The 105,827-nt window shown below is 43.6% G+C and overlaps 2 protein-coding genes across 2 annotated transcripts in view; one reads left to right on the top strand and one right to left on the bottom strand.

Moving 5' to 3' along the window:
* Positions 1-17,130, bottom strand: part of LOC120044112 (methyltransferase-like protein 22) — a 49,126-nt gene extending 31,996 nt beyond the window's left edge. Inside the window, exons 1-7 of the mRNA XM_038988702.1 lie at positions 17,072-17,130; positions 15,548-16,075; positions 14,881-15,238; positions 12,825-12,949; positions 12,269-12,309; positions 10,415-10,559; positions 3,005-3,076 (exon numbers count right to left, since the gene is read on the bottom strand). Of these exons, the coding sequence (XP_038844630.1) occupies positions 3,005-3,076; positions 10,415-10,559; positions 12,269-12,309; positions 12,825-12,949; positions 14,881-15,238; positions 15,548-15,653 (847 nt within the window). The 5' untranslated portion in view covers positions 15,654-16,075; positions 17,072-17,130. The remainder of the gene's footprint in view (positions 1-3,004; positions 3,077-10,414; positions 10,560-12,268; positions 12,310-12,824; positions 12,950-14,880; positions 15,239-15,547; positions 16,076-17,071) is intronic.
* Positions 17,131-19,570: 2,440 nt separating this feature from the next.
* LOC120044113 (transmembrane protein 114-like) lies at positions 19,571-72,045 on the top strand. Its single transcript, XM_038988703.1, has 4 exons — positions 19,571-19,688; positions 42,435-42,512; positions 69,085-69,222; positions 71,812-72,045. Exons 1-4 carry the CDS (start codon positions 19,571-19,573, stop codon positions 72,042-72,044), a joined length of 567 nt encoding a protein of 188 aa, XP_038844631.1. The 3' UTR covers position 72,045.
* The last annotated feature ends 33,782 nt before the right edge of the window (positions 72,046-105,827 follow it).

Below are 105,827 nucleotides of genomic sequence, written 5' to 3' on the forward strand. Positions count from 1 at the left end.
AAGAAGGATGACGAACGAGAGGCAGTAAACAGGTAGAGGGTAATTCGCAGTCGAACATATGATGTGATTTGTCCCCCTCTCAATGGCGCAGCAGAAATGGAGCAAAAAACCCTTTTTTTCAGGGTATCTAACGAGACACCACTATAATAATCTGCACCTCCCACCTGTTAAGAGACACCACTATAATACTGTCACCTCCCACCTGTTAAAGAGACAACACTATAATACTGTCACCTCCCCACCTGTTAAAAGAGACAACACTATATATTCAATACTGTCACCCCCCCACCTGTTAAAGAGACACCACTATAATACTGTCACCTCCCCACCTGTTAAAGAGACAACACTATAATACTCAATACTGTCACTCCCCACCTGTTAAAGAGACAACACTATAATACTGTCACCTCCCCACCTGTTAAAGAGACACCACTATAATACTGTCACCTCCCCACCTGTTAAAGAGACAACACTATAATACTCAATACTGTCACCTCCCCACCTGTTAAAGAGACAACACTATAATATTCATACTGTCACCTCCCCACCTGTTAAAGAGACAACACTATAATACTGTCACCTCCCCACCTGTTAAAGAGACACCACTATAATACTGTCACCTCCCCACCTGTTAAAGAGACACCACTATAATACTGTCACCTCCCCACCTGTTAAAGAGACACCACTATAATATTCAATACTGTCACCCACCTGTTAAAGAGACACCACTATAATACTGTCACCTCCCCACCTGTTAAAGAGACACCACTATAATACTGTCACCTCCCCACCTGTTAAAGAGACAACACTATAATACTGTCACCTCCCCACCTGTTAAAGAGACAACACTATAATATTCAATACTGTCACCTCCCCACCTGTTAAAGAGACACCACTATAATACTGTCACCTCCCCACCTGTTAAAGAGACACCACTATACTGTTCACCTCCCCCACCTGTTAAAGAGACACCACTATAATACTCGTCACCTCCCCACCTGTTTAAAGAGACACCATACTATAATACTGTCACCTCCCCACCGTTAAAGAGGACACACTTAATATCAATACTGTCACCTCCCCACTTGTAAAGAGACACCACTATAATACTGTCACCGTCCCCACCTGTTAAAGAGACAACTATAATATCAATGACTGTCCACCTCCCACCTGTTAAAGAGACAACACTATAATACTGTCACCTCCCCACCTGTTAAAGAGGACAACACTATAAATTATTCAATACTGTCACCTCCCCACCTGTTAAAGAGACAAACACTATAAATACTGTCACCTCCCCACCTGTTAAAGAGACACCACTATAATACTGTCACCCTCCCCACCTGTTAAAGAGACACCACTATAATACTGTCACCTCACCACCTGTTAAAGAGACACCACTATAATACTGTCACCTCCCCACCTGTTAAAGAGACACCACTATAAATACTGTCACCGCCCCACCTGTTAAAGAGACACCACTATAATACTGGTCACCTCCCCACCTGTTAAAGAGACAACACTAATATTCAATACTGTCACCCCCCCACCTGTTAAAGAGACACCACTATAATACTGTCACCTCCCCACCTGTTAAGAGACAACACTATAATACTCAATACTGTCACCTCCCCACCTGTTAAAGAGACACCACTATAATACTGTCACCTCCCCACCTGTTAAAGAGACAATACTATAATACTGTCACCTCCCCACCTGTTAAAGAGACACCACTATAATACTGTCACCTCCCCACCTGTTAAAGAGACAACACTATAATACTGTCACCTCCCCACCTGTTAAAGAGACAACACTATAATACTGTCACCTCCCCACCTGTTAAAGAGACACCACTATAATATTCAATACTGTCACCTCCCCACCTGTTAAAGAGACACCACTATAATACTGTCACCTCCCCACCTGTTAAAGAGACAACACTATAATACTGTCACCTCCCACCTGTTAAAGAGACAACACTATAATACTCAATACTGTCACCTCCCCACCTGTTAAAGAGACACACTATAATACTGTCACCTCCCCACCTGTTAAAGAGACACCACTATAATACTGTCACCTCCCCACCTGTTAAAGAGACAACACTATAATACTGTCACCTCCCCACCTGTTAAAGAGACAACACTATAATACTCAATACTGTCACCTCCCCACCTGTTAAAGAGACACCACTATAATACTGTCACCTCCCCACCTGTTAAAGAGACAACACTATAATACTGTCACCTCCCCACCTGTTAAAGAGACACCACTATAATACTGTCACCTCCCCACCTGTTAAAGAGACAACACTATAATACTGTCACCTCCCCACCTGTTAAAGAGACACCACTATAATACTGTCACCTCCCCACCTGTTAAAGAGACAACACTATAATACTGTCACCTCCCCACCTGTTAAAGAGGACACCACTATAATACTGTCACCTCCCCACCTGTTAAAGAGACACCACTATAATACTGTCACCTCCCCACCTGTTAAAGAGACAACACTATAATACTGTCACCTCCCCACCTGTTAAAGAGACACCACTATAATACTGTCACCTCCCCACCTGTTAAAGAGACACCACTATAATACTGTCACCTCCCCACCTGTTAAAGAGACACCACTATAATACTGTCACCTCCCCATCTGTTAAAGAGACACCACTATAATACTGTCACCTCCCCACCTGTTAAAGAGACAACACTATAATACTGTCACCTCCCCACTCCCATGCTCCCGCAGCACACCCCAGTTGACAAATCATGAGGCAAATCAGTCTAAAAAACATGACTTTGTACTTCATCTTAACGCTTTGCATAAATATTTTTAATTAAACTAAATCAAAAGTGCTGAGGCGCTGCCCGACCTGATTGAAAATGCCAGCTGGTCACACGTTTGCCGGCAGGCCTGGGCTAAACGTTGTTTAAGTAACGTTCTCTAACTAAATGTTCTCTAACTACACATTGTCTAACTAACTGTTCAATGTTGGCTCACCTGCAGGTTCCATCAGGTGTCTGTTTAACGTCACGTTCTTCTGGCACATGCTCAGTAGATCCTCCCCAACGTCTGCAACACAACGTTACACAGATATTGGGATTTGACACAGCATTTATGTAACTTTAAAAACATTACAGAGACATTGGGCGTCCTACATTCTTAAACACAACATTGGAAATAGAACAAAACATGACAAATAAGATACATTCATTTAAGAACAGCTTGCTACCAGCTCATCAATTCTTAAAACGATTCTGAGCTTGGTTCAGTGAAGCATGGTGACTACCATGTAGAATGGTTTCTGTATCAGAGATGATTGAGTTTGGTTCAGTGAAGCATGGTGACTACCATGTAGAATGGTTTCTGTATCAGAGATGATTGAGTTTGGTTCAGTGAAGCATGGTGACTACCATGTAGAAGGGTTTCTGTATCAGAGATGACTGAGCTTGGTTCAGTGAAGCATGGTGACTACCATGTAGAATGGTGTCTGTATCAGAGATGATTGGCAGTAGTACTATTACTCACCCTGACTTTAGAAGTAAATGGAATTTTCATTCCCTGAATAGATTCAGAAGAACAGTCTATTTAATATGATGCTTCCTGGTCTACACGGACGGACGGACGGACGGACGGACGGACGGACGGACGGACGGGCGGGCGGGCGGGCGGGCAGGCAGGCAGGCAGGCAGGCAGACAGGCAGGCAGGCAGGCAGGCAGGCAGGCAGGCAGGCAGGCAGGCAGGCAGGCAGGCAGGCAGGCAGGCAGGCAGGCAGGCAGGCAGGCAGGCAGGCAGAAAGACAGAAAGACAGGCAGAGTAACTTGGCATTATCTTGCCCTTTGAAATGTTCTTTCCCTCTCCAGAAGAGCACTTTAATACAAGTGCAACAATTATCACTTTAAAGGTCAAATGCAGCCATTTTTATCTAAATATGAAATAATTTCTGGGTAACATTTAAGTACCTTACTGTGATTGGTTTCAATGATAAAGTTTTTTTGTTAAATGAGACAAATTGCTTCTTAGAAAACTGCAATTTCTCAAGCAATAATTTAGCTAGGACTGTCTGGGTGGTCTGAGTTGGGAGGGGAACACTAGCTGTTAAAGGGAGAGAGGTATGGAACACTAGGACTGTCTGGGTGGTCTGAGTTGGGAGGGGAACACTAGCTGTTAAAGGGAGAGAGGTATGGAACACTAGGACTGGCTGGGTGGTCTGAGTTGGGAGGGGAACACTAGCTGTTAAAGGGAGAGAGGTTTGGAACACAAGGACTGTCTGGGTGGTCTGAGTTGGGAGGGGAACACTAGCTGTTAAAGGGAGAGAGGTTTGGAACACTTTTTCTTATTGGTCTAGTAACTAATAGGACCTTTAACGCTGCAGAAATGTTTTGGTAGCCTTCCCCGGATCTGTGCCTCGACACAATCCTGTCTTGGAGCTCCGCCGACAATTCCTTCAACCTCATGGCTTGGTTTTTGCTCTGACATGCACTGTCAACTGTGGGACCTTATATAGACAGGTGTGTGTCTTTCCAAATTATGTCCAATCAACTGAATTTACCACAGGTGCTCCAATCAAGTTGTAGAAACATCAAGGATGATCAACGAAAACAAGATGCACCTAAACTCAATTTCGAGTCTCATAGCAAAGGGTCTGAGAACTTTTGTAAATAAGGTATTTCTGTTTATTTATTTTTTTATAAATGTGCAAACATTTCTAAAAACCTGTTTTCGCATTGTCATCAGGACGTATTGTATGTAGATTGCTGAGGATTTTTATTTATTTAATCCATTTTAGAAAAAGTCTGTAACGTACAAAATGTGGGAAAAGTCAATGGGTCTGAGTACTTTCCAAAGGCACTGTGTATAAGACCCAGGAAAACCACAAAGTGGGCTGCACTGGGCCTTTACAGAAGAAACACCGACCTGCACTCAGTTCATTAAGCTGAAAGAACTGACGTGATACTGGCAAGAGCAGTATGCTTTTTCCCTTTCAACACATTACTCCCACACTCCTGCAACAAGCCCGAATCCGATGGGGGAGTGGCTTTTCCTCACGGTGAATGTCTTGATTGTACTATATAATAGTAAGAGGTAGAATAGAGGGGTTGGAAACTGCCACGGTGTTGGAGACCGGTTCTGTCTGTGGCGCCTCCTCTCAACACAGTTGTAACTGTGAAATCTGTGTAGTGAAGCGATAGTTGATTAAACACTCCTATGTGTGTGTTTTAATGGTCTCTGGTGGTCTTTATAAAACATTACTATAGTGTAACATGTTGGTCTTTATAAAATCATACAGCGTTGACCGATAGAAACACACAGCACCATTCCAGTCAGATCATTATCCTGGTCATCATAATCTACAGATGTGGGTTTAGAGGCATGTTAAATCATTATCCTGGTCACCATAATCTACAGATGTGGGTTTAGAGGCATGTTAAATCACTATCCTGGTCACCATAATCTACAGATGTGGGTTTAGAGGCATGTTAAATCACTATCCTGGTCACCATTATCTACAGATGTGGGTTTAGAGGCATGTTAAATCATTATCCTGGTCACCATAATCTACAGATGTGGGTTTAGAGGCATGTTAAATCCCCATAATCTACAGATGTGGGTTTAGGGGCATGTTAAATCACTATCCTGGTCACCATAATCTACAGATGTGGGTTTAGGGGCATGTTAAATCACTATCCTGGTCACCATAATCTACAGATGTGGGTTTAGAGGCATGTTAAATCACCATAATCTACAGATGTGGGTTTAGAGGCATGTTAAATCACTATCCTGGTCACCATAATCTACAGATGTGGGTTTAGAGGCCTGTTAAATCACTATCCTGGTCACCATAATCTACAGATGTGGGTTTAGAGGCATGTTAAATCACTATCCTGGTCGCCATAATCTACAGATGTGGGTTTAGAGGCATGTTAAATCACCATAATCTACAGATGTGGGTTTAGAGGCATGTTAAATCACTATCCTGGTCACCATAATCTACAGATGTGGGTTTAGAGGCATGTTAAATCACTATCCTGGTCACCATAATCTACAGATGTGGGTTTAGAGGCATGTTAAATCACTATCCTGGTCATCATAATCTACAGATGTGGGTTTAGAGGCATGTTAAATCACTATCCTGGTCACCATAATCTACAGATGTGGGTTTAGAGGCATGTTAAATCACTATCCTGGTCACCATAATCTACAGATGTGGGTTTAGAGGCATGTTAAATCACTATCCTGGTCACCATAATCTACAGATGTGGGTTTAGAGGCATGTTAAATCACTATCCTGGTCACCATAATCTACAGATGTGGGTTTAGAGGCATGTTAAATCACTATCCTGGTCACCATAATCTACAGATGTGGGTTTAGAGGCATGTTAAATCACTATCCTGGTCACCATAATCTACAGATGTGGGTTTAGAGGCATGTTAAATCACTATCCTGGTCACCATAATCTACAGATGTGGGTTTAGAGGCATGTTAAATCACTATCCTGGTCACCATAATCTACAGATGTGGGTTTAGAGGCATGTTAAATCATTATCCTGGTCACCATAATCTACAGATGTGGGTTTAGAGGCATGTTAAATCCTTATCCTGGTCACCATAATCTACAGATGTGGGTTTAGAGGCATGTTAAATCCTTATCCTGGTCACCATAATCTACAGATGTGGGTTTAGAGGCATGTTAAATCACTATCCTGGTCACCATAATCTACAGATGTGGGTTTAGAGGCATGTTAAATCACTATCCTGGTCACCATAATCTACAGATGTGGGTTTAGAGGCATGTTAAATCATTATCCTGGTCACCATAATCTACAGATGTGGGTTTAGAGGCATGTTAAATCACCATAATCTACAGATGTGGGTTTAGAGGCATGTTAAATCACTATCCTGGTCACCATTATCTACAGATGTGGGTTTAGAGGCATGTTAAATCACTATCCTGGTCACCATAATCTACAGATGTGGGTTTAGAGGCATGTTAAATCACCATAATCTACAGATGTGGGTTTAGAGGCATGTTAAATCACTATCCTGGTCACCATAATCTACAGATGTGGGTTTAGAGGCATGTTAAATCACCATTATCTACAGATGTGGGTTTAGAGGCATGTTAAATCACCATTATCTACAGATGTGGGTTTAGAGGCATGTTAAATCACCATTATCTACAGATGTGGGTTTAGAGGCATGTTAAATCATTATCCTGGTCACCATAATCTACAGATGTGGGTTTAGAGGCATGTTAAATCATTATCCTGGTCACCATAATCTACAGATATGGGTTTAGAGGCATGTTAAATCACCATAATCCACTGAACCATCCTTTTAAGAGCTTTGAATGAATATTTTCTGAATGTGATTGCTGCTAGTCACTACATTTAATCCATCTGTTCCTTTCATTGTCGGAGCTATACATTTAAACATAATGTGTGACATTACCTGGATAAGATTAATGTGACTGTATATTCTGAGCCAGTTTGTTGGTAGGGTCAGGGCTCCTGTAACTAGGAGTGTGAACACTTAAACCTTAAAACGTTTAAAATAAAAAACTCCCTAACAGAAAAACGATGTTTAAAAATCTAAATTAAATGTGCACAGTGCACCCGTCACAAAACTACCACTAACAGGTTCAGATCATCACGACGGGAAACAATCTAATTAAACAAATACCTAACGTAACAACGCTGTCACGTTAGTAGGAGAAACTATTTAGCACAGATATAAAGTGCTCCGCACGTCATCGTCGTTAAATTGGAGAAATGGCAGAGAAAGGCACGTGACAGCAGCGAACAGCCTGCTCTGCCTTGAGTCAGTACATTAACTAGTCTGCTGCTGCGCTTTTACCTGACCCAACTATGTCGTGATTGGTGCTTTGGAAACAGGCTGAAGTACGGACCGACTGCTGGGAACGTCACTGCAGCAGCAAGCTGTCACACTATCCTACATAAGTGAAAAGCTACATGCTGTTTATCAGTGCAGTGCCCAACATCCTTAGCTAGCTAGCTAACATTACATCTCTCTATTTATCAGAGCCCAACATCCTTAGCTAGCTAACATTACATCTCTGTGCTTATCAGAGCCCAACATCCTTAGTTAGCCAACATTACATCTCTGTTTATCAGAGCCCAACATCCTTAGTTAAACACAGAGATGTAATGTTAGCTAACTAAGGATGTTGGGCTCTGATAAACACAGAGATGTAATGTTAGCTATCAGAGCCCAACATCCTTAGTTAACTAACATTACATCTCTGTGTTTATCAGAGCCCAACATCCTTAGCTAGCTAACATTACAACTCTGTGTTTATCAGAGCCCAACATCCTTAGTTAGCTAGCTAACATTACATCTCTGTGTTTATCAGAGCCCAACATCCTTAGTTAGCTAACATTACATCTCTGTGTTTATCAGAGCCCAACATCCTTAGTTAGCTAACATTACATCTCTGTGTTTATCAGAGCCCAACATCCTTAGTTAGCTAACATTACATCTCTGTTTATCAGAGCCCAACATACTTAACTAGCTAACATTACATCTCTGTTTATCAGAGCCCAACATCCTTAGTTAGATAACATTATATCTCTGTGTTTATCAGAGCCCAACATACTTAACTAGCTAACATTACATCTCTGTGTTTATCAGAGCCCAACATCCTTAGTTAGATAACATTATATCTCTGTGTTTATCAGAGCCCAACATCCTTAGTTAGCTAACCTATGAGTGAGTGAGTACGTGTGTGTGCCATTACTATGATTGAGAAGAATCCCAGCAGCTTTATTATGAGAAGGTGTAATGGGCCTGCAACAGCAGCCATGCATAAAATTGCTAAATTGAGAAATAATGTACAATTATTTCAAAAGGTAAGATTTCTTATCACATCATGCCAAGGGATTATTCAGAAGTGAGATGTTCTGCCTAGGATAGTACTCTTCAGACTGGGCCAGAATATCTGGACAAGGAGAGCTACGAGGTGAGCAACAAGATGCTCTCAATTCAATTTACATTGCTGTCTGTTGAATTGGACCAGGACCAGCGACCTCATTTATAAACAGAGCAGGGCTGGAACAGAAACCTGCAACCCCCGTAGCTCTCCAGGACCATACGTGGGGGACATGATGACTACGTGGGGGACGTGATGAATACGTGGGGGACGTGATGACTACGCGGGGGACGTGATGACTACGTGGGGGACGTGATGAATACGTGGGGGACGTGATGACTACGTGGGGGACGTGATGACTACGCGGGGGACGTGATGACTACGCGGGGGACGTGATGACTACGCGGGGGACGTGATGAATACGCGGGGGACGTGATGAATACGCGGGGGACGTGATGAATACGTAGGGGACGTGATGAATACGTGGGGGACGTGATGAATACGTGGGGGACGTGATGAATACGTGGGGGGACATGATGAATACGTGGGGGACATGATGAATACGTGGGGGACATGATGACTACGTGGGGGACGTGATGAATACGTGGGGGACGTGATGAATACGTGGGGGACGTGACGACTACGTGGGGGACGTGATGAATACGTGGGGGACGTGATGAATACGTGGGGGACGTGATGACTACGCGGGGGACGTGATGACTACGCGGGGGACGTGATGACTACGCGGGGGACGTGATGAATACGCGGGGGACGTGATGAATACGTGGGGGACGTGATGACTACGCGGGGGACGTGATGAATACGCGGGGGACGTGATGAATACGTGGGGGACGTGATGACTACGTGGGGGACGTGATGACTACGTGGGGGACGTGATGACTACGTGGGGGACATGATGAATACGTGGGGGACATGATGAATACGTGGGGGACGTGATGAATACGTGGGGGACGTGATGACTACGTGGGGGACGTGATGAATACGTGGGGGACATGATGAATACGTGGGGGACGTGATGAATACGTGGGGGACGTGATGAATACGTGGGGGACGTGATGAATACGTGGGGGACGTGATGAATACGTGGGGGGCGTGATGAATACGTGGGGGACGTGATGAATACGTGGGGGGACATGATGAATACGTGGGGGACATGATGAATACGTGGGGGACATGATGAATACGTGGGGGACATGATGAATACGTGGGGGACGTGATGAATACGTGGGGGACGTGATGAATACGTGGGGGACGTGATGAATACGTGGGGGACGTGATGAATACGTGGGGGACGTGATGACTACGTGGGGGACGTGATGAATACGTGGGGGAATCACTTTTAGAATAAGGCTGTAACGTAACAAAATGTGGAAAAAGTCAAGGGGTCTGAAAACTTTCCTAAGGCGCTGTAGATGTAAAACATTGTTGAATTCAAACATTTTGCTGACAGGTCCACAACAATTTGACAGAACCCTGGTTTACCTGATGGTCCCTTACCTGTGCAGTACACTGTTTTGGCCACCGTTGCCATGACTATGCTGGTCAGCCCAGTCCCTGCCCCCAACTCCAAGACAGTGGCTCCTCTGAATGTAGTTGGCTGAGACAGGATTAAATCAGCCAATAGGAAGGCACCACGCCAGACCTAGTAAAGGAGCCATACAGAGCCTTCAGAAAGTATTCACACACCTGGACTTTCCCCACATTGTGTTGTTTTACAGCCTGAATTTAAAATGGATTACATTTAGATTTTATTGTCACTGGCCCGACACACAATACCACATAATGTCAAAATGGAATTATGTTTTAAATTTTTTTTAAACCAAAATTTAGAATATGAAAATCTGAAATGTCTTGAGTCAATAAGTATTCAACCTCGTTGTTATGGAAACGCCTAAATAAGTTCAGGAGTAAAAATGTCCTTAACAAGTCACATAATAAGTTGAATGGACTCAGTCTGTGTGTAATAATAGTGGTTAACATGATTTCTGACCACCTCATCTCTGTACCCCACATATACAATTATGATTAAGTTCCTGAGTCGAGAAGTGAATTACAAGCACAGATTCAACTATTAAGACCAGGGAGGTTTTCCAATGCCTCGTTAAGAAGGGCTCCTATTGGTAGACATTGAATATCCCGTTCAGCATGGTGAAGTTATTAATTACACTTTGGATGGTGTATCAATACACCCAGTCACTTCAAAGATACAGGCGTTCTTCCTAACTCAGTTGCCGGAGAGGAAGGAAACCACTCAGGGATTTCACCATGAGGCCAATGGTGACTTTAAAACAGTTACAGAGTTTAATGGCTGTGATAGGAGAAAACTGAGGATGGATCAACAACATTGTAGTTACTCCACAATACTAACCTAAATGACAGAGTGAAAAGAAGGAAGCCTGTACAGAATAAAAATATTCCAAAGATACAACGCGGCCCTAAAGTAATACTTCTAAAAATGTGGCAAAGAAATGCACTTTTTGTCCTGAATACAAAGTGTTATGTTTGGGGCAAATTCAATACATTACTGACCACTCTCCATATTTTCAAGCATAGTGGTGGAAGCATCATGTTATGGGTATGCTTATAATAATTAAGGGCCAGGGAGTTTTTCAGGATAAAAAAAAAAATGAAATAGAGCTAAGCGCAGGCTAAATCCTAGAGGAAAACCTGGTTCAGTCTGCTTTCTACCAGACATGAATTCATTAGATGAATTCAGACATGAGATGAATTCCCCTTTCAGCTGGACAGTAACCTAAAACACAAGGCCAAATCTAGACTGGAGTTGCTTACCAAGAAGACAGTGAATGTTCCTAAGTGGGCGAGTTACAGTTTTGACCTAAATCTACTTGAAAATCTATGGCAAGACCTGAAAATGGTTGTCTAGCAATGATCAACATCTAATTTGACAGAGCTTACATTTTTTTTTAAGAATAATGAGGAAATGTTGAACATCTAGGTGTGAATAGTTATGTAAATGAGTTATTTCTCTACATCTTTTCCAATACATTTGCAAAAATGGCAAAAAACATGTTTTCACTTTGTCATTATGGGGTATTGTGTCTTGATGGGTGAGAAAATAAATCAATTGAATCAATTTTGAATTCAAGCTGTCACACAACAACATGTGGAATAAGTCAAGGGGTATGAATACTTTCTGAATGCACTGTGCATTATATATGAGGGGAAGGAAAAATAAGGTAGCATGAGAGCGAGAGAGGGAGAGAGAGGGAGAGAAAGACAGAGTGAGAGAGCGAGAGAGAGCGAGAGCGAGCGAGCGAGAGCGAGCGAGCGAGAGAGAGCGAGAGAGAGCGAGCGAGAGAGACAGAGTGAGAGAGAGAGAGCGATACTCACCTGTTTGCCAACATCTTCTAAAGGCGTGGCCATAGTGTGTTCTGTTAAAGACATGTTGAATTTAAACAGTTAAACACAAACACAGTTATAACACGCACATAAACACAGTTATAACACACACACAAACACAGTCATAACACACACACAGTTATAACACACACAAACACAGTTATAACACACAAACAGTTATAACACACACAAACAGTCATAACACGCACAAACACAGTCATAACACACACAAACAGTCATAACACGCACAAACACAGTCATAACACACACAAACAGTTATAACACACATAAACACAGTTATAACCCACACATAAACACAGTTATAACACGCACATAAACACAGTTATAACACGCACATAAACACAGTTATAACACGCACATAAACACAGTTATAACCCACATAAACAGTTATAACCCACACAAACACAGTTACAACACATACTTCTGCCTCTCAGACCTTCACTCAGCTCTTCAGGAAATACATTGGACTAAAAACTAAATAAGTGACCAGGGTCAGTGGTAGAAACCAGTCCTGTTCTCTTCTCACCTATCCTGATGACGTCTCTAGGACACTTCTCTTCCTCCTCCTCCTCCTCTTCCTCTCTTCTTGCCTGGCTGAGGATGATGGGGTAGACCATGTCTCTGTCCCTCTCAGGGAGTGTTTGTCTGGGCCTGGATGACATGTACAATAGTTAGTTATGTCCCTATCTCAGACTGTCTGGACAGGTATAACATGTACAATAGTTAGTCTGGAACAGGTATAACATGTACAATAGTTAGTCTGGAACAGGTATAACATGTACAATAGTTAGTCTGGAACAGGGATAACATGTACAATAGTTAGTCATGTCCCTATCTCAGACTGTCTGGACAGGTATAACATGTACAATAGTTAGTCTGGAACAGGGATAACATGTACAATAGTTAGTCTGGAACAGGGATAACATGTACAATAGTTAGTCTGGAACAGGGATAACATGTACAATAGTTAGTCTGGAACAGGGATAACATGTACAATAGTTAGTCTGGAACAGGGATAACATGAACAATAGTTAGTCTGGAACAGGGATAACATGAACAATAGTTAGTCTGGAACAGGGATAACATGTACAATAGTTAGTCTGGAACAGGGATAACATGTACAATAGTTAGTCATGTCCCTATCTCAGACTGTCTGGACAGGTATAACATGTACAATAGTTAGTCTGGAACAGGGATAACATGTACAATAGTTAGTCTGGAACAGGGATAACATGTACAATAGTTAGTCTGGAACAGGGATAACATGTACAATAGTTAGTCATGTCCCTATCTCAGACTGTCTGGACAGGTATAACATGTACAATAGTTAGTCTGGAACAGGGACAACATGTACAATAGTTAATCTGGAACAGGGACAACATGTACAATAGTTAGTCTGGAACAGGGATAACATGTACAATAGTTAGTCTGGAACAGGGATAACATGTACAATAGTTAGTCTGGAACAGGGATAACATGTACAATAGTTAGTCTGGAACAGGGATAACATGTACAATAGTTAGTCTGGAACAGGGACAACATGTACAATAGTTAGTCTGGAACAGGGACAACATGTACAATAGTTAGTCTGGAACAGGGACAACATGTACAATAGTTAGTCTGGAACAGGGACAACATGAACAATAGTTAGTCTGGAACAGGGATAACATGTATAATAGTTAGTCTGGAACAGGGATAACATGAACAATAGTTAGTCTGGAACAGGGATGGGAAACTTTGATGGGGTGGGGCCACAAAAAAGTGGCGGAGAGAAGATTTAGCTATTTTTATTTTATAACTAATTTGCAGCAATTCTACACATTCTGCTATAGGGTAGAGAGATGTGTGCTGTTTTAAAGCTAATTTGCAGCAATTCTACACATTTTGCTATAGGGTAGAGAGATGTGTGCTGTTTTAAAGCTAATTTGCAGCAATTCTACACATTCTGCTATAGGGTAGAGAGATGTGTGTGCCGTTTTTAATATGATATCTGAGTGAGAGTGACTAACAAAATCAATGCGGGCCCCTCGGTCGGCAATTCGACCAAGTTTACATAGCTGGCCGCTAGACTAACTTACCAATATAAAAAAAAAAGGTACAAAATAATACTGAGAGAGATAATTGAGTGACGGTCAGTGGCTGACATAAAAAGAGAAACACTGCTGATGCACAAACACATTTCTAAATAATACTGAGAGAGATAATTGAGTGACGGTCAGTGGCTGACATAAAAAGAGAAACACTGCTGATGCACAGCCACATTTCTAAATAATGCTGAGAGAGATAATTGAGTGACGATCAGTGGCTGACATAAAAAGAGAAACACTGCTGATGCACAAACACATTTCTAAATAATGCTGAGAGAGATAATTGAGTGACTGTCAGTGGCTGACATAAAAAAAGAAACACTGCTGATGCACAGCCACATTTCTAAATTGGACATTGGTGTATTCTCCCATTCTATTGATCCTCTGGCCTTAAAACATTTACTGTACAACAATCAAATGAAGGCAATAAAAAACAAAGGGAAGGTTTGACTGTAATAACTGTGGTGACTGATGTGGAGGTGAGATGTAACTGACCTGCGTGGTACCTCTAAATCTCCATCTTCATCCAGGGGTGGTTCTACCTCTCCGTCCTCCCCTCTGTCCACTCCTCCGTCCTCCCCTCCGTCCACTCCTCCGTCCTCCCCTCCGTCCACTCCTCCGTCCTCCCCTCTGTCCACTCCTCCGTCCTCCCCTCCATCCACTCCTCCGTCCTCCCCTCTGTCCACTCCTCCGTCTGCCCCTGCGTCAGCCACAGTCTCACTCCCCCTAGCATCTCCCCTTCCACTCTCCTCCTGGGTGTCGCGGTCTAACTCTTCCCCTCCGCAGGGGGAACCGAGGTCACAGGTGTGCTGCTTCGCTCCGTCCCACAGGATTCTGAACCGGGAGATGAACACTAGACACACAGGCTGCGTTTAGACAGGCACCCCAATTCTGATCTTGTTTTCAATCATTGGTAGTTTGACCAATCAGATCAGCTCTGAAACAGATCTGACGTGAAAAGATCTGATGTGATTGGTCAAAAGAACAATTATTGGGGAAAAAATACCAGAATTGGGCTGCCTGTGTAAACACAGCAATAGAGGGTTGGGACAGTTCCATTGACATTCAGGAGAGCCCTACATTTAAACTAAATTATAACATTTTCAGAATTAAATTTTGTGTCATTTTACACACACACACACACACACACACACACAAGTACCTGGTTGTCCTACGCTGTTAAGGCGTGCCATGAGGTGGCGAGAGTTGGGCAGCAACAGGTGAACGTCAGACAGCACCGTGTCATAATGGAAGGTGATCTGGTCCATGGCTCACCCTGCATGTCATCTACCTGCCTGCAGCACACCTGGGGAACACACACACGTCAGACACACCGTGCCATAATGGAAGGTGATCTGGTCCATGGCTCACCCTGCATGTCATCTACCTGCCTGCAGCACACCTGGGGAACACACACACGTCAGACACACCGTGTCATAATGGAAGGTGATCTGGTCCATGGCTCACCCTGCATGTCATCTACCTGCCTGCAGCACACCTGGGGAACACACACACGTCAGACACACCGTGCCATAATGGAAGGTGATCTGGTCCATGGCTCACCCTGCATGTCATCTACCTGCCTGCAGCACACCTGGGGAACACACACACGTCAGACACACCGTGCCATAATGGAAGGTGATCTGGTCCATGGCTCACCCTGCATGTCATCTACCTGCCTGCAGCACACCTGGGGAACACACACACGTCAGACACACGTGTTGCAAGCACAAACGGACACACAGGCACATATATACATTTTTCGCAATCACACAGGTCACACACACGCTTTTAAGAGCTTAAACTACCAAATGGGCTGTATTTAACCTGTCTAACAGATAATAGAGACATACAGCCTGTCTTTGCTATCTGTTAGACAGGTGAAATACAGCCCTGCTATCTGTTAGACAGGTGAAATACAGCCCTGTTATCTGTTAGACAGGTGAAATACAGCCCTGTTATCTGTTAGACAGGTGAAATACAGCCTGTCCCGGAACACAGAACTAAAAGACAAGACCAACAGCTAAATGGATTCCCCAACCAACCCTCTGCCAGAGGCAATCTGCGGCTCAGCAAAGTGCCGTCTCCAGCATCATAGTGAACTGTTGTAGCAGCAAGACGCCTAATAGCTGGAAAAGCACAAATTTACGTCGCCATAGCTACCGACTAAGGAGAGTGTGTTGACGACCCTGTATGCATTATGTCAACAAGAGACATAATAAATGGTTCGTAAACACAATCTTCTTAGTCGGTGTGGCTCAAATGTATGTTGTTATGCCCTGCAGTTAGCAGCCAACGTTACTTATAACTGTTAGCGGTCACTCACCTTTCCAGTGGCAGTTAGCTAATTTGCTAGCCATAAGCTGTCAATGAAAATGCTGCAAAGACGTGTCTGGTAAACATGTATTCATTTGGTTAGCCAAATAAACTAGCCTTCACTACGGTGGGAACTTCTGACAAACGTAACTGAATGGGCGGGAGGGGACCTGCTAGAAACAGCTACCATGAGCTAGCTTGATGCTAGCTACTTTGATAATGAATGACTGGCAATGTCCAGGGGCAGACTAACAACGAAGCTAGCTAACGAGGGACATTTAATGGGCACATTTAAATGAAACACTTCCAACACATGACATTCAGTACAGTCTAATAACATAAACACGCATTTAATTCATTCTGAGCTTACAACGACGCACAGATTCGCAGATTGTCTCAAATGTCAGCTTCCAAGTCGTACAGAAAGAACACCGGATGTACAGAATACATACGGTGCAGCATTATTATTTCACCCACCAACAAAGGAAACAAAAGCCATCCAAAATGTTCCGCGTGCTACGCATCTAGAAATAACTCAATATGTAAACCACAACACTGTTCCGAAAGGACTTAAATTGCATTTTGATTAGAATTCAAATTTAAACATAGTTAGAATTTTTACTTAGATTGTGATTAAATATCTACATGTGTGTGTTGTAGGAACTTTTCCTCAGTCAAATAATTACATTTCTAAAACTCTGATTAAATGAACATAATGTGTTGAACACTTTGAAACGTTAAACATTATTCCAGTACAAGCATGGTGGTGGCAGCATAATGTGTGGGGATGTTGAGGGAAAGATGAACGGAGCAAAGTACAGAGAGATCCTTGATGAAAACCTGCTCCAGAGCGCTCGGGACCTCAGACTGCTGCAAAGGTTCATCTTCCAACAGGACAACGACCCTAAGCACACAGCCAAGACAATGCAGGAGTGGCTTCGGGACAAGTCTCTGAATGTTCTTGAGTGGCCCAGCAAGAGCCCAGACTTGAACCCGATCGAACATCTCTGGAGAGACCTGAAAATAGCTGTACAGCAACACTCCCCATCCAACCTGACAGAGCTTGAGAGGATCTGCAGAGAAGAATGGGAGAAACTCCCCAAATATAGGTGTGCCAAGCTTGTAGCATCATACCCAAGAAGACTCAAGGTTGTAATCGCTGCCAAAGGTGCTTCAATAAAGTAGTGAGTAAAGGGTCTGAATACTTATGTAAATGTGATATTTCTTTGATAATTTCTTTGCACCATCCTTTGCAGTTTTACTTTGGTGCTTTATCACAAACAGGATGTATGTTTTGGAATATTTTTATTCTGTACAGGCTTCCTTTTTTTTCACTCTGTCATTTAGATTAGTATTGTGGAGGAACTACAATGTTGTTGATCCTCAGTTTTCTCCTATCACAGCCATTAAACTCTGTAACTGTTCTAAAGTCACCATTGGTCTCATGGTGAAATCCCTGAGTGGTTTCCTTCCTCTCCGAAAACTGAGTTAGGAAGGATGCCTGTATCTTTGTAGTGTCTGGGTGTATTGATACACCATCCAAAGTGTGACTAATAACTTCACCATGTTCAAAGGGATATTCAATGTTTTTGACCCATCAACCAATAGGAGCCCTTCTTTGCGAGGCATTTGAAAACCTCCCTGGTCTTTGTGGTTGAATCCGGTGTTAAAAATTCACTGCTGGACTGAGGGACCTTACTGATACTTGTATATGTGAGGTACAGAGATGAGGTAATCATTCAAAAAATCATGTTAAACACTATTATTGCACACAGTGAGTCCATGCAACTCATTATTGAACTTGTTAAGCACATTTTTACTCCTGAACTTATTTAGGCATTTCCATAACAACAGGTTGAATACTTATTGACTCAAGACATTTCAGATTTTAATTGAATTAATTTGTAAAAATGTCTAAAAACAGAATTACACTTTGACATTATGGGGTAAATTTAATCAATTTTAAATTCAGGCTGTAACACAGCATAATGTGGGGGAAGCCAAGCCAAGCTGTGTGAATACTTTCTGAAGGCTCTGTAAGCCCCTGGTCCTGATCAACTTTAGTCAATGATCAATACATGTATCTTTGCTATATTGTTTCAGAGATCTAACAGTTAGTGTGTTGAGTTAAAGAGCTTTTTTTTTTTTTTACTTTTCTTGTTTAGTAAATTATTGAATGATCACTAATTCCATTGGGAATGACACCAAATCCTAGATGTATCAGACACCAAGATCAAATCTATGATGGTTTGAGTGGAGTTACGTACTCTAGTGGGCTATGTTATCAGCTGAAGCAAATCAAACCCCCTTCAAAACATAAATGAAAACTTTAATAACGGTTTGTCTTTGACTTGAGTGGTTGTGTTAAAACCACCAATCAAAACAGTTTCATTACATTGAAGATCTAAACATTTAGAGAAAGGTTTCTCCAATGCTGGGTAAAAGTCATTCTGATTGGCTGGTATGTAGCATGCCTCCTCCAGTGCTCGGTAAAAGTCATTCTGATTGGCTGGTATGTAGCATGCCTCCTCCAGGGTATGTCTTGTCTCAGAGAAGCATATAATCAATTTCAGAAATGGTACTTTCCAGCCATGTGTCAGAGAAGCATATAATCAATTTCAGAAATGGTACTGTCCAGCCATGTCTCAGAGAAGCATATAATCAATTTCAGAAATGGTACTTTCCAGCCATGTGTCAGAGAAACATATAATCAATTTGAGAGATGGTACTGTCCAACCATGTCTCAGAGAAACATATAATCAATTTGGGAGATGGTACTGTCCAGCCATGTCTCAGAGAAGCATATAATCAATTTGAGAGATGGTACTGTCCAGCCATGTCTCAGAGAAACATATAATCAATTTGAGAGATGGTACTGACCAGCCATGTCTCAGAGAAACACAGAATCAATTTGGTGAAGAAGCCCAGTGTGGAGTTCCTGGGTTGCCGTGGTTACACGGGGTCTGCGGTTCTGAGGCTGGATGGACGTACTGACAAATTCTCAAAAATTATGTTGGAGGTGGCTTATGGTAGAGAAATTAATATTACATTCTCTGGCAACAGTTCTGGTGGACATTTCTGCAGTTGGCCTGCCAATTTCACGCTCCCTCAAAACTTGAGACATCTGTGGCATTGTGTTGTGTGACAAAACTGCGCATATTTGAGTGGCCTTTTACTGTCCCCAGCACAAGGTGCACCTGTGTAATGATCATGCTGTTTAATACGCTTCTTGATATGCCACACCTGTCAGGTGGATGGATTATCTTGGCAAAGGAGAAATGCTCACTGACAGGGATGTAAACAAATGTGTGCAGCAAATTTGAGAGGAATAAGCTTTTTGTGGGATTTCTATAATCTTTTATTTCAGCTCATGAAACATGGGACCAACACTTTACATGTTGCGTTTGTACTTTTGTTCTGTGTATATTCCTGCACACATATGACAGACAGTTGATGGTCAGAGTACGTCTTTGGAGCCTCTGAGCCAGAGGAGCGCGTATTAATCCTGCTGTAGGACTCATTGCAGCCAGCACTAGCAGGTCAAATTAATGGCTAAAATGAACGAGTCACTCAGAAAAAACTAATCATGACTCTCGAGTCAGTAAAGAGTCATTTAAAAATACATATTTGTAAAATCCATAGAGATCGATAGAGGACTCATCTTTGAGGCTGTGCTGTTATAGCGTCTGTGACAGCATGGGCAGCTGCATTGAGATAGATAGAGGACTCATCTTTGTATCTGTGCCATTATAGCGTCTGTGACAGAATGGGCAGCTGCATAGAGGGGCGGCAGGTAGCCTAGTAGTTAGAGCGTTGGGCCAGTAACCGAGAGGTTGCTGGATTGAATCCCCGAGCTGACAAGGTTAAAAATATGTTGTTCTGCACTTGAACAAGGCAGTTAACCCACTGTTCCCCGGTAGGCCTTCATTGTAAATAAGAATTTGTTCTTAAGTGACTTGCCTAGTTAAATAAAGGCAAAAAAAGAGATAAATAGAGAACTCCTCTTTGTTTCTGTGACAGCATGGGCATCTGCATGGAGATAGATAGAGGACTCATCTTTGTGTCTGTGCTGTTATAGCGTCTGTGACAGCATGGGCATCTGCATGGAGATAGATAGAGGACTTGTCTTTGAGGCTGTGCTGTTATAGCGTCTGTGACAGCATGGGCAGTTCCATTGAGATAGATAGAGAACTCATTTTTATCTGTGCTTGTGAGAGCACAGAGCATGTCAACCCAGCTACATAGAGATAGAGAACATGCACAGTGCCATTGAGGCAATCTCCATTTTGAAGTAGTCAATTTCTTCTTCACGATTGGCTGATCCTTTCTGATCCTTTCTGATGACTGGGTTGGACATGACTCCAACAGGGTCACCAGGATGGATCAGCCAATGAAGTTGGATGTTCCCACCCAAATCAAAATCAAATCAAATCAAATTTTATTTGTCACATACACATGGTTAGCAGATGTTAATGCGAGTGTAGCGAAATGCTTGTGCTTCTAGTTCCGACAATGCAGTAATAACCAACGAGTAATCTAACCTAACAATTCCACAACAACTACCTTATACACACAAATGTAAAGGGATAAAGAATATGTACATAAAGATATATGAATGAGTGATGGTACAGAACGGCATAGGCAAGATGCAGTAGATGGTATCGAGTACAGTATATACATATAAGATGAGTAATGTAGGGTATGTAAACATAAAAGTGGCATTGTTTAAAGTGGCTAGTGATACATGTATTACATAAAGATGGCAAGATGCAGTAGATGGTATAGAGTACAGTATACACATGTGGGATGAGTAATGTAGGGTATGTAAACATTATATTAGGTGGCATTGTTTAAAGTGGCTAGTGATACATTTTTTACATAAATTGTCCATTATTAAAGTGGCTGGAGTTGAGTCAGTATGTTGGCAGCAGCCACTCAATGTTAGTGGTGTCTGTTTAACAGTCTGATGGCCTTGAGATAGAAGCTGTTTTTCAGTCTCTCGGTCCCTGCTTTGATGCACCTGTACTGACCAGTTGACTACATTAACATTTGAAGTCTTCAATGTCGCTGCCCATACTAACACAGCCTTTTGGCCACTAGAGGACTCTATCCTTCTCTATGGTAAAACCATAAATCCACCTTCGGTAGTCTCTGTCATATAGAGTACCACAGTACGGGTCATAATACCCACAAAACTTAGCGTTCGAAACAGAAAAGTGGTTCCAATTATTTTTGCGCCATTCATTTTTCTCATCGAGGATTTTAGAAACTCTTAAAATAAGGGCTGGTGTTTTGTGTAGGATTACCCTGGTGTGACGTTTTGATAACTGTGTAATTTTTTTATAATCAATATATTAGCCTGTATTTACCCCCCCCCCCCACCAAAAATGAAACGCTAATTAGCTGCTAATGTGCCTATCATAAAGAACTACAAAATGCCATGATGATGCACCATCAAGAGCATCCTGACTGGTTACATCACCGCCGGGTATGGTAACCGCGCGACATCTGAACGCAAGGCGCTACAGAGGATAGTGAATACGGCCCATTACATCACTGGGGCCAAGCTTCCTGCCATCCAGGACCTCTAAACCAGGCGGTGTCAGAGGAAGACCCTAAAAATTGTCAAAGCCTCCAGCCACCCAAGTCATAGACTGTTCTCTCTGCTACTCGCTGTTAAATGATCTATGAATAGTCACTTTACCCCCACCTAAATGTACATATTACCTCAATGACCTCGACTAACCTGCACCCCCGCACCCCGCACATTGACTCGCTACCGGTACTCCTTGTATAGAGCCTCGTTATTGTGTTACTTTTGATTCATTTAGTTTATTTAGCAAATATTTTCTTACTACGTGTTGTGGGTTAAGGGCTTTTAAGTAAGCATTTCATGGTAAGGTCTACCTACACCTGTTGTATTCGGCGCATTTGATTTGATTTTCCTCTGGACAAGACTGCCGAATCGAGGTAAAGGTCAAAATGTCTGGATGAACTATCTAATGTTAGCTAAATGTAGGAATGAATAAATTGGCTAAATCTCTTTAAATTGACAATTCTGTGAACTGTGTTGTGCACGTTTGAAATTGGCACAATACCTGTTAGCAAAGGTGTCAGCTAGAGATGACATGCAGGAGCTTGCAGGGATTTGTAGTCTTGCAAGATGTCTACGTTGATGCTAATTAGCCTATTCGAATCTGAGAGTAAATAGAGAGGAATATATTGATAAAAGTCACCTTGTCCGAGAGAGATTTACACGGTTATCAAAACGTCACGCCAGGGTAAGCCTACACGAAACACAGCCCTTATTTTAACTCTATCTAAAATCCCCTTTGGCAAAAATGAATGGTGGAAAAACGATTGGAACCATTTCCCTGTTTGACTGCTAGGTTTTATGGGTATTATGACACCTGGAGCTCTATAAGGCAGAAACACTTTGGTTTTACCAATAAAGAAAACACTTTTATAGACGTCCACTGTCTCCAAGAGTTGCTGAATTTCCTATTTACTCTCACAGGTGAGATGAAATTATATAATGTATCGACTTTGCTCACGATGCGAGCCGCTCAAATGTAACACATGAAATAACAGCCGATACAAACTTATTAACTTTTCCTGGTCCCAACAGCACAAATAGAATGTAGGTATCCGGTGTATTATATTGGTAAATGTTTTTTATAGGAGCACCAGTGCTACCCAATCAAAACTCCATGGCACACAGCAAAATATTTATTAATATATATATTTTTTTAAAGTAAGAGATAAGAAAAACATGTAATTAAAGAGCAGCAGTAAATAACAATAGTGGGGCTATATACAGGGGGGTACCGGTACAGAGTCAATGTGCGGGGGCACCGGTGTCGAGGTAATTGAGATAATTATGTACATGCAGGTAGGGTTGTTAAAGTGGCTATGCATAGATAATAACAGAGAGTAGTAGCAGCGTGGGGGGGTGAAAATAGTCTGGGTAGACATTTGATTAGTTGTGCAGGAGTCTTATGGCTTGTGGGTAGAAGCTGTTTAGAAGCCTCTTGGACCTAGACTTGGCGCTCCGGTACCGCTTGCCGTGCGGTAGCAGAGAGAACAGTCTATGACTAGGCTGGCTGGAGTCTTGGACGATTTTTAGGGCCTTCCTCTGACACTACCTGGTATAGAGGTCCTGAATGGCAGGAAGCTTGGCCCCGGTAATGTACTAGGCCATACGCACTACCCTCTGTAGTGCCTTGCGGTCGGAGGCCGAGCAGTTGCCATACCAGGCGGTGATGCAACCCGTCAGGATGCTCTCGATGGTGCAGCTGTAAAATCTTTTGAGGATCTGAAGACCCATGCCAAATCTTTTCAGTCTCCTGAGGGGGAATAGGTTTTGTCCTCCCCCCTTCATGACTGCTACATGACTACTACTGATGCTACTGATGCTACTGATACTACTGATGCTACTGATACTACTACTGATGCTAATGATACTACTACTGATGATACTGATACTACTGATACTATTGATACTCCTACTCATGCTACTGTTACTATTGATGCTACTAATTCTACTCATGCTACTACTGATACTATTGATACTACTTAGGCTACTGATACTTCTGATACTACTACTGATGCTACTGATGCTATACTACTACTGATACTGAAACCACTGATACTACCACTGATGCTATTGATACTACTAGTAATGCTACTGATACTACTACTGATGCTACTACTGATATTACTGATACTACTACTGATACTACTGATGCTATACTACTACTTATGCTACTGTTACTATTGATGCTACTAATTCTACTCATGCTACTACTGATATTATTGATACTACTAGTAATGCTACTGATACTACTACTGATGCTACTGATGCTATACTACTACTGATCCTGAAACTACTGATGCTACTGATGCTACTACTGATATTACTGATATTACTAGTGATGCTACTGCTATTACTGATACTACTGATGCTATACTACTACTGATCCTGAAACTACTGATTCTTCTGATACTACTACTGATACAAGTACTGATGCTATTGATACTACTGTTACTACTGATGCTATTGATACTACTACTGATGCTACTACTGGTGCTACCTACTAATGCTACTGAAACTACTGCTACTACAATTGATGGTACTGATACTACTAGTGGTACGAGTGGTACTACTGATACTAGTGATACTACTGATGTTAATGATACTACTGATATTACTACTGGTACTAGTGGTACTACTGATACTAGTGATACGACTGATACTTCTACTGATACTAGTGGTACTACTGATACTAGTTGTACTACTGATATTAGTGATACTACTGATACTACTGATACTTCTACTGATACTACTGATACTTCTACTGATACTACTGATTCTACTGATACTACTGATACTACCAGTGATACTACTGATACTACTGATTCTACTGATACTACTGATATGTCTACTGATACTACTGATTCGACTGATACTTCTAGTGGTACTACTGATACTACTGATACTTCTACTGATACTACTACTGATGATACTGATACTACTGATACTTCTACTGATACTACTGATAATACTGATACTACTACTGATGATACTGATACATCTACTGATGATACTGATAATACTGATACTACTACTGATGATACTGATACATCTACTGATGATACTGATACTACTACTGATGATACTGGTACTACTGATACTACTATTGATACTACTGATGCTACAACTGAAACTATTGACACTACTACTGATGTTACTGATACTACTGATACTATCAATCAATGAAATGTATTTATATATCCCTTCTTACATCAGCTGATGTCACAAAGTGCTGTACAGAAACCCAGCCTAAAACCCCAAACAGCAAGCAATGCAGGTGTAGAAGCACGGTGGCTAGGAAAAACTTCCTAGAAAGGCCAGAACCTAGGAAGAAACCTAGAGAGGAACCAGGCTATGAGGGGTGGCCAGTCCTCTTCTGGCTGTGCAGGGTGGAGATTATAACAGAACATGGCCAAGATGTTCAAATGTTCATAGATGACCAGCATGATCAAATAATAATAATCACAGTGGTTGTCGAGGGTGCAAAAGGTCAGCACCTCAGGAGTAAATGTCAGTTGGCTTTTCATAGCCGATCATTAAGAGTATCTCTACCGCTCCTGCAGTCTCTAGAGAGTTGAAAACAGCAGGTCTGAGACAGGTAGCACAGGTCAGGGTTCCATAGCCGCAGGCAGAACAGTTGAAACTGGAGCAGCAGCATGACCAGGTGGACTGGGGACAGCAAGGAGTCATCAGGCAGGTAGTCCTGAGAGATGGTCCTAGGGCTCAGGTCCTCCGAGAGAGAGAAAGAAAGAGAGAAAGAGAGAAAGAAAGAAAAAAAGAGAGAAAAAGAGAGAATTAGAGAGAGCATACTTAAATTCACACAGGACACCGGATAAGACAGGAGAAATACTCCAGATATAACAGACTGACCCTAGCCCCCCGACACATAAACTACTGCAGCATAAATACTGGAGGCTGAGACACGAGGGATCGGGAGACACTGTGGCCCCGTCCGACGATACCCCCGGACATGGCCAAACAGGCAGGATATAACCCCACCCTCTTTGCCAAAGCACAGCCCCCACACCACTAGAGGGAAATCTTCAACCACCTACTTACCATCCTGAGACAAGGCTGAGTATAGCCAATAAAGATCTCCCCCACGGCACAACCCAAGGGGAGGCACCAACCCAGACAGGAAGATCACGTCAGTGTCTCAACCCACTCAAGGGATGCACCCCTCCTAGGGATACTACTACAACTGATACTACTGATACTACAACTGATACACTACTGATGCTACTGATACTACTGATACTACTACTGATACTACTACTGATGCTACTGATACTGCTACTGATACTACTGATACTACTACTGATACCACTACTGATGCTACTGATGCAACTGATGCTACTGATGCTACTGATGCTACTGATGCTACTGATACTACTGATACTACTGATACTACTACTGATACTACTACTGATACCACTACTGATGCTACTGATACTACTGATACTACTACTGATACTACTACTGATACTACTACTGATGCTACTGATGCAACTGATGCTACTGATGCTACTACTGATGCTACTGAAACTAATAATACTACTGATACTGATACTACTGATACTATTACTGATACTACTGATACTACTACTGATACTACTACTGATGCTACTACTGATACACTACTGATGCAACTGATGCTACTGATGCTACTGATGCTACTACTGATGCTACTGAAACTAATAATACTACTGATACTGATACTACTGATACACTACTGATGCAACTGATGCTACTACTGATGCTACTGAAACTAATAATACTACTGATACTACTGCTGATGTTACTGATACTACTGATACTCATACTACTACTAATACTGACACTACTGATGCTAGTGTTACTACTGATACTACTGATACTGATAGTGATAATACTGATACTAGAGATAATACTGATACTACTGATACTACTATTGATACTACTGATGCTACTGATACTAGTGTTACTACTGATAATAATACTACTGATACTACTACTGATACTACTGATATTGATACTACTGAAACTAGTGATACTTCTGATACTGATATTACTGATGTTATTGATATTAATGATACTACTGATACTACCACTGATGCTACCGATACTACTGATACTGATACTGATGATACTGATGCTACTGATACTACTGATACTACCACTGATGATACTGATGCTACTGATACTACTACTGATGATACTGATGCTACTACTGATGCAACTGAAAATACTGATGCTAATGATACTACTAATAATAATACTGTTACTACTACTGATACAATGACGGATGCTACTAATAGTACTACTGTTACTACTGCTACTGATACCACTATTGATACTACTGATGCTACTGATACTAGTGTTACTACTGATACTACTGATACTACTGATACTGATACTACTACTGATACTACTATTGATACTAGTGTTACTACTGATACTACTGATACTACTACTGATACTACTACTGATACTACTACTGATACTACTACTGATACTACTACTGATACTACTGATACTGATACTACTGATACATACACAGAGATCATAACAAACATTCAAAATGCCCAATGTCTGTCCCACGCTACCCTCATCTGGCCCAGGACGGTACTACACCCTACTGATAGACCGTCTGGTAGGGCAGGGTTTTCCAAACTTGTTCCTGGGCCACCCTCTGGGTCCTGGGCCCCTCTTGGTCCTGTACCCCACACCCCCTGGGTCCTGGGCCCCTCTTGGTTCTGTACCCCCCTGGGTGCAAGTTTATATGTTTGCCCTAGCACGACACAGCTGATTAAAAGAACCAACTCATCATCAACCTTTGATTATTTAAATCAGCTGTGTGGTGCTAGGGGAAAAACCTGAACGTGCACAGAGGAGGGGCCCAAGGACTGAGTTTGGGAAACCCTGTGGTAGGTAGACTACTTCAGTACCAGACCAGGACACAGAGACACACCTCCACTCCACAGATGGCAGATACACACTCTGACATAGAGACAGTCCACAACAGCTCTCCATCTCTTTCCTTGAGCTCTCCAGCTCTTTATCTTTCACCCCCTGTATTTCTCTTATTCCCCCTCTTCCCCTGTGTGTGTTTGCCACTCTGATCTCTCACCCCCACCTAATCTCTCTCTCTGTTCCTCTCTCTCTCTCTGTTCCTCTCTCTCTCTGTGTTCCTCTCTCTCTCTCTGTTCCTCTCTCCGTTTTTGTTCCTCTCTCTCTCTGTTCCTCTCACTCTTTTTGTTCCTCTCTCTCTCTCTGTTCCTCTCGGTTTTTTGCTCCTCTCTCTCTCTTGCTTCAATTATTATTATTATTGACTTTTTCAATGTTCATCTTCATCTCTCTCTTCTGACTTTCACCCTCTCTCTGTGTTTCCCTCCATTTCCCTCACTCTCTCTCTTTCCTTTCTCTCTCTTCTTGTCCTCTTCCTCTCTCCCTCTGTGTTTCTCTCCCTTTCCCTCTCTCCTTCTCTCTCTCCCTCTCTCTCTTCTTGTCCTCCTCCTCTCTCCCTCTCTCTGTGTTTCTCTTCATTTCTCTTTCTCACTCCCTCATGCTCTGCACACCTCCTTCTTTCTGGCTCTTATTTGCCTCACCACGTCTATCACTCTCTCTGTTTCTCTCTCTTATCTCTCCTGTCCTCTTCTCGGTATGGTGAGGCTGACTCTGGGAGCTCTGGCACTGTTTGTAGCTGTGTGTGGAGTGTCCAGTTTTGTGTTGCTGGGGGTGGCTATAGGGACAGACTACTGGTACCTCATAGATGTCGCTCAGAGGGAAAACAACTCCAACCTCTCTCTCAGCTCACACTCAGGACTATGGAGGACCTGCAACTGTAAGTCACTGCATGTTACTTTTCTTTCAGCAGGAAGTCAGATACTGGTCCTGTGTGGCTTAGTGTGACCATATGTATCTCAGCTGGTAGAGCATGGTACTACCAGGGTTATAACATGTATAGTCCTCTGTATCTCAGCTGGTAGAGCATGATACTACCAGGGTTATAACATGTATAGTGTAGTCCTCTGTATCTCAGCTGGTAGAGCATGATACTACCAGGGTTATAACATGTATAGTGTAGTCCTCTGTATCTCAGCTGGTAGAGCATGGTACTACCAGGGTTATAACATGTATAGTCCTCTGTATCTCAGCTAGTAGAGCATGGTACTACCAGGGCTATAACATGTATAGTGTAGTCCTCTGTATCTCAGCTGGTAGAGCAGGGTACTACCAGGGCTATAACATGTATAGTGTAGTCCTCTGTATCTCAGCTGGTAGAGCATGGTACTACCAGGGTTATAACATGTATAGTATAGTCCTCTGTATCTCAGCTGGTAGAGCATGGTACTACCAGGGTTATAACATGTATAGTGTAGTCCTCTGTAGCTCAGCTGGTAGAGCATGATACTACCAGGGTTATAACATGTATAGTGTAGTCCTCTGTAGCTCAGCTGGTAGAGCATGATACTACCAGGGTTATAACATGTATAGTGTAGTCCTCTGTATCTCAGCTGGTAGAGCATGGTACTACCAGGGTTATAACATGTATAGTATAGTCCTCTGTATCTCAGCTGGTAGAGCATGGTACTACCAGGGTTATAACATGTATAGTGTAGTCCTCTGTAGCTCAGCTGGTAGAGCATGATACTACCAGGGTTATAACATGTATAGTGTAGTCCTCTGTAGCTCAGCTGGTAGAGCATGGTACTACCAGGGTTATAACATGTATAGTATAGTCCTCTGTATCTCAGCTGGTAGAGCAGGGTACTACCAGGGTTATAACATGTATAGTGTAGTCCTCTGTATCTCAGCTGGTAGAGCATGATACTACCAGGGTTATAACATGTATAGTGTAGTCCTCTGTATCTCAGCTGGTAGAGCATGGTACTACCAGGGTTATAACATGTATAGTGTAGTCCTCTGTATCTCAGCTGGTAGAGCATGGTACTACCAGGGTTATAACATGTATAGTGTAGTCCTCTGTATCTCAGCTGGTAGAGCATGATACTACCAGGGTTATAACATGTATAGTGTAGTCCTCTGTATCTCAGCTGGTAGAGCATGATACTACCAGGGTTATAACATGTATAGTGTAGTCCTCTGTATCTCAGCTGGTAGAGCATGGTACTACCAGGGTTATAACATGTATAGTGTAGTCCTCTGTATCTCAGCTGGTAGAGCATGATACTACCAGGGTTATAACATGTATAGTGTAGTCCTCTGTAGCTCAGCTGGTAGAGCATGGTACTACCAGGGTTATAACATGTATAGTGTAGTCCTCTGTATCTCAGCTGGTAGAGCATGGTACTACCAGGGTTATAACATGTATAGTGTAGTCCTCTGTATCTCAGCTGGTAGAGCATGATACTACCAGGGTTATAACATGTATAGTGTAGTCCTCTGTATCTCAGCTGGTAGAGCATGATACTACCAGGGTTATAACATGTATAGTGTAGTCCTCTGTATCTCAGCTGGTAGAGCATGGTACTACCAGGGTTATAACATGTATAGTGTAGTCCTCTGTAGCTCAGCTGGTAGAGCATGGTACTACCAGGGTTATAACATGTATAGTGTAGTCCTCTGTATCTCAGCTGGTAGAGCATGATACTACCAGGGTTATAACATGTATAGTGTAGTCCTCTGTATCTCAGCTGGTAGAGCATGGTACTACCAGGGTTATAACATGTATAGTGTAGTCCTCTGTATCTCAGCTGGTAGAGCATGATACTACCAGGGTTATAACATGTATAGTCCTCTGTATCTCAGCTGGTAGAGCATGGTACTACCAGGGTTATAACATGTATAGTGTAGTCCTCTGTATCTCAGCTGGTAGAGCATGGTACTACCAGGGTTATAACATGTATAGTGTAGTCCTCTGTATCTCAGCTGGTAGAGCATGGTACTACCAGGGTTATAACATGTATAGTGTAGTCCTCTGTATCTCAGCTGGTAGAGCATGGTACTACCAGGGTTATAACATGTATAGTGTAGTCATCTGTATCTCAGCTGGTAGAGCATGGTACTACCAGGGTTATAACATGTATAGTGTAGTCCTCTGTATCTCAGCTGGTAGAGCATGGTACTACCAGGGTTATAACATGTATAGTGTAGTCCTCTGTATCTTAGCTGGTAGAGCATGATACTACCAGGGTTATAACATGTATAGTGTAGTCCTCTGTATCTTAGCTGGTAGAGCATGGTACTACCAGGGTTATAACATGTATAGTGTAGTCCTCTGTATCTCAGCTGGTAGAGCATGGTACTACCAGGGTTATAACATGTATAGTGTAGTCCTCTGTATCTCAGCTGGTAGAGCATGGTACTACCAGGGTTATAACATGTATAGTGTAGTCCTCTGTATCTCAGCTGGTAGAGCATGGTACTACCAGGGTTATAACATGTATAGTGTAGTCCTCTGTATCTCAGCTGGTAGAGCATGGTACTACCAGGGTTATAACATGTATAGTGTAGTCCTCTGTATCTCAGCTGGTAGAGCATGGTACTACCAGGGTTATAACATGTATAGTGTAGTCCTCTGTATCTTAGCTGGTAGAGCATGGTACTACCAGGGTTATAACATGTATAGTGTAGTCCTCTGTATCTCAGCTGGTAGAGCATGGTACTACCAGGGTTATAACATGTATAGTGTAGTCCTCTGTATCTCAGCTGGTAGAGCATGGTACTACCAGGGTTATAACATGTATAGTGTAGTCCTCTGTATCTCAGCTGGTAGAGCATGGTACTACCAGGGTTATAACATGTATAGTGTAGTCCTCTGTATCTCAGCTGGTAGAGCATGGTACTACCAGGGTTATAACATGTATAGTGTAGTCCTCTGTATCTCAGCTGGTAGAGCATGGTACTACCAGGGTTATAACATGTATAGTGTAGTCCTCTGTATCTCAGCTGGTAGAGGATGGTACTACCAGGGTTATAACATGTATAGTCGTCTGTATCTCAGCTGGTAGAGCATGATACTACCAGGGTTATAACATGTATAGTGTAGTCCTCTGTATCTCAGCTGGTAGAGCATGGTACTACCAGGGTTATAACATGTATAGTGTAGTCCTCTGTATCTCAGCTGGTAGAGCATGGTACTAACAGGGTTATAACATGTATAGTGTAGTCCTCTGTATCTCAGCTGGTAGAGCATGGTACTACCAGGGTTATAACATGTATAGTGTAGTCCACTGTATCTCAGCTGGTAGAGCATGATACTACCAGGGTTATAACATGTATAGTGTAGTCCTCTGTATCTCAGCTGGTAGAGCATGGTACTACCAGGGTTATAACATGTATAGTCCTCTGTATCTCAGCTGGTAGAGCATGATACTACCAGGGTTATAACATGTATAGTCCTCTGTATCTCAGCTGGTAGAGCATGGTACTACCAGGGTTATAACATGTATAGTGTAGTCCTCTGTAGCTCAGCTGGTAGAGCATGGTACTACCAGGGTTATAACATGTATAGTGTAGTACTCTGTATCTCAGCTGGTAGAGCATGGTACTACCAGGGTTATAACATGTATAGTGTAGTCCTCTGTATCTCAGCTGGTAGAGCATGGTACTACCAGGGTTATAACATGTATAGTCCTCTGTATCTCAGCTGGTAGAGCATGATACTACCAGGGTTATAACATGTATAGTGTAGTCCTCTGTATCTCAGCTGGTAGAGGATGGTACTACCAGGGTTATAACATGTATAGTGTAGTCCTCTGTATCTCAGCTGGTAGAGCATGGTACTACCAGGGTTATAACATGTATAGTGTAGTCCTCTGTAGCTCAGCTGGTAGAGGATGGTACTACCAGGGTTATAACATGTATAGTGTAGTCCTCTGTAGCTCAGCTGGTAGAGCATGGTACTACCAGGGTTATAACATGTATAGTGTAGTCCTCTGTATCTCAGCTGGTAGAGCATGGTACTACCAGGGTTATAACATGTATAGTGTAGTCCTCTGTATCTCAGCTGGTAGAGCATGGTACTACCAGGGTTATAACATGTATAGTGTAGTCCTCTGTATCTCAGCTGGTAGAGCATGATACTACCAGGGTTATAACATGTATAGTGTAGTCCTCTGTATCTCAGCTGGTAGAGCATGGTACTACCAGGGTTATAACATGTATAGTGTAGTCCTCTGTATCTCAGCTGGTAGAGCATGGTACTACCAGGGTTATAACATGTATAGTGTAGTCCTCTGTATCTCAGCTGGTAGAGCATGGTACTACCAGGGTTATAACATGTATAGTGTAGTCCTCTGTATCTCAGCTGGTAGAGCATGGTACTACCAGGGTTATAACATGTATAGTCCTCTGTATCTCAGCTGGTAGAGCATGATACTACCCGGGTTATAACATGTATAGTGTAGTCCTCTGTATCTCAGCTGGTAGAGCATGGTACTACCAGGGTTATAACATGTATAGTGTAGTCCTCTGTATCTCAGCTGGTAGAGCATGATACTACCAGGGTTATAACATGTATAGTGTAGTCCTCTGTATCTCAGCTGGTAGAGCATGGTACTACCAGGGTTATAACATGTATAGTGTAGTCCTCTGTAGCTCAGCTGGTAGAGCATGGTACTACCAGGGTTATAACATGTATAGTATAGTCCTCTGTATCTCAGCTGGTAGAGCATGGTACTACCAGGGTTATAACATGTATAGTGTAGTCCTCTGTAGCTCAGCTGGTAGAGCATGGTACTACCAGGGTTATAACATGTATAGTGTAGTCCTCTGTATCTCAGCTGGTAGAGCATGGTACTACCAGGGTTATAACATGTATAGTCCTCTGTATCTCAGCTGGTAGAGCATGGTACTACCAGGGTTATAACATGTATAGTGTAGTCCTCTGTATCTCAGCTGGTAGAGCATGATACTACCAGGGTTATAACATGTATAGTATAGTCCTCTGTATCTCAGCTGGTAGAGCATGGTACTACCAGGGTTATAACATGTATAGTGTAGTCCTCTGTATCTCAGCTGGTAGAGCATGGTACTACCAGGGTTATAACATGTATAGTGTAGTCCTCTGTATCTCAGCTGGTAGAGCATGGTACTACCAGGGTTATAACATGTATAGTGTAGTCCTCTGTATCTTAGCTGGTAGAGCATGGTACTACCAGGGTTATAACATGTATAGTGTAGTCCTCTGTATCTCAGCTGGTAGAGCATGGTACTACCAGGGTTATAACATGTATAGTGTAGTCCTCTGTATCTCAGCTGGTAGAGCATGGTACTACCAGGGTTATAACATGTATAGTGTAGTCCTCTGTATCTCAGCTGGTAGAGCATGGTACTACCAGGGTTATAACATGTATAGTGTAGTCCTCTGTATCTCAGCTGGTAGAGCATGATACTACCAGGGTTATAACATGTATAGTATAGTCCTCTGTATCTCAGCTGGTAGAGCATGATACTACCAGGGTTATAACATGTATAGTATAGTCCTCTGTATCTCAGCTGGTAGAGCATGGTACTACCAGGGTTATAACATGTATAGTCCTCTGTATCTCAGCTGGTAGAGCATGGTACTACCAGGGTTATAACATGTATAGTGTAGTCCTCTGTATCTCAGCTGGTAGAGCATGGTACTACCAGGGTTATAACATGTATAGTCCTCTGTATCTCAGCTGGTAGAGCATGGTACTACCAGGGTTATAACATGTATAGTGTAGTCCTCTGTATCTCAGCTGGTAGAGCATGGTACTACCAGGGTTATAACATGTATAGTCCTCTGTATCTCAGCTGGTAGAGCATGGTACTACCAGGGTTATAACATGTATAGTGTAGTCCTCTGTATCTCAGCTGGTAGAGCATGATACTACCAGGGTTATAACATGTATAGTATAGTCCTCTGTATCTCAGCTGGTAGAGCATGGTACTACCAGGGTTATAACATGTATAGTGTAGTCCTCTGTATCTCAGCTGGTAGAGCATGGTACTACCAGGGTTATAACATGTATAGTGTAGTCCTCTGTATCTCAGCTGGTAGAGCATGGTACTACCAGGGTTATAACATGTATAGTGTAGTCCTCTGTATCTCAGCTGGTAGAGCATGGTACTACCAGGGTTATAACATGTATAGTGTAGTCCTCTGTATCTCAGCTGGTAGAGCATGGTACTACCAGGGTTATAACATGTATAGTGTAGTCCTCTGTATCTCAGCTGGTAGAGCATGATACTACCAGGGTTATAACATGTATAGAATAGTCCTCTGTATCTCAGCTGGTAGAGCATGATACTACCAGGGTTATAACATGTATAGTATAGTCCTCTGTATCTCAGCTGGTAGAGCATGGTACTACCAGGGTTATAACATGTATAGTCCTCTGTATCTCAGCTGGTAGAGCATGGTACTACCAGGGTTATAACATGTATAGTGTAGTCCTCTGTAGCTCAGCTGGTAGAGCATGGTACTACCAGGGTTATAACATGTATAGTGTAGTCCTCTGTATCTCAGCTGGTAGAGCATGATACTACCAGGGTTATAACATGTATAGTGTAGTCCTCTGTATCTCAGCTGGTAGAGCATGGTACTACCAGGGTTATAACATGTATAGTGTAGTCCTATGTATCTCAGCTGGTAGAGCATGGTACTACCAGGGTTATAACATGTATAGTGTAGTCCTCTGTATCTCAGCTGGTAGAGCATGATACTACCAGGGTTATAACATGTATAGTGTAGTCCTCTGTATCTCAGCTGGTAGAGCATGATACTACCAGGGTTATAACATGTATAGTGTAGTCCTCTGTATCTCAGCTGGTAGAGCATGGTACTACCAGGGTTATAACATGTATAGTGTAGTCCTCTGTATCTCAGCTGGTAGAGCATGGTACTACCAGGGTTATAACATGTATAGTGTAGTCCTCTGTATCTCAGCTGGTAGAGCATGGTACTACCAGGGTTATAACATGTATAGTGTAGTCCTCTGTATCTCAGCTGGTAGAGCATGGTACTACCAGGGTTATAACATGTATAGTATAGTCCTCTGTATCTCAGCTGGTAGAGCATGGTACTACCAGGGTTATAACATGTATAGTCCTCTGTAGCTCAGCTGGTAGAGCATGGTACTACCAGGGTTATAACATGTATAGTGTAGTCCTCTGTATCTCAGCTGGTAGAGCATGGTACTACCAGGGTTATAACATGTATAGTGTAGTCCTCTGTATCTCAGCTGGTAGAGCATGGTACTACCAGGGTTATAACATGTATAGTGTAGTCCTCTGTATCTCAGCTGGTAGAGCATGATACTACCAGGGTTATAACATGTATAGTGTAGTCCTCTGTATCTCAGCTGGTAGAGCATGGTAATACCAGGGTTATAACATGTATAGTGTAGTCCTCTGTAGCTCAGCTGGTAGAGCATGGTACTACCAGGGTTATAACATGTATAGTGTAGTCCTCTGTAGCTCAGCTGGTAGAGCATGGTACTACCAGGGTTATAACATGTATAGTGTAGTCCTCTGTAGCTCAGCTGGTAGAGCAGGGTACTACCAGGGTTATAACATGTATAGTGTAGTCCTCTGTATCTCAGCTGGTAGAGCATGATACTACCAGGGTTATAACATGTATAGTGTAGTCCTCTGTATCTCAGCTGGTAGAGCATGGTACTACCAGGGTTATAACATGTATAGTGTAGTCCTCTGTATCTCAGCTGGTAGAGCATGGTACTACCAGGGTTATAACATGTATAGTGTAGTCCTCTGTATCTCAGCTGGTAGAGCATGATACTACCAGGGTTATAACATGTATAGTGTAGTCCTCTGTATCTCAGCTGGTAGAGCATGATACTAACAGGGTTATAACATGTATAGTGTAGTCCTCTGTATCTCAGCTGGTAGAGCATGGTACTACCAGGGTTATAACATGTATAGTGTAGTCCTCTGTATCTCAGCTGGTAGAGCATGGTACTACCAGGGTTATAACATGTATAGTGTAGTACTCTGTATCTCAGCTGGTAGAGCATGGTACTACCATGCTGGTAGAGCATGGTACTACCAGGGTTATAACATGTATAGTGTAGTCCTCTGTATCTCAGCTGGTAGAGCATGGTACTACCAGGGTTATAACATGTATAGTGTAGTCCTCTGTATCTCAGCTGGTAGAGCATGGTACTACCAGGGTTATAACATGTATAGTGTAGTCCTCTGTATCTCAGCTGGTAGAGCATGGTACTACCAGGGTTATAACATGTATAGTGTAGCATGTATAGTCCTCTGTAGCTCAGCTGGTAGAGCATGGTACTACCAGGGTTATAACATGTATAGTGTAGTCCTCTGTATCTCAGCTGGTAGAGCATGGTACTACCAGGGTTATAACATGTATAGTGTAGTCCTCTGTATCTCAGCTGGTAGAGCATGGTACTACCAGGGTTATAACATGTATAGTGTAGTCCTCTGTATCTCAGCTGGTAGAGCATGATACTACCAGGGTTATAACATGTATAGTGTAGTCCTCTGTATCTCAGCTGGTAGAGCATGGTAATACCAGGGTTATAACATGTATAGTGTAGTCCTCTGTAGCTCAGCTGGTAGAGCATGGTACTACCAGGGTTATAACATGTATAGTGTAGTCCTCTGTATCTTAGCTGGTAGAGCATGGTACTACCAGGGTTATAACATGTATAGTGTAGTCCTCTGTATCTCAGCTGGTAGAGCAGGGTACTACCAGGGTTATAACATGTATAGTGTAGTCCTCTGTATCTCAGCTGGTAGAGCATGATACTACCAGGGTTATAACATGTATAGTGTAGTCCTCTGTATCTCAGCTGGTAGAGCATGGTACTACCAGGGTTATAACATGTATAGTGTAGTCCTCTGTATCTCAGCTGGTAGAGCATGGTACTACCAGGGTTATAACATGTATAGTGTAGTCCTCTGTATCTCAGCTGGTAGAGCATGATACTACCAGGGTTATAACATGTATAGTGTAGTCCTCTGTATCTCAGCTGGTAGAGCATGATACTAACAGGGTTATAACATGTATAGTGTAGTCCTCTGTATCTCAGCTGGTAGAGCATGGTACTACCAGGGTTATAACATGTATAGTGTAGTCCTCTGTATCTCAGCTGGTAGAGCATGGTACTACCAGGGTTATAACATGTATAGTGTAGTACTCTGTATCTCAGCTGGTAGAGCATGGTACTACCAGGGTTATAACATGTATAGTGTAGTCCTCTGTAGCTCAGCTGGTAGAGCATGGTACTACCAGGGTTATAACATGTATAGTGTAGTCCTCTGTATCTCAGCTGGTAGAGCATGGTACTACCAGGGTTATAACATGTATAGTGTAGTCCTCTGTATCTCAGCTGGTAGAGCATGGTACTACCAGGGTTATAACATGTATAGTGTAGTCCTCTGTATCTCAGCTGGTAGAGCATGATACTACCAGGGTTATAACATGTATAGTGTAGTCCTCTGTATCTCAGCTGGTAGAGCATGGTACTACCAGGGTTATAACATGTATAGTGTAGTCCTCTGTATCTCAGCTGGTAGAGCATGGTACTACCAGGGTTATAACATGTATAGTGTAGTCCTCTGTATCTCAGCTGGTAGAGCATGGTACTACCAGGGTTATAACATGTATAGTGTAGTACTCTGTATCTCAGCTGGTAGAGCATGATACTACCAGGGTTATAACATGTATAGTGTAGTCCTCTGTATCTCAGCTGGTAGAGCATGGTACTACCAGGGTTATAACATGTATAGTGTAGTCCTCTGTAGCTCAGCTGGTAGAGCATGGTACTACCAGGGTTATAACATGTATAGTGTAGTCCTCTGTATCTCAGCTGGTAGAGCATGGTACTACCAGGGTTATAACATGTATAGTGTAGTCCTCTGTAGCTCAGCTGGTAGAGCATGGTACTACCAGGGTTATAACATGTATAGTGTAGTCCTCTGTATCTCAGCTGGTAGAGCATGGTACTACCAGGGTTATAACATGTATAGTATAGTCCTCTGTATCTCAGCTGGTAGAGCATGGTACTACCAGGGTTATAACATGTATAGTGTAGTCCTCTGTATCTCAGCTGGTAGAGCATGGTACTACCAGGGTTATAACATGTATAGTGTAGTCCTCTGTATCTCAGCTGGTAGAGCATGATACTACCAGGGTTATAACATGTATAGTATAGTCCTCTGTATCTCAGCTGGTAGAGCATGGTACTACCAGGGTTATAACATGTATAGTGTAGTCCTCTGTATCTCAGCTGGTAGATCATGGTACTACCAGGGTTATAACATGTATAGTGTAGTCCTCTGTATCTCAGCTGGTAGAGCATGATACTACCAGGGTTATAACATGTATAGTATAGTCCTCTGTATCTCAGCTGGTAGAGCATGGTACTACCAGGGTTATAACATGTATAGTGTAGTCCTCTGTATCTCAGCTGGTAGAGCATGGTACTACCAGGGTTATAACATGTATAGTGTAGTCCTCTGTATCTCAGCTGGTAGAGCATGGTACTACCAGGGTTATAACATGTATAGTGTAGTCCTCTGTATCTCAGCTGGTAGAGCATGGTACTACCAGGGTTATAACATGTATAGTGTAGTCCTCTGTATCTCAGCTGGTAGAGCATGATACTACCAGGGTTATAACATGTATAGTATAGTCCTCTGTATCTCAGCTGGAACTACATGGCTGTAAGATGCTTTGGATAAGTGTCAGCTAGATGGCAGACATTATATTATCAGACATTATATTATCAGATATTCTATTATCAGACATTATATTATCAGACATTATATTATCAGATATTCTATTATCAGACATTATATTATCAGACATTATATTATCAGATATTCTATTATCAGACATTATATTATCAGACATTATATTATCAGATATTCTATTATCAGATATTCTATTATCAGATATTGTATTGAGACCCAGGTCTCTTTTACAAATAAAACCCATTACTCTGCTGTTCTGTTCTTCAGTCCTGGTCCTGTGCACATGTTTTGTTCCAACCCCGCACTAACACAGCTGATTCAACTTATTAGACTTATCGTAACGACCTTGATTACGCGGAACAGGTGTATTAGTACTGGGCTGGAACAAAACCAGTCCCACCCTGACAGTGCCCAGGTCCAGGGTTGAGGAGAGCTGCTTTACTGCAGCGTGGGTTTACGAGCCAGTGTGGGTGACGGCATGTCTGTTTTCTGCTGTAGACAACCTCTGGGTTGTAAAAATGTCATAACAGACAACTCAACCTAGGCTAGGACTGCTATACTACTGTGTTGTTTAGAAACAGACTGACACCCAGGCTATACTACTGTGGTGTTTTAGAAACAGACTGACACCCAGGCTATACTACTGTGGTGTTTAGAAACAGACTGACACCCAGGCTATACTACTGTGGTGTTTGAGGGGATGAGGGGGAGGAGATGAGGGGGAGGAGATGAGGGGGAGGAGATGAGGAGAGGAGATGAGGGGGAAGAGATGAAGGAGAGGAGATGAGGGGGAGGAGATGAGGGGGAGGAGATGAGGGGGAGGAGATGAGGAGAGGAGATGAAGGAGAGGAGATGGGAGAGTTGAGGGGGAGGAGATGAGGGGAGGAGATGAGGGGGAGGAGATGAGGGCAGGAGATTAGGGGGAGGAGATGAGGGGAGGAGATGAGGGGGGGAGATGAAGGAGAGGAGATGGAGAGGAGATGAAGGAGAGGAGATGGGAGAGTGGAGGGGGAGGAGATGAGGGAGAGGAGATGAGGGAGAGGAGATGGGAGAGTTGAGGGGAAAGGAGATTATGAGGGAGAAGATGAGGGGGAGGAGATGAGGGAGAGGAGATGAGGGAGAGGACATGAGGGGAGAGGAGATGGAAGAGTTGAGGGGAAATGAGATTAGGGGGGAGGAGATGAGGGGGGAGGAGATGAGGGAGGGGGGAGATCAAATCAAATCGAATTTATTTATATAGCCCTTCTTACATCAGCTGATGTCACAAAGTGCTGTACAGAAACCCAGCCTAAAACCCCAAACAGCAAGCAATGCAGGTGTAGAAGCACAGTGGCTAGGAAAAACTCGCTAGAAAGGCCAAAACCTAGGAAGAAACCTCGAGAGGAACCAGGCTATGAGGAGTGGTCAGTCCTCTTCTGGCTGTGCCGGGTGGAGATTATAACAGAACATGGCCAAGATGTTCAAATGTTCATAAATTACCAGCATGGTCAAATAATAATAATCACAGTAGTTGTCGAGGGTGCAACAAGTCAGTACCTCAGGAGTAAATGTCAGTTGGCTTTTCATAGCCGATCATTGAGAGTATCTCTACCGCTCCTGCTGTCTCTAGAGAGTTGAAAACAGCAGGTCTGGGACAGGTAGCACGTCCGGTGAACAGGTCAGGGTTCCATAGCCACAGGCAGAACAGTTGAAACTGGAGCAGCAGCATGGCCAGGTGGACTGGGGACAGCAAGGAGTCATCATGCCAGGTAGTCCTCAGGCATGGTCCTAGGGCTCAGGTCCTCCGAGAGAGAGAAAGAGAGAATTAGAGAGAGCATACTTAAGTTCACACAGGTCACCGGATAAGACAGGAGAAATACTCCAGATATAACAAACTGACCCTAGCCCCCCGACACATAAACTACTGCAGCATAAATACTGGAGGCTGAGACAGGAGGGGTCAGGAGACACTGTGGCCCCATCCGATGATACCCCTGGACAGGGTCAAACAGGCAGGATATAACCCCACCCACTTTGCCAAAGCACAGCCCCCACACCACTAGAGGGATACTTCAACCACCCACTTACCATCCTGAGACAAGGCTGAGTATAGCCCACAAAGATGAGGGGGGAGGAGATGAGGAAGGATATGAGGGGGGAGGAGATGAGGGAGGGAGGATATGAGGGAGGGGGGATATGGGGGAGGGAGGAGATGAGGGGGAGGAGATGAGGGAGGGATGAGATGAGGGGAGGAGATGAGGGAGGGGGGATATGAGGGAGGGATGAGATGAGGGGAGGAGATGAGGGAGGGGGGATATGGGGGAGGGAGGAGATGAGGGGAGGAGATGAGGGAGGGAGGATATGAGGGAGGGATGAGATGAGGGGAGGAGATGAGGGAGGGAGGAGATGGGGGAGGGAGGAGATGAGGGAGGGAGGAGATGAGGGGGAGGAGATGAGGGAGGGAAGATGTGATTGGTTGATCCATGTGTTCTGTCTTCTCTCCCAGCCCAGAAGCTCTGTCAGCCATTCGTCAACCCGTTTGAAGGCGGACAAAACCTCACAGACTCTTACAGACACCTTTTAAGTAAGAACAGTTACACTAACTAAAACACTTATCATCGTTATCTTCATCATTACCATTGTCATCAAATGATTACCACCTTTTGGCCAGTATTTGGCTGTGTGTAAATGTAACATATATTGGTGAGTATTTAGCAGTGTTTAAATGTAAGATATATTGGTGAGTGTTTAAATGTAATAACTCTGAGTTATTTAGCAGTATTTAAATGTAAATGATATTGCTCATTATTTTTCAGTGCTTCTGCAGCAGGTTGTTGGAGGTATTCATTGTTGTTTATTATCATTAATCAGGCTCCTGTAGAGGTATTGGCTGGTTATTGATAAAAAACAACATTTTAGCAGATGTTCTTGTCCAGAGCCACTTACAGTTAGTACATTCATCATCAGATTGCTAAGTGGGACAACCACATACTGAGCCTTCAGAAAGTATTCACACACCTGGACTTTTACCACATTGTGTTGTTTTACAGCCTGAATTTAAAATGGATTACATGGAGATGTTCTTGTCACTGGCCCGACACACAATACCACATAATGTCAAAGTGGAATTATGTTTTTCGATTTTCTTTACAAATTATATCAAAATGTAAGGCTAAAATGTCTTGAGTCAATAAGTATTCAACCTCGTTGTTATGGAAACGCCTAAATATGTTCAGGAGTAAAAATGTGATTAACAAGTCACATAATAAGTTACATGGACTCAGTCTGTGTGTAATAATAGTGGTTAACATAATTTTTGAATGACCATCTCATCTCTGTACCCCACATATACCATTATCTGTAAGGTCCCTTAGTCGAGCAGTGATATACAAACACAGATTCAACTACAAAAACCAGGAAGGTTTTCCAATGCCTTGCAAAGAAGGGCACCTATTGGTCGATGGGTAAAAATGATAAAAGCAGACATTGAATATCCCTTTTGAGCATGGTGAAGTTATTAATTACACTTTGGATGGTGTATCAATACACCCAGTCAATAGAACTAATTTGCCGGAGAGGAAGGAAACCACTCAGCGATTTCACCATGAGGCCCATGGTGGCTTTAAAACATGGCTGTGATAGAAGACAACTGGGGATGGATCAACAACATTGTAGTTACTCCACAATACTAACCTAAATGACAGATTGAAAAGAAGGAAGTCTGTACAGCATAAAAACATGGATCCTGTTCGCAACAAGGGCCTCCCGGGTGGCGCAGGGGTCTAGGGCACTGCATCGCAGTGCTAGCTGCGCCACCAGAGTCTCTGGGTTCGCGCCCAGGCTCTGTCGCAGCCGGCCGCAACCGGGAGGTCCGTGGGGCGACGCACAATTGGCATAGCGTCGTCCGGGTTAGGGAGGGTTTGGCCGGTAGGGATATCCTTGTCTCAGTATGTAAATGTAATAAAATGTATGCACTCTACTGTAAGTCGCTCTGGATAAGAGCGTCTGCTAAATGACTAAAATGTAAATGTAAATGTAAGGAACTAAAGTAAAACTGCAAATAATGTGGCAAAGAAATTATCTTTATGTCCTGATGTTTGGGGCAAATATGGAGAGTGGTACTGAGTACCACTCTCCATATTTTCAAGCATAGTGGTGGCTGCATCATGTTATGGGTATGCTTGTAATCGTTAAGGACTGGGGAGTTTTTCAGGATAAAAAAAATAACAAAATGGAGCTATGCACAGGCAAAATCATAGAGGAAAACCTGGTTCAGTCTGTTTTCCACCAGACACTGACTTGAATTCACCAATAACCTCAAGGCCAAATCTACACAGGAGTTGCTTACAAAGAAGACAGCAAATGTTCCTGAGTGGCTGAGTTACAGTTTTGACTTAAATCTACTTGAAAAGCCATCGCAAGATGGGAAAAAGGTTGTTGAGCAATGATCAACATCCAATTTGACAGAGCTTGAAGAATTTTGAAAAGAATAATGGGAAAGTATTGAACAATCCAGGTCTGGAAAGCTCTTAGAGATTTACCAAGAAACACTCACAGCTGTAATCGCTGCCAAATGTGCTTCTACAAAGTATTTTTTAAATTAAATGTTCTTTTATTGGACCTTTATTTAACTCGGCAAGTCAGTTAGGAACAGATTCTTATTTACAATGACGGCCTACCAAAAGGCAAAAGGCCTCCTGAGGTGACGGGGGATTAAAAATAAAAATACATTAATTAAATGTATATAGGACAAAACACACATCACGACAAGGGATCACTTGAGTCTGCAAGTGTTTTGGTCAAAAGGAGCATTGATGTCCCATCTGACACTTTTGCGAGCATTGTCTCCCGCGACCTGTCTTGTAGCATCGTCTCCCGCGACCTGTCTTGTAGCATCGTCTCTCACGACCTGTCTTGTAGCATCGTCTCCCGCAACCTGTCTTGTTGCATCGTCTCCCGCGGCCTGTCTTGTAGCATCGTCTCCCGCGACCTGTCTTGTAGCATCGTCTCCCGCAACCTGTCTTGTAGCATCGTCTCTCGCGACCTGTCTTGTAGCATCGTCTCCCGCGACCTGTCTTGTAGCATCGTCTCCCGTGACCTGTCTTGTAGCATCGTCTCCCTTGACCTGTCTTGTAGCATCGTCCCCGCGACCTGTCTTGTAGCATCGTCTCCCGCGACCTGTCTTGTAGCATCGTCTCCCGCGACCTGTCTTGTAGCATCGTCTCCCGTGACCTGTCTTGTAGCATCGTCTCCCGCGACCTGTCTTGTAGCATCGTCTCCCGCGACCTGTCTTGTAGCATCGTCTCCCGTGACCTGTCTTGTAGCATCGTCTCCCGCGACCTGTCTTGTAGCATCGTCTCCCGCGACCTGTCTTGTAGCATTGTCTCCCACGACCTGTCTTGTAGCATTGTCTCCCACGACCTGTCTTGTAGCATGACTCACTTGCTATGAAACATGGGTACTGGGGACCAGTAGCAGACACAGACACACACTCTGATAGACAGTGAGAAAGTTGTAAAAACAAAACGACATCTCTCTACTCATGCACAAAATATGTATAAGTATATCGGTCGACAGGGATTCCATCAGCTGAGTTAGCTTGTTGTAGCCTGTCTTCTGCTAGCTAGCTTCACTGACAAACACAGCCAACTAATGATGTTGGGCACTGCACTGATAAACAGCATGCAGCTTGTTACTTATTTAGGATAGCTTGACAGCTTGCTGATGAATTTGTAGACATGTTCCCAGCAGTCAGTCCGTACTACAGCCTGTTTCCAAAACACCACTCTGTAGAGTCTAATTTAATGGATTAACAAAGCACTACTCTGTAGAGTCTAATATACTGTCTTAACAAAACACCACTCTGTAGAGTCCAAATACTGGCTTAACAAAACACCACTCTGTAGAGTCCAATACACTGTTTTAACAAAACACTACTCTGTAGAGTATAATTTAATGGATTAACAAAACACCACTCTGTAGAGTCCAATACACTGTTTAAAAAAAACACCACTCTGTAGAGTCCAATATACTGTCTTAACAAAACACCACTCTGTAGAGTCCAATATACTATCTTAACAAAACACCACTCTGTAGAGTCCAATATAGTGTCTTAACAAAACACCACTCTGTAGAGTCTAATATACTGTCTTAACAAAACACCACTCTGTAGAGTCCAATATACTGTCTTAACAAAACACCACTCTATAGAGTCCAATATACTGTCTTAACAAAACACCACTCTGTAGAGTCTAATATACTGTCTTAACAAAACACCACTCTGTAGAGTCCAATATACTGTCTTAACAAAACACCACTCTGTAGAGTCCAATATACTGTCTTAACAAAACACCACTCTGTAGAGTCCAATATACTGTCTTAACAAAACACCACTCTGTAGAGTCTAATATACTGTCTTAACAAAACACCACTCTGTAGAGTCCAATATACTGTCTTAACAAAACACCACTCTGTAGAGTCCAATATACTGTCTTAACAAAACACCACTCTGTAGAGTCCAATATACTGTCTTAACAAAACACCACTCTGTAGAGTCTAATATACTGTCTTAACAAAACACCACTCTGTAGAGTCCAATATACTGTCTTAACAAAACACCTTCTGTAGAGTCCAATATACTGTCTTAACAAAACACCACTCTGTAGAGTCCAATATACTGTCTTAACAAAACACCACTCTGTAGAGTCCAATATACTGTCTTAACAAAACACCACTCTGTAGAGTCCAATATACTGTCTTAACAAAACACCACTCTATAGAGTCCAATATAGTGTCTTAACAAAACACCACTCTGTAGAGTCAGCTAACATTACAAACTGCAAAAGGTCTCTCCAGAGAGGCCCATAGACCCATCCCTCATACAATAAGATGACGAGGATTCTTTAAAAGGGAACTGGCCTCCCTTTGTGATGCAGACAGTGGAGGTGGGCAAACCCATTACTCATAATGTACAAGAGAAAATGAACAGAGGCTCAGTGTTTGCCTCTCTGGGCAGTTTGTGAACTTAGCTGATATTTACAGCTGAGGCTGCTGGCGCCTTTATTCGCACTCCTGGTATACGTTCCAAAATGGCACCCTATTCCCTATATAGTGCACTATTTTAACCAGGGACCATAGGGCTCTGGTCGGAAGTAGTGCACTATATAGTAAAAAGTGTGCTATTTGGGATGCACCCGTCACACAGGAGGATCCTTTAAAAGCAGTAGATAGTGACTGAACCCCCAGTGACACGCCTTAATAATACAACTCCTCTTTCCTGAGCTCACATCATGTGTTTCTATTGAGTTATTGATCCAGGGCTCCCTGTCTATAACACCTACAACAGCCCTGTCAAAACCAAGGACCTTTACAGACCAGAGTTTTCAAGGCAAGAAACACAGTCTGAAGATGAAGATGAAGAAGATGAGGAAGAAGGAGAAGAAAATTCCCTTGTTTTCCAGAAATCCTGTTTTTTAGGATTCCCTGATTTCCTGATTATTCCTTCGTAATTCCATGGCTCGGCGCCATTAGCTTCTCCTCCTGGTCGATGGTGCCACCGTACGACAGGGAGTCACACAGCTCCTGCACTGCCACGTAGACGGAGAGGAGGGACAGCTGTCTTCACAGAGCGCACGCTGCCTGAGCTGCAGATCGATAGCTCTTCTCTATTTCAACCATTCTATATTTATGATGTACTACATTAAGTGACTTGCTAAAAAAGATCTGAAGAGCGGCACATGTCCTCCTCTACACAAAGGAGGAGATCCTTTTTGATAACTTAAATTGGACGATAGTTATCTCAACTTATTAGTATTTTATATAACTTAAATTGGACAATATTTATCTCAACTTTCCAAAGGTTTGCTTAGATGATAACAAAACATTGTGCTAACTTATTTGTAGACGTTTTCTGAGGCCTTTTGACACGGTTTACCATCACATTCTCATTCAAAAGGCTGACTAAAAAAGGCCTGGATCAGCCTTCTTGCAAGTGGTTTGAGAATGATCTGTCAAATAGGACACAATGTGGGATTTTTAAGTGTGTCAAGTTTAGTTTCCTGGATATTAAAGAAGGTGTACCGCAGGGGTCTGTATTGGGACCTGTTATCTTTACTATTTATATCAATAACATTAGTCTATCTGTTAAACATTTTTATATTTATCTGTATGCAGATGACACTGTGATGTATGCCATTGACCTAACTGTTGCCCAGGCTATAATAGAGTTGCAAGCTGACCTTGTTACCTCACAGAAAGCCCTGGTTGATTTAAAAATGTGTACTTAATGCTGGAAAGGCTAAAGATGGACTACATATGTATTCATTGGATGCTTCTCCCATCGATCAGGTTTCCGCTTATACATATGTGGGTATTTGGTTTAACAAAGATTGCATGTTTACATTTTTTTTGGATTATCTAGTTATAAAGCTCAATTTTCAAGTGGGCTTGATTTAAAGAAAAATACATCTTGTCTCTCCCTAAATAGCAGGAAGCTATTCAGTCTACTTTCCTGCCAGTTCTTGACTAAGGTGAAACTATTTATCAGATTGCAGCAGCCACTACTCTTCAACCATCGGATGCTGGCCTTCTAGCATAGAGCCCTTTGCTTTATGACAGGTGACAGTTTTAAAACCCACCACTGCATCCTGTATCAAAATGGTGGCTGGTCCTCATTAAAGTCCTGTCGATGACTTTATTATTCCCTTTAATGCACAAGCTTTTGACTAACTTCCCTGTTAAAATATAAAAACAGTACATTAGTCAACAAGCTTTGTTAAGAATGAGTTGATTCATCTACCCCTTGGTTGGTACATTAGTCAACAAGCTTTGTTAAGAATGAGTTGATTCATCTACCCCTTGGTCGGTACATTAGTCAACAAGCTTTGTTCGGAATGAGTTGATTCATCTACCCCTTGGTCGGTACATTAGTCAACAAGCTTTGTTCGGAATGAGTTGATTCATCTACCCCTTGGTCGGTACATTAGTCAACAAGCTTTGTTAAGAATGAGTTGATTCATCTACCCCTCGGTCGGTACATTAGTCAACAAGCTTTGTTAAGAATGAGTTGATTCATCTACCCCTCGGTCGGTACATTAGTCAACAAGCTTTGCTAAGAATGAGTTGATTCATCTACCCCTCGGTCGGTACATTAGTCAACAAGCTTTGCTAAGAATGAGTTGATTCATCTACCCCTCGGTCGGTACATTAGTCAACAAGCTTTGCTAAGAATGAGTTGATTCATCTACCCCTTGGTCGGTACATTAGTCAACAAGCTTTGTTAAGAATGAGTTGATTCATCTACCCCTTGGTCGGTACATTAGTCAACAAGCTTTGTTAAGAATGAGTTGATTCATCTACCCCTTGGTCGGTACATTAGTCAACAAGCTTTGTTAAGAATGAGTTGATTCATCTACCCCTTGGTCGGTACATTAGTCAACAAGCTTTGTTAAGAATGAGTTGATTCATCTACCCCTTGGTCGGTACATTAGTCAACAAGCTTTGCTAAGAATGAGTTGATTCATCTACCCCTTGGTCGGTACATTAGTCAACAAGCTTTGTTAAGAATGAGTTGATTCATCTACCCCTCGGTCGGTACATTAGTCAACAAGCTTTGTTAAGAATGAGTTGATTCATCTACCTCTTGGTTGGTACATTAGTCAACAAGCTTTGTTAGGCTAGCGCTGCTTCTTATTCCCCTTGGTCAGTACTTAGTCAACATCGTTTCGACTGGGTGGTTCGAAAGCGGGTGGAAATACACTGGGGGGATGGTTAGCTACTCCACTCGCTACTAACTCAACGGAGACGTGCTCTATGTAGTCAATAGGATGTAGTCTAAGGCTATCTGAACAGGATGTAGGGGAAAGCGTTCTGGATGTGGTCTATCTGGACAGGATGGAGGGGAAAGCATTCTGGATGTAGTCTATCTGGACAGGATGGAGGGGAAAGCATTCTGGATGTAGTCTATCTGGACAGGATGGAGGGGAAAGCATTCTGGATGTGGTCTATCTGGACAGGATGGAGGGGAAAGCATTCTGGATGTAGTCTATCTGGACAAGATGGAGGGGAAAGCATTCTGGATGTAGTCTGTCTGGACAGGATGGAGGGGAAAGCATTCTGGATGTGGTCTCTCTGGACAGGATGGAGGGGAAAGCATTCTGGATGTAGTCTATCTGGACAGGATGGAGGGGAAAGCATTCTGGATGTGGTCTATCTGGACAGGATGGAGGGGAAAGCATTCTGGATGTGGTCTCTCTGGACAGGATGGAGGGGAAAGCATTCTGGATGTAGTCTATCTGGACAGGATGGAGGGGAAAGCATTCTGGATGTGGTCTCTCTGGACAGGATGGAGGGGAAAGCATTCTGGATGTAGTCTATCTGGACAGGATGGAGGGGAAAGCATTCTGGATGTAGTCTGTCTGGACAGGATGGAGGGGAAAGCATTCTGGATGTAGTCTGTCTGGACAGGATGGAGGGGTAAACATGCATCTCATTGATCTGAGTTAGAATCAGGCTCCTTCCTCCTTCCCCTTTCCCATGTGATTACTATCCTGCAATAACCTGGTTATCAGACCATGCTGGGTCATTTATCCAACATTGAACTCTCTCTCTCTCTCGCTCGCTCGCTCGCTCGCACGCACGCACGCACGCACGCACGCACGCACGCACGCACGCACGCACGCACGCACGCACGCACACACACACACACACACACACACACACACACACACACACACACACACACACACACACTTCAGTGCTCAACCTCTCCCTCAGCTCTCTTCCTCCCCATTGATTGTGTGGTCAGATGCCGTCACCCGTGGAGTAATGTAAGTTACACATTAAGTCTCTGAGCAAACAGCTTTCTTTACCAACGGCGCCAGCTCCTCCCCTGCCTCCCCACCATGTTACTGGAAAGGGAGAAGGACGGATGGAGAACGGAGGGAACCTGTGTGAATGAGTCAGAGGGTTGTATAACTGTAGACTATGATTTCCTGCTGAGCACATATCTTCAATTTATTGGTGTGTGTGTGTGTGTACGTGTGTGTGTGTGCATGCATTTATGTGTGTGTGTGTTTGTGCGTGTCTATTGCGTAGGTAGAGGAGGACATTATCAGTGTGATATGCAGCAGCTGTTTGGGATCAGAGTTCTCCCACTGAGAGACAAAGGATGCTGATTGGTGCCAGTCTAGGGCTGATTATCAACTTATGTTTACCAAGGATCACAGGTGCATAATTGAACAGGTACTGGTCACTCAGGCTCTGTGGCCAAAACACTTAACCATTCGTTTCGTAAGGAATCTGATGCCCCTCTGCTTGGCACTCAGCATAAAAAATTACCCTTCACAGTCATTCTTATTCCCATGTAAAACAGCATGTTTCGTGACAGACACATTACCCATAATACCCCCCCCCCCTCCTGATAAATGCTCAGAATAGAAAGAAAAAAATTACCAGGAAGTCTGAAAACACATATTGAGTGGGCGGGGAGCTAGTATGCTGAGTGGGCGGGGAGCTAGTATGCTGAGTGGGCGGGGCGCTAGTATGCTGAGTGGGCGGGGCGCTAGTATGCTGAGTGGGCGGGGCGCTAGTATGCTGAGTGGGCGGGGCGCTAGTATGCTGAGTGGGCGGGGAGCTAGTATGCTGAGTGGGCGGGGAGCTAGTATGCTGAGTGGGCGGGGAGCTAGTATGCTGAGTGGGCGGGGCGCTAGTATGCTGAGTGGGCGGGGAGCTAGTATGCTGAGTGGGCGGGGAGCTAGTATGCTGAGTGGGCGGGGAGCTAGTATGCTGAGTGGGCGGGGCGCTAGTATGCTGAGTGGGCGGGGCGCTAGTATGCTGAGTGGGTGTGGAGTTCAGTGAGATTGAAAACACCTGTGTCAAGCAACATGGACTCAGTGAGCAGTGTGATTATCTCAAGCAAATTCTCTGCAACCTCAAACAACATCTAATCCTGTTACACATCACATCCTCACATATACTTTGACTTGCTCGCCCAGATGGAATTGTCAGCACTGTTTATCAAGATAGCTTGCTAGTTATTCTTGGACAATATCTGTTAGGGTACAATTCATAATATATGTATATACACACACACACACACACACACACACACACACACACACACTGAACAAAAATATAAACGAAACATGCAACAATTTCATAGATTTTACTGAGTTACAGAGTTTACTACTGCTGATAACTGGTGTACTGCTACTACTGGTAGGTAGCACCCTGCTCCCTACACCCTATACACTATACCCTACACCCTATACCCTACACCCTATACCAGTGGCGTGCCGTGGGCCTGGGGCCTGGGCCTTCAGTGAGGTATTACACAGTCCCACCCGAATTAATCCACCTCTTATTACCATCATTATGATGCCATGGCTCTAGACACTATACATTTAGACAGAAACGCAGTATAACCAGGCGTTGCGTCACCTTGAAATTGACAAATTGACATTTTTGGGTAAACAGTGTTTACCCAAAAACATGACACAATCAATGAGTCTTTTCAATATTTCCCTTCACCTTTTCATTGTGCAGCTCCGTTGCCCTGCGCGCGTGTTCTTTGAGCTGTAGATCCACTCCTGTGTCCCCAAAAGTTTTCAAAAGCACCATTGCTTGTTAGTGCCCAGCCGTACGTTGGTGTCTCGTTGCTGCCTTGGTTAGACAACTCAAGTTTGCAAAGCCAGTGTGGCTCCAAACACCAAATCGATCACTTGCAAATAATAGGCATTCCCAGCAGTACAGTTTGCAGTGCTTCTCGGAGCCAAGGAGCCATTGACAGCGCTCGTAGTTGAAACTTTGAAAGTGGCGAGCGAACGAAGCCCTTTCCCGCCTGTGACAGGCTTTGTGGCGTCGGGCGACCTCTCCTTACAATGTCTAACTTTTCTTGAAAAGTTCGTCTTGAGAATGGCGTTATAATTATATCCTCGACCAAATCGATATCTTCTCCTCCTTCCGCCATTGTGGGTTGAAAAAACAGCTTAGTAGTACGCGAATTAATTCGTTTATCAAATTCAGTTTCCTAGATCTCCATAGGACCTGCCTCTCAATATTGGTAATCCAATCAAAAGACGTGCACGCACTACGCCTGCTAGCTGGCTCCTGTGTAACACTGGAGCCAGCCAGAAGGCGTACAATAGCCAACTCTAAAGCTGATTGGTTGACACTAAATTTTCATTTCCATTCACTATAAGCGACAAGCGCCCGCACTGTTGATTCTGAAGGCCTGAGGGCAGATTTTAGACCCCTGGCAACACATGATGGCTGAATATGTTTGGATAAAAGATCTAACATAAAGACAAGCCCTCCAAATCTCAACCTGGGGCTGGAAGCAGTGCAACCAAGAGGAAAGCTATGAAATGAAGAGTATAACTCTTACTCTGGGGAATAATTTAATACATATTTGTGGGAAAATATATTGAAAAAAAAATTATATTCTGATGATGTTTAGGCCAGCAGAGAAGGCCTTGCAGGCCCTGACGGCCCACCACTGCCCTATACACTCTTACCAACAGAGCTTACCTACTACTGCTGATAACTGGTGTACTGCTACTACTGGCAGGTAAGCACCCTGCTCCCTACACCCTATACACTATACCCTACACCCTATACCATACACCCTATACACTCTTACCACCAGAGCTTACCTACTACTGCTGATAACTGGTGTACTGCTACTACTGGCAGGTAAGCACCCTGCTCCCTACACCCTATACACTATACCCTACACCCTACACGCTATACCCTATATCCGGTTGGACGTAGTGCCAAATTCTCTAAAACGGCTCTGGCGGACATTCCTGCAGTCAGCATGCCAATTGCACGCTCCCTTACAATTTGAGACATCTGTGGCATTGTGTTGTGTGACAAAACTGCACATTTTAGAGTGGCCTTTTATTTCCCCCAGCACAAGGTGCACCTGTGTAATGATTATGCTGTTTAGTCAGCTTCTTGATATGCCACACCTGTCAGGTGGATGGATTATTTTGGTAAAGGAGAAATGCTAACTGACAGGGATGTAAGCAAATTGGTGCACAACATTTGAGAGAAATAACACGTGACCAACACTTTACATGTTGCGTTTATTTATTTTTTCAGTATATACTGTATATAACAGCCTTCCAAAAAAAACGATAAAGGCTTAGAGCTGAAAATGTGATGGTTTTATGAATGAAGGCTTAGAGCTGAAAATGTGATGGTTTTATTAATGAAGGTTTAGAGCTGAAAATGTGATGGTTTTATGCATGAAGGCTTAGAGCTGAAAATGTGATGGTTTTATGCATGAAGGCTTATAGCTGAAAATGTGATGGTTTTATGAATGAAGGCTTAGAGCTGAAAATGTGATGGTTTTATGAATGAAGGCTTATAGCTGAAAATGTGATGGTTTTATGAATGAAGGCTTAGAGCTGAAAATGTGATGGTTTTATGCATGAAGGCTTAGAGCTGAAAATGTGATGGTTTTATTAATGAAGGTTTAGAGCTGAAAATGTGATGGTTTTATGCATGAAGGCTTAGAGCTGAAAATGTGATGGTTTTATGCATGAAGGCTTAGAGCTGAAAATGTGATGGTTTTATTAATGAAGGTTTAGAGCTGAAAATGTGATGGTTTTATTAATGAAGGTTTAGAGCTGAAAATGTGATGGTTTTATGCATGAAGGCTTAGAGCTGAAAATGTGATGGTTTTATGAGTGAAGGCTTAGAGCTGAAAATGTGATGGTTTTATGAGTGAAGGCTTAGAGCTGAAAATGTGATGGTTTTATGAATACAGAAGCATTTTTCTTACCTTCCACAAAACTCTGGCGAAGGCCAAGGGGTGACTGCTCAAAGAGGAAAATCATTGTTTCTGTTTTCACCTGCAATACCATCATTCAGATGGGCCAGTGCTAATATGATCGTTGAATACGACCTTCATTGAATACAACCTTCCGTTGAATACGACCTTCCGTTGAATACGACCTTCCGTTGAATACGACCTTCCGTTGAATACGACCTTCCGTTGAATACGACCCTCCATTGAATACGACCCTCCATTGAATACGACCCTCCATTGAATACGACCCTCCATTGAATACGACCCTCCATTGAATACGACCCTCCATTGAATACGACCCTCCATTGAATACGACCCTCCATTGAATACAACCCTCCATTGAATACAACCCTCCATTGAATACGACCCTCCATTGAATACGACCTTCCAAGAGTGGCTGGATTGTTTTCTCACTTCAGTGTGATACACCAAGAAAAGAGGGTTCCTCCAGGGTTCTAATGGATGGTTCTATGTGAAACCATATTGACTCAAAGAACCCCATGTGGCCTTCACTGGTTCTTTGCTCTTTAGTGAGTGAGATGGTCATTCCATAATCTGTGGTGTTGTGAGTGAGAGAGTCATTCCAGTTGGTCTAATCTGTGGTGTGATGCCATTACATGTTTTATGACCATGGCCAGTGATGGTGTCTTGTGAAAGACTCACGTACTGTATGGCCTTGTGTCTATTGAGAGCTGATGTCTCAATCAATGGTTCTCAATTATCTCTTCAGGGTAGTTATGGGAAAATTAAGCTTCCTGAAGTATTTCCATTCCAATAGGTTTGTTACTCAGAGCTTCATTATCCGTTCCCGATGCACATCAGTGACATCTGCGGCTCAGCAACAAATAGCAGCGTGTGATAATCAGAGTTATTTTTTTCCTTAATCAAAACTCTGTGGTGTTGTAAATTGTAAAAACTCTGTAAATTGTTGTCTTTTGCAAGCCTACAGTCTGTTGGATTGGCAGATTCACGTTTTACATCATTCTTCCCTTGTTGTCTTCAACTTTACTATGGTTCTAAAACACAATCTATGGTATTATTTTAGGATGATGACATTTTTATTTTATTTTTTACAATCGCTAGGTCCCATTTCTCAATACTCAGGTCACTGTTTTCAAAACTCTTCACACTGTTCTCCTAACCAACTTTCAGCTTGGCACAGCAGTTCATTTAACATCCAAAATGCACGAAAACTACCAAAACACTTCATACACGTCTCAAATCAACTCATTCTTCCATAACACTAGCAAAGGTTGTCACTCAACAAGCACACTTTGTCACTCATAAAACAACGACCTAAACAACAGGTAGCATTACACAATGTTTTCTTCAGTAAAATGTCTTTACAAAACCAGAATGACACCTCTCTACTGTTTAGAATTCACTGCAGGGTATGTTACAGGAATGAATCAGACATGATGCAATATGCTTTAATATGTTTCATGTCATTTTATGGCATTGAGTGATTCCAAAATACAAGTATTTGTATATACACACCATCTACCGATACGGATACAGTAGCAATGCTAGTCAACCCTGTCTTCTGCATTTGGCCACAGGTTCTCATCCACATCACATCTTACGTCATCTTGGGCAATACACCCAGGAAAGAATCTTTTCACATGCCTGGTCCATCCAATCTTCTGCAGATATGTCCAGGCATCCAGCATTCATTGCGTCCAGGAGGGACATTTGATCATGTGAATGGTGGTCATAAACCTTCCAGCTCCATGAGGAAAAGTGACATCATCCATCTCAGTCTGGGTCCCTCTGGCCCGGGACATTCAATGTGGCTCTTTTCCCAATCACATTCCTTCCTCGCCGCCGTGTTTTGGCCAAGTTGAAACCAGCCTCATCCACAAAGATGAATATGTGGGGTGTTTGCCTGGCTTCAATCTCCATGACTCTCTACAATAAATCCACAAGGCAACATAAGAGTTAGTATATTAAAGTAGTTTACATTACACCTAAAAACATGCCGTTGTGTGTCTCTGCCCTGTTTGGTTTTGTTCATAACCAGTTGTGTATTTTATAGTCATCTTACCTGGACATATTGGTCCTGAGTTGTTTGACTCGTTCAGAGTTCCTCTCTAAGGGGACAGCGTACAACTGCTTCATTGTCACGCCCTGGCCTTAGTTATCTTTGTTTTCTTTCTTATTTTGGTTAGGTCAGGGTGTGACATGGGGAATGTATGTGTTTTTGTATTGTCTAGGGGTTTTGTATGTTTAATGGGGCAGTGTCTTGTATAGGTGTTTGTATGTCTATGGCTGCCTAGATTGGTTCTCAAGTAGAGGCAGCTGTTGTTCATTTGTCTCTGATTGGAAGCTATATTTAGGCAGCCATATTCATTGGGTATTTCGTGGGTAATTGTCTATGTCTAAACGTTAGTAGCTTGTGTGTGCACTTTCTTGTTGTAGCTTCACGGTCGTTTGTTGTTTTGTTAGTTTGTAAAGTGTTTCGTTTCGTGTTCATCTTCTTCTCTAAATAAAGAGGATGTATTTATATCACGCTGCGCCTTGGTCCACTCATTCACCAGAAGACGATCGTGACAGAATTACCCACCATAACAGGACCAAGCAGCGTGATAAGCGGCAGCAGGAGCAGCGCAAGGAGGAATGGCAATGGGAGCAAAATCTGGACTACACTACGTGGGAATAGATCGACAGGTGGGCGATCGACCCAGGGAGAATGCCGGAGCCCGCCTGGGATTCTCTGGCGCAGTGTGAGGAGGGATACCAGCGAATGGAGGCAGCACGACGACGCAGTAGGAAGCCGAGAGTCAAGCCCAAAAATGTCTTGGGGGGGGGGGCTACAATGGAGTGTGGCGAAGTCAGGTAGGAGACCTGCGCCAACTCTCCGTGCTTACCGTGGGAAGCGAGAGTACGGGCAGACACTGTGTTATTTGCGGTAGAGCGCATGGTGTCTCCTGTACGTGTGCATAGCCCGGTGCGGGTTATTCCACCTCCCCGCACTGGCAGGGCTAGATTGGGCATTGAGCCAGGTGCCATGAAGCCGGCTCAACGCGTCTGGTCTCCAGTGCGTCTCCTCGGGCCGGCATACATGGCACCAGCCTTACGCATGGTGTCCCCGGTTCGCCAACACAGCCCATGCTCCCCGTAGCCCGACCAGTGCGGGGAGGTGGAATAACCCGCACTGGTCGGGCTACGGGGAGCATTCAACCAGGTAAGGTTGGGCAGGCTCAGTGCTCAAGGGAGCCAGTACGCCTGCACGGTCCGGTATATCCGGCGCCACCTCCCCGCCCCAGCCCAGTACCACCAGTGCCTACACCACGCACCAGGCTTCCAGTGCGTCTCCAGAGCCCTGTTCCTCCTCCACGCACTCGCCCTATGGTGCGTGTCTCCAGCCCTGTACCACCAGTTCCGGCACCACGCACCAAGCCTCCTGTGCGTCTCCAGAATCCTGTGCGTCCTGTTGCTGCTCCCTGCACTAGCCTTGAGGTGCGTGTCCTTAGCCCGGTACCTCCAGTTCCGGTACCACGCACCAGGCCTACTGTGTGCCTCAGCCGGCCAGAGTCTGCCGTCTGCCCAGCGCTATCTGAGCTGCCTGCCTGCCCAGAGCCGTCTGCGCTGTCCGTCTGCCCAGCGTCGCCTGCACTGCCCGCCTGCCCAACGCCGTCTGAGCTGTCCGTCTGCCAAGCGCCGCCTGCGCTGCCCGTCTGCCCAGAGCCGCCTGAACCGCCCGTCTGTCCTGAGCCTTCAAAGCCGCCCGTCTGTCCGGAGCCGCCAGAGCCGTCCGTCAGTCAGGAGCCGTCAGAGCCGTCCGTCAGTCAGGAGCCGCCAGAGCCGTCCGTCAGTCAGGAGCCGCCAGAGCCGCCCGCCAGACAGGAGCCGCCAGAGCCGCCCGCCAGACAGGAGCAGCCAGAGCCGCCCGCCAGACAGGAGCAGCCAGAGCCGCCCGCCAGACAGGAGCAGCCAGAGCCGCCCGCCAGACAGGAGCAGCCAGAGCCGCCCGCCAGACAGGAGCAGCCAGAGCCGTCAGCCAGCCAGGAGCAGCCAGAGCCGTCAGCCAGCCATGACCAGCCAGAGCCGTCAGCCAGCCATGACCAGCCAGAGCCGTCAGCCAGCCATGACCAGCCAGAGCCGTCAGCCAGCCATGACCAGCCAGAGCCGTCAGCCAGCCATGACCAGCCAGAGCCGTCAGCCAGCCATGAACAGCCAGAGCCGTCAGCCAGCCATGACCAGCCAGAGCCGCCAGCCAGCCAGGACCTGCCAGAGCCGCCCGCCAGCCAGGACCTGCCAGAGCCGCCCGCCAGCCAGGACCTGCCAGAGCCGCCCGCCAGCCAGGATCTGCCAGAGCCGCCCGCCAGCCAGGATCTGCCAGAGCCGCCCGCCAGCCAGGATCTGCCAGAGCCGCCCGCCAGCCAGGATCTGCCAGAGCCGCCCGCCAGCCAGGATCTGCCCCTCAGTCCGGAGCTGCCCCTCAGTCCGGAGCTGCCCCTCAGTCCGGAGCTGCCCCTCAGTCCGGAGCTGCCCCTCAGTCCGGAGCTGCCCCTCAGTCCAGTGGCGCCATCTAGGATGGTATTCAGTCCGGGACTCGCCGTTCCAGAGGTGCCACCAAAGCAGGAATTGACTATGGTGAAGTGGGGGTCACGTCCCGCACCCGAGCCGCCGCCATAAGAAGGCCCACCCGGACCCTCCCCTTCTGTGTCAGGTTTGCGGCCGGAGTCCGCAGCTTTGGGGGGGGGGGGGGGGGGGGGGGGGGGGGGGGGTACTGTCACGCCCTGGCCTTCGTTATCTTTGTTTTCTTTCTTATTTTAGTTAGGTCAGGGTGTGACATGGGGAATGTATGTGTTTTTGTATTGTCTAGGGGTTTTGTATGTTTAATGGGGCAGTGTCTTGTATAGGTGTTTGTATGTCTATGGCTGCCTAGATTGGTTCTCAAGTAGAGGCAGCTGTTTGTTCATTTGTCTCTGATTGAGAGCTGTATTTAGGCAGCCATATTCATTGGGTATTTCGTGGGTAATTGTCTATGTCTAAACGTTAGTAGCTTGTGTGTGCACTTTCGTGTTGTAGCTTCACGGTCGTTTGTTGTTTTGTTAGTTTGTAAAGTGTTTCGTTTCGTGTTCATCTTCTTCTCTAAATAAAGAGGATGTATTCATATCACGCTGCGCCTTGGTCCACTCATTCACCAGAAGACGATCGTGACATTCATCCTGACTTTCAGGACTCTAGAAATAGTTGTTATGCTTACATTGTGAATATTTCCAAATGTAATGTTGTCTGCCAACACTCTGTCCCGAATCTCTGTGAGTTTTATGCCATTGTTTCTGATGACCATATCAACGATTGCAGCTTCCTGCAGAGCAGTGAAAATCCTACCTCTCCCGCCTGTGAGAGGTAACCAATGGGTCCTAAGCAGAAATACAAAAACAATCACACACAAGTGTTTTTGGAGGCTTTGCTCAATGTACTTCTGTAATGTGCAGTTCAGTCAGATGCTCTTGCAGAATGCACATCTTACCTGATGTTTTGCCGGAAATGTCTCACAATAGATGCCACTGTTGAGCGTTGCAGATCTGGCTGCACTCTCAGACCAGCCTCTCTCATTGATAGACCATGATTTATTACAGGATCAATTATAGTGGCCCTAATCTCATCTGAGACTACAGCTCTTGATCTTCCTTTCAGTCTTCTTCCACCACGCATACGTACTCCACTCCCTCTCCCACTCCTTCTCCCACTCCTTCTCCCACTCCCTCCTCCTCTCCCTCTCCCAGCCACTCTTCTTCCTCTGTCAGCCACTTCTCTATCTCTGGCTGGGTCCATGTTTACATTACAGTACAGCATTATTCCTAAGATGTCCCCTTTTGTATAGATGGTAATGTAATTGAAAGACTAACACCTGGGTAGGTGTTCAGCTACAATGGGAATCAGCTGTGGTTGGTCTAATTGTTTTGATAGTATTTCATTTTTTAGATATGGAATATATTTCAATACGGTATTACTGTAGAAATGTAGCAAATTAATGTCTTATTCAATTTTGGGTTATGTTAGGTTTCGAACTTAAGTTTAACAGTTTTGAAAAGAGTATGTAAACATGTGCAAATTGGCATGTAGGTACATAGAGTGTTGGTGGTGGTTGTGTCTGAGTGAGAAAAGAATTCATGAAATTTGAAAGATGTAGTCAGTGAATGCATTTTGTGCCAAAGCAATGAAAAATGATCCACAGTTTAGTCCACATAGACTGCTGTTGTGCTCACTGTGTGAAGAGTTTTGAAAAAGTGACCTAAGTATTGAGAAATGGGTCCTAGCGATTGTCAAACTGTAAGACAGAGGCTTATACTATACTAAATACAACACAATATTTAGGAGGATTAAGACTGAAGCTTATACTATACTAAATACAACACAATATTTAGGAGGATTAAGACTGAAGCTTATACTATACTAAATACAACACAATATTTAGGAGGATTAAGACTGAAGCTTATACTATACTAAATACAACACAATATTTAGGAGGATTAAGACAGAAGCTTATACTATACTAAATACGACACATTATTTAGGATGATTAAGACTGAAGCTTATACTATACTAAATACAACACAATATTTAGGATGATTAAGACTGAATTTTATACTATACTAAATACGACACATTATTTAGGATGATTAAGACTGAAGCTTATACTATACTAAATACAACACAATATTTAGGATGATTAAGACTGAATTTTATACTATACTAAATACAACACATTATTTAGGAGGATTAAGACTGAAGCTTATACTATACTAAATACAACACATTATTTAGGAGGATTAAGACTGAAGCTTATACTATACTAAATACAACACAATATTTAGGAGGATTAAGACAGAAGCTTATACTATACTAAATACGACACATTATTTAAACAGTGCAGTGTAGTGTCACATACCGGTAACTATTTAAAAGCACATGCTCAAACAGAGCTTCGGACTTCACTGATGATGTAATTCTGATAAAGTGATACACGCATCGGAACACTGCTTTTGAAGTTAGCTGCTTGGCGATTTCAACGCATGCCTCCGGAACTGCAGTATTAAACACATCACTACTTCAGGGACCCTCAGCTGTTCACTACTTCAGGGGCCCTCAGCTGTTCACTACTTCAGGGGCCCTCAGCTGTTCACTACTTCAGGGGCCCTCAGCTGTTCACTACTTCAAGGACCCTGAGCTGTTCCAGCTATAGCACACCTGGTTCACCATCTCAATAATAACACCTATGGAATATTAACAACACAATGTTGCTAACCCTGTATTATTCTTCAAAAAGGTTATTTGTAGAACCTTTGAGATTGAGGAAAGATCATTACAGAACCATTCCATATAGAGGTTCCATAAAGAACAATTAAAAAAGGTTCCATAAAGAACCATTAAAAAAGGTTCTATAAAGAACCATTAAAAAGGTTCCATAAAGAACCATTAAAAAGGTTCCGTAGTGCACCAAAAAGTGTTGGAACCACAACAACCCTTTTTGGTGCTGTATATAGTATTTTTTAATAGTTATTTTATAGAACGTTATGAAAGGGTTCTATATAGTACATACAAGACAGGGTGGACCGTGGGCTAAAAGGGCAGGGTGGACCGTGGGCTAAAAGGGCAGGGTGGACCGTGGGCTAAAAGGGCAGGGTGGACCGTGGGCTAAAAGGGCAGGGTGGACTGTGGGCTGAAAGGACAGGGTGGACTGTGGGCTGAAAGGACAGGGTGGACTTTGGGCTGAAAGGGCAGGGTGGACTGAAAGGGAAAAGTGGACTGTGGGGTTAAATGGAAGGGTGGACTGTGGGCTGAAAGGGAAGAGTGGACTGTGGGCTGAAAGGGGAGGGTGGACTGTGGGCTGAAAGGGGAGGGTGGACCGTGGGCTGAAAGGGAAGGGTGGACCGTGGGCTGAAAGGGAAGGGTGGACCGTGGGCTGAAAGGGGAGGGTGGACTGTGGGCTGAAAGGGCACGGTGGACTGTGGGCTGAAAGGGCACGGTGGACTGTGGGCTGAAAGGGCACGGTGGACTGTGGGCTGAAAGGGGAGGGTGTACTGTGGGCTGAAAGGGGAGGGTGGACTGTGGGCTGAAAGGGGAGGGTGGACTGTGGGCTGAAAGGGGAGGGTGGACTGTGGGCTGAAAGGGGAGGGTGGACTGTGGGCTGAAAGGGCAGGGTGGACTGTGGGCTGAAAGGGGAGGGTGGGTTGTGGGCTGAAAGGGCAGGGTGGACTGTGGGCTGAAAGGGGAGGGTGGGTTGTGGGCTGAAAGGGGAGGGTGGGTTGTGGGCTGAAAGGGGAGGGTGGACTGTGGGCTGAAAGGACAGGGTGGACTGTGGGCTGAAAGGACAGGGTGGACTGTGGGCTGAAAGGGAAGGGTGGACTGAAAGGGAAAAGTGGACTGTGGGGTTAAATGGAAGGGTGGACTGTGGGCTGAAAGGGAAGGGTGGACTGTGGGCTGAAAGGGAAGGGTGGACTGTGGGCTGAAAGGGCAGGGTGGACTGTGGGATGAAAGGGCAGGGTGGACTGTGGGCTGAAAGGGAAGGGTGGACTGTGGGCTGAAAGGGAAGGGTGGACTGTGGGCTGAAAGGGAAGGGTGGACTGTGGGCTGAAAGGGAAGGGTGGACTGTGGGCTGAAAGGGAAGGGTGGACTGAAAGGGAAAAGTGGACTGTGGGGTTAAATGGAAGGGTGGACTGTGGGGTTAAAGGGAAGGGTGGACTGTGGGCTGAAAGGGAAGAGTGGACTGTGGGCTGAAAGGGAAGGGTGGACTGTGGGGTTAAAGGGAAGGGTGGACTGTGGGGTTAAAGGGAAGGGTGGACTGTGGGGTTAAAGGGAAGGGTGGACTGTGGGGTTAAATGGAAGGGTGGACTGTGGGGTTAAAGGGAAGGGTGGACTGTGGGGTTAAAGGGAAGGGTGGACTGTGGGGTTAAAGGGAAGGGTGGACTGTGGGGTTAAATGGAAGGGTGGACTGTGGGGTTAAAGGGAAGGGTGGACTGTGGGGTTTACAATCGATGTAAAGTGGATGAAATGACTTTATGATTATTGCTGGCTGATCTACAAGGCATCTGAATGATACTTAGAAAGAAAGGTGTTATCTACAACCTAAAGGGGTTATTTGGCTGTCCTTATAGAAGAACCCTCTCCTATGAGGACACCTGAAGAACCCTGTTGGAACCCTTTTTTGTGTAGAGAGAGACTGTCCTCCCAGAACAACAAAGCGACAGAATGTACTCCTAGAGGCAATGTAGACATATGTTTACCATGCACAGAGAGAGAGACAGAGACAGAGAGAGAGAGAGAGAGAGCGAGAGATTGAGAGAGATCCAGTTAATCGTTAGTAATGATAGCGATACAGTAGAAGTTCACCCTGGCAACCAGAGGGCAATACAAACACACACACATATACTCCCACACACAGAGATGTGCAGCCACACAAACATACAAACACAAACAATGATTTGACGTCAGAAACACAAACAGGTACTGTAGAATTAATTAGTATCTAATCAAACAAACACAGCCACTGCTACAGCAACACAAGCCCAGGTTTCTAGATGAGATTAGACCCCACGGTACTGGGACAGCAGCATCCCTGCTGTACCTTGGTGTGTGTGTGTGTGTGTGTGTGTGTGTGTGTGTGTGTGTGTGTGTGTGTGTAGTGACATTGTCAGAATGAAACAGAATAGATGTTAATTTGTGTAAACCCCATGGGGATAGATAGACGGAGAGGAAGGAGGGAAGGAGATTCTTTCATTCTATGCAGGTGTCTATTCAGCATGCCTGTGTGCGTGTGTCATCAAGTCTCCCTTCAATAATGTGTCTCTAATATGGTGATACATTGGGCAGGAGGTTAGGAAGTGCAGCTCAGTTTCCACTTCATTTTGTGGGCAGTGTGCACATAGCCTGTCTTCTCTTGAGAGCCAGGTCTGCCTATGGTGGCCTCTCTCAATAGCAAGGCCATGCTCACTGAGTCTGTACATAGTCAAAGCTTTCCTTAAGTTTGTGTCAGTCCCCGTGGCCAGGTATTGTGCCACTGTGTACTCTCTGTTAAAACTTCTTTGGGATAGGGGGTGGTAATTTGACGTCCGGTTGAAAAGCGTGCCCAAAGTAAACTGCCTGCTACTCAGGCCCAGAAGCTAGGATATGCATATAATTTGTAGATTTGGATGGAAAACACTCTAAAGTTTCTAAAACTGTTAAAATAATGTCTGTGAGTATAACAGAACTGAAATGGCTCACGAAACCCCGAGGACAACCCCCCCCCCCCCAAAAAGAAATTCAGCCTACCACTGATTTCAATGTCTGTCATTTTTATTATAAGACGAAACCCTCCCAAATTGCAGTTCCTAGGGCTTTCACTAGATGTCAACAGTCTTTAGAAAGATTTTCAGGCTGGTTTAAAGAAAAATGAGGGAGAAGTTGTAGTTTTTCTAAGTGGCTCCCATTTTGGCTGTAGTGTTTCCAATGCGCATGGCCGAGATAGCGTGTTCTTTTTGTTTATCTCAGGTAAAGACAATAACGATTCTCCGTCTTAAATTTTATCGATTATTTGCGTATTAGGGTACCTATTGTTTGATTATAAACGTTGATTGACTTGTTTGGATACGTTTATTGGTAACGTTTGGGATTCATTTTGTATGCATTTTGAAGAAGGGAAACCGAGTGGATTATTGACTGAAGGTCACCAGTGTAAAAACTGAGTTTTTATGGATATAAAGAAGGACTTAATCGAACATTAATACCATTTGTAATGTAGCTGGGACCTTTTGGAGAGCCAACAGAAGAAGATCTTCAAAGGTAAGGCATATATTATATCGCTATTTCTGACTTTCGTGTCGCAACTCCCTGGTTGAAAATGATTTGTTATGCATTTGTGTGCTGGACGCTGTTCTCAGATAATCGCATGGTTTGCTTTCGCCGTAAAGCCTTTTTGAAATCTAACAAGGCGGCTGGATTAACAACAAGTTAAGCTTTATTTTGATGTATTGCACTTGTGATTTCATGAAAGTTTAATATTTATAGTAATTTTATTTGAATTTGGCGCTCTGCAATTTCACCAGGAGGTGTCGAAATGGGACGGTAGCGTCCCACTCATCCGCAATAAGTTAAGGGCCAAATAGCATTCTAGTTTACTCTGTTTTTTTGGTAAATTCTTTCCAATATGTCAAGCAATTATCTTTTTGTTTTCTCATGATTTGGTTTGCTCTAATTGTGTTGCTGTCCTGGGGCTCTGTGGGGTCTGTTTGTGTTTGTGAACAGAGCTCCAAGATCAGCTCTCTCGAATTGAATTGAATTATAGGATTTATTGGCATGGGAAACTTAAAACCTCTTTAGGATTAGGGGTGGAGTTTACACTTTTGGGGAAAATCGTTCAAAATTTAAAACGGCCTCCTACTCAATTCTTGCTCGTACAATATGCATATTATTATTAATATTGGATAGAAAACACTCTCTAGTTTCTAAAACAGTTCTAATTATTTCTCTAAGTGAAACAGAACTATTTTTACAGGACATTTCCTATCCGGAAGTGAGATTTCCAATATCGAGGTCTCTCTTCAAGGCTTGTCTATAAAAGGGCTTGTCACTTATGACTGTAGAAACACGCCATACGCCTTCCCCTGGGTGTCATGCGGAAGTGAGAGAAGAAATGAGGTGATTATCTCGTTCAGGGGTTGAATACAACCTCTTTGATTGAGAGGACCGCCATTTTTTTTTTTTGGGAGGCGCGAATTTGGACCTGGTATCGCCTCCTGGAAAACGTTCGTTATTGATGAATATGATCTCTGGCTTCGATTTTATTCGATACATGTCACAATTGCATCCTAAAGTATGTTTTTTCAATATAGTTTAATTATATTATTGAAATTTATTCTGGACTTTAGACGTGATGCGACACAAGAATTTTGTCAAGATGGAGAGGTTAGCGTCGCACTGCCAGTGTGCTTGCTAATTCAAGAGGGAAATCGTTCGTTCTGGATCGAAATAAAGACGTTTCTGAACAAAGGACCCCTTGGAGAACATTCTGATGGAAGATCAACAAAGATAAGGACACAATTTGGGATGCTTTTTCATATATCTGTCGAACTGTGCTATGCTACCGTTCAACTAGAATCAATGCTGCTGTGTGCTAGCTAATGTAGTAAGCTAATATAACGATATATTGTGTTTTCGCTGTAAAACACTTAGAAAATCGGAAATATTAGCTATATTCACAAGATCTTTGTCTTTCATTTGCTATCCACCATATATTTTTCTGAAATGTTTTATGATGTGTAATTAGGTAGTTGACGTTGGTGTCTATTTACTCTGGCTGCTCCCGTGCTATTTCTGACTGTAGCTATGATGGTAGCTATGATGGTAGCAGTAATGTAAAACTGATTTATAGCTCAAATATGCACATTTTTTGAACAAAACATAGATTTATTGTGTAACATGTTATAGGACTGTCATCTGAGGGAGTTGTTTCTAGGTTAGTTAGGTTGGTTCTAGGTTAGTTAGGTTGGCTTTGTGCATGCTACCTGCATGCTACCGGTGCTGTGAAAAATGTCTGTCTATCTTTTGTATTTGGTGGTGAGCTAACATAAATATACGTGGTGTTTTCGCTGTAAAACATTTAAAAAAATCGGAAATATTGGCTATATTCACAAGATCTTTGTCTTTCATTTGCTATCCACCATATATTTTTCTGAAATGTTTTATGATGTGTAATTAGGTAGTTGACGTTGGTGTCTGTATTTACTCTGGCTACTCCCGTGCTATTTCTGACTGTAGCTATGATGGTAGCAGTAATGTAAAACTGATTTATAGCTCAAATATGCACATTTTTTGAACAAAACATAGATTTATTGTGTAACATGTTATAGGACTGTCATCTGAGGGAGTTGTTTCTAGGTTAGTTAGGTTGGTTCTAGGTTAGTTAGGTTGGCTTTGTGCATGCTACCTGCATGCTACCGGTGCTGTGAAAAATGTCTGTCCTCTTTTGTATTTGGTGGTGAGCTAACATAAATATACATGGTGTTTTTGCTGTAATACATTTAAAAAATCGGACATGTTGGCTGGATTCACAGGATGTTTATCTTTCAAATGCTGTATTGGACTTGTTAATGTGTGAAAGTTAAATATTTCGGAAATTTTTTTTTTTGAATTTCGCGCTCTGCCTTTTCAGTGGAATGTGGGAGGAGTTCCGCTAGCGGAACACCCATCCTAAACAGGATATGTTAACATTGCCAAAGCAAGTGAAGTAGATAATAAACAAAAGTGAAATAAACAATTAAAATGTACAGTAAACTGTAAACTGTGTTTACTGTAAATGTACAGTAAACACTCACAGAAATCCCAAAAGAATAAAGACATTACAAATGTCATATTACATCTATATACACCGTTGTAACGATGTCCAAATAGTTAAAGTACAAAAGGTAAAATAAATAAACATAAATATGGGTTGTATTTACAATGGTGTTTGTTCTTCACTGGTTGACCTTTTCTTGTAGCAACAGGTCACAAATCTTGCTGCTGTGATGGCACACTGTGGTATTTCACCCAGTAGATATGGGAGTTTATCAAAATTGGATTTGTTTTCAAATTCTTTGTGGATCTGTGTAATCTGAGGGAAATATGTCTCTCTAATATGGTCATACATTGGGCAGGAGGTTAGGAAGTGCAGCTCAGTTTCCACCTCATTTTGTGGGCAGTGTGCACATAGCCTGTCTTCTCTTGAGAGCCATGTCTGCCTACGGCGGCCTTTCTCAATAGCAAGGCTATGCTCACTGAGTCTGTACATAGTCAAAGCTTTCCTTAAGTTTGGGTCAGTCACAGTGGTCAGGTATTCTCTCTTTAGGGCCAAATGGCATTGTAGTTTGCTCAGTTTTTTGTAAATTCTTTCCAATGTGTCAAGTAATTATCTTTATGTTTCCTCATGATTTGGTGGGGTCTAATTCTCTCTCTCTCTCTCTCTCTCTCTCTCTCTCTCTCTCTCTCTCTCTCTCTCTCTCTCTCTCTCTCTCTCTCTCTCTCTCTCTCTCTCTCTCTCTCTCTCTCTCTCTCTCTCTCTCTCTCTCTCTCTCTCTCTCTCTCTCTCTCTCTCTCTCTCTCTCTCTCTCTCTCTCTCTCTCTCTCTCTCTCTCTCTCTCTCTCTCTCTCTCTCTCTCTCTCTCTCTCTCTCTCTCTCTCTCTCTCTCTCTCTCTCTCTCTCTCTCTCTCTCTCTCTCTCTCTCTCTCTCTCTCTCTCTCTCTCTCTCTCTCTCTCTCTCTCTCTCTCTCTCTCTCTCTCTCTCTCTCTCTCTCTCTCTCTCTCTCTCTCTCTCTCTCTCTCTCTCTCTCTCTCTCTCTCTCTCTCTCTCTCTCTCTCTCTCTCTCTCAGGTATGCACGGGACATTCATGGTGATGCTTCCTCTCAGCATGATCATCATGGTTGTTGGGGGACTGATGGGGTTCATCGGCCTGCTGGCCAGAGCTTACCTACTACTGCTGATGTCTGGTGTACTGTTACTACTGGGAGGTAAGCACCCTGTACCCTATACCCTACACCTTATATCCTAAACCTTATACCCTACACTTAATACCTTACACCTAATTCCCTATACCTTACACCCTATACCTTACACCCTATACCTTACACCCTATACCTTACACCCTATACCTTACACCCTATACCTTACACCCTATACCTTACACCCTATACCTTACACCCTATACCTTACACCCTATACCTTACACCCTATACCTTACACCCTATACCTTACACCCTATACCTTACACCCTATACCTTATACCTTATACCCTATACCCTATACCCTATACCCTACACCCTATACCCTACACCCTACACCCTATACCCTACATCCTACACCCTATACCCTACACCCTATACCCTACATCCTATACCCTACATCCTATACCCCTTTACACTACAGATATTTATTTAACCTTTATTTAACAACAGATTTGTACCTTCTCAGCTCGGGGATTTTTATCTAGCAACCTTTCAGTTACTGGCCTAACACTCTAACCACTAGGCTACCTGCCACCCCAGGTATGCAGCTGTTGGTCACAGATACCTTAAAAATCAAAAAAACACCAGTTGTCTCACGCAGCACGACAAATCTCCTTTGCATATCAGGCTGTTCAGGCTGTTCAGGCTGTTCAGGCTGTTCAGGCTGTTCAGGCTGTTGACTGTGGAATGGCACGACAATGGGCCTCAATGGGTCTAATTGTCACGCAAATACACACCGTTATTGTCATATGTCTTTTTTTTGTAATCCCATCACAATCCCTCTTTGACAACGATCGGCAACACTATACTTTACTTAACACGTTATGACACGGTCATAAACATGTCATAACCATGTCATAACCATGTCATAACCACGTCATAACAACTGACATAATTTCTTAAGTCCCTTGTTGTTGGAATGAATTTCACTTTACTTGGACTAAGAAAATACACTTTATGACGCTGTCATGAAGCATAATGACCGTGATAATCATACAAGCCAGATAGGCCTATCACGTACACGCCCTGCTCCTGAAACCTGCAGTCATCCCAGTCATCAATTTGTGCACAATTACAATGATACTTTTATAAAATGTTATATACTGTAACGTAAACACACTGTTGACAAGTAGGCTGGGGTGTAATGGACACAAATGGTTTTGGAAACGATGTGCACCTGGTGCCTCACTACAGACATGTACAGAACGCCCGAAGATATGTTCATTATGGCATTAGTAGCATTTGGCATTTGTCCCTGTGTCTCCCTAGTGGTCAGTATGTCTCCCTAGTGGTCAGTATGTCTCCCTAGTGGTCAGTATGTCTCCCTAGTGGTCAGTATGTCCCTGTGTCTCCCTAGTGGTCAGTATGTCTCCCTAGTGGTCAGTATGTCTCCCTAGTGGTCAGTGTGTCTCCCTAGTGGTCAGTGTGTCTCCCTAGTGGTCAGTATGTCCCTCCCTAGTGGTCAGTGTGTCTCCCTAGTGGTCAGTATGTCCCTCCCTAGTGGTCAGTATGTCCCTCCCTAGTGGTCAGTATGTCCCTGTGTCTCCCTAGTGGTCAGTATGTCCCTGTGTCTCCCTAGTGGTCAGTATGTCCCTGTGTCTCCCTAGTGGTCAGTATGTCCCTGTGTCTCCCTAGTGGTCAGTATGTCCCTGTGTCTCCCTAGTGGTCAGTATGTCCCTGTGTCTCCCTTGTGGTCAGTATGTCCCTGTGTCTCCCTAGTGGTCAGTATGTCCCTGTGTCTCCCTAGTGGTCAGTATGTCCCTGTGTCTCCCTAGTGGTCAGTATGTCCCTGTGTCTCCCTAGTGTTCAGTATGTCCCTGTGTCTCCCTAGTGGTCAGTATGTCCCTATGTCTCCCTAGTGGTCAGTATGTCCCTGTGTCTCCCTAGTGGTCAGTATGTCCCTGTGTCTCCCTAGTGGTCGGTATGTCCCTGTGTCTCCCTAGTGGTCGGTATGTCCCTGTGTCTCCCTAGTGGTCGGTATGTCCCTGTGTTTCCCTAGTGGTCAGTATGTCCCTGTGTCTCCCTAGTGGTCAGTATGTCCCTCCCTAGTGGTCAGTATGTCCCTCCCTAGTGGTCAGTATGTCCCTGTGTCTCCCTAGTGGTCAGTATGTCCCTGTGTCTCCCTAGTGGTCAGTATGTCCCTGTGTCTCCCTAGTGGTCAGTATGTCCCTGTGTCTCCCTAGTGGTCAGTATGTCCCTGTGTCTCCCTAGTGGTCAATATGTCCCTGTGTCTCCCTAGTGGTCAGTATGTGTCTCCCTAGTGGTCAGTATGTCCCTGTGTCTCCCTAGTGGTCAGTATGTGTCTCCCTAGTGGTCAGTATGTCCCTGTGTCTCCCTAGTGGTCAGTATGTGTCTCCCTAGTGGTCAGTATGTCCCTGTGTCTCCCTAGGGGTCAGTATGTGTCTCCCTAGTGGTCAGTATGTCCCTGTGTCTCCCTAGTGGTCAGTATGTGTCTCCCTAGTGGTCAGTATGTGTCTCCCTAGTGGTCAGTATGTCCTTGTGTCTCCCTAGTGGTCAGTATGTCCCTGTCATTTTGTATTTTATCAGTAAACACACCTTTTCTCCTTTCCCCCATATCTCCCTCCCTCCCTCCAGCTCTGTCCTCACTAACAGGGGTGAGTGTGTACATGGCCTACTCTTCTGCAGTCTTCCAGGAGGCTCTGTGTCTGGCTGAGCAGATGGGGGTCAATATGAAGGGGGTCCAGATCCTGTATGGCTGGTCCCTGGTCCTGGCCTGGATCTCTAGTGGAACACTGCTCTTCACCTCCGCTGGCTTCCTGCTGGCCTGCAGAACCATCACTACACAGAGACAGGAACTGAAATTATGAGACAGGGAGGGAGGGGGAGAGAGAGGGAGGGGGGAGAGAGCAGGAGAGGGAGGGGGAGAGAGAGGGAGAGGCAGGAGGAGGAGAGAGAGGGAGGAGGAAAGAGAGGGAGAGAGAGGGAGGGGGAGAGAGGGGGAGAGAGGGGGAGAGAGAGGGAGAGGCAGGAGGAGGAGAGAGAGGGAGGAGGAAAGAGAGGGAGGGGGAGAGAGGGGGAGAGAGGGGGAGAGAGAAGGAGGGGGGAGATAGCAGGAGAGAGAGGGAGGAGGAGAGAGAGAGGGAGGGAGAGAGAGGGAGGGAGAGAGAGGGAGGGAGAGAGAGGGAGGGAGAAGGAGAGAGAAGGAGAGGGAGAGAGAAGAGGGAGGAGAGAGAAGAGAGAGGGAGAGGGAGAGAGAGAGAGGGAGGGGAGGGGAGAGAGAGGGAGGAGGAGAGAGAGGTAGGGGGATGGAGGGAGAAAAAAATAAAACATGTTTTCATGAATTTGTACAATATAGCCAATTTTAACTTTGCAGCTTGCCTATCTAAGGGAAAATCACTCAGTTCTGCCTCCAGGACAAGACTCATGACAATAAACATCGACCTGCATCCTTGATGCAATTCAACTCTGTCTTGTCTTGACATATCCATTTGATTGGTTAAGACACAAGGTGTACCTGGAGGGAAGGCGTGTTCATGTAACCGGGAAAAGATCACACGGTTAAAGGGGACAATCTGTGATTGCTACATCCATCTTCTAGAAACTTTTAGTGGTGATGTGAACGCATTGTTGATGTTTGAACTGTAGATTGCCCCTTTAAGTGTACTTGTATGGAGGAGAGATGTCTTGACGTAGCCAGGAAGGAAACACACTTCCCTGCACCGCCTTACGTGGCTCCTAGTCAAATTCCACATCACCTACAAGAAACTACACCTCACAGCATCATAACCCACCTGTTCAGTCTGGCTTTCTCCTCAGCGTAGCCCAGCAAAACACAGCATCATAACCCACCTGTTCAGTCTGGCTTTCTCCTCAGCGTAGCCCAGCAAAACACAGCATCATAACCCACCTGTTCAGTCTGGCTTTCTCCTCAGCGTAGCCCAGCAAAACACAGCATCATAACCCACCTGTTCAGTCTGGCTTTCTCCTCAGCGTAGCCCAGCAAAACACAACATCATAACCCACCTGTTCAGTCTGGCTTTCTCCTCAGCGTAGCCCAGCAAAACACAGCATCATAACCCACCTGTTCAGTCTGGCTTTCTCCTCAGCGTAGCCCAGCAAAACACAGCATCATAACCCACCTGTTCAGTCTGGCTTTCTCCTCAGCGTAGCCCAGCAAAACACAACATCATAACCCACCTGTTCAGTCTGGCTTTCTCCTCAGCGTAGCCCAGCAAAACACAGCATCATAACCCACCTGTTCAGTCTGGCTTTCTCCTCAGCGTAGCCCAGCAAAACACAACATCATAACCCACCTGTTCAGTCTGGCTTTCTCCTCAGCGTAGCCCAGCAAAACACAACATCATAACCCACCTGTTCAGTCTGGCTTTCTCCTCAGCGTAGCCCAGCAAAACACAACATCATAACCCACCTGTTCAGTCTGGCTTTCTCCTCAGCGTAGCCCAGCAAAACACAGCATCATAACCCACCTGTTCAGTCTGGCTTTCTCCTCAGCGTAGCCCAGCAAAACACAACATCATAACCCACCTGTTCAGTCTGGCTTTCTCCTCAGCGTAGCCCAGCAAAACACAGCATCATAACCCACCTGTTCAGTCTGGCTTTCTCCTCAGCGTAGCCCAGCAAAACACAGCATCATAACCCACCTGTTCAGTCTGGCTTTCTCCTCAGCGTAGCCCAGCAAAACACAACATCATAACCCACCTGTTCAGTCTGGGTTTCTTCTCAGCAAAACACAGCATCATACGATGCAAAATACAACTACTAAAATAAATTGGGGGGTGAAATGTTCCTTTAAGCTATGTAGCTTCAAATATGATATTATTTTGATTGTCTTTTTTATCCTATACTTTTCTGGCTGTTTTTGCTGTAAAGTTTTCTTGGTTTTTAGAAAGGTGCTTTAAATCCAATGTATTATTATTAAAGTTATTATTACTGTTATTATTCAAGTTATTATTACTGTTATTATTAAAGTTATTATTACTGTTATTATTACTGTTATTATTAAAGTTATTATTACTGTTATTATTAGTGATATTATTACTGCGTCCGGCTACATCAACTGAGGAGAAAACCAAGGCGAAGAGGAAATTCCACAACTCTTGTCACGTTCTGACCATAGTTCTTTTGTGTTTTCCTTGTTTTAGTGTTGGTCAGGACGTGAGCTGGGTGGGCATTCTATGTTTTGTGTTTCTATGTGGGGATTGTTTGGCCTGATATGGTTCTCAATCAGAGGCAGGTGTTCGTCATTGTCTCTGATTGGGAACCATATAAAGGTAGCCTGTTTTGTGTTGGGGTTTGTGGGTGGTTGTCTTCTGTCTGTGTTCATTGCACCAGATAGGACTGTTTCGGTTTTGCCACGTTTGTTATTTTGTATTTTGTGTAGTGTTCACGTTATCGTCTTTCATTAAACATGTTGAACACAAACTACGCTGCGTCTTGGTCCGATCCCTGCTACACCTCCTCTTCAGACGAAGAGGAGGAAGGCTGCCGTTACAACTCTTAAATAAAACATTCTTATTTTTGTAGCACCCAGAAGCGGGCCAAAAACTTATTGAATGTCCTCTTCATGTAGCTGGGTAACACAGCAGTGCTAACATACCGGAATACAATACACACATTCAGACAGAACACCATTACAATACACACATTCAGACAGAACATACCGGAACACAATACACACATTCAGACAGAACATTCCGGAATACAATACACACATTCAGACAGAACATACCGGAATACAATACACACATTCAGACAGAACATACCGGAATACAATACACACATTCAGACTGAACATACAGGAACACAATACACACATTCAGACTGAACATACAGGAACACAATACACACATTCAGACAGAACACCATTACAAGACACACATTCAGACAGAACATACCGGAATACAATACACACATTCAGACAGAACATACCTGAATACAATACACACATTCAGACAGAACATACCGGAATACAATACACACATTCAGACAGAACATACCGGAATACAATACACATTCAGACAGAACATACCGGAACACAATACACACATTCAGACAGAACATACCGGAATACAATACACACATTCAGACTGAACATACAGGAACACAATACACACATTCAGACAGAACACCATTACAATACACACATTCAGACAGAACATACCGGAACACAATACACACATTCAGACAGAACATACCGGAATACAATACACACATTCAGACAGAACATACCGGAACACAATACACACATTCAGACAGAACATACCGGAATACAATACACACATTCAGACAGAACATACCGGAATACAATACACACATTCAGACAGAACATACCGGAACACAATACACACATTCAGACTGAACATTCCGGAACACAATACACACATTCAGACAGAACATACCGGAATACAATACACACATTCAGACAGAACACCATTACAATACACACATTCAGACAGAACATTCCGGAATACAAGACACACATTCAGACAGAACATTCCGGAATACAATACACACATTCAGACAGAACATACCGGAATACAATACACACATTCAGACAGAACATACCGGAATACAATACACACATTCAGACAGAACATACCGGAATACAATACACACATTCAGACAGAACATACCGGAATACAATACACACATTCAGACAGAACATACCGGAATACAATACACACATTCAGACAGAACATACCGGAATACAATACACACATTCAGACTGAACATACAGGAATACAATACACATTCAGACAGAACATACCGGAACACAATACACACATTCAGACAGAACATACCGGAACACAATACACACATTCAGACAGAACATACCGGAATACAATACACACATTCAGACTGAACATACAGGAACACAATACACACATTCAGACAGAACACCATTACAATACACACATTCAGACAGAACATACCGGAACACAATACACACATTCAGACAGAACATACCGGAATACAATACACACATTCAGACAGAACATACCGGAACACAATACACACATTCAGACAGAACATACCGGAATACAATACACACATTCAGACAGAACATACCGGAATACAATACACACATTCAGACAGAACATACCGGAACACAATACACACATTCAGACAGAACACAATACACACATTCAGACTGAACATTCCGGAACACAATACACACATTCAGACAGAACATACCGGAACACAACACACACATTTAGACAGACCACTGATACAATACACACATTTAGACAGACCACTGATACAATACACACATTTAGACAGACCACTGATACAATACACACATTTAGACAGACCACTGATACAATACACACATTTAGACAGACCACTGATACAATACACACATTTAGACAGACCACTGATACAATACACACATTTAGACAGAACACTGATACAATACACACATTTAGACAGAACACTGACACAATACACACATTTAGACAGAACACTGACACAATACACACATTCAGCTACAATACACAGAGAGACAGATGGGAAAGGTAGGAGAGAGATACAGGGAAAAGGTAGAGAGAGGTGAAAGGTAGGAGAGAGATAGAGGTGAAAGGTAGGAGAGATATAGAGGTGAAAGGTAGGAGAGATAGAGGTGAAAGGTAGGAGAGATATAGAGGTGAAAGGTAGGATAGAGATAGAGGTGAAAGGTAGGATAGAGATAGAGGTGAAAGGTAGAAGAGATAGAGGTGAAAGGTAGAAGAGATATAGAGGTGAAAGGTAGGAGAGATATAGAGGTGAAAGGTAGAAGAGATATAGAGGTGAAAGGTAGAAGAGATAGAGGTGAAAGGTAGGAGAGATATAGAGGTGAAAGGTAGGAGAGATATAGAGGTGAAAGGTAGAAGAGATATAGAGGTGAAAGGTAGAAGAGATATAGAGATGAAAGGTAGAAGAGATATAGAGATGAAAGGTAGAAGAGATATAGAGATGAAAGGTAGAAGAGTAATAGAGGTGAAAGGTAGAAGAGATAGAGGTGAAAGGTAGAAGAGATAGAGGTGAAAGGTAGAAGAGATATAGAGATGAAAGGTAGAAGAGAGATAGAGGTGAAAGGTAGAAGAGAGATAGAGGTGAAAGGTAGAAGAGAGATAGAGGTGAAAGGTAGAAGAGATATAGAGGTGAAAGCTAGGAGAGAGGTGAAAGGTAGAAGAGAGATAGAGGTGAAAGGTAGAAGAGAGATAGAGGTGAAAGGTAGAAGAGAGATAGAGGTGAAAGGTAGAAGAGAGATAGAGGTGAAAGGTAGGAGAGATATAGAGGTGAAAGGTAGGAGAGATATAGAGGTGAAAGGTAGGAGAGAGATAGAGGTGAAAGGTAGAATAGATATAGAGGTGAACGTTGAATAAGCAATGTTGTGATTGTCAACATACAGTCTAAAGTTTCTGTGTGATGCTTTAGACGGTGAGGCGAGACACTTTCTCCATTAGAAAATAACTGTGGCTTCATCAGGCTCTGTCTTGTGAAGGTGTCTGACCAAAACGTCACAGTATGTTTTCAACTAGAGAGAGAGACAGAGAGAGACAGAGAGAGACAGAGAGAGACAGAGAGAGACAGAGAGAGACAGAGAGAGACAGAGAGAGACAGAGAGAGACAGAGAGAGACAGAGAGAGACAGAGAGAGACAGAGAGAGACAGAGAGAGACAGAGAGAGACAGAGAGAGAGAGAGAGGTCATGGTCAGATGAACTCCTGCATTTTTCATTATGTTCTTAAAAATATATAGATTTAGAGTTAGATAAACTTGGATTTTTTTCGTCAGGAACATATACAGGATGTTACCCTCTACAACATAACCTTCACTCAAAAAAAACCAACTCAAAACCTACAACCTGATTGTGGACGGAATTACGGAATCACCTGGAAGGCTCACAACTACCAAAGATGAACGTTCCAACGACATACAGCAACTGCTCTGGTGCCTTAGAAGCTGCCTCCCACTGTTCAGAGGTAATTAAAATACAGTACCCTGTGTATGTAAAGACTGATAAGGCAAGAAAAGATCACAAAATGAAGCTCCTTATGGAAAATCAAGAGACACTTTTTGCTAACTATTATAAAAATGGGAACATCAGCAACCTCATCTTCCACACAGACCATCCCCTGGCATGGCACAGTGTTATATTAACCAGACCATCCCCTGGCATGGCACAGTGCTATATTAACCAGACCATCCCCTGGCATGGCACAGTGCTATATTAACCAGACCATCCCCTGGCATGGCACAGTGCTATATTAACCAGACCATCCCCTGGCATGGCACAGTGCTATATTAACACACTAACCCTCTGTTAAGAGGAGGGGTGTTAACGAGGGGTGTAAACTCAGGATATTAGACAATGAGGACTCTGAGTAAGCTAATATAAATCTCTGGAACAGTATTGGTACAGGGCAACCCCAAACAGTTTCAGCTGGACGTTTACCTAATCAAAGAATTAGCTCTGCAGGAGAAGCTCTCCCTTGATAAAGATACCCCCACCCCGAGCGGGTCAGACCAGACCTCTTCATTATATAACCCCACAGACGAGCAACCCAAGTGGAAAGTCAACCTCCCAGCACAGAGTACTACCCCCTCATTGAAATGAAGGATACATTTACCCAGCTGGAGGTAAGACAGGTGGAGCTGGAACAGCAGGTGATTACACTCCAGTCAGCACAGACCCAGACAACAGTCCAGCACAACAACACCCCCTTAACCAGACCCGGAGAGCTGGAGGTGGAGAGAGACATATCTGCACTCTGGACTGTGGTGAGACAACTTCAACAGGAGAAAGAGCAGGAGCAGGAGAAGAACAGCACTAGAGGAGAGGATCAGAGTGCTGGAGGAGAGGATGAGGGGGATGGCGTGTGACAGAGAACAACCCATTAGAGAGGTGGCCACCCCCACAGAGAAGCCAGCAGAACAGCCCACCTCAGCTCCTGACAAAAGTCTCAACATCACAGCAGAACAGTCCACACCAGACCCTGACCAGAGCGTCGACATCACAGCAGAGCAGTCCACACCAGACCCTGACCAGAGCGTCATCATCACAGCAGAACAGACAAATGAAGAATCTCACCCCCTCTGAGCACCCCCCCCTGGCAGACAACCTGACATCCCCCCTGGCAGACAACCTGACATCCCCCCTGTCAGACAACCTGACAGCCTTCCTGACATCCCCCCTGTCAGACAACCTGACAGCCTTCCTGACAACCCCCTGTCAGACAACCTGACAGCCTTCCTGACATCCCCCCTGTCAGACAACCTGACAGCCTTCCTGACAACCCCCCTGTCAGACAACCTGACAGCCTTCCTGACATCCCCCCTGTCAGACAACCTGACAGCCTTCCTGACATCCCCCCTGTCAGACAACCTGACAGCCTTCCTGACATCCCCCCTGTCAGACAACCTGACAGCCTTCCTGACATCCCCCCTGTCAGACAACCTGACAGCCTTCCTGACAACCCCCTGTCAGACAACCTGACAGCCTTCCTGACATCCCCCCTGTCAGACAACCTGACAGCCTTCCTGACATCCCCCCTGTCAGACAACCTGACAGCCTTCCTGACATCCCCCCTGTCAGACAACCTGACAGCCTTCCTGACATCCCCCCTGTCAGACAACCTGACAGCCTTCCTGACATCCCCCCTGTCAGACAACCTGACAGCCTTCCTGACATCCCCCCTGTCAGACAACCTGACAGCCTTCCTGACATCCCCCCTGTCAGACAACCTGACAGCCTTCCTGACATCCCCCCTGTCAGACAACCTGACAGCCTTCCTGACATCCCCCCTGTCAGACAACCTGACAGCCTTCCTGACAACCCCCCTGTCAGACAACCTGACAGCCTTCCTGACATCCCCCGTCAGACAACCTGACAGCCTTCCTGACATCCCCCCTGTCAGACAACCTGACAGCCTTCCTGACAACCCCCCCCACACCCACTGAGGACATACACAAGACAAAGATTGTACTCTATATGGACTCAAATGGGAAATTATACAACAAAAAAAACTATTTCCCAAACACAGTGTGTCTAGACTCTGGTGTCCAAACACCCAGCGCGCCCTAGACCTTCTGTCTGAGGACCAACTAGGTTCACCTAGCCACATAATAATACACACAGGCACAAAAGACCTGAGAACACAGCAGGAAAGGGTGGCCACAGCACTAAAGGGAGTGATTGAAAAAGCTTCTTCTACTTTCCCCAATTCACAATCTCCACTGCTACCAGAGAATGACTTCCACCCTGCTACCACACAGCGGGTAAACACCAATATTTCCCATGACTGTACCTCAAAACTAAATGTTTACCTGGCCCACCACTCCACCCTGGACTTGAACCGCCTTTATGACCAGGTCCTCCTCTACAAGGCAGCAGTGTCCACCCTGGACTTGAACATCCTTTATGAGCAGGTCCTCCTCTACAAGGCAGCAGAGCCCACATTCGCACGGACTCTAAAGGACATCGCTTTCAAACGTAGCCCCAACACTTCACACAGGAGCAACAGATCAATAGACACCCGTCCAGACCAGCGAGACACTCTCCCAGACGTACGGGACCACCCCTGGACCTACACATAGAGGACCCACGCTGAGAGGACCTACATCCAGGCCACAAAACCACCAGCCACATACACACCCCCACCAATCATCACCCCCCCAAGTCAACCATGCCCACACCCCATTTAGGCCGCCCCCTCAGATCAGACCTATGCCCCTCCTCTCCCGCAAAGAGGGTCTCAACATGAAAGTCACACATACGCCCAGGCCGTGAGCGAGCAAACAGGCCCAACATCCACTCTTACACTAGGCCAAGCCAATGGTATGTACCAGATGCTCAGCAGGCTCTGCTCACACTTACTGGCCTGAGGCCAAACCACACGGCCAACAACATTGGACACTTTATGGAGCACAACGCCTTCACCATCTCATCCTGGAACATCCGAGGCCTGAGGTCATCTGCCTTTGACCTAAAGAGCAGGAACCTGGGCTTCATCAAATAAATCGGAAATACAGACATTGTCATCCTACAAGAAACCTGGTATAGAGGAGATGGCCCCACTGGTTGCCCTTTAGGTTACAGAGAGCTGGTAGTCCCATCCACCAAACTACCAGGTGTGAAACAGGGAAGGGACTCAGGGGGTATGCTAATTTGATATAGAGCAGACCTAACTCACGCCATTAAATCAATCAAAACAGGAACATTTTACATTTGGCTAGAAATTCAAAAGGAAATTATCTTAACAGAGAAAAATGTCCTCCTGTGTGCTACCTATATCCCCCCACTAGAATCCCCATACTTTAATGAAGACAGCTTCTCCATCCTGGAGGGGGAAATCAATAATTTCCAGGCCCAGGGACATGTACTTGTCTGTGACGACCTAAATGCCAGAACTGGACAAGAACCTGACACCCTCAGCAAACAGGGAGACAAACACCTACCTGGAGGTGACAGCATTCCCTCCCCCATATGCCCCCCTAGACACAAGTACGACAACATAACCAACTGTTACGTTCCCCAGTTTCTGTGTTGTTTTGGGTTTGTATGTGTTTGTATGTGTTTATTTCAGGAAATGGCTTCCTGGATTCTAAGCAGCTGATTGGCCGGCCCCATCGATGATTGGAGCTCCCTCCCTCTCGTCAGGGGAAACAGCTGTTTTCAATAACCAACTCCTCCTCCAGCTGGATAGAAGCCAGTGTTCCTCTGTCAGGAAGAGCTTCTTTGATGTCCTGTGTTGGTTGTTGCCCAGTAACAGTTTTGTTGAAAGTATTTTGTAGCCGCTACTTCTGAGGTATGTGTATGCCAAAAGGACTCAGTGTTTTTGATTTATTGAAATAACGTAAACTCACTCACTTTTGTACATCGCCTTGGTCTGTACAATTTACCTTATTTTAGCGCCCAAACAACATGATACTTCCAGATCAACTGTAATTTCAATACCATTTTAAAGCACAATTTCTCCGCTTTCCACCAAAATCCATGCCGAGACCTCCACGCTGCCCGTTTCTGCATGATTCAAGAAGGCAATGAGCTCCGTCGGGTCTTTTTGAAAATGGCGGGTGGGGAAGCGAAACCTAATGCGTGGTAGTGAGAAGGAGAGATGTCGTGTGGGAAAACTGCTTCTTTTAACTCGATCTGTCCAACTTATCACCTTATAAAATGTAAATAAAACACTATAAAGAGTTTATATAATGTGTCATTTGAAGGTTTGTGTCGAATTTGAATTGGGTTTTTAGGGCGGTGATGAAGTGATCTTCAGAAGTAAACAACGGCTTTGAGAGTCATGATCGCTTGCAGTGATGACGCAAAAAAGGACTAGGTATCCCTGCCTTACTGTCACGTTCCTGACCTGTTTTCCTTGTTTTTGTATTTGTTTAGTATGGTCAGGGCGTGAGTTGGGGTGGGCATTCTATGTTATTTGTTTACCCCCGTCACTGTCCATTTCTTGTTTTTGGGATGAGTTTACGTTAGTTCACTTTATGTTAGAAATTATTCTGTTTTTGTTCCCAGGGGGGGAAGGGGAGTGCTTAGTCAAGAGGCCTGCGGGCATACATAACCCGTAGTATTTACAGTCTATGCACACCAGTTAAGACCTGGGCGGACCACCCCCTGTATTTTGGTTAGTGCACCAGGTGGTGCTAAGTTAGGTAAGTAGTGGGTAGGCAGCTAAGGTAGGAGAAGGGGCTCTTTAACTTTTACTTTCTTTGGTTCCGTCCAGACCCTTTCCCCCACATTACCGTGTTAAGGAAATAAATTCCCTGTAAATGGTAATATTCTCCACCTCTGTCATCCTTACCTGCACCTACAATCACATACCTTTTTCACTCCACTGGGAGTTGAGTGTAGCAGGGTCACAGCTCCTATAGCTCTGTCGCACGCTGGGTACGTACATAGTCAATGGTAGGCTTCGACTCCTACGGTAGGTACACCTATAGCTCATCTCTTGGCAGTAGTACTGTAGACTACTTTATCACTGACCTCAACCCAGAGTCTCTCAGAGCGTTCACAGTCAGTCCACTGACACCCCAATCAGATCACAGCAAAATCACAGTCTACTTGAACAGAGCAATACTCAATCATGAGGCATCAAAGCCAAAGGAACGGAGTAATATTAAGAAATGCTATAGATGGAAGGAATGTAGTGTGGAAACCTACCAAAAAACTATTAGGCAACAACAAATTCAATCCCTTTTAGACAACTTCCTGGACAAAACGTTCCACTGTAATAGTGAAGGTGTAAACTTGGCAGTAGAAAATCTTAACAGTATATTTGACCTCTCAGGTTCCCTATCAAATCTAAAAATCTCAAATAGAAAACCGAAGAATATGAACAACAATGACAAATGGCTTGATGAAGAATGCAAAAATTTGAGAAACCTGTCCAACCAAAAACATAGAGACCCAGAAAAAAACCCCCAGAGTCATCACATTCACTATGGTGAATCACTAAAACAATACAGAAATACACTACGGAAAAAGAAGGAACAGCACAGGTTAATATAAGCAAAAAACACATTTCTCCCACAGGGCCGTGGGGTGAGACAAGGATGCAGCTTAAGCCCCACCCTCTTCAACATATATATCAACGAATTGGCGCGGGCACTAGAAAAGTCTGCAGCACCCGGCCTCACCTTACTAGAATCTGAAGTCAAATGTCTACTGTTTGCTGATGGTCTGGTGCTTCTGTCACCAACCAAGGAGGGCCTACAGCAGCACCTAGATCTTCTGCACAGATTCCGTCAGACCTGGGCCATGACAGTATATCTCAGTAAGACCAAAATAATGGTGTTCCAAAAAAGGTCCAGTGGCCAGGACCACAAATACAAATTCCATCTAGACACCATTGCCCTAGAGCACACAAAAAACTATACATACCTTGGCCTAAACATCAGCGCCACAGGTAACTTCCACAAAGCTGTGAACGATCTGAGAGACAAGGCAAGAAGGGCATTCTATGCCATCAAAAGGAACATAAAATTCTACATGCCAATTAGGATCTGGCTAAAAATACTTGAATCAGTTATAGAACCCATTGCCCTTTATGGTTGTTAGGTCTGGGGTCCGCTCACCAACCAAGAAATCACAAAATGGGACACACACCATATTGAGACTCTGCATGCAGAATTCTGCAAAAATATCCTCCGTATACAACGTAGAACACCAAACAATGTATGCAGAGCAGAGTTTGGCCGATAGCCGCTAATTATCAAAATCCAGGAAAGAGACGTTAAATTCTACAACCACCTAAAAGGAAGCAATTCCCAAACCTTCCATAACAAAGCCATCACCTACAGAGAGATGAACCTGGAAAAGAGTCCCCTAAGCAAGCTGCTCCTGGGGCTCTGTTCACAAACACAAACACACCCCACAGAGCCCCAGGAAAGCAACACAATTAGACCCAACCAAATCATGAGAAAACAAAAAGAGAATTAAAAGATTAAACAGAGCAAACTAGAATGCCAATAAAGCCCCTTGAATTGATTTGAATAGCGGTGAAAGGTAGGAGCAGATAGCGGTGAAAGGTAAGAGATAGATGTGCATGTAAACGTATTCATTGTTAGGCTATTTTTATGTTATTTTCATAAAAGGTTAATAAATTAGCAGCTAAAAGTGGTACATAGCTATGGATAGTATACTGCAGGCTTTGTCACAAGCGGCCGTGATCGGGAGTCCCTTTGACCCAGTGTCGTCCGGGTTAGGAGAGGGTCCGGCCGGTGTAGGCCGTCATTATCACAACAATTTGTTCTTAACTGACTTGCCTAGTTTAAATAAAGGTTATATAAATAAAAATCTAATAAATAAATGTAAAATAAATAATAATAATAAAACAAGGTAGTGTTTTGAGGGCTGACTGTATTATTTGACATTAATAGACTGGTGTTACACATGAACAACTTTGTATCCAAGCTGGGAGAGAGTTTGAAGATGGCTCAGTCAAGCATGTTCAGGTACAACCTGCAATGTTTGAATTACTGAACAAGTAATTACATTAGTGCCACCAGCCAGCAGTCTAAAAACGGCAGCATTGCGACACGGTGTATAGCTCAGTGAAATGTTAGACTGATGACCAAATAGTTGTACCAATAAAAGTTTATCCATTAGCTAAAGCAAAGCTACACAGTACAAACCCTGGCACCACAGATAGCCTATCATATTCAATTTGCCGCATAGACACGTCGCAATATCAACACCATGGACAGCGATCGATAGCCTATCGGACTACTTAGTAAGTGGCTGTCTGGCTGACACGTTAGACTTCAGAGGGGGACCTTGCTGGGGTCCAGAGAAAGTGCGGTGCGCCACTGATCACAGGTCAGAGGTTAGAAGTTTTTGAGGAGCAGAACATGGGAATGGAGTTATTCGTTTTCCTCATAGATGATTGGCTTTCAAAGAGAGGCGCTTTGATCAGCCCAGCAGGAACACGCACAGTTAGCTAATAATGGTCCAATCGTCTCCAAGGTGGAGAGGTGGATAGTGGAAGGAGACCAGGAGAACACAAGGTAGTAAAAGGAGATATTAACAGGTTTAACAACAAGAGAGTCTCCCTTCACCCCAAGGCCACACTATAACAGGGATAACAACAAGAGAGTCTCCCTCCACCAAGGCCACACTATAACAGGTTTAACAACAAGAGAGTCTCCCTTCACCCCAAGGCCACACTATAACAGGTTTAACAACAAGAGAGACTCCCTTCACCCCAAGGCCACACTATAACAGGTTTAACAACAAGAGAGTCTCCCTTCACCCCAAGGCCACACTATAACAGGTTTAACAACAAGAGAGCCTCCCTTCCCCCCAAGGCCACACTATAACAGGTTTTCAACAAGAGAGACTCCCTTCACCCCAAGGCCACACTATAACAGGTTTAACAACAAGAGAGCCTCCCTTCCCCCAAGGCCACACTATAACAGGTTTAACAACAAGAGAGACTCCCTTCCCCCCAAGGCCACACTATAACAGGTTTAACAACAAGAGAGTCTCCCTCCACCCCAAAGCCACACTATAACAGGTTTAACAACAAGAGAGCCTCCCTTCACCCCAAGGCCACACTATAACAGGTTTAACAACAAGAGAGACTCCCTTCACCCAAGGCCACACTATAACAGGTTTAACAACAGGAGAGTCTCCCTCCACCCCAAGGCCACACTATAACAGGTTTAACAACAAGAGAGTCTCCCTCCACCCAAGGCCACACTATAACAGGTTTAACAACAGGAGAGTCTCCCTCCACCCCAAGGCCACACTATAACAGGTTTAACAACAGGAGAGTCCCCCTTCACCCCAAGGCCACACTATAACAAGTTTAACAACAGGAGAGTCTCCCTCCACCCCAAGGCCACACTATAACAGGTTTAACAACAGGAGAGTCTCCCTTCACACCAAGGCCACACTATAACAGGTTTAACAACAAGAGAGTCTCCCTTCACCCCAAGGCCACACTATAACAGGTTTAACAACAGGAGAGTCTCCCTCCACCCCAAGGCCACACTATAACAGGTTTAACAACAAGAGAGTCTCCCTCCACCCCAAGGCCACACTATAACAGGTTTAACAACAGGAGAGTCTCCCTTCACCCCAAGGCCACACTATAACAGGTTTAACAACAAGAGAGTCTCCCTCCACCCCAAGGCCACACTATAACAGGTTTAACAACAGGAGAGTCTCCCTTCACACCAAGGCCACACTATAACAGGATTTCAACAAGAGAGACTCCCTTCACCCCAAGGCCACACTATAACAGGCATAACAACAAGAGAGCCTCCCTTCACCCAAAGGCCACACACAGGGATAACAACAAGAGAGTCTCCCTCCACCAAGGCCACACTATAACAGGTTTAACAACAGGAGAGTCTCCCTCCACCAAGGCCACACTATAACAGGTTTAACAACAAGAGAGTCTCCCTTCACCCCAAGGCCACACTATAACAGGTTTTACAACAAGATAGTCTCCCTCCACCCAAGGCCACACTATAACAGGTTTCAACAAGATAGTCTCCCTCCACCCAAGGCCACACTATAACAGGTTTAACAACAAGAGAGTCTCCCTTCACCCCAAGGCCACACTATAACAGGTTTAACAACAAGAGAGCCTCCCTCCACCCCAAGGCCACACTATAACAGGTAAATAACAAGAGAGTCTCCCTCCACCCCAAGGCCACACTATAACAGGTTTAACAACAAGAGAGTCTCCCTTCACCCCAAGGCCACACTATAACAGGTTTAACAACAGAGAGTCCTCCCTCCACCCAAGGCCACACTATAACAGGTTAACAACAAGAGAGTACTCCCTCACCCCAAGGCCACACTATAACAGGTTAACACAAGAGAGTCTCCCTCCACCCCAAGGCCACACTATAACAGGTTTAACAACAAGAGAGTCTCCCTTCACCCCAAGGCCACACTATAACAGGTTTAACAACAAGAGAGATCTCCCTTCACCCCAAGGCCACACTATAACAGGTTTAACAACAGGAGAGTCTCCCTTCACCCCAAGGCCACACTATAACAAGTTAACAACAAGAGAGTCTCCCTTCACCCAAGGCCACACTATAACAGGATTAACAACAAGAGAGTCTCCCTCCACCCCAAGGCCACACTATAACAGGTTTAACAACAGGAGAGTCTCCCTCCACCCCAAGGCCACACTATAACAGGTTTAACAACAAGAGAGTCTCCCTCCACCAAGGCCACACTATAACAGGTTTAACAACATGAGAGTCTCCCTCCACCCCAAGGCCACACTATAACAGGTTTAACAACAGGAGAGTCTCCCTCCACCCCAAGGCCACACTATAACAAGTTTAACAACAGGAGAGTCTCCCTCCACCCCAAGGCCACACTATTACAGGTTTAACAACAGGAGAGTCTCCCTTCACACCAAGGCCACACTATAACAGGTTTAACAACAGGAGAGTCTCCCTTCACCCCAAGGCCACACTATAACAAGTTTAACAACAGGAGAGTCTCCCTCCACCCCAAGGCCACACTATAACAGGTTTAACAACAGGAGAGTCTCCCTTCACACCAAGGCCACACTATAACAGGTTTAACAACAAGAGAGTCTCCCTTCACCCCAAGGCCACACTATAACAGGTTTTCAACAAGAGAGTCTCCCTTCACACCAAGGCCACACTATAACAGGTTTAACAACAAGAGAGTCTCCCTCCACACCAAGGCCACACTATAACAGGTTTTCAACAAGAGAGCCTCCCTTCACCCAAGGCCACACTATAACAGGTTTAACAACAGGAGAGTCTCCCTCCACCCCAAGGCCACACTATAACAGGTTTAACAACAAGAGAGTCTCCCTCCACCCCAAGGCCACACTATAACAGGTTTAACAACAGGAGAGTCTCCCTTCACCCCAAGGCCACACTATAACAGGTTTAACAACAAGAGAGTCTCCCCCCACCCCAAAGCCACACTATAACAGGTTTAACAACAAGAGAGCCTCCCTTCACCCCAAGGCCACACTATAACAGGTTTAACAACAAGAGAGACTCCCTTCACCCCAAGGCCACACTATAACAGGTTTAACAACAGGAGAGTCTCCCTCCACCAAGGCCACACTATAACAGGTTTAACAACAAGAGAGTCTCCCTTCACCCCAAGGCCACACTATAACAGGTTTTCAACAAGATAGTCTCCCTCCACCCCAAAGCCACACTATAACAGGTTTTCAACAAGATAGTCTCCCTCCACCCCAAGGCCACACTATAACAGGTTTAACAACAAGAGTCTCCCTTCACCCCAAGGCCACACTATAACAAGTTTAACAACAAGAGAGCCTCCCTCCACCCCAAGGCCACACTATAACAGGTTTAACAACAAGAGTCTCCCTTCACCCCAAGGCCACACTATAACAAGTTTAACAACAAGAGAGCCTCCCTCCACCCCAAGGCCACACTATAACAGGTTAAATAACAAGAGAGTCTCCCTCCACCCCAAGGCCACACTATAACAGGTTTAACAACAAGAGAGTCTCCCTTCACCCCAAGGCCACACTATAACAGGTTTAACAACAGGAGAGTCTCCCTCCACCAAGGCCACACTATAACAGGTTTAACAACAAGAGAGACTCCCTTCACCCCAAGGCCACACTATAACAGGTTTAACAACAAGAGAGTCTCCCTCCACCCCAAGGCCACACTATAACAGGTTTAACAACAAGAGAGCCTCCCTTCACCCCAAGGCCACACTATAACAGGTTTTAACAACAAGAGAGTCTCCCTTCACCCCAAGGCCACACTATAACAGGTTTAACAACAGGAGAGTCTCCCTTCACCCCAAGGCCACACTATAACAAGTTTAACAACAAGAGAGTCTCCCTTCACCAAGGCCACACTATAACAGGATTAACAACAAGAGAGTCTCCCTCCACCCCAAGGCCACACTATAACAGGTTTAACAACAGGAGAGTCTCCCTCCACCCCAAGGCCACACTATAACAGGTTTAACAACAAGAGAGTCTCCCTCCACCCAAGGCCACACTATAACAGGTTTAACAACAGGAGAGTCTCCCTCCACCCCAAGGCCACACTATAACAGGTTTAACAACAGGAGAGTCTCCCTCCACCCCAAGGCCACACTATAACAAGTTTAACAACAGGAGAGTCTCCCTCCACCCCAAGGCCACACTATAACAGGTTTAACAACAGGAGAGTCTCCCTTCACACCAAGGCCACACTATAACAGGTTAACAATTTGTAAGTCGCTCTGGATAAGAGCGTCTGCTAAATGACTTAAATGTAAATGTAAATGTAACAACAGGAGAGTCCCCCTTCACCCCAAGGCCACACTATAACAAGTTTAACAACAGGAGAGTCTCCCTCCACCCCAAGGCCACACTATAACAGGTTTAACAACAGGAGAGTCTCCCTTCACACCAAGGCCACACTATAACAGGTTTAACAACAAGAGAGTCTCCCTTCACCCCAAGGCCACACTATAACAGGTTTTCAACAAGAGAGTCTCCCTTCACACCAAGGCCACACTATAACAGGTTTAACAACAAGAGAGTCTCCCCTCCACACCAAGGCCACACTATAACAGGTTTTCAACAAGAGAGCCTCCCTTCACCCCAAGGCCACACTATAACAGGTTTAACAACAGGAGAGTCTCCCTCCACCCCAAGGCCACACTATAACAGGTTTAACAACAAGAGAGTCTCCCTCCACCCCAAGGCCACACTATAACAGGTTTAACAACAGGAGAGTCTCCCTTCACCCCAAGGCCACACTATAACAGGTTTAACAACAAGAGAGTCTCAAACCCACCCCAAAGCCACACTATAACAGGTTTAACAACAAGAGAGCCTCCCTTCACCCCAAGGCCACACTATAACAGGTTTAACAGACAGGAGAGTCTCCCTCCACCCCAAGGCCACACTATAAACAAGTTTAACAACAGGAGAGTCTCCCTCCACCCCAAGGCCACACTATAACAGGTTTAACAACAGGAGAGTCTCCCTTCACACCAAGGCCACACTATAACAGGTTTAAACAACAGGAGAGTCCCCCTTCACCCCGAAGGCCACACTATAACAAGTTTAACAACAGGAGAGTCTCCCTCCACCCCAAGGCCACACTATAACAGGTTTAACAACAGGAAGTCTCCTTCACACCAAGGCCACACTATAACAGGTTTAACAACAAGAGAGTCTCCCTTCACACCCAAGGCCACACTATAACAGGTTTTCAACAAGAGAGTCTCCTTCACACCAAGGCCAACACTATAACAGGTTTAACAACAAGAGAGTCTCCCTCCACACCAAGGCCACACTATAACAGGTTTTCAACAAGAGAGCCTCCCTTCACCCCAAGGCCACACTATAACAGGTTTAAACAACAGGAGAGTCTCCCTCCACCCCAAGGCCACACTATAACAGGTTTAACAACAAGAGAGTCTCCCTCCACCCCAAGGCCACACTATAACAGGTTTAACAACAGGAGAGTCTCCCTTCACCCCAAGGCCACACTATAACAGGTTTAACAACAAGAGAGTCTCCCTCCACCCCAAAGCCACACTATAACAGGTTTAACAACAAGAGAGCCTCCCTTCACCCCAAGGCCACACTATAACAGGTTTAACAACAGGAGAGTCTCCCTCCACCCCAAGGCCACACTATAACAGGTTTAACAACAAGAGAGACTCCCTTCACCCCAAGGCCACACTATAACAGGTATAACAACAGGAGAGTCTCCCTTCACCCCAAGGCCACACTATAACAGGTTTAACAACAAGAGAGTCTCCCTTCACACCAAGGCCACACTATAACAGGTTTAACAACAGAGAGTCTCCCTCCACCCCAAGGCCACACTATAACAGGTTTAACAACAAGAGAGCCTCCCTTCACCCCAAGGCCACACTATAACAGGTTTAACAACAAGAGAGACTCCCTTCACCCCCAAGGGCCACACTATAACAGGTTTAACAACAAGAGAGCCTCCCTTCACCCCAAGGCCACACTATAACAGGTTTTCAACAAGAGAGTCCCCCCTTCACCCCAAGGCCACACTATAACTGGTTTAACAACAAGAGAGTCTCCCTCCACCCCAAGGCCACACTATAACAGGTTTAACAACAGGAGAGTCTCCCTCCACCCCAAGGCCACACTATAACAGGTTTAACAACAAGAGAGTCTCCCTCCACCAAGGCCACACTATAACAGGTTTAACAACAGGAGAGTCTCCCTCCACCAAGGCCACACTATAAACAGGTTTAACAACAAGAGAGCCTCCCTTCACCCCAAGGCCACACTATAACAGGTTTTCAACAAGAGAGTCTCCCTTCACCCCAAGGCCACACTATAACAGGGATAACAACAGGAGAGTCTCCCTCCACCCAAGGCCACACTATAACAGGTTTAACAACAAGAGAGACTCCCTTCACCCCAAGGGCCACACTATAACAGGTTTAACAACAAGAGAGTCTCCCTCCACCCCAAGGCCACACTATAACAGATTTAACAACAAGAGAGCCTCCCTTCACCCCAAGGCCACACTATAACAGGTTTTCAACAAGAGAGTCTCCCTTCACACCAAGGCCACACTATAAACAAGTTTAACACAGGAGAGTCTCCCTTCACCCCAAGGCCACACTATAACAGGTTTAACAACAAGAGAGTCTCCCTTCACACCAAGGCCACACTATAACAGGTTTAACACAAGAGAGTCTCCCTCCACCCCAAGGCCACACTATAACAGTTTAACAACAAGAGAGCCTCCCTTCACCCCAAGGCCACACTATAACAGGTTTAACAACAAGAGAGACTCCCTTCACCCCAAGGCCACACTATAACAGGTTTAACAACAAGAGAGCCTCCCTTCACCCCAAGGCCACACTATAACAGGTTTTCAACAAGAGAGTCCCCCTTCACCCCAAGGCCACACTATAACTGGTTTAACAACAAGAGAGTCTCCCTCCACCCCAAGGCCACACTATAACAGGTTTAACAACAGGAGAGTCTCCCTCCACCCCAAGGCCACACTATAACAGGTTTAACAACAAGAGAGTCTCCCTCCACCAAGGCCACACTATAACAGGTTTAACAACAGGAGAGTCTCCCTCCACCAAGGCCACACTATAACAGGTTTAACAACAAGAGAGCCTCCCTTCACCCCAAGGCCACACTATAACAGGTTTTCAACAAGAGAGTCTCCCTTCACCCCAAGGCCACACTATAACAGGGATAACAACAGGAGAGTCTCCCTCCACCAAGGCCACACTATAACAGGTTTAACAACAAGAGAGTCTCCCTTCACCCCAAGGCCACACTATAACAGGTTTAACAACAAGAGAGTCTCCCTCCACCCCAAGGCCACACTATAACAGATTTAACAACAAGAGAGCCTCCCTTCACCCCAAGGCCACACTATAACAGGTTTTCAACAAGAGAGTCTCACTTCACACCAAGGCCACACTATAACAGGTTTAACAACAGGAGAGTCTCCCTTCACCCCAAGGCCACACTATAACAGGTTTTCAACAAGAGAGTCTCCCTTCACACCAAGGCCACACTATAACAGGTTTAACAACAAGAGAGTCTCCCTCCACCCCAAGGCCACACTATAACAGGTTTAACAACAAGAGAGCCTCCCTTCACCCCAAGGCCACACTATAACAGGTTTAACAACAAGAGAGACTCCCTTCACCCCAAGGCCACACTATAACAGGTTTAACAACAAGAGAGTCCCCCTTCACCCCAAGGCCACACTATAACTGGTTTAACAACAAGAGAGTCTCCCTCCACCCCAAGGCCACACTATAACAGGTTTTCAACAAGAGAGTCTCCCTCCACCCCAAGGCCACACTATAACAGGTTTAACAACAGGAGAGTCTCCCTCCACCCCAAGGCCACACTATAACAGGTTTAACAACAGAGAGTCTCCCTCCACCAAGGCCACACTATAACAGGTTTAACAACAGGAGAGTCTCCTCACCAGGCACACTATAACAGGTTTAACAACAAGAGAGCCTCCCTTCACCCCAAGGCCACACTATAACAGGTTTAACACAAGAGAGTCTCCCTCCACCCCAAGGCCACACTATAACAGGTTTAACAACAAGAGAGCCTCCCTTCACCCCAAGGCCACACTATAACAGGTTTAACAACAAGAGAGACTCCCTTCACCCCAAGGCCACACTATAACAGGTTTAACAACAAGAGAGCCTCCCTTCACCCAAAAGGCCACACTATAACAGGTTTTCAATTTTTTTTTTTTTGTTTTTTTTTTTTTTTTTTTTTTTTTTTTTTTTTTTTTTTTTTTTTTTTTTTTTTTTTTTTTTTTTTTTTATATTCACAGGGTCCTGGTTGAATCTGTCATGTTATCTATTACACAAGGTTCTTGGTATCCGTCATGTATATATTACTCAGGGCGGTTGACTGTCCTGTTATAGTCTACACAGGGGTCTGGTGATCTGTCCTGTTTATATTTCACATGGTCTGGGTGATTTGTACATGTTATATATTACACAGGGTCTGTTTGATCTGTCATGTATATATTACACAGGGTCTGGTTGATCTGTCATGTTATATATTACACAGGGTCTGGTTGATCTGTCCTGTTATATATTCACAGGGTCTGTTATCTGTCTGTTATATATTACACAGGGTCTGTTGACTGTTCTGTGTTATATATTACACAGGGTCTGGTTGATCTGTCCTGTTTATATTACCAGGTCTGGTTGATCTGTCCTGTTATATATTACACAGGGTCTGGTTGATTCTGTCTGTTAATATTACACAGGTCTGGTTGTCTGTCCTGTTATATATTACACAGGGTCGGGTTGATCTGTCATGTTATATATTACACAGGGTCTGGTTGATCTGTCCTGTTCTATATTACACAGGGTCTGGTTGATCTGTCCCCTGTTATAATTACCACGGTCTTTGATCTGTCCTGTTATATATTACACAGGGTCGTGATCTGTCCTGTTATATATTACACAGGTCTGTTGATCTGTCCTGTTTATATTACACAGTGTCTGGTTGATCTGTCCTGTTATATATTACACAGGGTCTGTTATCTGGTCCTGTTATATATTTACAACAGGTCTGGTTGATCTGTCCTGTTATATATTACACAGGGTCTGTTGACTGTCCTGTTATATATTACACAGGGTCTGGTTGATCTGTCCTGTTATATATTACACAGGGTCTGTATCTGTCCTGTTATATTTACACAGGTCTGGTTATCTGTCCTGTTTATATTTACACAGGGTCTGTTGATCTGTCCTGTTATATATTACACAGGGTCTGGTTGAATCTGTCCTGTTATATATTACACAGGGTCTGGTTGAACTGTCGTTATATATTACACAGTCTGGTTTTATTTGTCCTTTATATATTCCCAGGGTCTGGTTGATCTGTCCTGTTATATATTACACACGGGTCTGGTTGATTCTGTCCTGTTATATATTACACAGGTCTGGTTGATCTGTCCTGTTATATATTACACAGGGTCTGGTTGATCTGTCCTGTTATATATTACACAGGTCTGGTTGATCTGTCCTGTTATATATTACACAGGGTCTTGGTTGGATCTTGTCATGTTTATATATTACACAGGGTCTGTTTGATTGTCCTGTTATATAATTAACAGGGTCTGTATCTGTTCCTGTTATATATTACACAGGGTCTGTATCTGTCCTGTTATATATTCACCAGGGTCTGGTTGTCTGTCTGTTATATATTACACAGGGTCTGGTTATCTGTCTGTTATATATTACACAGGGTCTGGTTGATCTGTCCTTTATATATATTACACAGGGTCTGGTTGATCTGTCCCTGTTTATATTACACAGGTCTGGTTGTCTGTCCTGTTATATATATTACACAGGTATAGTTGAGTCTGTCCTGTTATATATTACACAGGTTCTGGTTGATCTGTCTGTTATATATTACACAGAGGTCTGGTTATCTGTCCTGTTATATATTATACCAGGGTCTGGTTGTCTGTCCTGTTATATATTAACAGGGTCTGGTTTTCTGTCATTTTATATATTACACAGGGTCTGGTTGATCTGTCCTGTTTCTATATTACACAGGGTCTGGTTGAATGTTCCTGTTATTATTTACAGTGTCTGGTTACTGTCCTGTTATTATTACACAGGTCTGTGACCTGTCCTGTTATATATTACACAGGGTCTGGTTGATCTGTCCTGATATATAGTTACACAGGGTCTGGTTGATCTGTCCTGTTATATATTACACAGGGTCTGTATCTGTCCTGTTATATATTACACAGGGTCTGGTTGAGTCTGTCCTGTTATATATTACACAGGGTCTGGTTGTCTGTCATGTTATATATTACCCAGGGTCTGGTTGATCTGTTCCTGTTATATATTACACAGGGTTTGGTTGATCTGTCCTGTTATATATTACACAGGGTCTGGTTGATCTGTCCCTGTTATATATTACACATGGTCTGGTTGATCTGTCCTGTTATATATTACACAGGGTCTGGTTGATCTGTCATGTTATATATTACACAGGTCTGGTTGATCTGTCCTGTTATATATTACACGGGTCTGGTTGATCTGTCATGTTATATATTACACAGGGTCTGTTTGATCTGTCCTGTATATATTACACAGGGTCTGTTGATCTGTCCTGTTATATATTACACAGGGTCTGTATCTGTCCTGTTATATATTACACAGGGTCTGTTGATCTGTCCTGTTATATATTACACAGGGTCTGGTTGATCTGTCCTGTTTATATTACACAGGGTCTGGTTGATCTGTCCTGTTATATATTACACAGGGCCTGGTTGATCTGTCATGTTATATATTACACAGGGTCTGGTTGTCTGTCCTGTTTATATATTACACAGGGTCCTGGTTGATCTGTCCTGTTTATATATTACACGGGGTCTGTATGCTGTCCCTGTTAATATTACACAGGGTCTGGTTGATCTGTCATGTTATATATTACACAGGGTCTGGTATCTGTCCTGTTATAATATTACACAGGGTCTGGTTGATCTGTCCTGTTATATATTATAACGGGTCTGTTGATCTGTCTGTTTATATATCACAGGGTTGTATACTGTCCTGTTATATATTTACACAGGGTCTGGTTGATCTGTCTTGTTATATATTACACAGGGTCTGGTTGATCTGTCCTGTTATATATTCCACGGGTCTGTATATCTGTCCTGTTTATATATTACACAGGGTCTGTGATTCTGTCATGTTATATATTACACAGGGTCTGGTTGATCTGTCATGTTATATAACACGGGTCTGGTTGATCTGTCCTGTTATATATTACACAGGGTCTGGTTGATCTGTCATGTTATATATTACACAGGGTCTGTTCTGTCCTGTTATATATTACACAGGGTCTGGTTGATCTGTCATGTTATATATTACACAGGGTCTGGTTGATCTGTCATGTTATATATTACACAGGTCTGGTTTGATCTGTCATGTTATATATTACACAGGGTCTGTATCTGTCCTGTATTATTACACAGGGTCTGGTTGACTGTCTGTTATTATTACACGGGGCTGTATCTGTCCTGTTATATATTACACAGGGTCTGGTTTGTCTGTCCATGTTATATTTACACAGGTCTGGTTGATCTGTCATGTTATATATTACACAGGGTCTGGTTGATCTGTCTGTTATATATCACAGGGTCTGGTTGATCTGTCATGTTTATATATTTCACAGGGTCTGGTTATCTGTCCTGTTATATATTACACAGGGTCTGGTTGATCTGTCTGTTATATATTCAACAGGGTCTGGTTGATCTGTCCTGTTATATATTACACAGGGTCTGGTTATCTGTCATGTTATATATTACACAGGGTCTGTTTGATCTGTCCTGTTATATATTACACAGGGTCTGGTTGATCTGTCCTGTTATATATTCACAGGGTCTGGTTGATCTGTTCTGTATATATTAACACAGGGTCTGGTTGATCTGTCCTGTTATATATTACACAGGGTCTGTTGATTTCATGTCATGTTATATATTACACAGGGTCTGGTTGATCTGTCATGTTATATATTACACAGGGTCTGGTTGATTTGTCCTGTTATATATTACACAGGTCGGTTGATCTGTCATGTTTTATTTACACAGGGTCTGGTTGATCTTCATGTTTATATATTACCAGGGTCTGGTTGATCTGTCCTGTTATATATTACACAGGGTCTGGTTGATCTGTCATGTTATATATTACACAGGGTCTGTATCTGTCCGTTATATATTACACAGGGTCTGTTGATCTGTCCTGTTATATATTACACAGGGTCTGGTTGATCTGTCATGTTTATATATACACAGGTCTGGTTGATCTGTCATGTTATATATTACACAGGGTCTGGTTGATTCTGTCCTGTTATATATACACAGGGTCTGGTTGATCTGTCTGTTATATATTACACAGGGTCTGTTTTTCCTGTTATATATTCACAGGGTCTTGTTGATCTGTCGTTATGTTATATTACACAGGGTCTGGTTGATCGGTCATGTTATATTTAACATTCGGGTTGTCTGTCTGTTAATATTACACAGGGTCTGGTTGATCTGTCCTGTTATATATTACACGGGTCTGGTTGATCTGTCCTGTTTATATTACACAGGGTCTGTTGATCTGTCATGTTATATATTACACAGGGTCTGGTTGATCTGTCTGTTATATATTACACAGGGTCTGGTTGATCTGTCATGTTATAATATACACAGGGTCTGTATCTGTCCTGTTTATATATTACACAGGGTCTGGTTGACCTGTCCTGTTATATATTACACAGGGTCTGTATCTGTCCTGTTATATATTACACAGGGTCTGGTTGATCTTGTCATGTTATATATTACACAGGGTCTGGTTGATCTGTCATGTTATATATTACACAGGGTCTGGTTGATCTGTCATGTTATTATTAACAGTCTGGTTGATCTGTATGTTATATATTCACAGGGTCTGTATCTGTCCTGTTATATATTACACAGGGTCTGGTTGATCTGTCATGTTATATATTACACAGGGTCTGGTTGATCTGTCCTGTTATATATTACACAGGGTCTGGTTGATCTGTCATGTTATATATTACACGGGTCTGGTTGATCTGTCCTGTTATATATTACACAGGGTCTGGTTGATCTGTCCTGTTATATATTACACAGGGTCTGGTTGATCTGTCCTGTATATATAACACAGTCTGTTGATCTGTCCTTTTTTATATATTACACAGGTCTGGTTGATCTGTCATGTTATATATACACAGGGTCTGGTTGATCTGTCCTGTTATATATTACACAGGGTCTGTATCTGTCATGTTATATATTCACAGTGTCTGGTTGACTGTCATGTTTATATTACACAGGGTCTGGTTGATCTGTCCTGTTATATATTACACAGGGTCTGGTTGTCTGTCCTGTTATATATTACACAGGGTCTGTTGATCTGTCCTGTTATTATATTACACAGGGTCTGGTTGATCTGTCCTTTATATATTACACAGGGTCTGGTTGATCTTCTGTTTATATATTCCCAGGGTCTGGTTATCTGTCGTTATATATTACACAGGGTCTGGTTGATCTGTCCTGTTATCTATTACACAGGGTCTGGTTAACTGTCCTGTTATATATTACACAGGGTCTGGTTGAACTGTCCTGTTATATATTACACAGGGTCTGGTTGAACTGTCCTGTTATATATACACAGGGTCTGGTTGAACTGTCCTTGATATATTACACAGGGTCTGTTGATCTGTTCCTGTTATATATTACACAGGGTCTGGTTGATCTGTCCTGTTATATATTACACAGGGTCTGGTGTCTGTCCTGTTATATATTACACAGGGTCTGGTTGATCTGTCATGTTATATATTACACAGGGTCTGTTTGATCTGTCTGTTATATATTACACAGGGTCTGGTTGTCTGTCCTGTTATATATTACACAGGGTCTGGTTGATCTGTCATGTTATATATTACACAGGTCTGGTTGATCGTCATGTTTATATTATACACAGGGTCTCGTTGATCTGTCATGTTATATATACACAGGGTCTGTATCTGTCCTGTTATATATTAACAGGGTCTGTTTGATCGTCCTGTTATATATTACACAGGGTCTGGTTGATCTGTCCTGTTATATATTACACAGGGTCTGTTGATCTGTCCTGTTATATATTACACAGGGCTGGTTGATCTGTCTGTTATATATTACCACAGGGTCTGGTTGTCTGTCCTGTTTATATTACACAGGGCTGGTTGATCTGTCCTGTTATATATTACACAGGGTCTGTATCTGTCCTGTTATATATTACACAGGGTCCTGGTTGATCTGTCATGTTATATATTACACAGGTCTGGTTGATCTGTCCTGTTTATATATTACCCAGGGTCTGTTTTTGATCTGTCCTGTATATATTACACAGGGCTGGTTGATCTGTCTGTTATATATTACACAGGGTCTGGTTGATCTGTCCTGTTATATATTACACAGGGTCTGGTTGATCTGTCCTGTTATATATTACACAGGGTCTGTATCTGTCCTGTTATATATTACACAGGGTCTGTATCTGTCCTGTTATATATTACACAGGTCTTGTTGATCTGTCATGTTATATATTACACAGTGTCTGGTTGATCTGTCATGTTATATATTACACAGGTTCTGGTTGATCTGTCCTGTTATATATTACACAGGGTCTGGTTGATCTGTCATGTTATTATAATACACAGGGCTGTATCTGTCCTGTTATATATTACACAGGGTCTGGTTGATCTGTCATGTTATATATTACACAGGGTCTGGTTGATCTTCATGTTATATATTCACAGGGTCTGGTTGATCTGTCATGTTATATATTACACAGGGTCTGTATCTGTCCTGTTATATATTACACAGGGTCTGGTTGACCTGTCCTGTTATATATTACACAGGGTCTGTATCTGTCCTGTTATATATTACACAGGGTCGGGTTGATCTGTCTGTTATATATTACACAGGGTCTGGTTGATCTGTCATGTTATATATTACACAGGGTCTGGTTGATCTGTCAGGTATATATTACACAGGGTCTGGTTGATCTGTCTGTTATATATTCACAGGGTCTGTATCTGTCCTGTTATATATTACACAGGGTCTGGTTGATCTGTCATGTTATATATTACACAGGGTCTGTTTGATCTGTCCTGTTATATATTACACAGGTCTGTTGATCTGTCATGTTATATATTACAAGGGTCTGGTTGATCTGTCCTGTTAATATTACACAGGGTCTGGTTATCTGTCCTGTTATATATTACACAGGGTCTGGTTGATCTGTCTGTATATATTAACAGGGTCTGTTGATCTGTCCTGTTATATATTACACAGGGTCTGGTTGATCTGTCATGTATATATTACACAGGGTCTGGTTGATCTGTCATTTTATATATTACACAGGGTCTGGTTGCTCTGTCCTGTTTATATTACACAGGGTCTGGTTGATCTGTCATGTTATATATTACACAGGGTCTGGTTGATCTGTCATGTTATATATTACACAGGGTCTGGTTGATCTGTCCTGTTATAATTACACAGGGTTTGTTGATCTGTCATGTATATATTACACAGGGTCTGTATCTGTCCTGTTATATATTACACAGGGTCTGGTTGATCTGTCCTGTTATTATTTCACAGGGTCGGTTGATCTGTCATGTTATATATTACTACAGGTCTGGTTGATCTGTCATGTTTATATTACACGGGTCTGGTTGATCTGTCTGTTATATATTACACAGGGTCTGGTTGATCTGTCCTGTTATATATTACACAGGTCTGTTATGCTGTCTGTTATATATTCACAGCGGTCTTGTTGATCTGTCATGTTATATATTACACAGGGTCTGGTTGATCTGTCATGTTATATATTACACAGGGTCTGGTTTGATCTGTCCTGTTATATATTACACAGGGTCTGTTGATCTGTCCATGTTATATATTACACGGGTCTGTATCTGTCCTGTTATATATTACACAGGGTCTGGTTGATCTGTCATTTTTATATATTACACAGGGTCTGGTGATCTGTCATTTTATATTACACAGGGTCTGGTTGATCTGTCATGTTATATATTACACAGGGTCTGTATCTGTCCTGTTATATATCACAGGGTCTGGTTGACTTCCCTGTTATATATTACACAGGGTCTGTATCTGTCCTGTTATATATTACACAGGGTCTGGTTGATCTGTCATGTTATATATTTACACAGGGTCTGGTTGATCTGTCCTGTTATATATACACAGGGTCTGGTTGATCTGTCATGTTATATTACACAGGGTCTGGTTGATCTGTCTGTTATTATATTCACAGGTCTGTATCTGTCATGTTATATATTACACAGGGTCTGGTTGTCTGTCATGTTATATATTACACAGGGTCTAGTTGATCTGTCCTGTTATATATTACACAGGGTCTGGTGATCTGTCATGTTATATATTACAAAGGGTCTGGTTGATCTGTCCTGTTATATATTACACAGGGTCTGGTTGGTCTGTCCTGTTATATATTACACAGGGTCTGGTTGATCTGTCTGTGTATATATTAACACAGGGTCTGGTTGATCTGTCCTGTTATATATTACACAGGGTCTGGTTGATCTGTCCATGTTATATATTACACAGGGTCTGGTTTATCCATTTATATATGTACACAGGGTCTGGTTGATCTGTCCTGTTATATATTACCAGGCGTTGATCTGTCTGTATATTACACAGGGTCTGGTTTGATCTGTCGTTATATATTACACAGGGTCTGGTTGATCTGTCCTGTTATAATTACACAGGGTCTGGTTGATCTGTCATGTTATATATTACACAGGGTCTGTATCTGTCCTGTTTATATATTACACAGGTCTGGTGATCTGTCCTGTTATATATACACAGGGTCTGGTTGATCTGTCTTTATATATTACACAGGGTCGGGTTGATCTGTCATGTTATATATTACACAGGGTCTGGTTGATCTGTCCTGTTCTATTTACACAGGGTCTGGTTGATCTGTCCTGTTATATATTATCACAGGGTTGGTTGATCTGTCCTGTTATATATTACACAGGGTCTGGTTGATCTGTCCTGTATATATTACACAGGGTCTGGTTGATCTGTCATGTTAATATTACACAGGGTCTGGTTGATCTGTCCTGTTAATATTACACAGGGTCTGGTGATCTTCCTGTTATATATTACACAGGGTCTGTATCTGTCCTGTTATATATTACACAGGGCCTGGTTGATCTGTCACTGTTATATATTACACAGGGTCTGGTGTGATCTGTCCTGTTTATATTACACAGGGTCTGTGATCTGTCCTGTTATATATTACACAGGGTCTGGTTGATCTGTCCTGTTATATATTACACAGGGTCTGTATCTGTCCTGTTATATATTACACAGGGTTCTGGTTGATCTGTCCGTTATATATTACACAGGGTCTGTGATCTGTCCTGTTATATATTATACAGTGTCTGTATCTGTCCTGTATATATTTACACAGGGTCTTGTTGATCTGTCCTGTTATATATTACACAGGGTCTGGTTGATCTGTCATGTTATATATTACACAGGGTCTGGTTGATCTGTCCTGTTATATATTACACAGAGGTCTGTTCTGTCATGTTATATATTACACAGGGTCTGGTTGAACTGTCATGTTATATATTACACAGGTCTGGTTGATCTGTCCTGTTTATATTACACAGGGTCTGGTTTGATATGTCCTGTTTATATTAACACAGGTCTGTTGATCTGTCCTGTTATATTTACACAGGGTCTGGTTGATCTGTCCTGTTATATATTAACACAGGTCTGGTTGAATCTGTCCTGTTATATATTACACAGGGTCTGTGATCTGTCTCGGTTATATATTACACAGGGTCTGGTTGATCCTGTCATGTTATATTTACACAGGGTCTGGTTGAACTGTCCTGTTTATATATTACACAGGTCTGGTTGACTGTCTGTTATATATTACACAGGGTCTGGTTGATCTGTCCTGTTATATATTACACAGGGTCTGGTTGACTGTCCTGTTATATATTACACAGGGTCTGTTGATCTGTCTGTTTATATATTACACAGGGTCTGGTTGATCTGTCTGTTATTATTACACAGGGTCTGGTTGATCTGTCCTGTTATATATTACACAGGGTCTGGTTGATCTGTCCTGTTATATATACACAGGGTCTGGTTGATCTGTCATGTTATATATTACACAGGGTCTGGTTGATCTGTCCTGTTATATATTACACAGGGTCTGGTTGATCTGTCCTGTTATATATTACACAGGGTCTGGTGATCTGTCATGTTATATATTACAAAGGGTCTGTGATCTGTCCTGTTATAATTACACAGGGTCTGTTCTGTCCTGTTAATTTACACAGGGTCTGTTGATCTGTCCTGTTATATATTACACAGGTCTGGTTGATCTGTCTGTTATATATTACACAGGTCGGTTGATCTGTCTGTTATATATACACAGGGTCTGTTCTGTCATGTTATATATACAGGGTCTGTTGGTCTGTCTGTTATATATACACAGGGTCTGTTGATCTGTCTGTTATATATTACACAGGGGTCTGTATCTGTCCTGTTATATATACACAGGGTCTGGTTGATCTGTCATGTTATATATTACACAGGGTCTGGTTGATCTGTCCTGTTATATATTACACAGGTCTGGTTGATCTGTCTGTTATTATTCCGGGTCTGGTTGATCTGTCTCTGTTATATATTACACAGGGTCTGGTTGATCTGTCACTGTTATATATTACACAGGGTCTGTTGATCTGTCACCTGTTTTTATATTACACAGGGTCCTGTATCTGTCCTGTTATATATTAAACAGGTCTGTATCTGTCCTGTTATATATTACACAGGGTCTGTTGATCTGTCATGTTATATATTACACAGGGTCTGGTTGATCTGTCATGTTATATATTACACAGGGTCTGGTTGATCTGTCTGTTATATATTACACAGGTTGGTTGATCTGTCATGTTATTATTACCAGTCTGTATCGTCCTGTTATATATACACAGGGTCTGGTTGATCTGTCATGTTATATATTACACAGGTCTGTTATCTGTCCTGTTATATATACAGGGTCTGTTGATCTGTCCTGTTATATATTACACAGGTCTTGTTGACTGTCTGTTATATTTACACAGGGTCTGGTTGATCTGTCCTGTGTATTATTACACAGGGTTCTGTGTTGATCTGTCATGTATATATACACAGGGTCTGGTTGATCTGTCATGTTATATATTACACAGGGTCTGGTTATCTGTCCTTTATATATTACACAGGGTCTGGTTGATCTGTCATGTTTATATTACACAGGGTCTGGTTGATCTGTCATGTTATATATTACACAGGGTCTGGTTGATCTGTCATGTTATATATTACACAGGGTCTGTATCTGTCCTGTTATATATTACACAGGGTCTGGTTGATCTGTCCTGTATATATTACACAGGGTCTGGATCTGTCCTGTTATATATTACACAGGGTCTGGTTGATCTGTCATGTTATATATTACACAGGGTCTGGTTATTCTGCTGTTATATATTACACAGGGTCTGGTTGATCTGTCATGTTATATATTACACAGGTCTGTTGATCTGTCCTGTTATATATTCACAGGGTCTGTATCTGTCCTGTTATATTTACACAGGGTCTGGTTGATCTGTCATGTTATATATTACACAGGGTCCTGGTTGATCTGTCCGTTATATATTACACGGGTCTGTGATCTGTCATGTTATATATTACACAGGGTCTGGTTGATCTGTTCCTGTTATATATTACACAGGGTCTGGTTGATCTGTCCTGTTATATATTACACCGGGTCTGGTTGATCTGTCTGTATATATTACACAGGGTCTGGTTGATCTGTCTGTTATATATTACACAGGGTCTGGTTGATCTGTCATGTTATATATTACACAGGGTCTGGTTGATCTGTCCTGTTTATATATTACACAGGGTCTGGTTGATCTGTCTGTTATATATATACAACAGGGTCTGGTTGATCTGTCATGTTATATATTACACAGGGTCTGGTTGACTGTCATGTTATATATTCACAGGGTCGGTTGATCTGTTCTGTTATATATT

The sequence above is a fragment of the Salvelinus namaycush genome, chromosome 3 (assembly GCF_016432855.1).
Source record: "Salvelinus namaycush isolate Seneca chromosome 3, SaNama_1.0, whole genome shotgun sequence".
NCBI lineage: Eukaryota > Metazoa > Chordata > Actinopteri > Salmoniformes > Salmonidae > Salvelinus > Salvelinus namaycush.

Bases quoted from the DNA above. Each gene is read 5' to 3' on its own strand.
- LOC120044113 (XM_038988703.1), top strand. From the start codon at position 19,571: ATGGTACTGACCAGCCATGTCTCAGAGAAACACAGAATCAATTTGGTG. The intron at 19,689-42,434 runs GTACTGACAAAT...CTTCTCTCCCAG, and splicing joins GGTTCTGAGGCTGGATGGAC to CCCAGAAGCTCTGTCAGCCA. The intron at 42,513-69,084 runs GTAAGAACAGTT...TCTCTCTCTCAG, and splicing joins CTCTTACAGACACCTTTTAA to GTATGCACGGGACATTCATG.